The 128,367-nt window shown below is 39.5% G+C and overlaps 4 protein-coding genes across 6 annotated transcripts; 2 read left to right on the forward strand and 2 right to left on the reverse strand.

Annotated features, from left to right (window-relative positions):
- Positions 1–43,746: 43,746 nt before the first annotated feature.
- znfx1 (zinc finger, NFX1-type containing 1) lies at positions 43,747–58,156 on the reverse strand. The gene is made up of 19 exons (XM_080891839.1): positions 58,050–58,156; positions 57,131–57,217; positions 56,218–57,026; positions 55,549–55,783; positions 55,026–55,378; positions 54,673–54,852; positions 54,430–54,536; positions 53,350–53,588; positions 53,098–53,229; positions 52,693–52,841; positions 52,287–52,430; positions 52,076–52,193; positions 51,485–51,717; positions 50,376–50,515; positions 49,702–49,834; positions 48,978–49,145; positions 47,238–47,348; positions 46,987–47,082; positions 43,747–46,780 (listed from the first exon to the last, which is right to left on the reverse strand). The coding sequence occupies exons 2-19, from the start codon at positions 57,174–57,176 to the stop codon at positions 44,327–44,329; spliced, it is 5,847 nt and encodes a 1,948-aa protein (XP_080747965.1). The 5' UTR covers positions 57,177–57,217; positions 58,050–58,156; the 3' UTR covers positions 43,747–44,326.
- A 714-nt stretch (positions 58,157–58,870) lies between these two features.
- On the forward strand, positions 58,871–72,406 carry tbc1d20 (TBC1 domain family, member 20). Of its 3 annotated transcripts, XR_013972713.1 has the most exons (9): positions 58,871–59,296; positions 59,419–59,604; positions 59,717–59,797; positions 61,504–61,690; positions 61,857–61,958; positions 62,612–62,753; positions 63,256–63,434; positions 71,407–71,502; positions 71,586–72,404. XR_013972713.1 is itself a non-coding variant. In XM_080890838.1 (8 exons), the coding sequence occupies exons 1-8, from the start codon at positions 59,245–59,247 to the stop codon at positions 71,438–71,440; spliced, it is 963 nt and encodes a 320-aa protein (XP_080746964.1). In that variant the 5' UTR covers positions 58,871–59,244; the 3' UTR covers positions 71,441–72,406. The 3 variants fall into 3 exon arrangements, 2 of the variants coding, with proteins under 2 accessions (XP_080746964.1, XP_080746963.1); XM_080890838.1 differs by having other exon boundaries at positions 71,407–72,406; XM_080890837.1 differs by lacking the exons at positions 71,407–71,502; positions 71,586–72,404 and adding an exon at positions 63,593–65,704.
- rbck1 (RanBP-type and C3HC4-type zinc finger containing 1) lies at positions 65,913–73,637 on the reverse strand. The gene is made up of 12 exons (XM_080890836.1): positions 73,384–73,637; positions 72,866–73,010; positions 72,446–72,542; positions 70,609–70,807; positions 70,331–70,473; positions 70,050–70,223; positions 69,414–69,574; positions 68,566–68,662; positions 68,195–68,374; positions 68,006–68,104; positions 67,157–67,300; positions 65,913–67,057 (listed from the first exon to the last, which is right to left on the reverse strand). Exons 1-12 carry the CDS (start codon positions 73,421–73,423, stop codon positions 66,977–66,979), a joined length of 1,560 nt encoding a protein of 519 aa, XP_080746962.1. The 5' UTR covers positions 73,424–73,637; the 3' UTR covers positions 65,913–66,976.
- A 680-nt stretch (positions 73,638–74,317) lies between these two features.
- Positions 74,318–118,960, forward strand: necab3 (N-terminal EF-hand calcium binding protein 3). The gene is made up of 13 exons (XM_080890727.1): positions 74,318–74,575; positions 78,995–79,019; positions 89,713–89,821; positions 91,463–91,488; positions 92,913–93,010; positions 95,647–95,783; positions 98,879–99,000; positions 102,002–102,081; positions 107,641–107,694; positions 112,712–112,824; positions 113,191–113,268; positions 113,822–113,913; positions 117,931–118,960. The coding sequence occupies exons 1-13, from the start codon at positions 74,453–74,455 to the stop codon at positions 117,957–117,959; spliced, it is 1,086 nt and encodes a 361-aa protein (XP_080746853.1). The 5' UTR covers positions 74,318–74,452; the 3' UTR covers positions 117,960–118,960.
- Positions 118,961–128,367: the final 9,407 nt, after the last annotated feature.

The following is a 128,367-nucleotide window of genomic DNA, read 5'->3' on the forward strand; positions in this document are numbered from 1 at the left end:
GCTTGAGTCAGGGTTAGGATAAGGTTCAGGCAGGGACTTGTGATGGGTAGAGTCAGGATAATAAGGACAATAAGTTTTATCGTTCTGTGAAATATTTCCATTGTTTATTTGTTGTGTATTTATTTGTTCATCCTTGTTGTACTAATACAACTTATTATAGAAAAAACTTGGCATGTTACTACCATTGTCGCACAGTGTTACCTTGAAGCAACAAACCAATATCTGTTGGGGGGGGGGCAGGGTGTCAAATTTTATGATTGATATATTATTAGGGACCATAAAGCTCCTCCAAAATATGGAGAAATATTTTTTTCCCCAAAAATTTAAAAGCCATGCAGTAGAGGGATATTGCTCAGACGAATGTAATGCGAAGTGTTTTGTTGCTGGCGCATTTGTTGTTTTGCCTCTTTGTTTTTTTCTGCTTACTTCAGTATCCAGTAGCAAAGCAGGAAAACATGTTCTAACCATTTAAACAGATAGATACACAGTTTTCCTCCACACACAGTGTGAGAGCAGATGGCAGATGGATTTTTTTGCCCCACTGATTAGTAGTTGTGCATCTCAGGGGGGACTTTAATTTTCACTGACCAACATTGCAACTGCCCGCTGAAAAGCACTATCTAAGCTAGCTCAGTCATTCTCCTCCCTGACAAGCAATGCAGTCTAACTGAGTATTATGGCATTGTTAAAGTCCATAAATGTACTTGTGAGATTATGGAGCTGCCATTGTAAAGATGTAAATAAATGACTATCTATTCCCGCACAGCCTTCGTAAACTCCTATGAGACTTGTGTTGTTTTCTGTCTTCATAGAGAAGACTCACTTAAAGAAGTGTGTCTTTTTTAGTGTAATCCTGTGGCTTTCATGTTATGAAATGGTATGTGTATTGTGGCTAGTGGAAATTGCTAAAGTAGATTATTGAAACGCTGCTGCTCAGATAGCGATCCACCCAGGATCTGCCTCTTACTGATCCCCAGGCTGTTATTAAGAAATATAAAATTGTCCATAATTTACATATTAACGCATCCTGAAACACACAGAGCCATTTAAAGGCCCTCAGGAGGAGTTTGCCTGGAGTTTATACTTTCATGAATCTTTCTGAAGGGTTTTAACCGGCTCTGCCTGGTTGGATGTGCCAGATAGCTGCAACAGCTGCAGTGTAGCAACTTGAATAAGGAATGTTTAATTTTTTTCAAGGGATACAGTAATAATTACAATATGTTTTGGGGAATAAGGCTATTATTCAGGAATTAAGATAGAGTTGTGCAGACAAATTTGGGGTTAAAATTTATGTTGGTGCCTGGTGTGATTTTTCTCATTGGTAAATGTTTCTTCTAACCTCATATTTTTGCTACAGTAATTGCCAAATTTATATATATGAAACGGTTCTTAATAATATATAATCATAATTATTATTACTATTATATAATAATTTTAACATCATTATTTTAATATGTTACATATATAAAATTAAACGTAACCAATTAATCAGCTAGACCACCACATTTATGCCACAGCTGTCCTACTGGTAATTACCTAAATCATTTTTTATGTTTCTTTGATGGTTACTCAACAAGCAGATATAAGCTTGTTAATCAAACGTATATATTTTTAATGCTAAACATAATTATTGTTGTTTTCCATGAATTTTCAAATTTCCCTTTTTTTAAGTAGTTATTTAATTAAAATGCCAAATTACAGTCATTTACTTACTTTCTGACTAATCGTAGAATTTTTTAATACCAACACCCCAAGATGTGCAGATAAAATGCATAGAGCAATCAAAGACTGTTATAAAAATCTTGAAAGATCCCCAATAAATAATAAGCCTCACTGCAGTTAGTCTATGTCAAAACAGTGCAATGAAATGTCAACAAGTCAGCACTTACTGCTCCACCATGACTCAATTTCTCACCTCATTATTCAATGTTAAAATTAAGTGCAGAGACCAAAGTCATTAGTCTGCTCATCATCTAGAGGGGAGGAGGCAGACAACCCCTGTTGCAAGCCTATACTGTTATTCAATCCCTTATCCCTTCCTTTAAGCAGGACAGTGCTCTGATTAAGCAGCACCTCTCAAAAATGCTTTTGCTATCCCTGTCTCTTAATGTATGACATTTATAAAGAACGTGGCAGTCTTTTATGCTGCAAACCTCTCAAGAAGTCTTCAAAGAGATATGTCTTTTTTTTACAAGTAGTCAGTTTCAAAACGACACCCGGGAATGGTTTTTAAAAACATTACTGCTGAAATGAATTGACGAATGCATTTTTTTTGTCCTCCTGAAGGGGGGTGAATCACCCTTTATCAAAAGGAGAATAAGTTCATTGTTGGTTTAGTATACATGCTGCTGAGGAAAAGGGAGCTGGATGTGTACTTGCAGTTGACAGTACAATGTTGTCCTGATATACAGCATTTAATACAATTTTTTTAAAATCCTAAAAAAAATTTAAAAAAAGCAAATTACTTAGTGCTCACCCATAATTTTTTGGCGGAAAAACATAAAATAAAAAGTTAATCTAAATATATAAATTGGTGATTTAAATATATAACGCGAAATTTTAATATATATATATATATATATATATATATATATATATATATATATATATATATATATATATATATATATATATATATATATATATTAAAATTTCGCATTATATATTTAAATCACCAACATATGAATTGGTGATTTAAATCACCAATTCATATGTTGCGGTGACTCCCAAGCAAGGCGAGTGGCTCCAGCAGATCCCGGGAACAACATCGGAGATCTCTGTCCAGAAGAGCGCAGTCCTGGGAACAGCTAAGATACTGCGCAGGACCCTCAAGCTCCCAGGCCTCTGGTAGAGGACCCGAGCTTGAAGGATAAACCGCCCGCAGGGGCGTGCTGGGTGTTTTTATATATATATATATATATATATATATATATATATATATATATATATATATATATATATATATATATATATATATATTCATATATATATATATATATATATTCATTTATTTAGTATGGCTCCTAAATTGCAAAGCAAAGGGCAAGAGATAATAAAGAATTTCTACTGGCTCCACCGAAAGGTCTTACTATTCATCCAGTGGGAAATTGGATTGGTATGTACTCGTATGTTGGCCTTGGCAAGATTGCACAAATTTCACATTAACCAGATGCTGAAATGCCAGCTTCAATCACTTTGACCAGTTGCAGGAATGCCTGCACAGATCCAGCTGCTCACGCTGCTGCACCATACCGGTAAATAGTAACATGGTTACTAACAAATCATATCACTGTAAAGGTCTAACTCCTCTATAGGTGTTTCTAATTGTATGAAAGACAGTGCATCAAAAAATTCCAATTGGTTTCCATTGCGAAATTCAAGGATCTTACATATTCACTGTTTATTTCTTAAAATGAAATAGGTCCATATAGTTTTCCTACTCAATTCTACAGGTATTGTTAGCTAAACGCAAATGTTTATTACATCCTCACAGGGTAGAGGGTGAAAAAGCATCTTCATCAGAATGCCATTCTCATTAAGCTGTACTTCTTTCAGGGACACTCAGCCCTGCTCCTCTACAAACATATCAGTTAGTTCTATAAACGGAAATAGTGAATAAACAAAGTCTGTAATAAATTTTACATTTTACACTGAGTTTGTCAGAAATGTCTGCAATAGTTTCTTAGCCTTCATTTCCTAAAAGCTTACTAATATAAGACAAGATCTTTGTATTGATACAATGCCGAACTGAAACTAGCATATCAGTATCTTCTTAAAAGAGAAATAGTTTACATCTTAATGCCATTTGCTCTTTAAAAGGTTCATATTCACCTCTCCCTGAACACATCCACCATCTACCTGCTTCCTAAATCCTGAAAAGAGATTAAAAACAGGACAAGCATGATGATCTTTGCTGCTAAGCTCCCAGTGTTGGCTGTAACATTTAGCCAGGAAGCTAGCATTGTGCTAAAACTTACACATTGATATGCAGACAATAATTATTATAATTATTAACAACACTTGTGATTTAAAAGTCAAACTTTTAATGTTTGTCAATGTGAAATAAGCCAACACATTTTAAAATGGCATTTTGTATTCATATTTGTTGCATGCTGTGATGGAGATTTCTGCTTACAAATGGCAGTGATGGCCCAAAACACATTAGAATACATTCTTATTGTTTAGTTTTTACATAAACAAGATATGAGCCAGTGTTCCATTTACACAGCAAGATTTCTGAGTGGCTTAATGAAACCAAACAGACATGAAAAGAATCCTAAACTATGTTTGAGTTAGCAGACTTCTCGCCTGTGAAGCAAAGGGAAGAGTTAAAAATAGTGCCTAGGACAGTTTACCCCACTGTCATCAAAATGCCAAATAATGAAAATACAGTAGGTGTAAAGCAACACTTAACTTAATGGCACAATTCTGATGCCCTAATTGTGAAAGTAATATCTTAAAAGCTTCAGAAGTTTCTTATTGAAAATCAATATGTGTCTCTTCCAACAATCTCCTTATCTGGACTATTTGCTGGAGTATTTTCAGTACCCAATAAGGACATACTGCTTCCATGAAGCACTGTGTGTCCACGGAGCTACTTTTTTTTTTTTAACATTTTATGAATATAATTTTTTATGTCCTTTGTGATGTTTCACAGTGCTAATCATAAAATCAACAGTCTCTAGATAACCGACCTAAAGCATACTCATACTTGAGTGCAAAAAATGCAAAATTACACGTCATACAACTCATATACACTAAGACATATGCGGTGTTTCCTAACTCAACCTTCCACTGGTTTACTGAGAGAAGACACAAAGACTTGAAGAAAAAGCCAAATATAATATACATGGTGTAATTTGTTTTAACTCCTTTAAGTTAACCACCATTTTCTCTCACATCCCAAAATTAATTAACATTTTTAGATATTTTAAGAGCATTAACAGTTTATTACAAATATTCCAAAAGTAAATATGATTAATAATGAATAAGTAGTATCATACTACTTTAATAATATATAAAAATAATATATAAAAATACATCTATAACTTCTTTGTGTAGCATATTTTTTGTTTGTTTGTTTGTTTGTTTTTAAGCCTGTCCTGTTTGGCAGCTGTTTCACATTTGCTTTCCCAAGACAAGCTCTGTAAATTCTTTATAGGTTCGTGTAGCATGTTTGGACTGGCTAGAAAGAACCTCCCAGCATGTTTGGGAAAAGTGCATTTATAAACATGAGTAACATGTGTTCAGTTTTACCATTAATGTGTCTGAAATGCTGCTCAAGACTCCTGGGCTTTTATATTTTTCATGTTATAATGTGTGAAATGTTTTCAGATCTAGACTGTAGGCAGGCCAGTTTAACACTCAGACTCTTCTACTATAAAACAATACTGTGGTTTAACATTTTCTAAACCTGTATACATCTTGCCCCAAAAAACTGTATATACTCTTACGAATTGATGGTGCCTTTACATATTCGCAAGCTGCCAATTCCATAAGCAGCCATCATAAATGCAGGTTTTTTGAAATTTTTGAACTGAGCACTGATTGAGTATATATTGAGTACACCAGATTGTTCCTTTCTAAAAACAGCTTAAAGGACATCTGCTTAGAAAGACATTTGGGTAATGTTCATGCAATATGTTGCTTTATTTGATATGCTTCCTTTATTTGTTATATTGTTCATTTGATATGCTTTTACATTCTCATGTGAAGCACTTTGTAATAGCTTCTTGTCTTAAAAAGTGCTATATAAATAAATTTTACTTTACTCACTTACTATCCTTTAGTCCAGAGGACATAATATCCATGTTTTCTCAAAAGAATTTAAAATCTTAATTTGTCTGATTACAGAATGGTTTTTCACTTTGTCTCAGTAGAGTTTAAATTCATTTGGTTCACTGAAGGTGACAGTAATTCTGCATCACATTCACGTATGGCTTCTTCACGATAGATCTTTAACCTGAATTTCTGGATGACATGGTCAACTTGTTCAAAGACACTGATTTCTGGAAGTGTCCCTGAGCAATGACAGCTTCATTCAGGTATTCCATATTGATTTTTAGCTTCGCCCCTTGTACAGAGAGATTTTAAAATGAAAATATGAAATACTGAAAAGCTGTGTGCCATTGTTTGTGTGTTTACAGATAAGGATGCATGTTAAAACAACTATGCATCCTTATCTGTTATTTTTGATGGAGTATGAACATGATGTGCACGGTGGTCGTTTTCATTTTTGTTGTCTTATTACATAATTGTAGTCTTGTACACTCCAGCTGTTTTTTTCACCAGCATATTTTTCCCAAAGTATTTTTCCAAATGTCTCTGCACTACAGCGCAAAAACACAACCTCTAAACTTCTCAAAGATACTTTAAAGGGAAAGAGGTATTATTATAAATAAATTCCACATAACTCAAATTGCTTTCATAGAAAACAAGAATACACAACAAAGGTAGAACAATCTCTCCACTTGACAGACAGTTAGTAGAGTAGTATGGATGGTCGTGTCAATACAACTGCCTCTTTGTTTTATAGCCATAACATTTCACCATTTATCCTGGATTCTCAGGTTATTGATCACAGACTCTGTATTACATGAATTCTATTTTCGACCTTGACCATGATGCAGAGTAAAGCGCTAGTATTCATTAAATATTTTTTAAAACTCAAGAAAGTCCTACCCATGGGGTTTTTTGTAATATATAGCAGAGAGCCTTCATTGTTACAATTATGTTATGTCTAACATTTGGTTAAAGACATTACTTTTAACAGTATACTGAATATTTTGATCAATTCACTGCTCACTATTTGCAACATAGATTTCATTTAAGATTTAACATAACAACAACAAAAATAGCAACAATAGTAGTAAGAATGATGGTAAAGAAGATTATATAATAATAATCTGTGATCACTTTAATCTGAGTCTTACTCTTTATGCATAATAAATGTTATTTCTGCAAGACCTTGTGATCCAGTAAATCACATTATTACACATAAATCTGACACAATGATTGTGGGGCTTTTAGAAATGGCAGCTGCCCACTGTTTTCCCAATGTTTGAAGTTAATTCAGTCTCTATATCAGTTCTAAACACATTTATAAACATTTTCACATACTTTGTGCCTTCTTCATAGCAACATTATGCAACTATTCTACCTTAAAATTACAGCTTCAAAATCTATTTGATGGAACACTGACTTGTAATAGGGAAAGTGGGGCTCCTTTCCATTCCCACCATCAGATGAAACAATCCTTACTTGTGGATAATATAAAATAATATTTTCAGAGCGAAACATTTATATGACTGCCTATAAAACCGATTCGTGCATATTCCTACTGTGCAGGCTTTTCAAAGATCTTCTAGCCCTCTCTAGCCCTAATATTTTTCCACCATCATCTATGATTCACTGAAGTAAAAAAGAAACCTCTCTCTCTCCTTCTGTCTCTTCTACAGAAAGGTAAATGCACAAAAACCCACCGAACAATCGCTGTATCATTTTTACAGTAAAGAAATATTCCCATTCTCAGATTCCTTATTTCCCTCATTTCTTTCCTGTATCCCTGTTGTAAACACATTGTTATAAAAATCAGTAGCTGGCACTGTAGTACAGTTGCCGATTCAGCAAAAACACACAGCCATTCACCAATAAATCATAACACACAAGACACATTACAGCAACAGCTGAGGCCTACACCTGATGAAAAATGCGCCACTGGAAATACAGGGCCATTATATATACTGCGGTGTATGTGCATACATGCATACCATTAACATCTGCCAGTCTGCCATCTTTAAAAACCAAACAACCAGCAGTTGGAGGCAAACAGATTTCCCCTACATCTGCACGCATCATTGTAATGCCACGCAATGTCGGGCAGCCAGATGGTAGCGAGCTGCAGTTGAACAGAAGAGATCAGGTTTTGAACTGTAGTTCCTTCTTGTCTCGCTCAGAATGGTAACATAGAAGCTCATGGGAAAACGCACAGGCAATAAGGCTAGGCGGGCTTCTCGTGAGGTGAGGAGCAGACCACCTGTGCCAGTGGGGTGAACAGACACAGCGAGAGAGTGTGTGGGTGTGTGTGTGTGTGTGTGTGTGTGTGTGTGTGTGTGTGTGTGTGTGTGTGTGTGGGCGGGTGCCTTATATGTGTGTTCGCTATGGAAAAGAGAGACAGTGGTGATGAATGAGAAGATCTTACAGTATGCATGAATATAGCCAACAAAATAGGATTTTGTCTGTTTGATTTTTGCTTATTTGTTTTGCTTTTATTTATGCAGAGAACGGCAACAAAGTAATGGGGAATTAAAATAAATTTTTACACTTTGGATGTGCAGCATGTTTTGGGGCATCTCATACGGGTAACACACAAGGGATATCTACTACATTAAGAAATTCTGAATAAATTCCTTGAACAGCAAACTATTTGATGTCGAGTCCAAAGGGCCCTCATGGTTCAGAGACCATGGAGGTTTATAATGTTGTCAAGTGTGCAGGAGGTGTGCCCCTCCTTCATTTTTCGAGTAAGTAAAAAGTAATTTGGCACTACACACACAGGCACACACTCAAACATATCCACATAGAGAATGCTTCATTAAACTGCATCCATCCTCCCAAATGTGCCTCAATAAACCCAGAAGATAGGAATACAGACAGAGATGAAGACCAATGCATTTTTGCAGTAGTGCAGCTTATCTCAGAGATAAGATGGAGACCCTTAAGGGAGATGAGAACAGAGACTGTGAGATGGAGGGAGAGAACTTGAGAGAAGACTCAGTTCAACAGAAAGTGACGGGACAGATGCTGAAAGCGAAAGAAATAGAGACAAGTATGCAAACAGAAATAAATACATTCAGTCTAAATATATAATGAACAGAGACAGAAAGATAGGTATATACATATATACATATATACACTGGACTTCACTGGCTTCAGGTCAGTTTCTTTCTGTGTCTTTGTTCGTTTATTTGGTGGTTATAAATGGGCAGATTAGGGATGTGCTCTGCAAATGTAAATCAGCTGGTGGGGAGATCAAACACTTTTATTTGATTTTGCCCTTCGGTCCTCACACACTTTCTTCCTATCAGAATAAAAATTGCTACAGCTCTCACTCAGTAAACCCTGAGAGAATAAGAAGTAGAGTTCTTGCTGGAGCATCAGCTTAACTTTCTCCCTCTCATCCACAGCAAGACTGTGACCTCAGATTTAAAAGAATACATATTGAGAATGCGCGGGATAAAATCCCTTGTATATTCTTCACTTTTTTTCACTAAAATTATTTTTCAACACAGCTATATTGGAGTATTTGGAGATGTTGAATGTGGAATGGGATGCGTGGCAGAAAGAGTCGATTCTAATTAAGGTTTAATTTTGAGGCAATGATGTGTGTATTTTCATGCTATTCTTGTTAACAGACTTCATCCCTTTGAATCTTCATTAGGGTATGCTGGCATTAGTTACAACTTTTACTTTGAAAGTGGATGGTTTCCATTTCTGGTTTGTATTATACTTTTCACAATTTCACTAAGATTCGACAAGCAGTTGGAAAGTTTTTTTCAGATAAGCCAGCATCTCGCTAGTAGGTTGTCACTGACCATGACAACCTGCAAGCAAATAAGATGGTAGCAATGAGCTGAAGCACCGTATACCTCTTTGCAATCTATTCCACCGACTGAGTACCTCCACCAACCACCAACCAGTCAGACAACAAATATCTTTTCCCTAATGACTGGTAGTTGCCAGGGCTCACTGACTGGTCTCTTGGCCTGTGTAGCTCAGACCTAAGAAATGTTTATAGAATCAGAAAATTATTTCATCTAAAAGGAGCAAAAATGGGCACAAAATCATTTCTCAACATATTGCATTGCAAAGCATGCAGTAGTTGCCAGGGTATTGTGACGTAGACCAAAATAGGCTTATTGTTTGTACAATGAACATGTATTGGTTCTCTGCAGAAAAGCAGAATTCTTATTCGACACTACAAGGCTGGAATCTGAATGTGACTATGGATACATTTGAATTTGGATCAGTAATATTGCAATGGTCAGTGGGAATCTGGGGCATACATGCTAAAAAATGCATGCTGTGGGCCATTTCAAATCACAGCATCCATTATATGGCAGATGCTGTGTTACATTTTGTTCAGATCGTCATGCTCTGCTGCTCTAACAGAGACCTGAAGCTGTTCGTTTGAGTAAAAAGATATTGTTAACACTAACGACTTAATGAGTCGAGAGTGTTGATCTTAGTATTGTGAGTGTCAAAAGGACAGATGCAAACGACTAATTGTTTTTGATCTGACAACCTGTTAAAACAAAGTAATTGTGTGGATGTCACCCAGCTACCTACACACCTACATACATTTGTATTTATCTAGTTGAGCTATACCATAGATAGATAGATAGATAGATAGATAGATAGATAGATAAAGTCTACAGGGGGTCATGCCATTAAGAGCATAAAACCCCTTTGAATAAATAAAAAATAAGATAACAAGGAGTTTTATCTATGTGCACGTGTTTTTGTGTTCCTGAGTAAGGTAGTAATGTTCAGATTTACTCTGTAATGCTCCAGCGTAAAAAACATCTGGGACCCATCACCCGAAGACACTGCAGCTATGACATTTCAAGGACTTTTAATTCAGTAACACCCTAAAGAGTACATGCACTAGAAGGAAAAGATGATGCAAATCACACTGGTGACTTGCGGTTACAATCTTTGTATATGTAAAAGGCACTTTGAAAGTCTCCGATACGCTGGGGGTATCTGACAATGCAATTAACAGTCAGAAAACCTGACAATGCTGTAGCATCCAGTGAATTTTATTTTCAGTAGATTACAGGACTGCTCAACCAGGCACCTCAAACCTGTGAGGCTATACTGTCAGTCTGCCTGTGTAATGAATAAAAGATGTTTCACTCCCAGACAGCCACATTTTTTTATCACTGAAAAAAATGCTCAACACTTACACAGACTATGATGGGTTAGCTGGCACCAAGTGAAGAATTAGTGCCGAATATTTGTGTACCACGTATTAGAAATGTAAATGAAATAGTATATGTGCCATGCATTTCTGGTAGTTTTAGTTATTTAGTTCATATGGGTAACATATACGGTTTATGTAATTATCTGTATATATATATATATAACGTAAAAACAAACTGATTAAAAAAAGTTTTTTGTGGGGCTTTTGGGGTTTTTTGTTTTGTTTTTGTGTGTATAGGGAAAGTCATGTGCCTCATAGGTTTGAGCTAGTAACCAATTTGTATTACCCTGCCATTGACTGTTATTCATTTATGCAGTAAATGAAGAAAAAAAAAAAGTCTGAAACTGTGTGGACGGTGTGTCTCTGCATGAAGCCAAAGGTTCCAGGCTAACTTTTAATTCCATTCCAGCCATTGCAACTTCAAAGAGGAACAACCTTCAATCAAAGTGGTGCAACTTTGTCTGACACTGAATAATAATACAGATATCTGGGCATCCAGAACCCTTAAAATGTCCCAGAATCCCAATAAATTTCCATAAAACAAGTCAAAAACGAGTGACCTGTATAGGAATTTCTTTTAATCACATTATTTTATTGTATAATGCCTTGGTGCCACTGGATTTTAACAAGTCTCACACTCATACATTAAGACAAATGGTTGGGGTCTAGTAAGGAAGTTGGGGGAAGCAGACAACTCCACAGGAAGTCTTTTGTCTCTTTGAGGACTCTGGGAGGTAGCAAGGGAGTGTGAACCTGTTAGGTGATGGCTGTGTGCGGACTCGCCAGAACCATCAGCAGACACTGGGACGTGCTGGCTGGGTCCTCCCGGACCCTCCAGCGGAGACGGGTGGCTGAACGGGCCCCTCGGACCCTCCAGCGGAGACGGGAGGCTGAACGGGCCCCTCGGATCCTCCAGCAGGAAGAGACGGCTGAAGCGGTGCCTCGGACCCTCCAGCGGAGACAGGTGGCTGAACGGGCCCCTCGGACCCTCCAGCAGAGACAGGTGGCTGAACGGGCCCCTCGGACCCTCCGGAACCAGTTTGCAGAACAGATGAAGTGGGTGTGATGTCAGAATGTCCAGAGTCAGAATGCTCAACAGTTCTGTTGTGGCGGCGGCCAGAACGCCGTTTCCTTCGGGATGAGGAAACAGGAACCGGTGGAGAAAAAGAGACCTCCTCCTCATCCTCTGACCACATAGCTGCCAGAAAAAAGGTAGGTGAACGAGAACCCAGCTGGTGTGGGGAGGGAGAGGAAGTCCGTGGCAATGTTGAGACAGAAGGAGAGTGTGTGTTGTCCTGGGGTAACGGTGGGGAAGATGTAGAGAGTGAGAGAGCAAGCTCACCAGCCTTGACTTGCTCTCTCCAGGCAGTAATGGTGTCGTCCAACTTAGTGTCCTTAGCAAACTGAAACAGCTGAGGGTTATGGCGAATGATGGCATCCACTGCATTCAGCCCAACTGCCATAGTCCGTAGATCCCGTGACTGGACAATGCGGTCGAGCAGACTCACCATCTGCCTCATCTCGCCGTTGAACCCCGAGGAAAAGGAGTCTGCAGGGTCCATGTTCCGGTCGCGATCTTCTGTTAGGTGATGGCTGTGTGCGGACAGGGATAGGACCCAAGATGCAGACTCCAAAGACAAACTTAAACCAAAACAGCTTTAATGCTGAACGCAAACATAACATAACTGCAAAAAAAAACCTCAAATAAACTAACACCAGTGGACTGGCAAAAACACACAGCAAATAAACGGTAGATCGCAACACGGACACAGAGAAACACAGGGCTTAAATACACAGAAGGAGCAATCAGGGAATGAATAACAGGAGGGAAACACAGCTGGAGCAAATCAGAACTGACGAGACAAAAGGAAGCGTAAACTGAACACACTGAGATAAGACAGAGACCTTCAAAGTAAAACAGGAAACACATAACACAGACTCACATGCAGGCACTACAGAGGGAACAGAGACGTGGGACCAGGGCAGACACAAACACTGACTGAACACGGGGATATAGGAACTAAGGATACACAGAGACGCGAACTAGACAAGGGGATACAGGTGATAGGGGAGACAGAGCAACTAAAGAAGACAGAGACATAAACCATAAGACAGAACTCAAAGAAACCAAAGACTAAAAAGTATAAATAATATAATAAACTCAAATACCCTGGGTCAATGACCCAGGCATCCTAACAGAACCTTAAGGTGTGAAACAGCTGTGTACTGCCTTTTGTTCCTGGAGAAGGTATTTAACTGAGAGCCATGCTAGGGTTAGGCTTTGTCCTACCGGCTGTTGAAGCAAAGGAAATGGAGGAGTCACGGAGCCGTGTGTTTCAGCCACCACCGAGACCATCAACTTTGAGGGGACTCCTACAGATGGGTGAGTTGTAGCTAACTTTGTATACAGTCATGGAGAGTTTTTGTCTGGCCGGGAAAAGGGGGGGGGGAACGCCTGCGGACCCGGAGTTCGAGTCTCCGGAGGGAAAAATCCTGGCGGTTTGAAGCCCCAGGCTTGTGTTGGGTACGGTCCATCACAAGGACATTGGCTCGAGCGCGCTGTTGGGGAGAAGCCGGCCCAGACCTGTGTTCGGTCCAAGTACGTCACAGGGACAGTGGTTCGGGTACACTGTCGGAGTCCATTTCTGCGTACTACAGTGCGCAGAGTGGCGGTGTTCGTTCCTTGGTCTGTAGAAGGCAAGGACCTCACGGGGCACGCCTCGTGTAGTAAAATGGGATATAGATCCAGTAAGGCAGTCAGCTGGATTAGCGGCTCGAGAGGCGGCTGCGGCCAGAGACGAAACTCAGTGCGTGACTGTATGGTAAGAACTGAGTAAATGTGTGGTGTGTAAGATTGCAGAGAATGGTTGTGTGGGAAAAGTTGATGTGTGTGTAAAAACAGTGAAAAATGGGGTTCAACATGTTGAAAATGGGGAACAAAAACAAGGACAAAAAATAAATAAATAAAAAGAGAGGAGTGTAGAAATGTGTGTAAAAGTTGTTTCCAACTAGAGGGAGAGGGTGGTACTGCAGGCCACCAGCTCCCCTAGGGTGGACACACAAAAATTTCTTTTTTAGCAGACTTGTTGATGAAAATACGCAAAAAAAGGAAAAAAAAAATAGGAAGAGGGTTTGGTGTTTTTCAATGTAGAACAACTACAATCTTTCTGGGTTTTTAAAAAAGGGGAATTCAAAACCAGAGAGAGGAGATGTGTTGTTTTAAGCAGTGAGAAGAATGATCAAAATGTCTCAGTGTGTCACTTGCAGGTGAAGAGCAGACCTGGATCAATTTTCCACGTGCAGCAGTCAGAAGAAAATTATAGGTTAACATCATTAGAAACACTCAAGCCAAGTTTTGGCTGAATTGTTTTACAACTTAACTTCCATGTGTTTGTCACCCTGAGAACACAAGCTCCAAGAATCTCCCTGAAGACAAGAAATGCAGTTCCAGAACAACGAGATGGATCTCAAGAGCTCACAGCAGTATCCTGAGCAGTGAAGAAAAGGTCCAGCAGCAGCAGCTGTGCAAGACCGCGGCAGCAAGGAGAAAAATCATCATGACTGGATGGATGGATGTGGATTTCCAACAAGCTGCAACTTCACTGTATGTGAATGGACTGTGAAAAGACTGCCTGAGTTGGACATTTGCAACTTTTGGAGCAAAATGGCAAGATGAGACAGTGGAAAACACAGGACAAAGCTGAAAGACAACTGACTCTCACTGGACTGCTGCAAGGGGGGGAGATGAGATGAGACCACAGTGGAAGGAGCAGGGGAGAACATGGAGGAAGGCTTTTTTAGTATGGGAATGAAGTTTGGGTTTAGGAAACTGGGAAGAAAAAACAACTGCCTTGCGTGGAGAATTGAAAAGTGTCTGGAGCACCGCAAAGAGGAGAGGTACACAAAAATTACACAGAAAAATGCATTAATCCTACTAACACAAACACACATGCAATGAAGCTCATGAAGACCAAATAGTATTTTAAGCATGCATTTCTGTTACCATCATCTTGTCCGGTTCACTTAGTAGGTTAAGAAGTGATACATAGACTAGTGAACTAGTATTATTTTGGGCAAAAATGATTGAATCATTGCAGGGATGAACAGAATGCTGCAGGAGGGTCAGATGAGTGGAGACTAATAGATTATTGAGTTTCTTGTTTCTGATGTGTGGGGGAGGTCTTAACATGACACACATCTGGTTACATGGAAAAAACGCATCATCTAATAGAATATTGCTGTTGTGTGAGGTGTGACTGGTGGATGAATGTTTGTGAGATTTACTTGGCTGATGCATTTTCTTTTGGTACCACTTTGAACCTGCCAATTTTTGATCTATCATTCTAACAGAGTATGCTTTGACGACTCCTAAAAAGAGGCCTTCATATTTTTTTTGATTTTTAACAGTGCACTGAGATTTTTTGTTTGGCAATTTTCTCTTTTTCAAGCAGGCCTGCAAGATCAGAATCGAAAGCGCTACACAACATGTTGATCAATCACAAGTGAGTTTCTCCAAAATTAAAATGGGCTCAGGAGAAAGCCACTTATTTGGGACAATCAGAAAACAAGTCCCTGCCAAAAAGGATTCAGCGAGGTAATCCAGTCTAAAAAAAATTTCTTTTTTGAAATGGCGTCATTGCTGGCAGTAGAAACTTATTGCGTCACGAGAGGTTCTACTGTCAGCAAATAAAAAATGGGGGACTGACTGGCTGACCAAAGCTTGACTGACGGCACCTCCACCCAGAGTGACAAAAGGGTGGATGTATGTATGTATGTATGTATGTATGTTTCTTTTTACATGAGCAGAAAGGTGACAGCAACAGGTTGCATGGGCTTTTGGGCCGTGCTGACTTAACCTTTTAATTGCCACTTTCTGTGTCTTTGTGAATTTACCAGGGGTGTGTTATTCATGACCTTGTATTGTTTACAATGCAAATGTCACTGTGAGAAAGTGTGCATACAGATGCGCTGCGCTAACATCTACATCACTTTTTCCACAGCAGAAGGTTAATCGTGGGATCTAATCACATGATTTACAGCAGGACACACCACTGGCTAATTTTTTTTCTTACGACAGGGCCTGGAGTGAAACTACTCCAGGGGAGAAGCCCTGGGAATTTTTAAGAGACAATGCACAACTTTATTGCGCATGTCTATTTGTGCTAAGCTGACATGGGGCAAAAGAGGGTTTTCCGGGGAAGCTTTTATTTTTAAATTGCAGAGACCGTGACATGAGATATATAGAAGGATTGGCTGAGGCGCAGAGGCAGACCATGACCAGGAGAGAAGGCTTCAAGAGGAACAGTGAGAAGCAGGAACCATCTCCAGGACAACTGACAAACGACAGCGGGCTGCACCACTGGGCCTTCAAAAGATTGTCATGAGGAGATTTTGAACAACAAAATCTTAAAATAAAGTGAAAGAGTTTCTACGTTGACGTTGAGGAAGACTACAGGAGTGTACGACTTGCTCTGCTCCTAATCTACAGCCGCGTTGGAACAGAAATCGAGGGATGGAGAGAGCGTGCCAAGCTCCAAAGGTGACAGTGCAAGGGGAGATCAGCGTTGGAATTATGACTCTGTAGATGGCACAGACACCAGGACCGTGACTGAGAATGACCACCTAATGCTGCTTCACTTTGCCATGCAAAGTACTTTGACACTCTGGAGAAGGCCTTTCCTCTGTATCATTGTTGTTTCCATTTGCATGTGAGAGCTTAGATTGTGGGGATGATTAAAGATGCCTTGGTGCCACTGGATTTTAACAAGTCTCACACTCATACAGAAAGACAAATGGTTGGGGTCTAGTAAGGAAGTTGGGGGAAGCAGACAACTCCACAGGAAGTCTTTTGTTTCTTTGAGGACTCTGGGAGTTAGCAAGGGAGTGTGAACCTTAAGGTGTGAAACAGCTGTGTACTGCCTTTTGTTCCTGGAGAAGGTATTTAACTGAGAGCCATGCTAAGCTCAGAGAGACTCTGCTAACCGTCTGCCCCACGGTCATGTAGGCTTTCCACAAGCTTGGTTGTCTGTTCTTTGTGTGTTTGATTAAAGAATGTTAGCTACCGCTCGTCTGCAGGCTTTATTTAAATGGAAAACTTCCACAACAGACCCTGTTTGCTTTTCTTTTAAGCTATTCCTTCCTAAGTTCTAAGATACTCTAGTACTCAATTCTAGTGTCAGGTTTCAGTTAACGGACTCAGGCGCAGACCGGGACTCCTTACAGGATTTACAGATTTTATTTACACAACGACACCAGGTGATGCTATTTACAAAGTGCTGGAGGGAGGGGAGGGGGGTCCAGGGTTCCGGGGTATGTGAGGGAAAAGATGGGAATCTGACGTCCTCCAAAGGCTCTCTCTCTTCACTCCCCACACTGGGGAAACACCATCCACTCACTCGTCCACGGGATGACAGGCAGGCAGGGAAAGGTCCGGGATAGATCTGTACACAGAGATTATAGTTAGAGGCGAACAGACGGAACGAACTCACAGATCCTTATTTACAATCTACTGAGCGACTGACGCTGATAACTCAACGATCCAGCGACGAGTGACACAGTGCTGCTGTCTTAAATCGGCCTTGTGATTATCCCGATCGGCAGCAGGTGCGTGGGCCAGGGGCGGGAGCCCATAATGAGCATCGCCCCGGCAGGAGAGAGAGAGAGAGAGAAAACATGTTGCCTAATACAGAATCAGCTGGTGAGGCACAGGGACCATGACAGTACCCCCCCCTCAACGGGAGCCCCCCGGCACAAAATCCAGAGAAACATGGGACCATGGTCTGGTAGGCGTGGGTAAGGGATGAAGCGGACCCGAGGGTGGCTGGTTTGGGGTCTTGTTTCGAGCGCAGGTTGTACACGCGGAGACGTATTCTTTGGTGTCCCGGCTCAGGGTGGGCCACCAAAAGTAGCGCTGCAGGAAAGTAATTGTGCGGTGTATTCCTGGGTGACAGGAGAAACGGGCTGTGTGTGCCCACTGTAATACCTGAGACCTGACAGGTTGGGGAACGAACAGGCGCCCCGCAGGGCCGCCTCCTGGATCCGGTTCGGCTCTCTGAGCCTCGCGAATGGCCGACTCGATTTCCCAGGAGACAGCCCCCACCACACAGGTGGCCGGGAGGATGGGAGCAGGGTCCGCCGGGTCTTCGGAGGTGGAGAACTGTCGAGACAGGGCGTCCGGCTTGACGTTGCGGGATCCTGGCCTGTAAGTGATTGAAAAGTGGAACCGCGTAAAAAACAGAGCCCACCTTGCTTGTCTGGCGTTAAGCCTCTTTGCGGTTTGCAGATATGCCAGATTCCTATGGTCTGTCCAAACGATGAACGGTTGGGCAGTGCCCTCCAGCCAGTGCCTCCACTCCTCCAAGGCGAGCTTGATGGCAAGAAGTTCCCGATCGCCAATGTCGTAGTTGCGTTCTGCGGGGGTGAGACGACGGGAGAAAAAGGCACACGGGTGGAGCTTACCATCCCTCTGTTGCGAGAGGACCGCTCCTACTCCCGTGTCGGATGCGTCCACCTCCACCACAAACTGCAGGGTTAGGTTGGGCTGGACCAGAATGGGTGCTGAGGCGAATCGCTCTTTCAGCTCCAGGAAGGCTGATTGGGCAGCATCGTTCCACTGAAAAGGAACCTTGGGAGAGGTCAATTGTGTTAAAGGCAGAGCTACCTTGCTATAGTCCCGGATGAACCTCCTATAGAAGTTAGCGAAGCCGAGGAACCGCTGCAGCTGCCGTCGGTTGGGGGGTTCAGGCCACTCCACCACGGCTTTCACCTTAGCTGGGTCAGGACGTAGGTCTCCCTGCTCGATGACGTAGCCTAAGAAGGCAACTGTGGACACGTGGAAGACACATTTCTCACCTTTTACGAACAACCGATTTTCCAGCAGGCATTGCAGGACCTGTCTGACGTGGGTCTCATGCTCTGACAGTGATTTGGAGAAGATCAGGATGTCGTCGAGGTAGACGAAGACCAACCTGTTGATGAAATCCCTCAAAACATCATTAACGAGTGCTTGAAAAACTGCAGGAGCATTAGAGAGGCCGAACGGCATAACCAAGTATTCAAAGTGTCCAAGGTGAGTATTGAAGGCGGTCTTCCACTCGTCGCCCTCTCGGATCCGAACTAAGTGATATGCGCGCCTCAAGTCCAATTTGCTGAAAACTGTCGCCCCCTGGAGCAGCTCAAAAGCGGAGGTCAGAAGTGGGAGTGGATATTTGTTTTTGATGGTTATGTTATTTAATCCACGGTAGTCGATGCACGGGCGGAGAGACTTGTCTTTTTTCTCGACGAAGAAAAACCCTGCTGCTACGGGCGATGAGGATGCGCGGATCAAGCCGGCGGCGAGGGACTCTGAGATGTATGACTCCATAGCCTCTCGCTCCGGTAGAGAGATGCTGTAGAGACGGCTAGTAGGCAATGGCGCGCCAGGGAGTAAGTCGATAGCGCAATCGTACGGTCGGTGAGGAGGCAACGACTGGGCCCGGTCCTTGCGAAACACTTCGGCGAGATCATGATAAACAGGGGGCACTCCGGACAAATCGGAGGGCGCGGTCGACTTGGCGAGGGAGGCTGGTGTGTGAGGCGGTGAGGCGGATTTAAGGCAGGTCATATGGCATTCCTCTCCCCACCCCGTAATGCGTCCCGTAAGCCAATTAATGCACGGGTTGTGTTGACGAAGCCAGGGGTGCCCGAGAACGAGCGGCGTCCGAGTGGCCTTAAACACAAAAAAACATATTTCCTCAGTATGGTTGCCAGACAGAGTAAGAATAACGGGCTCAGTGACGTGAGTAATGTCAGGTAGGCGCTGGCCGGACAAAGCAGTGACATGCAAAGTGTGGGGAAGAGGTTCCTGCCCTAGCTGAAGGCGGTCTGCTAACTCAGAGTCAATAAAATTCTGTTCCGCCCCTGAATCTATCAAAACGGAGAGAACATGACCTTTGGTGTTGACCGTGAGCTGGGCAGACAGCATTAACCGTGGAGGAGATTTGTCTTGGCTGAGACCGCCCACCAGCACTCCTACCGTCACTGGTGGGCGCGACCTTTTGCTCGAGATGGGCAAGAGGCGACCACATGTCCCTTGTGGCCGCAATAGAGGCACTCACCGGCAGAGATACGGCGCTGGCGTTCCGCGGAGGAGAGATGCGAGCCTCCAATCTGCATGGGTTGCTCTCCTCCGTCTGCGCTCTCTGCCTGCCGGGAAGAGCTGGGCTCCGAGGTGGAGCCAGCCCTCCACTGCCCCGTGGCCTCCTGGGAATTGTAGTGCCGCGGCAGACGACAAGCTCGCAGCCGGTCATCCACCTTGATACATAAAGCCATTAACTCGGTAAGAGAGTCGGGGAGATCTCGCATAATGAGTTCATCTTTCACCTCTTCACGAACATTATTGAGCAGTGCACTCCGTAAGGCCTCCGGGCCCCAGCCTGTCTCTTCGGCCAAAATCCAAAAATCAATAGAATAGTCAGACATGCTCCGCTTCCCTTGTTTGTAGTTCAGCAGACGAAGCGCGGCGACTTCAGCGCCTGAGCCTTTATTGAACACAGTCTGGAATTTAGACAGGAAATCAGCATAGGCAATCCCGGGATCCGAGCTAAGCACGACCTGAGCCCACTTTAAAGCCCGGTCCCGCAGCAACTGGACAAAAAAGGTTATTTTGGCACCGTCGTTGTTATGGAAGCGCCGCTGCTCACGGAACACAAGAGTACATTGAGCCAGAAAACCAGCACACTTGTCCGACTCACCCGTAAAAGGTTCCGGCGTGGGCAGGGGTCCGTCCGAGGGTGGCAGAGGTGCCGGAGGTGTGCTCGCAGCGGCAGGCGCAGGCTCCTGGGGGGCGGGAGCCGCCGGCCGGGGATCACTCTCCAGAGGTGTTAAGCGAGCGACCGCCTGCGTAAGCGCCGCCATTTCGTGGTGGAGCCGCTCGAGCATTTGCTCATGTCGAGCCAGAGCAACTCCCTGAGCGATGAGTGCCTGAGCGACAGGGTCCTGAGCGGCTGGGTCCCGACCTGCTGAGTCCATGATGGCTGGATCGTTCTGTCAGGTTTCAGTTAACGGACTCAGGCGCAGACCGGGACTCCTTACAGGATTTACAGATTTTATTTACACAACGACACCAGGTGATGCTATTTACAAAGTGCTGGAGGGAGGGGAGGGGGGTCCAGGGTTCCGGGGTATGTGAGGGAAAAGACGGGAATCTGACGTCCTCCAAAGGCTCTCTCTCTTCACTCCCCACACTGGGGAAACACCATCCACTCACTCGTCCACGGGATGACAGGCAGGCAGGGAAAGGTCCGGGATAGATCTGTACACAGAGATTATAGTTAGAGGCGAACAGACGGAACGAACTCACAGATCCTTATTTACAATCTACTGAGCGACTGACGCTGATAACTCAACGATCCAGCGACGAGTGACACAGTGCTGCTGTCTTAAATCGGCCTTGTGATTATCCCGATCGGCAGCAGGTGCGTGGGCCAGGGGCGGGAGCCCATAATGAGCATCGCCCCGGCAGGAGAGAGAGAGAGAGAGAGAAAACATGTTGCCTAATACAGAATCAGCTGGTGAGGCACAGGGACCATGACATCTAGTCTTTCTAAGTACAAGAGAAAAATGCATAGCAATTGTATTGCAAGCTAACAAGTTGATGTCAAGGAAGTTCAATTCTAATTGTTTTCTGATTATCGACTCACGGACCGGTACCGGTGTGAAATGTATAGTTTTCAGGGTTTTTATCGGTTTTCAGCGTTATTTTGTTATCGTTTTTATCGTTTACTCGGTTTCCCTGGGTCTTTTCATGTGTGTTATGAATAAATCTTCTTTTTTTCGGTACCGGTACTAGTTTTATTTTGTTGTATTTATCCGCGACACCTTAAAGGCCGGTCCATGAAATTATTGTCGGGCATAAACCGGTCCGTGGCGCAAAAAAGGTTGGGGACCGCTGTACTAGAGATTCCAGGTCACCGTTCACATCTGTTAGTTTGACAATCTGTTTTTATCAGTTTTATCTTACACTCATTACCAGTTGTCCAAATCCCACTTGCCATTTTATTTTTACTCTTCAAACCTTTCACCATAGCTAATGTTTTCCCTTGTGTTTCCAACTGGTCTCCTTGTTTTTGACCTTTTAGGTTGTTTTATGATCTTTGTCTTTTGCCTGCTCCTCACCTGCTTTGTTTGCCACACTACCCGCCTACCTGTGCATGACCACTGGCTGTTTTGGAATAAATATCTGGATTTTGGACTTTTTCCCAGCCGCCTGTATCCTGCATTTGGGCTGTGATGTGAAACTGTCACATCAGTGATGAAATACTATTGCATTCTTATAGCATTCTTAAAGTATAGGCCGAAAGTGTAGAAAAACCTTTCCATCAACTTCTTAAGACTTTTTTCCCCCCACTGTTATGAAATCCAAGTCCTAAATACATTTTATTTAGTTCCCACTCTAATTAATTATATTTCATTTCTATTTGACAAAGTGTTATGTTTGTGCTACATGCACAGGTGCAACACAAAGCTAAACTATTCCTTCTTACAAAGTCATACGGCATCTTTATTTTTTAAGAAGATCCATTGTTGTTAATAAGAGGTTACATTGAAGAAGTTCTCTATATTTTCACACATTATTCTATGTCGTTTATTCTAAACGTAGCATTTTCAGTGGAAGAAACATATAATCACTCATCCAAGTGAATTGTTCTGTCTGGAGCGAGACTTTGAAGAATCAATTCTTTTGGATTTCCTTACCTGGGTGATTGGGCATCAAGACATTATTTCTAGTATTTGTTTTTTTCTATGTGTGTGATACGCGTGTTGTCTGTTCTGTCCTGAAGAGAAGTATATACCTATCATCCAATATCTAGTAATATCTCGTCAACTATTTTCCATTAACATTTTAAAAAGAAGGAAAACACAATCCTTGACTGCAAAAAGTTGGTTCTGCAAAAAGTTTTGTTGAATGGGCTACGTTCAGAAAAGGTTAGCTTGATTAAAACTTACCTTTTAGTCAAAGGAAATTGAGAGACACTCGTCAAAAAAATGAATTACCATTTACTCTACATTAGAGATAAGATAAGTTAAACCTTTATTAGTCCCACACGTGGGAAATCTTTTGGTCATATTCATATTATTTAGTTAGAAAAATTATGTATTGAAAGATTATTTGGCTTTTTAAAAACTCAAATTATATTTGTTCTTAAATGATGGCAATAGCCATCTAACCTACCACCTTTAAAAACGATTTCAGAATTGATCACTCCGTGCAAAAGTAAAGATGGTAAATATTTTATCACAGTTCTGATTCATTCACATTCAAATTTCAAAACTCAGATATTTATATAAGATACATTTTTGGCTAATTATATTAAACATTCCTTTTTAAAGTTCACAATGATGTTCTTAAATTTCACAGATCAGTCTTTTGTCAGGTGGATCTTTGACAGCCACATTAGCCCAAATGTCTTGCTCCAGATTGAAAATAAAAATGCCTTATGAGAATCCCTACCTTACCCCACCTCTTCAGACATTTCAATAATAAATGATCCCTCCTTCCTGAACCTCTCCCGTGGATCAAGGGCTGATGTATGGGAGCCCAGAGGGGACATATGGATGCATTAGCTGGGCTCAAGTCTGCACAAATAAGAAGTGAGTGATGGCTGAGAATGTTGACATCCTCAGACATCTTAGACAGAGAGAAAACAAGGTATTGGCATTTAGGCCATTGCTAACTGCAGACAGAGTCAATTCATACTAACACAAAAGAGTATCTGCAGGACTAAAATACAGGGCCATGAGATAATTTCTTGCTAAACTCAGGCAAGCAGTTAAATGTTTTTGTAATCACGAATCATCCCTCCTTGGTATTGAATTTCTGTTACAATGTGCCTGCTTTGCATAGTGCAGGCCAATTAATCCAACTTGGCTGCTCCCCTTTGAGTGCTAATGCGATTAATGGGATTGTGACTAAAGCTAGTTGGATGTGGGTGACCATACCCTTGCTAGAGAATAGAAGTAGTGACAGAAAGACATATGTTTAAAGTTGAAAGCTGAAAAAACTAAAGAGATATAAAATCACTTTGTCTAAAACACAAAGGTGGAAAAACCACTGTCATTTTACAGAAGAAATCTATAATCAAGTGCAGGAGGGAGACCATACATTTATGCCTGTGTTGATTAGGCAAACAGAAATAAATCTAATGACTTCATTTTAATTATGTAGATTATGTTGAGTGACTGTGAAGTTGTTCCACGATTCAGTAATTATTTATTTATTTGTTCATTTTTTATCCTGTCAAACAGAAATTAGCAGGCTTTAGATAAGTTTACAAAGCTGGGCGATAGCTATTTGCCATTTTAGATGTTACTGTGACACATGCCGTGATAAAAGCTTACAGTCACTGGACTGCACCTAAGCTTCTTTAAAAACCTAAAAAAAAAACATAACTCAGTGTTTGTGATGAACAGATAAACTGGAACTTCATCTGTGTGGTCAGTTCAGCTACAAAAAATGGTCCACGGTAAACTCCATCCCACAGAGGCCACTGCCCTCGGAACTGCAAAGCGGCTCAAAGTGTTTCGCAAATCCAGAGACAAAAGGCAAGCAAGAGTGAGCAATTTAGTGCTAGCTGCTTTGTGAAGGGCCTTGCAGCCCACACAGCACCATTCAAGGGACTAAAACACAGGCGAGGATTATGCTTATCAAGCATCAACTGTTTGGTCACACAGACAAAGGCTTATTGCTGTGGGACAACTTTAATGGCCTGTGGCTGAGTGCAAAGAGCGCCTCTTATAACACAGAAAGAGGGTGAGTTGAGGGCGAGAAAGGCAGGGAGCGACAGCAGCACAATCACTACTTTCGATAATGATGAGAGCAAATGAAGGGATGAGCAGTTAGGGTTTGTTGAATGGTATTATCTCTTTGGACCGCAATGAAAAGGAAGCAGCACATGAACCACAGAGTGAGAGACTCAATAATTGCCATCCCTAATTATCCAGAGGTCCGTGTGAGTTTGAGAAGTTACAGTATAAATAGCTGGACGGATGAAAAGTCCACTTGAGGTGCTGAGGAATTCTGATCTTGTCCATAACACATAAGTAGCTGTTGCTGTTCATTTGGCAAAGACTCATAAAATCTGGTACAAGCTTTCATGACCTTGGTCCTTTCTCATCACTCACTAAATGTTGCCATTTTAATCAGTATGTGGTATTAGATTATTGTTACAATGAATTTACCTGAGACAAAATATGACAGACAGGTTGTAAACAACCTCGGCGAGGTAGCTGTGGTCAAAAGAAAAATATTGTAGTAATCCAGTAAAACACTGGTCAGGTTGTTCAGTCCGTCAATTTTGTCTGAGCTGCTTTATTTAAAACCCCTTTCAGCTTTCATATGTCCATTGCCTCTTTTAGGCTCTCACTTTTGAAGTGTGTGAGGAAACCATATTTCTGGTTCAACTGATTCTCTTCTATCCCATTCTAAATGACACCACTTCATCTGCACTTTTCTGCCTACAGTACTTTAGCTCATTTCATGTAATACTTTTATCCTGCGTCAACATTACACAGAGCTCACCTACCTATTGCCATAACCACTGATACACTCTCCCAAATCCATCAGATATAGTCTTTTTCCCTGCAAATCCATTCAAAAGTACATTCTATGTAAATCCTGTTCTCCTTTTTTCCCCAACTCCCTGTTATTCTTATTTCTATAATCCTCAGCTCTATCTGTTCTCCATGTCTCTTTTCATATGACTTTATTCCTTTCTTACATGGTCTCTCTCACATCCTCGTCGTGTCCTTCCGACTTAAAAATGACAGTCCTCCGATGTGCAGCTACTCAAGGACAATATGTAAACAAGAATAAGCGATTTGGTGTTTCTCAGTGTAATTCATTTCCTTGCACTTCTCCTCTGTCACTTTAGTGCTGTTGATGTAATCAAAAGGTATACAAAACATGGCTGCACGACAAGCTCATCTGATCAGTGATCTACAGTACAAGAATCTATTATATGATGCTAACTGCTGACAAAAAAATGAAACCTACCATTAGATGCTTTTCACCATGCTTTTTGACTGATGTTTGAGCTCGGTATTTTTAATTTATGTATTCATTTGACAGTTAAGCACTGCTAAATTATCATTTGATGGCAAAGCATAACTACTGTCATGGAGATATGTCACAGTGGATCTAATTTAATTAATAAGATGACGGCTAACTGTTTGGGGGATTTCCTGTGATCTCAGGACAGCAGTTGGTCCAATAAGATGCGTGTTTGTGTCTTTGTTAGATAGACCCAGCATTTGAAATGGCAAGCAATGGACCAAAGCCTTCTCTGCCATCTCGAAAACCAGGCCATTACTCTGCCTATTGATATTCCATAAGAGTTCACATTCTAAGACTTCTCCTCTCTTGCATCCCACTTCTTTGCTCTGATGTGACAATCCTTACTTGCACACAAAAAACAACATAGGGCAACACAACTCAACACAGCGCAACACAACAAGGTTCCACAAAAACGCAGTCAAAGGGAGGGAGGTCGATCAGCCATTCTCCATTTGCGTTTGTTCTCAACGTGACAGACTTTCCTGTGGAGTCTGTGGCAGCTGAATACTAAAGAGAGAGCAAGGCTGTGATGTAGAGAAGGCAAACAGGTCTCAGTCACCTCCCCAGAGACACCAGGTGCTTCAGAGAACAAGGGAAGAAACGGAGACTTGGACTTTATTCATTGATACCGCCCACCAAGCTAAAGAGTTTCAAATGGGTGGAATTACAGGATCAATAGTGTGATTAGCAAAGGCCTTGTAGCTATAGCATGTTGCTGGCAATCCATTGCATCAAGCTAAACTCAGGGGACAGGGGGGTTGTTACTCCTTCCAACCGTGGAGGCGAGGGGCGGAGGAGAAGTGTGTGAAGAAAAGACTCAAACAGGCCTAACTTGTGCCAGATATAGCAAGCATTTCAAACGGTTAAAAGATTTTTGCCAGTGTCACAGCAAGAATGAATGTCACTCGTTTTTATTGAATATTTGAAAACTTAAGCATGTTGAATAACTATTATTATAGTTATAGTTATATTGTAGTTACTGGTGATTTGCCAAGGGTGTGAATGTAAGCATGTCTGTCTGGTTGTCTCTCTAATCATTCTGTTAGCGCTGCAACAACTGCCAACTTGTCCAAAGTGTACTGAACCGCTCAGTGTACTGATGGATGGATGGATGACTTGAAATAAATCTACTGCTATCAAGGTTATTCCATTTGATAATAATAATAATAATAATAATAATAATAATAATAATAATAATAATAATAATAATAATAATATAGGTGAATTCCACTAGTGGAGCTAAGTAGTGTTCACAAATATAACTGCCTCTACTATAAAGCAAAAAAAGACAAACTGAATTTTTTTAAGAAAGAAAAGAAGACAATAGAACTTGTGAGCTTCTGAATAATGCGTACATATTTGTTCTGGCAGTGTGTCAGTTTTGCTCTAGTTTTCTATTTGAAAAGCAAATCTAACTGTAATAACTCAAAAAATTAACCACAAAGGTATTACTCATATACTGTTATGTTCATCAAGAGGCTGGAGACCATCGCTGTTCTGTTTTGCAACCAATATATGTATATAACCCAAACAAATATATAAAAGTTTCACATTTCAAGTTTCAGGTTTGCCTTCAGCTACTAAGACTTGCTATTGTCCTCTACCCATCTGTGTATATCTATTGTTGCTGGAGATATTCTCTGTACTAGCTATTGAAAAATGTAGCTTGTCATGTTGCCTCTGGCCTGGTTGACAGTGCCAGGAAAGTCCTTCAAAACACAGTCAGCACAGTCAAAGCAATGCATTTCAAGTCGGTTTTTGGATTTTCATGAATGGGTAAAATGGATGAGGATTCCAAACACACATTTATTTCAATAAAAGCTATTCACCAGTGCATTCACTGTAAAATCTTCATTTAATCTTTATTTACATTTTACATGGGTGCCAATAAGGCAAGCTCATTAGTGTCCTTTTCTGACTGCGCGTATATGTATGCATAAAAGGCACCAAAACAATAATTTGATATGGTTCTTTTAGACTTAAGTCCAAATGAAATTAAAAAATACATTTTTTTCAGCTGCAGCATGCAGTGTTTTCAGCTGTACATACATATACAGTGCATACACAGTGTGAGCTCTTTATATAATTTCTGTACTTTACTTGAATATAAATTGAAAAATGAAGGCATCACGTTGTTGTTACTGCGCTTTTATTTGGTTATCTTACCTATCTCTGCATTAATGGAAGTGTGTAGGACAATCATTTTTAAATTAAATTTCAGTTTATTCAGTGTTTCACACTGATCTTAATTTTAAAGCATCAGTCTAAATGAGCCATGAGCACTTCCAAAAGTGCAGAAAATCAGAGAAAATCTGGCTCATATCTCATTGAGCTAAGCACAAAATGAATTTGGCCTTGCAACCTCCAGTAATGGACTAAGGAGTGAGTGGTCCAGCTGGTTTTGTTTTTTGGCACCAAAACCATGCCTAAATGTGACTGCCAAAGAAAATCCCTAACAAACGGCTAACTACAACACAAGTTCATGACATTACATAAAAAAAAAAAAAATCCCCTGCAGGTCCAAACACAGAGTGGTTTTCTCTCTCAGCAAATTTGCTCCACTGTGTGCCAGCACGGTTGCTAACCTTCACTTAAAGTGGTACACCATGCAGCAGTCACTCTGTCCGCTGCCTTTCCTTTGTAGCTCTAGTGTGTCACCAGTTTACTCCTGTTCAGCCCAGTCTTTATCAATTTAAAGCCAACATGCTCTGAATACTGGCTGAATTTCATTATAGCATTCTATTACACTAGCAAGCTGCTGGGGTTGGCCTCAGGATGAGAGGGCCAATCAATACAGTCAGTATCTGCCCCCTCTAATCTCTGTCGCCTGTGTCAGTCGAGCTATCTGTAATAGATCTTAAGGATTAGGGGACCCTTCTTAAAACACTTCTTTTTGCTGAGAAGTGGCCAACGAACAAGACCCATGTGGACCAGACGCCATCACGCTGCTCCAGCATCAGTCACATGGGGAGTGTTGGCAGGACGGTGGGAGCAAAGCACTCAAAAAAAAAAAAGAGAAGCGGTGGCAAGAAAGGGGTGGGAGACAGAAATAAGGGCATGTCACACAGGAGGGAGGTGAAGCAACAGAGCAGCTATGACATGGAGAGATTGATATAGATGGGCGAGGAAGAAAGAAAAGGACACCACACTGGGAAAAAATGGTGATTATACAGAGAGGAAGACGGAGAAGGTGAGGCAGCGACGAATGAAAAATACAGAGAGCGAGAGAGAGAGATGAGCTGAGAGGGGGATAAGCAGCAGGCCAGGAAAGGCGAGAGCCTATGTAATTTCTCTAATCCTCCTGGCATTTACACTTTCACCAGACAGATAATAAAAATGAAAAATAAAATGGAAAACTTTCCCTCTCGGACTGGGCCAAGGTTTTCCTTTTTTTTTTTTTTAATCTCGGTGTTTCTTTTTTTTCTCCCCATAGCACAACGCCAGGTGGGTGTGTGCTGAGTCAGCAGAATTGTTGTGTTATTACTGAATGTAATGTGACTAAGATGATAGATAGATAGATAGATAGATAGATAGATAGATAGATAGATAGATAGATAGATAGATAGATAGATAGATAGATAGATAGATAGATAGATAGATAGATAGATAGATAGATAGATAGATAGATAGATAGACAGACTGTTGTGACTGGACTGTTGTGAGCAAGGTAGGGGGCGAGAGCCATGTCCAATTGTTTTTAATGTGCTTGGCCTGAGAAAGCAGCTTCTTGTAAAAACACACTTGTAAATAAGGACAGGCAGCAGCCAGCCAATTAGAGACATGTCACTGTTCATAACTTACAATGCATGTTTCCATTGCTTATGCTTGTCAGGAATACAAGACAGGCATGGCAGAAATCAGTGGTCCAGTCATTCCTTTAACATTGTTTTCGACAAAGAGCATGTGGAAGAATCATGTCGACACTTTTAATGTTGTGTATAACACTCCCTGTTACTATTTTGGTTCTGTAGCTTGCTTTTACCAGCCACATCCTTTCAGAGCACATGGCTCCCTGCACAAAGCGCTGAGATAATTACTCAACTTCTTGTGAAGATTTAAATTCACTTGGGTGCTTCACCAAAGGATACAAAAGGGCTCCTCCCTCTTGAGTGAAAAATCAAGATGAGAGAAAATTGCAGCACTTTCTAGGAGGTACACAAAGCACTTCACTCTCATCTACAGCTCCTTCTGGGCTCAGGCAAACCTGTCCCTTTTTTCTAAGCACATCACAATTAACTCCAAGTGCAGCCAGGTCAGAACGAAGTCATTTCAGTCATTTTTATTCATTTTTATTCATTTCTACAACTTTGATGATGCCACTGCCCCTAAATCTTCCTGAATACTCACTCTGGGATTAGTTCAGCCAAGACCAGGATTAATGTGTGTGTCTATAGCTGTAGGCAAGCGATTGTAATAGCAAAAAAGAAATGCACTCATTACAACTATAATCCGGTTTTATATCACTTCCGATGTGTGTAATCAAGAAGAAATTGGAAAAACTGTGATATTGTTTATCATTCGATACTTGCAATTTGGAATTGTTTTTGTTTTTTGTTTGGTTAACATTTTTTTTAACCTTCCATTGACAACAAACGCTGCTTGACTGACTTCCTCATTCATCATATAGAAGCAGGAGAAACTCACTGTTAAGAAATAATCTCTTGAAGCTGCCTGAGAATTTTATAAATTCTCACAGACTGTCGAGGTTTTCTTCTGTTTACCAGGTGATTTCTTTGAATTTCACTCCTTTTAACAATCCTAGCAGCCCTTCAACCATCTGTCACAACTCTTTCAGTACCAACTGGACGCTTTTGCAAACAACACCACTGTGACTCCACCTATTCATTCTTCTGTGTTAAATCACAGAGGAAGGCAAGGCATGCTGTGTTTACAAGGCTACCTACTGCTATGAATTTCTCCATTGTGGGTATTTGCCATTCCTTCAATTGCTTCCATGAGAGAGACATATATAATGTGGGATGAACCGCACTCTGTATCCCGGAGAAGCTCATGACCCAGAAAGTGTTGAAATTACATGCATATGAACACATGTAGTGTGTCCATCAGCATGAACATGAACACACTAGATACATGCTAACAAGCAAAAAGGCTACCTACAGTCAATTGCTACTTTCCACAATGGGCTAGGGACAGCTCTCTAATACATACATACCACACACCAAGCCAGACCGTGTGGGTTTGATAAAGAGGGGAACAAATGTAATCTATCAAGTTGGTATATAAGGTTATTATGTTCTTCAGTCTGTGGTAGGCTACACCACAAAACCTGTTGATGTTGTTCTTGAGACATTTCTTCTTTGCTTCTGCAGAAGACATGTGGCATGTACAGCTCATCACGATCAATATCATTTAGACTGATTGTAGTGCAAAGTTTCTTTCATCATTCAGTAAGTGGAAAAAACTTTTCCAGGCATCATCATATGTATGCAATGATTTAACAATTGTTTTCAAAGGCTCCTGTTTGACAGAAGAAGAACAAAATCAAAGTTTCATTAGATGTGTAATGATCTCTACTTATGTAACTTTATTTTTTGCTATTTATTGAGCTCTTTACTTTTTTGGATATTCCATTTTATTGAGCTCCTTTTATATAACTTTTTACGTTCCTGAGCTATTTGGTTTTGTTATACTGCATGTATCCCTTAGTGAGATAGATAGTTCATGTTTTGGCTGCTCTAACACAAAAATCTTCCATCTTCTGGGATAAGTAAAGTGTTTCACACACATTCAACTATTTACACACATGCTCCCACAAATTCAAAAGAAATAAAAGGAAAAACCTCTGTCACCCATTCAAGGACCCACATCGCCCTAGGTTCATAAGGAGCTATTTTTCAGTGAAATAACTATAACCGCAACCACACACACACACACACACACACACACACACACGCACAGGAAATTTAGTGAAATGCAATGATACTTATAAACATTTACATAAAACAAAAAGGGCCAGCTACATGAAATTAAAAGAAAAGAAAAGAAACTTTTGAGTGGAGTTCATTCTTCATTTATATGACTTTAAATTATAGTCTGCAACTCCAGAGTAAAACGTTTTTGAACCAAGTCAGTTAAAGTCTGTCGAATCTTACTGTCATCACAAATATTAGCCAGTGTATAAGTGGCTAACAATGGACAATCCTCCATTTTTAATTTTTTTATTCAGTGTTACCCAGAAAGAGTGAGTGAGCCCTTTAACTCATACATTTTCCTTCCTTTTTGTAACCACAGCTATCGCCGTCTGTTGTATTTCAGGCAGAATACAGGTTTAGGTCACTTCCACACATGCTTAATTTTTCCAACCTGGAAGCTACATCCAAATTTTTCACTGTCTGTAGGTACTGCCATCTGCTGGAATCTGGGTCCTCTACTCTGGATTTTCCTCTTAGAAAAACCTCGACTTGCATTAAAAAAAAATATGCATTCTCTGTATCCCATGTTGTACAACATTATGCTAGATCAAGACAACACCAACGTAAAGTACAGTCTCTTCACATTTTAAAGATAAATGTTCTGGCCCTTTGGTCAACTTCCAAAATACTCAAATAATGACAGAACTGGTTTTGACAAAGGATGAGATGGTTAAAAAAAAGTGACATTAAACTGTTTCAGTTGAGCTCATAAGTAAATGCCCAAGATATAAATCATGCATGCATGCCAAATGTGACCATTTAATTTTTCCTTTCTTAATGAGACAACTGCATACATACATACATCCACCACTGCTGTCTTGGTGTTTGGAAACCAGATGTGATAAGAGTGGGCTCAGTCTGACTGTGAAATTGTTGGCTAATGACTTAGAATTTATCAGCCAATGAGTGATGGATATTCAATACAATGAATATTTCTCTACGATTCCTCTAAGCTACTTTTCCCCTCTTTTTTCAAAGTAAAATGAGTGCACCACAACAGAGGACCAAGCTTACTGAGACCTGTGTAATGGTACCACTTGGCACTTATTTAACTCCAACAACTATTTCAACTATGTTCTTAAAGATGAACTCTCATTTATGGGGTAGCTACCTTCTGCTTAGTCTGTCAAGTCAAAAATCCCTCTCCTGTTGCAACGATATGGATTTTCCTTTTCTTAATGAGTTTTTCATTGTAGGTAACAGCCATATTTATTCATTATTTGTCTCTGTAATGAGCACTGAATGTCAACTAAGTGTAATTATTTGAAGCTGCAGTGATAATCAGGTAAAGGTCTGGTCACTGTCAGTGTGGGCGCAGTTGTGTCACTAACAGGACAGAGGGAAGGCTTTTCAACGGCTTTTCTCGCGAATCCTGTTTTGCTGTTGCAGTACAATGTGACTATCTCAACCTTGACAGCTATCCAAATTCATTCTCCCTGCTCACACAAAGCTCAAAGCCTAAAACATTTCTTCTCAGTTTTTTTCTACGACATGGAAAGAAAGACACCATAGAATCTTCAAGGTCTATAGCTGAAGTACCAAACCAGAGCCATGGACTTAAATAATTTACTGCTGTAGGCCTCCAAAACATTAGCCACGCCATTCTTCCACTACAAGGTATGAAAGTAAAGGGAGTTCTGAAACAAATTTTATTCCCCATTTGAGGCTTTGCCTCCATATAAATGTCTTCAAATTGAAGCAACCATTTATCGGTTCACAACTCCTTTACTCCAGTTAATGTCTTCCATATTTCAGACAACTACAGTTAAATCCATTTCACCCTGTGTCCCTACAAACTTTTAAAGCTGATCTGAGTCGTGAGGGAGGTGAGAATAGAGCCGACGAGTTGAATCTGTTTTTCAATAGATTCGACACCACAGTGTCTGCTCCCACCCCCACAACCTCACCTGCAGTCAGCCTGGAATCCAGAGCCACACCACTGTGCCAGCCTCTCTCTTCACATGTTGCCTCCTGTGAGATTCCTGACACCCCTCCCCCACCCATCACCTTCACTCAATACCAGGTTGAGATGCAAATGAGGAGACTTCACTCAGGCAAGTCTGCTGGACCAGACGGAGTGAGTCCCCTTGTCCTCAAGACCTGTGCCCCCCAGCTGTGTGGAGTCTTTCATAAACTGTTTATGCTGAGTCTGAGTCTGCAGAGGGTCCCGGTGATGTGGAAGACATCATGCCTCGTCCCTGTACCAAAGACGCCTCGTCCCAGTGGCCCCCAGGATTACAGGCCCGTGGCACTGACCTCCCACATCATGAAGACCCTGGAAAGGCTCATCCTGGACCAGCTGCGACCCATAGTAAGACCACATCTGGATCCCCTTCAGTTCGCTTATCAGCCTCGTCTCGGAACAGAGGACGCCATCATCTACCTGCTCAATCGTGTCTACACCCATCTGGACCAGCCGGCGAGCACTGTGAGGGTCATGTTTTTTGACTTTTCCAGTGCTTTCAACACCATCAGGCCGACCCTCCTGGGTGATAAGTTAGCAGCGATGCAGGTGGATGCTTCTCTGGTGTCCTGGATTGTTGATTACCTGACAGGAAGACCACAATATGTACGTCTCCCACAGTGTGTGTCTGACAAGGTGATTAGCAACACAGGGGCACCACAGGGGACTGTCCTCTCCCCCTTCCTCTTCACCCTCTACACCACAGACTTCAGCCACTGCACAGAGACCTGCCATCTTCAGAAGTTTTCTGATGACTCTGCGGTGGTTGGATGCATCAGCAGGGATGATGAGACAGAGTACCGGGCTGTGGTCGACTCCTTTGTCACGTGGTGTGAGCAGAATCATCTGCAGCTCAACGTGGCAAAGACCAAGGAACTGATCGTGGACTTCAGGAAGACCAGGAAACACTTGACCCCTGTTTCAATCCAGGGGGTCAGTGTTGACATTGTGGAGGACTATAAATACCTTGGAGTACACATTGACAATAAACTGGACTGGGCTAAAAACACCACAGCACTTTACAGGAAGGGCCAGAGTCGTCTCTATTTTTTGAGGCGACTGAGGTCCTTCAACATCTGCCAGAAAATGCTGAGGATTTTCTATGAGTCTGTGGTGGCCAGTGCGATCCTCTATGCTGTTGCATGCTGGGGGAGCAGGCTGAGGGTCGCAGATGCCAACAGACTTAATAAACTGATCCGTAAGGCCAGCAATGTTGTGGGGATGGAGCTGGACTCCCTCAAGGTGGTGTCGGAGAGGCGGATGCTGTCCAAGATAAAGACAATGTTGGATAACACCTCCCACCCACTCCATGACATGTTGGTCAGTCACAGGAGCTCGTTCAGTGAGAGACTGAGATTACCGAAAAGCACCACTGAACGACACAGGAAATCATTCCTGCCTGTGGCCATCTCCCTGTACAACGCATCCACTTAACACACTGTTTGCTGCTACAACTACACATGTTTCTTTTCCAAATATTTATTTATGAGTGACTTATGTATGTATGTATGTATATATATGTATATATTGTACTATTCTTAGTTAGCGTATTGTCTGTCTTGTCTTAATGTTGGTTTAAAATGGAGCACTGTAACAAAAAATAATTTCCCCCAGGGATCAATAAAGTATTCTGATTCTGATTCTGATTCTGATATAACAGTGTCTTTCGTTACTCTTATGTTTCAAAACTGCATATTTCTTTAAAACGTCCTATAGAGAATCGCTTTTCTACAAGGTTACAAATATGTTCAAAATATGAAAACATCAATGTTTTCATCAGGATACAGTTTTCAACATTTTTATTACAGAGGTACATATTAGGTAGTTGAAAAGATGCAGATAAGTGCTTTAAATGACCATGAATAGCGGAATACGGACATTTACCTGGAGGCTTTCATTAATTTCCCCAGCTCAGTATTTTGAATGCACAGAGGGTGGGAATGACACCATTGCCTCTGTGAATTATTCACGAATGCAACTTTTTTACTTTTGCGCTACAATTTTGGACACAAATCTTGTTTAATTAGGTAAAGGTAACCTGTTGATTTTGTGTTATATAGTATTTAACATTTATTACAATAAGCCCCTCACTGAATAAGGATGGCACAGCAGTACAAACACATCAATGAACCCAGCAAAGCATAAAAGTGTGAACAAGATAATTGTGAACCTTCCCTGCTGGGAAAGGAGCAGAGAGACGGGCTGACGCTTACTGAACGCTGTCAGAAGTAGTCATGTCTGAATCCAAGGGGCTGTAGTTCACATAAACCCAACAAAACCTACTCATGAATTAGAACATGCAAATATAGTCAGAGTTTTTTCTAATGTGCGCTTTATTTGCTTCCTAAGAAGAAGAGCCGGACCTTATTTTTTTTAAGCACAAGGATCATTAAGTAGTGTGAAAATGAATTCAAGTGAATCAGAGTTCTTTAAACCTAGTAGATATCCACCTATTATTTATTTATATATTATCTCATACAAAGCTCATTAATTTGCCAATGCAGAGTTCAGTCTGACACTCATTACCTAAATGTATATTACATCTGTATCTGTTATATATCTGACATGTTGCAGTAACAGTTGGTAGACATACCTACTTAGTTTGCCAAGTACCAAAAGTCTGAATAAAAAATAAAAAGTTTATAATCATAAATTACTCATGAGTTATAAATGAAAGATTAGCTGGGAGGGTGCCACTCCAAAATTAATGTTTCATGTTGAGCTATAGGTATGCCATATAGCTGCAATTGGGGGGTTTTTTTTAAATGGAGAAAAACCCCCACTGACCATTCTGATTACAGGTTCTTACATCACAAAGGATCATTGACAGAGAACAGACAGTGTGTGCAGAGAGCACATTAACCACACAGCAGACCAGTTTACTACCTGCCTGTTATCAACCTGCTCATGGAATTACCTTTAATTAGCACAAGTTGATTTGATCTGCTCCTGGCAATATTTGTCATTTTAAGCAATGAAAGTGGCAGTCCTCACTAGCTAAAGAGGAAAAGCTATTAACCTGAATGTTTTGTATGTTGCTCATTTCTAAGGATAATTAAAGTCAAAGCTTTTGCCAGCCTCAGTATTTGAAGTCATTGTGATTCATTGCTGTGTCCAAATAATTTGTAACATTCACACACAGTGTAAGAAAAATCTCACATCGAATTCTGTGAACACCCAACTCAGAGAAAGAGGAGTCACATGCATCAGAAAATCCTGATAGCTTTAAACTTTTGAATTAATTCATTCAATTATATTAAATTATTTTTAAGTCTTGATTTTCTAAAGAAATTATTTTGTTACTTTTTCTTTGAGGACACAGACTTGGCACCTTGAATTGATGCATCAAAATGTAATATATTCCTACTTCTGTTGTTCATGCCATTCATGATTGATTGATTTATTTTTTTTCTTAAAGTATCATGTGTTACTAGTGTCTCTGTCGATGACACTCTTTCACGTACAGATTAACATTTGGTTAGTACTAGCCAAGTGAGTCAGCCTACACTGAATGAGGCCACAATCCCATGCTATGGTGCTGTAAAATCTTTAGGCTTACTCCGCTTTGTTAACCCATCCATCTAGCTAGCAGAAACAACTATTTCCTTCAGCCCCAGTACTAAATTACCATGTCATTTAATCTCAGTGAACCAATATTTGCATATGAATGTGCAGAATCCTTAAAAAAGGGCCAAGATTTTTGGTACTGGCAATTGTTTGTTTTTTATTTTGTAGTCTTGTTGTACTGCACAGGTTTTTCTGCGTGCAAGTAAACCGTTAGTGTGGATGGAAAAAGACATTACTGCATTTTTCAAGATGCAACGGTAAAGCCACCAGTGATTATCCAATAATAATTTCAGGTAAAACTTCCTGATCAGCATGCTTTTTCGTGTGTGTGTTCAAAATTGCAGGTTACAGGATCATCATTTTGCGAGTCTCAGTGGGAGGAGTCAACAATGATACAGTATATGTTTTTCCAGGTGAGACAAAGACAACTTTGAGGAGATAATTACCTTGTTATTGGGCCTAAAATCTTGCAATTATGTATCTTTTCAATTTGTTGAGTTTTATTATTTTTTCCCACTGTAGCCTTTTTACAAGAACACTGTTAAGCATTAATGCATGATCTAAAATAAAATCAAAATTTCCTATGTTTTTAACATGTATTGTGAGGTTTTTGTCATTTGGTGTTTATTTAATACAGTAAAACATTGTGAGTTAACTTTACTAAATTTAAGAGAAGCAAACTGAAGAGAAGGGGTTCAACAATTTCATCAGATCCAGAAGTCATTAGCTTAGAACAAGCGTTGAAGAAAAAGGGTGGTTACCTTGGCTTAATGAACAACCTGGGAAATGTCTTCTGGGATCACCAAGCTATCTTGTTTCAGTGTTGTGTTTTCTTAGCAAGGTGCAATAAGGAGCATGTGGTTTGTTCAGGGTTAAGGGGTGAGCAAATCCCTCATTGAGCAGACAGGACTTTTTGATTGCTGCTGGATGCATCCACTAGAATTATGCTGAACATTAACGGCCTTTATTTCCCCATGCTCTACATTGTCTGTCTATTTCCACTGTGATACAGACTGAGTTTGAAATAAGAACCCAAGCGATGCAACACATTTAATTCCATGCGTATGCATAAAATACTATTTGTAGCATTTCTGACATTAACTCAGTGTCAGAAATGCTGACATTGAGTTAATGTCAGCATTTCTCATCGTCAGCAGGATGGAGCCTATACCAACTTTCATGGGGCGAGAGGCGGAGTACACCCTGGACAGGTCACTAGTCTAACACAGACAGACAGATAATCATCCACACTCACATTCAGACCAATTTAGAATCACCAAATAATCGAACAAGCATATCTTTATATCATAAACGACATGGGACAAATGGCCAGAAACTACACTGCCTGTGTGTTGGAGTGAATGCACATGCTGATGCTACAGTGTTAAAATATGGACGATATGTGCATTCTGGGGTAAAACTAACAGCTATAAGGTTTATTGTTCTGTTAATGTCCATTCAGTTTAATGTTTCATTTATCCTGACATAAAGAGATGTACTGACAACCACGTTAATCCAGGGCACTAAAAACGAGGAGCTTGCCAACAGTTGTTCTGTACACAAGTGGATCAATGAGATTGGGAGTTCACAAATCATGCAAATACACATTTCCATTAAGTTCTCAGGCAGATTCAGTCATACCGGGGTGCCGAGGGGGATGTGCATCTTTGCTTAATGTTTTCCCTCAATGGTGCAGAAACATAGTTTGTTTTAGTCCTGTCATGGCCTGTTGGGATTTTGCTGGATGGTGAGATTCCCTAATACATATTGATAATAATACACTGATGGTAATGGTAATAAACCACCTTTGTCACAGCACTCAGGCATAGGAGAGTAGAATGGATTAGCCTGGGTTTTATTTTCACTTTCTTGGCCATATTTCACTGCTGCTCTGTGAAACACTAAGCCAAGCTCATTGCATATTCTGCAAAGCACATATGGTCTTGTATTAAAAATTTGGAGGTAAATACGGAGTTATGAAGCAGCTGGAACAACACTTGGAGGCCCAATGCAGCAAAACAACTTAATGACAGTCGCTAATCTAGTTGCAGGTGTTCAGAAGAGCAGAGCTCAATTAAACCAAATTGGCTTTCATACAGTTATTCAAATTAGTTTAGAATCAAACCCCCACAAACTAAATATGCTTACCTGGGCAGAATTGTCCTCTTCCCTTTAACTCTCTACTTTCCTCCCATAGCAAGACACTGTCAAGATGGGAGGAGCTGAAATAAAAATAAATTTACATTTAAATCAGCCTGGAAGGTGCACAAAAATGTGATCAGGGTCTGCGCTTTTCCCACTGCCTTAATCAAAGTTTTGATGTAATGACACACACCCCCATGTGGAGTAGCCTGCCTAGTATCTCAAGAGAGGACCACGGTAATAACTTATTAATGTACTGCCCACGCTGCAATTAAGCATCAATTAAAACCACAGGTTGTGTTTCTGACACATTACTGGGCTCAAAAGCTTTTAAACCTCTCCCAGACTTCTCACTCAGTTCTGAATCGGAGAAAGTCATTTCGTTTCCTGGTTATGGTGCAGAAAATTGAATGGTAGCCATGCCTAGGATTCAAAAAAACTATTAAATAGTACATACAATGACATATTCAAGGTTAAAAAACAACAAGATTTTAACAGGATAATACAGCTGCTTGGAACATTTTAGCTTTTTACTTGTGTGAAGTGCATTAATCATTTTTTGTAAGATAACAAGTAAACTGGACAAGAATACAGTATTAATATTTGCTGCTGTATTGCCATGCAGCAACACATATTTTGGTATATATTTTATGACTGGCAGATTATCACGTTTGTGAATGATACATAACATTCTGCTGAATTAGACCCACTGCTTTAAGGCTTTCAGCATTTTTTGTTAGCTGACATTCTTCTAGAATAGAAGCAGGTCTTCACTGCAAGTATGATCATTTTTCTGGTAAGAAAACAATCTGTCTCCTTTGTGGATAACTTTGCAAAATGCTAAGCAAGCTTGTGCATCTCAAAACCCAACACCCAACATCTGCTTTGTAAATTTTAGTTGCAAGATTTATAATTTTCTCTCAAACTTAATAGAAATTAAGCATGCTGTAGCTGGTTGGTTTAAATGAATCATAATCATAAAGAGCTGCATTTAGATTTGCCGTAACTGATGAGGTGCTTGGGCGGAAATCTGAATTTAAATGACTTGGCTTTTGCAGCTCTGTATATGTTTCCACAATGAAAATGTACTTCCTGATGGTATTACATTTAAGAGCCTTAAGTCAAGACTGGCAAAGTATAAAGATAGCTTGTCAATCTAGCGCTAAAACAGAAACATTTATTCATATTTTCTGTCCCTTCACCATGTATCCTCGTTTTTTGGTTCCTTTTGTTTATTTTTTCTATTCCTTTCTGTCTGCCTAAATATCTTTCTCCCAATCACATTCGCTGGTCCAGTGGAGTGGAGGATCACTCAGAAATAGTCAGCTCCCTTCTTATCAAATCATGCCTATTCTCCCTCCATATCCTCCCGCTTTCTGTCTCTCTCATTTGTGCTCACTGTCTTCTTCCCTATATCAGCAGAGTCTCTGGTGGACTGGAAGCAGATCAGTCAATCAGTCCAGTGCAACCTCATCTAATATCATGTTATTCCTTTTGATTTTTATCTTCATCTGTGCTTCTAATTTCTGTATGAATGTTTATGTAACTTAGTTTCTCTCTTTGTGTGGCTTACTCTCTGGACTTAGATGGATATCATTCAAATCCAGTGGGAAAGGAATAGTTTGTTAACAGAGCCAAAAGACTAAGTCTGTCTACCACTGCAAACTAGAGAAAAAAGGTCTTGTAATCTCTTACTTTTGGTTGCAGATAAATGTTGAAGAAATTAGAGCCAGTGGAAGTGTAGAGGCAAGGAAGATAAGGCGATATTTAATAAAGTTGTGACTACTGTCTTTTATTTTGCAACAACCTGTGTTGAACCAACTTGTAAGGGCTGGAGGCCAGATGGACTCTGCGGATTATGACCTTCTGCACAAGTCAGAAATAAATTAAATGGAATGTTATTGGACAGAAATCAAAGTGCAGCACTTTTCAAAAAAAATATACAGTGTTACAGAAAACTGCAATTATTTAAAGAAAATGTCTGAGTAATTCCCCGGCTTTGTAAGATATGTGTAATAATTTCCATGAAGAAATATGTCGGAATTATGCAGTGCATTAGCAAAATTAAAAGACAACTTCTTTGGAGGACAAGCATGTAAACAGCCGCTCATTTATTATTTAACACAGAGACATGGTTCACAGCAGATAGAAAAGCTTGGAGGTTAATGCATGACACCAAAGACCAGCATTTTAGTAAATTTGCTTTAGATCTTTAACCAAAGGACTACGTTCGTTGTATACTCTATCTATGACACTTCATCACACACTATTTCTGTCTGGTGGGAACTTTGGACCACAACCTGCTTTACTGATGAAATGCCTGCAAGGGAACATTAATGAGCAATTTTCTGATAATACAAACCCATTACCCTTAGCCAGCATAATACCAACAGTTCATTCTGTGAACGTAAACCTTGTTGCATTTTCTCAGAAGTAGATTAATACCGAGTGTTTTTTTCCTCTCTGTTTGCATTTTAAATGCAAGGAGGTAAAAATGTATACTCACAAGCCAGCCATTTATTTAAAAATAAATATTTATATTTTGTTGAGTTAAGACAAAGGTTGCATATGGAATACAAATACCAGATTCATTTATTCACTTTCTTTACTCTGTTTTTTAACCATTTATCCAATTCAGGGTGGTGGGGTTTGGGGAGCTGAAGTCTATCCAAGCTGTCATGAAAAATGTATCATAGAAAATAATCCAACACAGAAAATAAATAAACTAAAATTACTAAATAAATGAAAAGTGATTTATTTAAAAAGCTGCCGAATGTTTCATATAACATTAAGACTATACAAATGTAATATTATCTTAGGAGAACTTTTCCTTTTTTCTCACATGGACTCTTAATTTTTAACTGCTCTTACAAAGACTTCAGACACTCTTTATCTTTGGCCTTGGGGATTCTTTGAAAACCACTATTTAAAATAGCCTTTCTGTATTGAATTTTCCTTGTCATTCAGTATACATTTAAGCTCTTGTTAAAATACACCATGTCAATCACTAATCTTTTACAATGTATTCAACAGTTAATTTTGACCAGATGCTGTGGTCACATCCTTGTCACTGATTTCTTCTGTGTCTAGTTCACATGTTCACAAGTGGCTTTCCAATTTATTCAGGCATTAAAAAAGATGCTATGTCAGTGCCGTCAATCTTGACCCATTCTAGTTCAAGTGCTCAAATTCAAGGCTTTACATGAACTGACACATTATCATTCGTGGCACCTTTGCTGCTTTACCAAGTCGTTAAACTCTGCAGTTTTTTTTCTCTTCTCAGTGATCAAACCACAAATTGTATGTTGGAAGGAGTGGTAGGGAACTCGGTAGTGTCTATTGCATGGGCAGACTACCTGGAACTCTGACAATAACATATTTTAAGGCCACCTGAAATGATAGATGAGGCAGTCCACCCTGTAGGATATTACCATTTTTCTCAGGTGCTGCCTTGCCATCCAGCTCTCTCTCATCCTGATGCTTGAATACTATAAATACGGAAAGAGTGGCAAGCTTTTAAAGTTTGCTCAATTTTAACACTTGTCTTGACAGCAGATTTTTGTTGTTTTTTTCACCCTGCAGACAGCACAGTTTGCATTGGAGCTGTTTTTGTGACAAGGACGCATTCATCATGTAATAAAGTGATGCAAGCTGTTACAAAACATCAAATTGAAACTCAGCAACTGTGAGTCTTGTATAGTAGTGAAAAGGAATTGCAGCTATTTTAGGGTTGTTTTTATCACCTTCGCTGCCAATGATGTCCTGTTATAGACGCAAATGTTTAACGGTTGTATGTTTGTTTTAATGATGAGGAGAAACGTTTTGTTGTTTTCCTTTCATGCATCAGTTAGGTAATAGTTAAATGATATTTTTGCAGGATGGCAACTGAAAGTGACTAAGAACATTTTTTTTCATATATTTTTACTTGAATGTGTCTTTTTATGTAGCATAACAAGTACACTTGTTAATCACATTTGCTGAGCTTATTTCTCTGAGCCTATGGAGACCTATATAAAAATAAAGACAACAAGAACACGTTTGTATTTACAGACATTTTAATCTCATATGAACAAGCATTAACCATAATAACTATCAAGTCACTATTCACTGTTATTTTACAGTGTTTTACTGCCACCTGTTGTTAAGCCATAATGCAACTGGTACTTAATGGAGTCCTGAGCAACCAAAGACTCACCAAGTTTAGCATTATGAACTACCATCTATTATTTAATCTGTAATTTACAAAGCATTTAAAAATAAACTACTACTCATCATGTTTAGAATAGCAATACTGCATGATATATGTTCATAACTGAAGGTGGCAAGACACATGTTGACATACAAGCATAAAATATTTGCCAACATAAAATCTACATTTTCAAGAAAAACGTTTCAAAAGTACAGTTCATGCAAGAAAAATATGGTCTTATTAAAAGCTCTCTGCCTAATCCATCTCGTAGGTGCCATAAAGTAAAACAGTAAAAAGTAAAATTATGCTATTTTCCTTTGCCAAGTTATTTACACTGAGTACACTGACTTTAGTTGAGGCCCTTGTTTAAGTAAATCCACAAACTTTTGTCACTCATACATGTTCCAGCTAAGAGTCAAGGGTGGAAAGAAAACAACAGGCTTTTCTAAAATGGCTTTTAGAAGTCAAGTAGATTAAAGTTTAGAAGGTTATTGGCTTCAGACCAAGCAGGGTGCTGTGCCCCATCCATCTCTGAGGCAACTTGGTTGTCACTTGCAAGTATATGGCTTTGCCCACCAATAGTAGCATTACAATCAGGACAATGTCTGCTCTCCATAGCCCCTCCACACTCTGTGATAAGATAGACATGGCCATTTGGACATTTGTACCAGTGTCCAGGTCGCATTTTCATGGCTGAGACAATCATCTTTCTTTCCTCGTCACTGATCCCCAAGCCACTGAGTGGAAACATCTCATCTAGTTTCTTCATGGCTTCCTTCACTTTTTGCTCATCTTGCTCAGTGAATTGACCCCACGTTTCCAAAATATCTCTTATTTTTTGTACGTCTGATTGAATTTGATCTATTTGTCTCCTCTCATTTGCCAAATGGCAACGAACATTCAGTTCAGCCAGGAGACTGAGTCTCTGTAGCTCTCTCTGCAAATCAAAGACCTGCTGGTCTGTGAATTTTTGGTGGTAGCTATTGAGCCAACACACAAACTCTGCAACATTCTTCGAGAACTTGTCGCGATCCATGTCCATCATGTCTTTCTTCTCAATCTTCAGAAGCTTCTGAACTCTTATTAAGAAATCCATCTTGTTTTCCACTACCCATAGATCATTTGGTGTGAGGTAGGGTTTTTTCAGACTTTCTTTGATAAGTATATATTCCTTTTGGTCATCCATTTCATAGGTTCGACGGTTTTCACGCAACTGAGTTCGAAGTGCTTTCCTCTTTTTTTCAATATCTGACTGCTGTCCATTTATCTTCTCCTTTACCATCTCTATCTCTTCCAGACTGCGGTTGATCTGAGATCCGTAGCGCAGATTATTTCTGATCGGAGTACGACACTTGGGGCATTCCTTTAGTTTTATGGCCACCTGCTCTACTTCATTTGCCTGGTTGTTATCATCCATACCCATATATATGTCCATAGCTGTGTACTCAATGATGTGTTTACAATCCTCCAGCTGAATGAAGTAAGCGTCTGGCTCATTTTCAGTGCCAAAGAAAATCTCTGTGACGTCATCGTGGTGACAGATGCGGCATTTACTTGGACATTTGTCTCCGCACAGTCCAATGCACGGGTGGCCACAACCTAGGGTCTTGTTGCAGGGTTCAGTGCATGGTGGGCGATCACATGGCTCATAGCAAAGCTTATTGCAGCGATGGTGAGCACACTGCCATGCACAGGGCTCTCTACAAGGAGCACATGGCTGCCCACATGGCTTCATGCACTTACTGTGGACACAGCAATTCTCACAAGGTCTCTGACAAGGAGGACAATCACCAGTGCAAGGTTCCTTGCACTGGTGAGAGCAGATGAGGAGACGTTCACATTTGTGATAACAGGCAAAGTGGAAGCGTCCCTGAAAACATTTGCCGCATGTACCACGGCAAGCATGTCCACATTTTAGCTGGTGCTCACATGGGGCCTTACATTCAGCCTTATCGATGCAATCTTTGTAAAAGCATGCATCTTCCTGGGTGTGTCCACACCTAAGTTTTAAGATGACCTTTACCTTGCACTTACTGGTGCATGGTAACCCACAGACTGACTCACATGGATGTTCACAGCTGAGCAACTTCTGGCAAGGCTCCTGGCATGTAAATGTGTTTGGGTCCTGGTGACAAGGAATCATTTGTGTGTGTTGACACTTGGGTATGATCTTCTCAACCTTTACTGGACAGTTCTTTGGGCATTCTTTATGGCATAGAAGTGTGCATTTGTGTCCCATATCACATAAAATCTTCTCACACTTTTTGACACACTTATACTTCTTGTGCTCTGGGTCATATGGATGACAGACCCTAGTACAAACGTGGCCACAGTCTAAACGGAACTGGCAAGGCTGGGTGCAGCCTCCCTCGGGTGCTTGGCTGAAATCGTCAGCATTTGATACTTTTACCTCTCGATCTGGATGATTCTGACAGCACAGAGTCAGAGCCTTTCCAACCTGATCCTTCTCTCTCAAGGTGTGGAAGATTTTGCTCCACAGTTTGACTTGGTCCAGCATCACGCTGTTGCCAATACAGTAGAGACCTTTCTTGGCACGTGACAACGCTACACAGACACGATTGGAAATGTTCAAGAAGCCAACTTTAGACTGTCGGTTGCTACGGACAAGCGACAACAATACAATGTCATTCTCTTCTCCCTGGTACTTGTCTACTACATGCACTTTGACACCTGCAAACTCCTTGGCTGGCATATGTTTACGCAGACAGTGGAGTTGGCCAGTATAGGTCGTGAGGATGGTAATTTGCTCTGGTTTGTAGTCTTGCAAGAGAAAGTGGCGACAAAGAGCTACAACAAACATTGCCTCATGACGGTTCTGATGGCTTTTTCCATCTCTGATTTCTTCTTCTAGGTGGTTGTGGTCCACAAAGTACAAATTGGTCTTTAGGCCCTGTAAATAAACATTTAATAAACACATTCCACATTATTCTTTTATATTCATCATATTATATTTTTTATCCTGTATTCTAGATATTGTATGCACAGCCTAAATTAGATTTGAGACTTAAGATGCATTTGAAAGTCTAGAGTAGTAAAGTTTTTTAAAAAATCCTTGCATGCAGGAGGCACTGCAGGAGAGCAAACAAAAACATGTACCTTGATGTTTTCGTACTCCAACACAGAAGGATGGTTTTCTAACTCTGTGTAGATGTGTGGGGTCAGAAGACGGGCAATTTCTGGCCTCATACGATGCTTAAGAACAAACAAAAATAAGGACCATAGATGAACAAATCGCATAGAGATATTGAGATATATATCTTACTGTCTTTAACTGCATAAAGATGTCTACAATTTAATGACTGATCCTGCAAGAAGATGAGAGAGCTAATATATGCAGAAAAACAAACCTGGTAGTTCAGTCTGACAAAAGGCAGTCCCATGTTCACTAATCTCTCAAACATGGACATCTCCAGGTTGAAGTTCTTAGCGAGTTCATATACTGTGGCACTAGGGCGCAGCTAAAGGAGAGGGAAAAAAAACACTTGTTTATCATATGCATTGAAAGGTAAGTTAACATTAGACATCAGGTAATGCCTATATTTACATGAAACCTGTTAAATACCTGCCTATTTCAAGGCATTGCCTTCTGTTATTCCAAAAATAACATTACGACTTCTTTTTCTAGACTTTAAATGCAATGCACAGAGCAACATCATGCAATCTAAGTGAAGAAAAGAGCACTGAGTTTCCTAGCCATAGGACCAGGAGCATCAGACATAATTACTAATGAACAGCTGTTAAATAGTTCCTAGCCATTTGTAAGCACCATAAATACAAATATGGGAAACTATAAATGAATAAAATAAATATTCTTATATGGGTGTGTATTTGGATGGGAGTATAGAATGCATGCAAATGCACTCTAACTTTCTTTTGCTGTCGTTTTAGTTTTGCTTGTATGTATGTATTTGTGTATGTGTGTGTGTACGTATGTGTGCGTGTGTGCAAACCTAATTTAGCTAGAGGACAGAGCGTGATTGTGCATGTATGTGGGAGTGGTGTGGGGGAGGCAAGACAAATTCTAGTATAAATGTGAAGCATTGTGTTCTGCTCGATTCAACACCAAACCTGCGATTAATGACCAGCACAACAATGCCAGGCCTTATTTTACTTGGACAGTGTGATCCATCTACCTTACCTGCACAGATTCAAGTTTATGTTCCACAAATATAATGCTTTAATACTTGCCTCTAGAGTAAAAATAACTGCTATCGACTAACACTAATATGTGTCACCAGGATACCTTATCTAGTTTGTTCATTTGTTCTTTTTCACCACTTACTTAATTTGGTAAATTACAATATGAATAAACTAGAAAATATAACTATACTATAACTACACAAATAATTTTATCCATATACTTTGATCATGTGTAGCACATTAAATACTATTTAATGTGCTACACATGAGGTTCCATACTATTATGTTAATCTGATGTACATGATATAAAGAAGTATAATGATAAGGTGTAAAAACTGCCATTTATTTCCAACTCTGGGTTGCAAGAAGGTCACTCTTTAAGTCAACTTCATTTAAATTCCATTACTAAACTTTTAGTACAACTGCATGGAGCGCACGCTTGTTAGCATAGTCAAATGTACACCCTATGTATGCAGATTCATAAATAAACATGAATAAACAGGGACACTAAGCAAATGTTAGTTTTTGATAGTTGTTGCACAGCAAGAATATACCAGAGCTGAATATTGAGATGTGTGATAGAGTTTTGTGTAGCTGTGATCACATGCTGCAGATTGGTAGACAGGCTGTCTAGCCATATGTCCTTGGCAGGCCCCGACAAGTTGTTGTATAATAGCCTCCTGATGTCCAGGATATCACTGCGTACTCTTCTCTATCTCTTGTAATAGCTAGTATTTTTTTTTTTGCTACCTTCAAGGCAACACACATAAAGATATAGAAAAGCACAGAGCATCTCATAATATGCTGTCTTTAAATTTTCATGTTACAACTGTGCCTTGTTAAAAACACATATAGTGATCCAAAAATAGTCAAGCAGAGTTAATAAACCTTGCAAGTCTCCTAAGTGCTCAGGAAACATCGCCTTGTTTGTCTGTGTCAGGTCTTACCTGTTGGTGGTCTCCAATCAGAATAAGGTGTTGGCATGCTCTGCTCAATGTGGTGATGGTGTGGGCTTCAAGAACCTCTGCAGCCTCTTCTACAATCACCAGACGTGGACGCACTTCCTGCAGGGTTTGACGAAACTTTGCTGCCCCTGTTGTTGTCATGCCAACAACCTGGTGGACAGAATATTTGTTTTTTTTAAAGAGACAAGTTGACCTGAATTTGCTATTTATTTTTGTTGACTGTTAGTGCATAAGGTAGATATCAATCCTATACAAATGTAAAGCTGGAGTCTGTTGGATTAACATAAAGACTGGAAACAGTGGGAAGCAGCTTGTCTGTTTCTGTAGTTGTTTAACAGTTGGATTCTTTATCGCTTGTAGCCTCAGTCTGTTCATATGGCCACAGGTGCTATTGGGAAAAGTTTTAAAACTTTGTAACTAACCAATAGGTTACATTACTGTAACATTACTGTCACTTCTTGGATTACCAGGAGAAATTCTGCTCTCTTCTACTATTTTTAAATGGAGGCACAGAAGAAAAAACTTTGGATAATATACAGTTTTTTTCTCTTGCACAAAGATGCTTGCCACAAAATCTGGGCAAATGAAACCAAAAATAATTTATCTGTTAATGTTAGTTAAAATAATTTATAATAAATCTGATAAATTCTATATAATTTATGGTTAGGATTTTTAAAAGGAATATGCTAATTAATATATTCTGTACCGTGGCTTTGTTGAGGAGACAGAGACTTTCATGCCGTTTTACATCAGCCAATCTGTCCACTGCATTCTGGTACGCTTGTTCAGATAGCAGGGCTTTTTCACGAAGCTCCGTCCTGTAGCGTGCCACCCACAACCTGAAAACACAAAGCCAATATGAAATAGTAAAACACTGAACTGACTGAAAGAGCCATGCAGAAGCCCTAAGATTATTATTGTTTTAATCTGAAATAACATGGAGCAAGAGCAAAAATATATAGTATGATTGACTAATATCTCTTCATTACTAATACAGCATATTTAAACAATTAAACAATTTAAACAATATACTGTTTGTGTCTTCAATTCCCTGTTTGTTAGTTTAAATGAGAAATAAAACTGTGTACACAGTTCTTTCAGTCCTGATTTTACAGTAATAGAAGACTAGATTTACATCTTGGCTTTCTGCTGTGATAAAATCCTAAGAGATACATTTTCTTAGTGATTACTTGATTTAATTATACACAGTGGGAATATACGAAGGTAGGTCAGGGAATAGAAAGAGTGTAAAATAAAAGGGGAATTAAGAAAGAAGGAAAGAGGACAGAACTGTACAGAGAATGCAACAGAAGGAAAGAGCCAGAAAAAAGGTACATAGTAATAAAAGAAAAGAAACGTTGAACACGGATGCAGACATACCGATAGAGCTTCCATCTGTCTTGCTGACTAAGAGTCCAAACATCAAACACGTTATCTTCCTCTCTTTCAGTCATAGCTGAGGTCTTCCCAAGTTCGTTTCTGATTTTTTTCTTCATCTTTTTCCTCTGGTCTCGTTGGAACTGTATTGATCAGGATGGTAAAAAACATTATAACCTTCTGAACCTCAGTTAACTAAGTGATGAATTCATATTATAAAGTAGATTTTGTATTATTTTTTGTTGTTTTCTTTTTTCTTTTTGTAATAAGTTGTCATAGTGTGCACTAGATACTGGATACTGGAGTTAGAGACATGGTTACATTGACTGACAGATGTTCTGACACAAGCATCTGGAGCTGATTGTTATCTTTTAGACCTCACCTCTTCTAACTACAATCACTGAACTAGATTTCTACACTTAGTTTATGCAGTTGATTGTTCTTGGAGCATTTTAATGTAAGTCTCTGACTAATATTATGGTTTGCTGTTGAGGGCAGACCATCTAAGAAGTTTGTGCTTCAATTTTGGTGAGTGAAATTCTAATGTTTCATTAGTCTGTTGAGCACTAATTAGCTGATGTGCCTGAGCACTGCACATAGGAAATTGAAACTAACTTCCTAGCATTAGGCGATAATTTAGTACTCTAACCTTTCACCTAAACATGGTAACTTCTGCCTCTCCAGAATAACAGCATGCGGGAGACAAAAACACTACCACTGAATCTTGTAAATGCAAGACCCTAAACCAAAAGCCCAAACTGCTGGGTGACTTATAGTAACTATGTCCATCTTTTACAATGCCTGAGAAATCTTTCTCCTGAAGCTTTTGGTTATTACACTTACACAGTATTCACAGTAACATGCCAAGTCCTATACTTATCATCAACAAAGGGAAACCTGAAACTGCCATCTACCAAACATGGATGTAAATAACATATTGTATGCTGTGGACTTAAGATGTAAATATACTTCCATTGGTCAGATGTTGATTTAATGTAAGCATATCCTTACATCAGACTCCACTCAGTCTGCTATGGTTCTACATCAATGTGCTCTTAGAGAAATGATAAACTCATTACGATCACTGCACTAAACCCTTCAATTAAATTTACCTTAAATCCTTCTTCACTCTGCCCAGCCTGTATTTTAACTTTATCCAGGTTCATAGCAAGCATGAGATCCTCGACTTCTCTGACAGCATCCTGCATTTCTTCCTTCTTTCTGGCATCTCTAATGCCTCTGGGACCAAAGTTGTCTTCAATAATCCGCTCTGCCTGGATCAGATCTGCCTCCTCAGCGATTTCAATGAGGTCCTCTTCTTCATCCACCTCCATTGATACTTTTTCTATATGTTACCCATTCAGAGCAACAGAATGGGTCAGAATGACAATTCTTTCAAACACCACAACAAATGCACATATTTCTTTTTTTATTGACACCTCATAAAGTGAAATAATTCTATTTTCAGCATGCTCAGCATATGGTATTTATGCTATTCAACATACTGTATGTGCATGATAAAATGTTTATAGTCTTCACTGACAGCAATTGCTGATCTGAAATGACTGTGACAGCAGTTTTAAGTTTAGATTTAATGCTCATGTTGGTGTTTTGGAACCTTAAGTGTTTACATTAGATGAAAGTCAGTTATTAAATAATCTTTCACTTGTTCAGTTGAGCACTGCTTAGAGTAAAAGTCTTACCATCATTTCCATTCGCATTCTCTGTCTCCCTCTGCAGGAAGACAGTGGAACCCAAACCCAACCACTCCATCATCAGGTTGGGCTTCTTCTCATTCCAGGTCTGAAATTCATCCATTGCCTACAAATCATTTCAAACTCATGAGTTTGGACTCATTCTGTCAAGCTCATTTCATATGCATAAAATGTGAATTTCTTATTCAGAATGACTCACAGGGGGGCGATGCAGGCTGTCCCAGTGTTGGCGCAAGATGAACTTATGTAAGAAGATTTCCCTCAACACACCTCTCAAAGAACATTCCAACTTTATACTCTGTTCCTCGATCTCCCTCTCCTCTTCACACAGCTCCCAGTAAACCTGTTAAGCAGGTGAGCAAGCCACACAAAGCAAAAAGAATGATTGTGTGATCATTGACAAAAAAAAAAAACGAATAAGCGCAATAGAAAACCTATTAGATAAACAAAAGATGTTTAACAGGAAACAAAAGGCATTTACTTAAACCTGTTTCATCTTTTTATATATTCTGAGTCTTTTTCTTCATCTTTTCTGTGAACAAAAGGAATACACAAGGAGCATTTTAAAATAAGATTCAAACTGCAGTTCACCTGCAAGAGCTCACCTGATTATATGCATTACGCAGATGACCGGGCAGTGTTCGTCTGAAGTTAGGTGAATGGGTCAGCTCCCTCAGATTGAAACGCTTCAGGATCTCACTGTTGCTGCGACCTCCAACTCTCACTATGCCATCTTTTAAAAATTTATGAATACCTGAGATACAGAGTTAAAATAAATGCATGTCACATCCCAGAACACTGAAAGCTTTTTTTGCATTGCATTGTCCATTCCAGGAAACAGACCAGAAGGATAAATAATTAAATATAACCTGAAGTAGAGGTCTGTGGCCTTTTAGTGAATGCAAATACACTTGACACATAAGATTCTTTGTACCTGAAATTGAAACATCCTCTTCCATGACAAGTGAGCAAACCAAGCGTGTTATTACGAAGCAGCTGTCGGTGCTTACCCTCAAGGAACTGATCCAGGGCGTGGTTGGTGTAACACACAACCAGCATCGGAGCCATGTCAGGTTGATCTCTCCAGAGTTCCTGGTTGGTCAAGAGTGCCTGAGCAATCTTTAGACCAACGTAGGTTTTTCCTGAGGCCAAAAAACATGTTGATTTTTGCTAGAGAAAACTTAACTTTGCACTTCTTAAAATTCTGTCATTCAACAAATAAAAATGAAAAACTCACTAACAATGGTCTTTCAATTTCTTACCTGTGCCTGGAGGTCCTTGTATGATAGACAGTTCTTTTGTGAGGGCCAGCTGGAAGGCTTTCATCTGAGACTCATCCAGACCCAACTCCTCCATCCTTGGCCAGGCCTCTGCCTTCAGACTGTGAAAGGGCCGTATTCTGGCCTTGTAGTCAGGGTCAGCAACAGATGACAAGTCATAATTATCATTTCTTCGAAGATAAGCTGGCGGTTGGACATCTGTCTTGCATTCCACAATGTACCTGAAAGAATTAAAGATCCTTAGTAATATATTTCTTTAAAGAAAATCTCTCCCTAAACAATTAAATCAGCATTTTAATATCGCAAGGACTTTTGCTTAACTACAGAAACTGTGCTGTTAAAATCAGGTTTCAACGGTCAATGGGAACTTTCAGTTGTCAACGGTAACTTTATTGTCCCCAATGGGAAATTGATTTGCAGTCTGTCCATACACAGAGAGAAAAAAACAAGCAAAAAACACCCCAAAAAAGCCCAGACAGAACAGCCCAGATTTTATCATCAACAAAGTGCAGTGTGCAATGGTAACAACCCTTATGGTTTAGTGGTATTAACCATGATAATAGCAGCAGCAAAAGACACTCTATGTCTCTTGGTCTTCACTGCAGGCACTTACATGAGTTTTCCTAGTTTATTTGTCAAACTAGTCAAGTGTGGCAAAACCCTTGACACCCTTTTTATGTTGTAGTTCTGAGAGAAAAGGTTTAATGGAGTTTCATTTAAAGATACTGCTAGGCAACAAATATAAAACAATATTTTTTCAGTATTTGTTAAGGGTACTGAAGGTGATGTCAATATTTGAAGTATTGAAAAGATCCATATGTAAAAGTTTTTGGGGAATTGTGAGATGATATGATAAATTAAAGTGAATGCAGAATTTACTTTGACACTTTTACGCCAAAAACCGCTGTCAAACCCTTCTTGCTACTATTTTCTCACTCAAAACTCCTTTAAAAATATTTGTGGTGTTAATTGTTTTGAAATAACTTTTGGATTATATTAAAAAAAAAAACCTTGACAGTAAAATCTGAAAGTCCAGGGCAGCACATTGACACACATCCTTACCTTTGAAAGGGCAAATCATCCTCCTTCTGCTCCTGTAAGCCCTCTAGAACATACCGATAAGCCTCAAAGTAGGCAGTGGTCTCGACCATCAGAAACACTCGATCTTTCTGTGATTTTAAAAAAACACATTTTGTTCTTTGTATTTCTGTTTCAAATGACCACAGATATTTCTTACATTTATGCAAAGAAACTGAATGCATCATGCCCATTTTAACATATGGTGCAAACAATGTATTACTCTACCTCAATTCTTGCCAGCTTTAACCTGCTCTCCTCTGTAAATGTAATCTGGACCTGTCCTTCCTGCAGATGTTCAGGGTCTCGATCTGACACTGTGGCAAACAGGAAGCTCTCGAAGTTATCACTTGACAGGCATACCAGGGAGCCATAAAGCAATCTCTTGGAGTTCTGCCAGCGTACAAACTGTGGGTAAAATGGACATCCTGTTAGTAATATACATGTTTATATATGTCTTTACATTTGCCATTTAAATAGTGAATGACCAGTGTATGTATTAACACATCAGTGACACAGAATATACTTTACTGCATCATTCAAATGCCATTTTACAAAGACATCAACAACCAGAAGCTAACCTTAAGTGGCTGTGCGTCAAACTGGACAATGTAGGCAATGCCAGTGTGTGTGCATTTGGGCACCACTAGCTGTGTGTCAAAATATATTCTGATATCATCAAAGCGCTTTGTCTTTAGTGGGCTGTTGGTCCTTCCGATATCTTTTTGGTTCTGGAGCAATTGCTGAATCCCCTCACGCAGTGGTCGCACAAAGTCCTCTCTGAGCAGCCGGAAGTGTGTATCAAGGTAGAGGTGGGTGTTTGTGTAGCTCTGGGAGGTAATGTTAGGTCTAAGGAAAGGCCTATGCTCCTGTCGGAACTCCTGTGGAGTTGGGTAGATTGGTATGGTCCTGAAATCCTGTTGATCTTCTTCATCTAGGTTAGAAATGTGGAAGTATTAATAACTGTCCGATCTATACTAACATTTCAAAACCTTACAAAAAGATTTTTTTTCTGGCCAACTGCATGGTATTTGCTTCAGGACAGTCTATCCAAATATGTGAAAACAAAGTGATTCAGTAGAAATATCTCCAAGAGCCAGTTACCTGGGTTACCACCACCAGAGGGCAGGAATGCATATGTGTCTCTGTCTGAGCGCAGGGTACCCTCTCTTGCTCTATTCTGGAGGTGTGTGATCAGGTCCTGAAGTTGCTCCACACTTTCCTCAATTTGAGGCTGAAAGTCCACACCTGATGCCCTCAGGCTGTTAATGGAGGCTTGGAGCAGTGTCAGTAACAAACTCACTGTATGAACCGAACTAGCAGGGAAGATGTTAAGCACCTAATAAACATAACAAGGAAAAAAGAATTTAGCTACTTTAAAACTGTTAATAAAAAGCACAGGAAATAAAAACAGAAATGCCTAAATAAGGTTTGTTTACATCTATGTAATCTGATTTTCTCAATAACTGTATCTTTCATTATGCCTTTTTCTCTTTGCACACAGGAAAAATAAAAATAAATGTGATTTATATATTACACTATCATTCCCACTGCACTGTATGTACATATAAAAAAATCTCACTGGTCTGTATTTTAGTGTATTAAGTACATTACAGTATACACACTGTTTGTACATAGTAAAATTACCCTTGTACTTTATTGCTTCATCTATTGAGCAATGTCCTCATATGTTTTTCAGATATAAAATCAATTATCCTTCAGCTGAATTTCCTATGTTTTGTCAAGTTTTCTATGTTTCATCAGTTTATTTACCTGTGAGAGAATCACCAGGATATTTTCCAGATGCTGTGGGTATTGTGCTCTGCAAGCAGGTTTGCTATCTGACACCATCCCCACAAGATAGTGGGGTAGAGAGGTGCAGAAGAACCCTGAATCTTTTATAATGCCAGCCAGGTGCTGCTGAGTGCCTCTGTCTGTCCTTGATTTAAAGGCTTTACTCAGCACCAAGCAAATGAGTTCAATAAGATCCTGCCTTATTTTGGTCTCACTGAGGAGATCTTTCACAGAAGGATGTGAGGACATGGTAATGGCCACTACAGATGGGTCTTTTAGAGAGAGTTCTTCCAGCGCTTTAAAGCCCAGTCCTCGGCCCTGTGGTGGCCTAGCTGTGCTGGCAGAATTTGATCTCCTTCCATTTCTATCTTGCCTGTCTCCCTCAACATCTCTTCTTTCACCCCTCCAACCTTCTCTTCTGTCTCCACGTTCTTCTCTCCCTGCCATCCCTATTCTCGCTCCTTGTCTAACAACTGGACCTGCTTCTGGGTTTCTTCCTACTTCTGATCTCCATCTCGCTGCACCTTCCCATTCATTTCTATCTCTTCCAGCACCTCTTTGTCTGCCTCCCCTTTCTGTATTGCGGCCCACCTCTGTTGCTCCTCTTCTTCTACCTCTCTCTGCACCTCCTCCTGCTCCACCACCTCTTCCCCTTCCTCTCCCACGCAGCTCTTCACTATCTCTTTTCCTTTCCTCCCTTTCACCTTGACTACTCCCATGACTTTGTGCTCCCCTTTGTCTTCTCCTTCCACCTCGACGAGCATTCTCACTTTGGACAGTATCAGTATCTAGGGGAAAAATAACATTTATGTAATGAGACTAAAGTAACTAATTTTAGTTGCCAGATTTTCTCAGTTTGTTATGTGACTGCCATCACATACTGTATAATTACCATTATTAGGTCCGCTTCTCCCAGTCATTAACATCAAGCTTTCCATGGTTGTGCATGTGGTAGATGATGAAGTTAAGACCAGTAACACTGATGATTTAATAGTGAGAGGAAGGAGAAGAACTACATTTAAACACAATGCAACAATACAATGATTTAGAAATTTTGCCACGAGTCTATTAAAATAGAAAACACAACACAGCACTGATTGAGGAACAGTGATTACTTTCACTCTCTATCACTGGGTCATAACTTGTAGTGAGTCAGCCTCAGATAGAAAGGATGTTCTCATTGATTACATCAGTAAAATCTGGGGGAATCAAAGCTAATAGAGTTCATGGATGAATGGATATATGTGTGTGTGTGTGTGTGTGTGTGTGTGTGTGTGTGTGTGTGTGTGTGTGTGTGTGTGTGTGTGTGTGTGCAACACGCGCGCGCGTGTTTTGCGACTATATTTCAATGTCCATCGTTATAGGATTGTTGGTGTGCGCTATAAACGAAACGTGCCATATTTGTTTTATTCTAATGTTGTCCATTGCACTGTATTCGTATGAAATGCAAATTCTTCCCTCTGCAGGATATTGCCCGACAGGTTTCCTTTTTCAAGAAATGATTCAGAGGTTTACACCGCAAGTCTTAGTCACGGATGTGGCAATAATAACACTCCACAGGCTGGCTGCCCTCCAAACAAGCTATACCATTCATATTGCCTTTTATTTGTCTGTCTGTCTGTCTGTCTGTCTGTCAATGACTTTACATGTCGTGTGCTATATGACTTGCAATTTTAGCTATCAGTTCGCATCACTGTTCTCAGTGTACACGCTATTATTATTTACTAAATAAGAAAATACAATAAGACAAATAACTCTGTATCCTAAACACTTCCTAGATAAGCGATAGCCTAAGAAAAGAACGAACTTACCAAGCGTGACATCCGACCAACATGAATATTTTCCTGGTCAAACTTTGTCTAGCCGTCTCTCATTCGGTCTGTGCGCAAGCTCATCGCAGCCTCTTCTCCGGCTGTCGACTTCAGCAACCTGCTATTTAAGTGCTTTGTCATTTTCGTTTTCGTTTCTCCAGAACTAACACCCCACCTAGAAGACAGAATGGATTTGTCCTTTTATCCTTGACTAAAGATAGAGCGAGCATTAAATTAATTGAAAAGCATGACTATCTAGGACCACGTAAAATTTAGGTTTATTTTAATGTGATATTGGACACACATGTTATTATTTTTAAATAAATGAAACAGGAAGCACTGTATTGCATAACTATGGAAGTCTAGCCTAGTTAACAGTAATAACATCCTAAGTAATAAGTAGCTAGAATAGACTGCGGGTTTTTATAGCGTTGTATTTTTTTCATCTTTGATCACATTTAATTCTTATATTTGTTATAAACGCATCCCATTCCAAATTAGGCCTGCTTAAGTTTATCATTTACTTAAAAAAAGATTTTAGACAGCACCACAATCTCTCAGAATTGTTTATAATTTTTATTATTATCATTATAAATTGGTTGTTAAGTCATAATTTTATATCAAGGAAAATACTGTTCCACACAGTTTGCAGACAGTTCTAGTTTATGTATTATATAAACCCGGTAGATAAGTATTGCCTGATGTTTTGTTTTTTTTGTTAGTGTTTTCCTGTTTCTAAAGTTTCGTTTCTTTACAGTAAAAATTGGGTCGACCCTACCCCTCCTCCTCCTCTTCCTGCTTTTCTTTCCTGCTACGTCATCACTCCGTATGAGCGGCTAGGCTAACTGTATCAGCTGTATACTTGGTTGCTTCCGCCAATGTAAACATGTAGCCGGTTTTTCGATTTAATCCAAGTGCTGGTAGGCGGTTGTTAACCTGTTTGTCAGTGGTCCCAGCAATGATGGCTGTGTTCCTAAAAATAGCCGCTATGGAACCAGGGCAGTGTAGCGCGAGCTTAGTAAATAGCTAACACTGAATAGCTAGTTATCTACCAGGCCGTGTTTTCATGGGGCTAGCATTGGTAATTAAACAGTTTTCATTGACAGCCACGCAAGGCTAAAACGGAGTTAGCAAAAACTAGGGAGAATGGAAAGTAGTGCTATCTAACGAGGACGCATCAAGACGTACAGACACCATGAAGAAGTCTAGAAATGTTGGAACATCGTCGCCAGTGAATGGAAAGCAAGGTAACGGTCGCTAACTGTGTCATGTCAACTGTTTGAGTACACTTCGGGGCGCTTTGCTAACAAATAAATAAACAAATGTGGGAGCATAGCTTCTAACAGTGAAACGATGTTGTCTGTTCCAGACTGGGACACCAGACGGAAGAGGAAAATAGCGGATATCACACAGGCACTGAGTGTGAGTCCAGTGGACGTAGCAGCTCTGAGGAGGATGGCTATCAGTGAAGGAGGACTGCTGACCGATGAGATACGGTGCCAGGTCTGGCCTAAGCTCCTCAACGTCCCCCTTGATGTCTTGAATCAAGAGCCAGGTATTATAATTGTTGACGATATGCAGTTGCGCGTCTCGCACCTCCTAATACAAAGGCTAGCAGTCAATGCATCATACAGTAATTGCTGGTGGCAACATTTTCATTTTTTCAGACACTGTAGACCGAGAAAATAACAAAGACTACAACCAGGTGTTGCTGGATGTCCAGCGTTCACTACGGAGGTTCCCACCTGGTGAGTGACCAATCCATGGCCAATTGTGTCTACATACACACACTGTAGACATGATATAGAGTGACTGTGTCATCATTTCTAATACAACTATAAATTCCTCCAGTTTCTTAACTGCTTTCCCAATTCATGGCTTGGGGGGGCTGAAGCATATCCCAGATGTTATGGGAAAACTGAACTGGGTTGGCAAATTCTACTTGCAAATCTTGTATATTTTTAACCTTTGTCTCTGTAAAGCACTTTGAATCACCTTGTTGTTGAATTGTGCTATACAAATAAACTTGCCTTGCCTTGCCTTGCCTTTGCTGACATGGGCACAGGGTCACCATCGTTCTTTATATATTATTGGCCTTGTAGTGGGTTATGGTATAATTGGCTAGAAGTTTTGTTGAGAAATGTTTTAATGTTTTGCCCATACATTGTTGACAAAACACTGTTTCTTCCATTGTAACCTTTTAAATTCGGTAGTTATCCACCTGAAAAATAATCTGCATTTAATATTGTAATTATCAATGCAATATGAAAATGGCTTTGCTGCTACTAGCTGATATAGTGGCCTTTGCTGGTAGCCACTTGGCTTCGTTGCAGCTATATCTATTGCTCTCCACTGCAGGAATCTGTCGTGGTATTTTCTGTAAAAAAGAATGTCTGCAACATGGTCAGAGCTGTGGTCAAGCTATTTTATTACTGCATGAAGGAGAGCCAACACACATCACAGTTCAGTCATTCCAGCTCTGACCTTGGGACATCTCAGCTCCTCTTTTATACCCTCACACACAACTCTGTGTATCTTTTAGTTACAGCAGGTTTCTGTCCCACGGGATGTTACTGGGGAGAGGGCAACTCCCACTATCTTTTCCCAGGAAGCTCCTGGCACTGGTCAGCTAGGGAGTTTCGTCCTTCTACACCCCAACAGTTAGCAGATAACATAGTGAAACATTGTTAAGCAAAGCAAAGCAGTTTTTCACCATGTCATCCTGACACATATACTTCGGCTAAGCCTACAAAGGCTATACAAAAATCATACAGTGAAATTCTAACCACCTACATCTAAATGTAATAATAATGGATTGCATTTATATAGCGCTTTTCTGGGCATCCAAACCGCTTTACAATTCCACTATTCATTCACTCTCATTCACACACTGGTGGAGGCAAGCTACAATTGTAGCCACAGCTGCCCTGGGGCAGACTGACAGAAGCGAGGCTGCCATATCGCGCCATCACCCCTCTGGTCATCACCAGTAGGCGGTAGGTGAAGTGTCTTGCCCAAGGACACAACGACCAAGACTGTCCGAGCCGGGGCTCGAACCGGCAACCTTCTGATTACAAGACGAACTGCCAACTCTTGAGCCACGATCGCCCCAATAAATGTGAGGGTTAACTAGATTTTTCCCATTACAAATCCAATTCTCAAACCAAGACAATTGAGAATTCATAGGATATACTCAAACGACATGCACTGAAATTGCTTTTCCATCTTTTTCAGCTAAATAAACTTTAGTTGAAAGAGCTACTATGGTGGTTAGCCTAACTCCAAATTTGAATTACATAGTTATTATTTTTTTAGTTGTGGAGACATTTTGAATGCCAATGTAAGCTAACAGCTGTATTTTATTTGAAAAATGCTGAACGGGCTGGTCTATTTAATTTTGAGCACTCAATGCACTTTCGATTCATATAGCGCTATTTTGGCTATGCATGCATAGGTATGCCAGATGAGCAGAGAGAGGGTCTCCAGGAAGAGTTAATCGACATCATCCTCAGAGTTCTGCAACGTAATCCCCAGCTGCACTACTACCAAGGATACCATGACATTGTCGTGACCTTTTTATTAGTTGTGGGAGAGCGTCTTGCAACTGCTCTAGTGGAGAAGCTCTCCACACATCACCTCAGGTACTTATCACAGACACAAATGAATCTACAGCAGGTTATTTTCTCTGCTACTTAATCTTCCACTTTTTTTTTTGTATGCACAGTCTGTCCTTATTGCTTTATGCTTCAATAAAAATCATACTGTGAGGTATTAAAAAAATGCTGTCTGTCTTATTCTCTTTCTCAGGGACTTCATGGATCCCACTATGGACAACACAAAACACATTCTTAACTATCTGATGCCCATCATTGAAAGGGTCAACCCTGAGGTGCATGACTTCATGCAACAGTAAGATTCACTCCTATTCTAGTGAAAGTAGGCCAAATGGGTTTTGTTCTGCATTAGGATACAAGAGGATGTTAAACCTTGCATTTTTATTTTTTAGTGTGTTAAATGACAAGCCTGAGATTGCATACCCAACTTTTAATATTAGCTTCTTAAATTTACAGTAAAGAATTGTGCATGCAATAGTAATTTTTTTCCTTTAGACAGAAAATCTTTTAGCGTCTGTTGTAATGACAGTACATCATCATACTAATGATGATCATTAGTATGACCCTTTACTACTTTGGCATATCTACAGCGGTGTCTCCTTTAAACAGCTAAGGTTAATGTTAAAACAGGTACAACTATAAAATGAAAGCTGTTTTAGGTGAAGGAATGAAGGGTGACTGCTCTTACATCACACTGATCCAATTATGATAGCTCAAGTTTCAGTTGTAAGGCATCCACGTCATTAAGGCTGCAACCAAAGGTTACCATTACAGCTGGCCTTCATGTTTGATTTTCAGTTCCTGATTATATCATAAATATATAAAGTATATAAAGTTGTAGAAATTTCTGGTTGTAGGTGCTATATAGAGTACTTTAAGTGGAGCAGTTGGCAAACTAAATAGTTGTGTGTGTCATTGTAAGCTGATCTCATCACTTGTCATTTTAAGGGCTGAGGTGGGTACAGTCTTTGCTCTCAGTTGGCTCATCACATGGTTTGGCCATGTCCTATCAGACTTCCGCCATGTTGTCCGGTTGTATGACTTCTTCCTGGCCTGCCATCCATTGATGCCCATCTATTTTGCTGCTGTGGTGAGTTTCCTGTTTCCTGGTTTGTCTCTCAGAGACACTCCCCAAACATCAAGTTACTTTAACACTACATGAATTACATATTCTAAATCAGTGTAAGAATAAACCATTTATATAATCTCCATTTGTGCATATGGAAAGCTCATATTTTTTCACTGTGCAAAGGCCATTGTGACAGCTGAAGATATGGATAATGTTGTATTCATGAGGGTTGTGGAAACCAATTTGGTAATGGTTGAGCATTTATTGACATTATATGTGGCTAATCAATCAATCCCTTTATTAGTATTATTATTATTAGATCAATGCAGTGATGTCAGATCAGTTCTTCTTTTTAAGTTGCCCCTATTTAGTTTAATTTAGTCGGGTGTGTTATTTTAAATGATTACATCTCTAATGGGAATGGCTTCTTATTTCTGTATGAATGTATCATTGTTTTCCTTGACAAATATGCTGTTTACATCTCTATGTTTATATTGGTATGCAAATTGTATTTATGTTGTAGATCGTGCTGTACAGAGAGGAGGAGGTATTGGAGTGTGAATGTGATATGGCCATGGTTCATCACCTGCTATCCCAGATTCCCCAGGATCTACCCTATGAGACGCTCATCAGCCGAGCAGGAGACCTCTTTGTACAGTTTCCCCCGTCTGAATTGGCTAGAGAGGCTGCTTCACATGAAAGGTAAGTTCTTATAGTTATTTTAGTTGTATGAAACTGTCATCACTGATTTTTCTTATATACTAATACTCACATTTTAGTTTCTTCTACTTCAAAAACTGCAGTTACTCACTTTCAATAAAACCTTTTTCTGTCTCTCTACATGTATCTGTCTCTTTAAGCATGGCAAGCTCTACCTTTAAGGACTTTGAACTTGCATCTGCGCAGCAACGACCAGACTCAGTTCTCCGTCGCAGACGCAGACAAAAGCAGGCTGCACTGGAGAGCTCAGGAGTGAGCTCTGTAGTTGCAGTGGCCCAACCTTCAGCAGCACGGCGGTTTGTTCGACTTGCAGTCATGGGTCTCACAGTGGCTTTAGGGGCAGCAGCTCTTGCTGTGGTCAATACTGCTCTTGAGTGGGCCCCCAAGCTAGACTTATTTCCTTGAACTGCTTTTCTTTTACACCAACACTCCATGTATTCTGTCCTCTACTAAATCAAGCTGGTGGGTCTGCTATCAAGAACCCTTTAATGGTTTAAACCACAAACCGCGGAGTCGGCAACACTGTCTGGGTGCACTCTCTAAAGTCGAGGATGTCTTTCTACTCTGTGTAGGGTTTGTCAAGCCTTTTTGCTTTGTAATTCCTGAATAGGCACCAGTGTAAATGCTGCTGTTGTTCTGAATTGAAGAATATAATGAAGAGACTATGTATAAGAACCATTATTGATGGTCATCACGAAAGCTTATTTATATTTAGTATTAAAATAATTTGAAGGCATTATCCTCACAGGGATTTGCAGAAAACTTGGCAGACTCACTACATTTGAAACTGCTGCCAATTACGAGCGCCTGAGTGAATGTGTGTGTTTGTGTGTGTAGTTGAGTGTGTGCGCAGTCACAAACCATTTGTAATCTATTTGATACCTGGACCAAATAGGGAATTCCTGAATTCTCGCTTTGTAAAATTTACTGTTTGTTAATTTTAAGGTAAGTAACTGTATAGAAACATGACACGCAGGCACTTTAAAGGTCACCATTTCATTATTTTTAGATCATTTTGTGTATTTCATTAGTTATGTTTAACCCTTTCAGTAAGCGTATAAAGGTATCTTCTCTAAAGGACCGAGTATCTTTAACACATCAGCAGCTGTTACCCATGACTTGGTTAAATGAAACTGGTCTTACAAAAGTAAATACATTGTAGCTTACTTGAAGTTTTTGTTTGCCTAAACATATATTTGAGAATATGCCCTCGCAATACAATATAGCTTTCATCGCCCAGGAAAATAGTATAAGAGTAGCTAAGTGATAACTTTTAAGTTATTTAATGCTTGCACACACACACACCTGAAAATGAGTTTGTGTTTTGTGTACCCAAATAACTAGTTTATGTAAAAAAAAAAAAAAAAAAAAAAATTCTAGAGAAGATGGTCATATCCTAATAGTTCCCACAATATGGTCATTCACCAAATGCCTAGTAACCGTAAATATCAGAGGTGGAATAAGTAAAATTAAGTTGATATTGTTGTCTTCTTATTAGCAGTATAGCAGACCTGGCTTGTACTGACTGCATTAGTTTTGTAAAATCACTTTGATTTGATAGTTGCTTTTACTCAGTTTGTTTGGAAGGGTGCTCCTTTTAGAGAAGTGCCTGGGCCTTCATATTAATTCTGTCTAATATTTTAGATTTATACGTGATTTTTTTTTTTGCTTGATTTGAGCAGATGCTCCTTTGTAAAGTGATTTGAGTGTAGAATTGGTCCACGGTACCAGATTGTTCCAGTCATTGACATTAAAATCACATCCTTAAATAAGAGATTTCATTTTAATAGGGTTTCGTTTATTGTCAGTCATTTGAAAACCCACAGTTCTTGTTTCAAATATCAGCCTTGAGTTCTTGCCCCCTACCGGGACACAGAACTGGTAGTCCTCTAAAAACTTCTTAATTGGGTGAAACTCATCAAAGTGATTTTATTTGATGCTTTTTTTCTATGTGAAGCTGAAGGCTTGATGCTCCAGTGCTGTGCTGTGTTTGATTGGTTTATTGGCCTTGTATTGAGCCTCTCATTCAGCTGGTAAGGGATCTGCAAGCTGACTGAAATGAAGGTGACTGGCACATGTCCAAGGATGCTCTTATGCTCCTAAGAGCTTAGTTGTTGAGCATTGTAATGCAGGACGTATCTGCACTCAGCGGTGTTCATTTATTTTCATTGCACTAAATGATTTATCTGCCTTTTATGTTTATTTTTGTTACTATTGGACTGTCTACTAATGTAAAGTTGTACAAGAGAATGCTAATAAACTAGAGTGAAAAGGTTTTATGCATTTGGATTCAGGCTTACGTTTTTATTCAGAATATTTTCTATGACTATATAGTGTGTTTTTCAGGATTTCTCAAATTCAGGTTTTAGCTGCCCTCTGACGGCTTCTGCTAGACCACATTAGCCTCAATTGTCCTTTGTGACTTCAGTTCCTTAGGCTTCTTAACATATTTAGATTAGTGCTATGGTTCTAATAAGAAATAATAATTAAGGATACAGAAGATGACAAAGTTGAACATCGTCAGATGCTTGAGCTGATCTTAAGCTCATTTTTAAAATCTGTTTAGATATACAGTTACATCATAATGTCCATATTTAAAATACATGGTGCTTCATGACTCAAGACATAGAATGTAAAGCCTAACAACAAGCTTTAATGCAACATCACATATAATTTATGTGTAGTAATTTAGTTCCTGTAATTCTTTAGGAATTAATACAGGAATTAGTTGCAGAGAAAGACATTATACACATGATACTTTATAGCCATTAAGTGCATTAGAGCAATCTGTTTTTCATTATGAGTACATTCATTCAATGTAAACAAAAAGAAAAGTCTGATTTGTCGACTGAACAATCCCATAACCAGCCATTTATTTTAATAACATATCAAACAAAAACAGTAACTTTAAACAGAAAGTGCTGACCATTTATATTGGTAAGACCTTAATAGTACTTATAACCACAACTGCCCTGGTGTTTGATAGATAAAATTCTTAGTTGTAAAATAAATTAATGAAAAATATTGCTATTTATCATCAGACTTTATAGACAAAATAAACAAGAAAGCCCTTATCATGCACCGTCATCTTTGGAGTGCTAATATTATATACTGTATAAGCACAAAGACCTTTTGCATCTTTGTTCAGAAAAGTAAAATGTTACCTCAGTATGCGTGTTCTGATAAATTCTGAGTCGAATCCAAACTCAAGTAAATAGTATCACAATTGGCTCATTGAACTAGAAGAAAGCAATAGCTAGAGATAAGAAGGTATTGTGGCAAAAAAACTCCAAGTATAACTGTTTTCCCCCTCACACTGTACTAACAACAGTTTTTAATACACCTGGATGCATTGCAAGCAAGATAGATGATGAGTTTTGTCCATATACCAGTGAAAGAGAGGGTGAAATAAATCAAACTACCATTAAATCGGAGATCTGAGCACGAGACGTGGTTTGAATTTATCCAGACAGTGTAATCGCTTTCACTGGAGGTTCTAATATGAGTTTATTAGTGTTCTTCCCTCAGTGACAGTTTTGGCAGTTAGGATGACAGGGCTGATTATTGACTCGACATCTACATCCACCAGTTATGTCACCGCTGCCCTGTAAAAAAGAAAAGAAAGAAATGAGAACCATGTCTCAGACACACAATAGAGAAACCTTTCTGAATATGTTTATCTATCTTAATGCATATATATTTACATTTGGGCCCCATCGAGCTTGTTTAGTGACCCAACAGATTTCTGTTTTGCACATCAAGCAGCAGATCCAGTCACATCCATCTTTTTTCTGGACAATGATGTCACACCGTGGGCATTTCATGGCTTCCCCATTCTGCAGCAGGCTCTGTAGTTGAATACAGTGAAACAGTGTGAAGTAGCCATAGAGGAAAATGCCTGAGAGGGTGATTTTAAAAAGTACAGAAAAACATCAACATAATACAATTTATCCACTTGACTCAAAATCTGAATATAATATGATCTAACTTTGCTGTATTCCATAAAGTAAAGCCCCGTATCAATCCAATGCCTAAATCCTTGCCATAGCCTGCATATAAAAGATGGACCTAGCCACTGCATGCAACTAAACAGAACAGATACATTTACAGCATGTGTTGAATACCACAAGGTTATTAGACAGAAGGTGTTAAGAGCGCAACAGATCACCACAGCCCTTGTTTCCGCCACAGAGAAACAAAGGCTTCCCAAAGCTTGCTTCACCCTTAATAATGACACTAGTCTAAGATACACCTGAGGATTTGGAAACTACCTCCTTAAGCAGCCATTAATGAAAGAACATTTAATTGTAAAAAAAAAAAAGACTGATTGTTCTATGATTTATTTTACAGGGTTAAGATTCTACAAAATTGCCTATTTGGTTTATTTCACTCTGGATAAGAGAAAAATTATAGTCCTTGATAAGAGACAATGTATTATTTTGTTTGTAATGTCATTTGTGTTCTGCTTCTTGATCCACATTGCTTTGCTTTGCCAGCATTCATAGATTTTCACTGTTCAGGGTAATTAACAAAGCACTTTAAAGTTGACTTACCTCCAGCATCTGTTTAGTTTTCTGAGCTGCTTCATCATTCTCTGCTCTTACACGCAGGTCATCCTGGTAGTCCTTGCAATTCATGTCTTTGTGGATGGCCTGAAAAATATACGTCCTTTACATCTGGCGCCCTCTCTATTACACGAAATGAAACTTTGTTCAGTTAAGGTATTAACGTAACAAAGGTACCCTGCAGAGAATGCAGTTGGTTTCGTCGCAGAGTTCACAGTGAAATTCATTGACTTCATCCTCATAGATGCACCACCCACGACAGTTGGGAGTCTGACAGTGGAAGCTGTGCTCTGAGCGGCTCTCTGCAATGCTCAGACGCAACTCCAGAAACCGCTGGTGTTCCTCTTCCGTGAGCAGCTGGACCCAGGATTATACCATAAACAATAACAGAGACATATGAAGAGTAAGAGATTACATACTGTGTGGCTGTCAACATATTTGCTTCTCTTAAAGTTATTGTCTGTGTTATTTTTTGGGAAAGGTGATGTATGACTGTCAAACATAGACCATGTGAAGGTTAAGGTTGTGTCCCCGTGGCTTACACTCACCTCTTTGATCTCTCGGTCCAGTAATTTGCTGTCACAGTTGTCAGGACAGGACACCTCAGCATCTTGACTGTTTACTATTGTCCCTTTTAGACACTCCCTGAGTAATCACATACACGTCATTATATACATAAAATATTAAGCACAAAGCACATTTTGCATACACTGACTCTTATTATTCAAAACGAGCATACATATGAAACACTGCATATGCATAAAGTTGATATACACAAAAGAAATGACACATGTAGTTAAAATTATAGGAGAAGAAGGTGTTTCGGGTCTAAAACAAGACTTGCACCAAGACATGGTTCAAAAAGATGCTTGAGGGGTACAGAATAAATTAGCTAAAGATTTAAATCCCACTGAAATGTTGTGAGTGAACCAGGCAGTACATGCAAGAAAACTCACCACTGTAGCCCATCTTGCCGAGCTGGCAGCCCATATGAGAAAGACTATTGCAGGGGCCTAGTTCTCCCCCAGACCATTTCCTGCATATTTCCCCTCTGACTCATACTACTAAAATGCCAAATCTTTTCTGTTTTGTTTTGTTTTTAAATAAAGGCTCTTTTTTCAAAAGTCAGTTGTAAGTCAAGTGTGTCATGTAACTCCACTGTACAGTTAGTAGTAACAGTAGTAAATGCAATGGCTAGATTTGTACAGGCATCAAATTGATGATGACATTAGATGCACTTTGGTAAAGGACGTTATTGCGAAGGTCTAGCAGCAGGGAAGTTGGGATATGGTATGGGTGGTGTAAAGGTCAATGTTAGCTAATCAGAAAGTGACCAAGAAAGCAGACAGAATTTGATAATTTTTCTGTCATGTTACAAAGCTATTTTCTGTCATACCTGCAGAAGGTATGGAGACATTCTCTGAGCACGATGCCCTCTCCTGGCTGCAGATTACTGAAGCAAATTGGACAATCTGCCTCGTTGGCATTTGGGATAAGGTTCTGTTCTTCTGTTGCCAACAAGTGCAAATAGTTCTCTTCTCGTTCCATCCGCTGAGCCTTTATCACAGAGTAGCATGCGCAGCAGAGGTTCAGATAAACTGCATGACTCATTACAAACATAGTAATTTAGCTTTTCCCGAAGATAGAAAGTGAAAGCTGAGAAGTTTTATTGTGGCCCGAAAGTCAGCTCTCATTATTCTTTAATGGTAATGTGTGGCAAATCATCTAGGAACAATGCGTAGTTTAAAATGTGGAATTTAAACAAAAAAGTGACACAAAAACAAGATTTAATGAGTTAATTAAACTGATGGTTTTTCTCTTTCTTTCTGTCTGTTTCTTTTATAACAAATATACCGATGTTTTAATATAAACATTAAATTTTTCTTTAAAACCTGTCAAGCACAAATCTTATTTCCTATAATATTTCAGGTTTTCCCATGACCCCAGGTGATTAGGGTTATTTCACACATAAATGTGAGACCGTGTTAAAAGGATTTAATTTTAGCTGTTTTTTAACAAGCAGCACTTTTACCTGTTCGTACTGCATCATGGCAAGTGTTTCCTGCTGGATCCTCTTAATCTCCTCCTCATCTGGCTGGTAGATGTCAGGCACAGTGTATTCTGCTGGCCGTTCCCCTCCGCACATCTCACAGCCAGGACGTGTTGGCTTGTTCAGATATGTACACACTGAACAGGCCCATCCCAACTGCAAGACATACAATATGTTTACACATCTCTAAAACATGCACTACTGTATTTAAACAATTATATGTGCAGGCCCATTGCTAAAGCAGGGTCTAGTTGTGTTCTGACCTGAGGTTTAGGAGCCACAGGAGGCTTGGGTACAGTAGCAGTTTGGTCTCTAGGAGGAAGAGGAGGAGGAACTATCTTCTCACCACCACCTCCATCCAGACCTCTGGGAAACAGCTGCAGTGATTGCATCGACTCCATGATACCTAATAATATATTTTAATTGTATAAAACTTCAGTGTTATTAAACATCAATACGGCATACTTTGCTGTCTGTATTTATCATAGCCAAAGCACTTCTTCTTATCGTTCAAAAGGTAAGACAACTGTTTACTACTTACCATCTATACGTTGTTGCTCCTGGTCCAGGTTGTGCTGATGCCGTGTGAGATGAGCAGCATGGGCAGACCTGATAAACAGGAAAGCCTGGTCTCCACTATTTCGAATCCCATGGCTATATAATGTTTCCTGGTCCTGAGCTAGCCGCTTCCCAATCACCCAGCGCTGCAGCAGTGGGTGGAACCCAAAATCTTGGCTGATCTTTGAATATAAAAGAAAAGAAAAAGTAACTCGTCCACTGGAATTTCAATGTGGCTTAACAAAATGCAGTGAAACTTTAAAGACAATAACATAAGCCAGCTGGTGTACTACCACTTCCTAAAGGGTAATAAACACTTTAATGCATAGAAGACATCAAGAATGGTCAGGAGGGTTTTGATCTCTTGTAGCACTGTGGGGCTGTTTTTGTATGAATCGGTGCACAACTTTGCTACTGTGTGTATGTGGTAAGGTTACTATAGTTAACTAACACCAAACTGAAAACTAAAACTACATGTGAAAAAACTTTTACTTAACTAACATTTAAAAAAAATAATACATACTAGACTTTGGAAAAATAAAACCAACTGAAATGATTTTGTGAACTTGGAACATGAACTCAAATGAAATAAAAAATAGAAAAGAGGAAACATCCTTAGTTTTAGTATTTATTCGTTTGGTAAAAATGTCATGGCCAGGCGGATCAGCTGATCAGCTGATCAGCTCTCTCTCTCTCTCTCTCTCTCTCTCTCTCTCTCTCTCTCTCTCTCTCTCTCTCTCGCCGGCGCGAAACTCACTGTGGGTTCACGCCCTTGGCCCAGGCCCTCGACAGATAAGACACCTGGGTCTCATTAAGACGATCAGCAGTTAAACCAGGAGGCGACTGCTGTTCATCGCTGGATCGTTGTCTACCATGCGTTAGTGAAGCCAAGCTACAGCAAGTCTAGTTAAGAGTATTTTCCTTTGTGTGTCGTACTTAACCCTGACTCCCTGCCTACAGAGCTTCCTGGATTTTCCCCTGTGTGATTTCTGTGTGGCAGTGTCGGAGTGTGAGCCTGTGATCGTTTGTGTGGATGATCTGAAGAACGCGTGCTTCCCCCCTGGACTTCCCTGGAGACCCCTTCTTCCCTCACTCAGCTGTATATAGCACCCCCCGCACCTTCTTGTATATACACCAGGTGAATTGTAAATAAATCCTTCTTGTGAGCATCAGAACCGGAGTCCTGCGCTTGAGTCCTCCTCCAAACCGTAACAAAAAATTTGTTATCACAGCTTGGCTGAGGAGACTTTGATGAAGATGTTTATTAAGACTTTGGATATCTACAAGAATGAGTCAACTGTTTGAAAAACGTTTTGTGTTTTTAAGGTAATAGGATACTTACAATCTTTATAATACTTATAATGACTTTCCTAACTTTTACCTTTAGTGTATACGTGCTAGACAATAAAACAGTAAAACTAACAGTGAAACTTCTAAAAACAAGACTAAAATTGAAATGAGCAAACTCACTTTGGACACGAAGTCTGAAATAAAGCTGAATTTAAAATAAAAATAGAAAAGACTGCTTGCTGATAAACACTGATATAAACAATACTGAATTGCATTTAGGGGCAAGGCTTTACTGACAAATGATACACTCCATGATACACTCACTGCATTATTATGAGTGATGCATAAACATTTTTGGTTACAAGAAAACTTCACAAGTAGCCTTTAATAGATCATAGCTCAGCTCCATTTTAGGTTTTATATGTGTAATGTATCATAGGTTGGTAAGAAAATATTTACGTAAAAAAAAATAATAATAAAAGAACAGAAGAAAATTGCCTCTTGTGTTGCGTGTGCTTTCACATCAGTACCTTGTCTTTTAATTGTGCAATTGTCATGCCAGTAGCAACCTCAAGAATCACAGGGATATTGTCTTCTGACTGTCCATCCTCCACTCCAACCTTCAACCTGTAGAACAGGAACAACAGAACATGTCAGCCCTCTACTATTTTCACTTGAACATTCATGTCCATTCATTCGTGTTCTTATTTTGGTATTTCCAGCATGTAACCACAGACAAACAGTCATATATGCATGTTTTGTTTTTTTGGCACTTGGCCTTAATTCTTGTTTACATTGCATGCTTCCAAATTAAAACAGAGCCCATCTAAAAATAAAAAGGGGAACTCTTCCCCCATAAACAGCAGCGTCTGTGGTATTACTGTCATGGAGGCATTTTAAGAAACAGGGAAGTACACACAGGCATATCCCCACACACTGCTGTGTCCCACCTTATGGATTCCTGGGGGTAGATCTGACTGTTGATGTTGACTGACACCCGGACGGAGAGCTGAGTCAGCCTCTGGCACAGTTTAGCTGCTTCTTCAGAGTCCCCGCTGCTGAGGGCTTCAGTCAGAGACCGGGCAAGCTCCTCCGCTTCATCGCGAGCAAAGGAAGAGGGGCGTCACGTGACTTATTGTCAACATAACTCGTTTTTCTTTAATTCTTCGTATTATCAATTGATTTCTTTCTATCCTCTATGCCAACATACACGTACGTAGCAATGGTAAATGAACATTACGAAATTGATAGTGGCTTGTCTGTTGATTTTGACAATATAAAGCGTTGAGTCTTACCAAAACAACAGTGACACTTTCACAATCTCTACACTAAGAAATCGATAGCAAGCAGTGACACACACAAAACGCTTTCTGTTTTACTAGGACAGCTCTGAGATCTTATAAAACGTAGTTGTCAAGAAGTATTTGGAGTCTTCATAACAAAATCGAAAGTTAATTGAGCTGCTTACCCTCAGTCAGATCGACCCTGGGTGCCACCTCTGAAGCCATTACTACACGGGAGGTAATAAAATTATTAAGCTGCTTGGCAGCTGTAACGAAACACAGCTGCCTTTAAAACTATTTCAGGCAATACTTCCTCAGTCCTCATCCGACAGAGCCTTTCCAAGTTCGGCTTAAGGTTAAGAAAGGCAGCTATAGGGCCAAAGAGAGCCAAGTAGAAGTCAGAAGTACCACTCTAGCGTCGCTTTCTCACTTCTCAGTCCCTGTCAGGTAGAACGGAAAGTGAAACTGACTCACGCCCAGGAAGAGATATTTTTAAAGGATCGCTTTGGAATTTATTTCGCTCCACCCCTCGTTGACACTTTTTTGTTCCTATCTAAATCAGTTAAATGCATTATTGTAAAACTAAAAACCACACGAATAAGTCCAAAAATAAATAACAGCCGATGCATGAAATCTAATTATAAATTCACCCCCTTTAAAAAAACAAACAAAAAAACCCCCATCTGAAATGGTGACTTCTCGCATCCAGCAGATGGCAGTGTATGTCAAAGGCTGAACTCATTTTAACATTCAGGTTTTACAACTTTGGACCTAATATTTAATTCAGATTAATTACATTCGCTGTATATTTAACTTAAGAACAACGGAAGCCCTTTAAAATAAGCCCTTTTTTTTATCGGTATTAACATCTCTGGCGATGAATGAGCACTCCGAGGGCAAGTTGGTCGTATATTGCAGCTCTAGTTTTAATAGTGTGTCTTTGCGTTCAAACCGAAAAAAAAAAGATATACAAAGGGTTATGGGAAGATAAGAAGCTTTAGTGATGATCAGTTTAATCCAGATGCTGATAAACGAGCCAATCACAGCGGCTCCAGCAGGAGGGGCTGGCGGGTCTGTTCAGCTGCGCACCACAAAGTTGCAGAGCGTCCCCGAGTCCCCGCCTGCCGCCTGCCTGCTTGCACTTGTCATCTCTCGCACCTGGAGCCCTAATCTCGTCCATAGCAACATCTTCATTTTACTTTAGCCTTCTAGACTTCAACAGTTTGATTTAGACGTGTTTCGTTGCGGTCGAAGATGCTGGCTTGTACAGAGATGATCACTATGTGCCTGCAGTCGGCCAAACAGAAGCATCTTCGGGCTCAGCAGCAACAGCAGCCGCCGCACAATGCCGGACAGGGGCTTACTATTTTTCATGATGTGAGTGGATCCGCTCTCTTACTCATGTATTAGTGTTACTGATGCAACACATTGTTGACGCTTTTGCTTTTCATTCATTTTTCTTGTATTTTTATATTAACTGTAAATCTAAATATATTCATTGTTCAAATAATATTAGATTGAATGAAAAAAAAAGAAAAAAGAAAAGAAAAGATCTGGTCTGAGTTGATATAGTGCTGCAAATTTAAATGTTTTTTCTCTCTCCCTCTTATTTACTTATTACTTTCTAGAGAATTTAGTGGAAATGAAAACTGCATCGTTATCAGATGTTGTGTGGTGTGCGCTTCGCCATGTACGCGCGTGTGCGTAGGAAAGTAGGAAAAGCTGCAGCTGCAGCTGCTGTCTCTGCATGATAAATTAAGCCCCCAGTCTGACAGGTTTAGGGACTGCTGGGGGTTCTCCTCTTTTTGTTACGCACAGATGCAAACACTTCTGGGCTTTCAGAGGCAATACGTGCATAACAGTGAACCTATTCAATATATATGTATTAAACAAACAAACAAACAAACAAACTAAGTGATCAACTCAAAAATGGTGCTATGATTTATAATGCGCAGCTTACCCTAAGTTGTGCTCAAAACAGTAACAGCCTTATTAACCTGCAATGCTGCCATAGAAACCACCATCCAGCTTGTCATCTTGTTAGAGGTTAGCAGACCAGTGATGTTTCCAAATCTGAGCTCTCACTAGCTTGAAGCTTTCCATTTCCCTTTGACTACAACCTTGTGTAGACAAGGACATTACTTTTGCAGAAATGTCTATTTAAAAGTGTGCACTGTCCCTGAATGGGGTATGTGATTGAAGTGCTTCTCATATTCAGTCTTCGGCCTTGAGCTTTTCTGTTGACTGAGCACTAACACACAAAAAAGACCATTCAGCTTGACGGTTCTATGCTCAAAATATAATTATGCTTAAATTGTTTAAAACACTGTGTGTAGGAGACAGTACTGAATACAATAATAATCAGTCTCAGTCAGAAACGGACATGCTGTCTTGAATTTAAGTGCCATGTTGCTCTGTGCATTGCATTTTTCTCCTCATTCTTTCTTTTTATTGCTTTCCACTTTTATTTGGTGCAGAAGCACCATGTTCCAAGACTGGAAACATTCCTAGCTGTAGATTGACCAAATATTCCCCTGGGACAGCTGAGAGATTTTAAGAATTTTAATCTTTTGTGTTGGTTTGACATTTCCATTAGTACAGGTTTAAGTCTGCATAAAGATTTTGTGTTCCTAAAGTAAAAGCGAGTAATGTGAATCCTTTGTTATTGCAGTGCTACCTACTGATTTTCAAGTGGTTACGAGACATACACAACAGAATGACAGGGGATTAATGACTAAATGCTAATTGATTCAGAACATTTTGTAATTGTTTGTAACAATTAAACTGATTTATTATAAAAGCACGTTGCTTGGTTTTGCATGCAACATATAAGCTTTAATTTGCAGACAGATCTGCACATCAGTGCATCAATTGCAGGATACTGAGCCAGTCACTAACATTAGAGATGCAAAGATTGCAACAAATCAAAGAAAAAGCAAACCTTTAAAAGTGACTGATTGTGCTAGGGTTGTATGAGGCTGTTTCATCATTTACATTGTTGGCTACTCTTCTTAGAGTCTTTGTTTTGTGAATGCAGCAGGCCTGCTTTTCTTAGGCTTTCTTGATTCCTGGCACTTATTTCTGCTTCTTCTCTTCTTTTGCTGCTACTGAGAAAGAAAAATATGATATTTTGGATTGTCACAGAAAGTAAATCATCTGGCATTTACTAACAACAAAGCATATTTATTAGGGTTGTTTTGGTGATGTTATGTCTTTTTTATTAAGCATTGCACCAAGTGGTGTGAAAGCAGAGCCTGAGATAACCCACCGTCTTAATACCCTCCACCATGACATCAGAACAGCAACACAATGGGAAGCAGGTCTGACCTTTCCTGGGCTTGCTGTAAATGATGCATTATCGTCTCCTGACACCGGAGAGTCAAAAGCCACAGCCAAACAACAAACACATTTAACGCTATACCTGATCTTCCTGGAATAGAGGAGGAGTGGAAAATGTTGGCTAGATGGGTCACAGTGCCAAAGTGAAAAAGAACAAGCTGCTGACTGAGATTGTGCAGTGACAGAACCCTAAAGCCGGTACAACATCAAATTTGTATTCATGTAAGATAAGTAGAGTGTTCTGATTGTCCTTTCTATGTGCAATCCAAGTGCAATGTTGCTTTTAATAGGATGAGGAATCAAAAATAGAGCAGCCAGTGTTTCGTGAAGTGAGTCGTTATGACCCGGCTCTTGTTATAAGTCAGGATTGAAGCAGTGGAGAGACAGACAGACACACTGAGGGCACAAGTGCAAACCTTGAGCTTGTTGACCTATAGCAAATTAAAACGAGGACCAAATTCTGCAGGATTAATAAACTGTAGGTCAAAACCAATGAGCACGGCAGTTGTGCTGCTTAACACTGGACATAAATGTCTCAGGGAGTGAAAGAGAATCAATAAAAGAGAACAAATTACGAATCTGTTGTTTTCATTGCAGATCTTGCATTCAAACTCGCTTAATGAAGCTATTGTTTTCTGCTCACCTGAATGACAACCAAGCTGCATACAGCTACAAATGCACATATATGTTTGTTTGTGTGGCTGCATTAATATTTGTGAAATTCTTATTATAGTGCACAGATTAAACTAAAATTGGTTTAAAAATCTAAGTTTCATGTTCATATTTTCAAGAAACACATCTCAGTGCACAGTAGACTTGAGTTTTATTTGATTGTGTATTCAAACGCTTTGAAAAATATATTTAGCCTTCACAATAGTTACTTTAGTCGCTGTGTTGTGGCTGTGATCTTTAAATCTAGATCTAAAGCCCTGTTTTACCGCTGTTATTTATTGATGGTGTGTTGGTATAGCTTTCTGTTTTGCTTCTATTTTATGTTGTTTGGTGAAGCCAAACAGTCCACTTTCTATTTTCTGGACAATAATGTTTTCACTGAGCTAAAGAAAAAAGAAATGAAACAAGTAGATTTTTACATGTTGACCAAAAAGCAACTCTTTTTCTCAAAGCAGTCGCACAGGCTTTACAGGATCAACCCTGAGCTTTATCCTGTTGTGTGGACATTTGTCTTTTGCGTGTCAGAAAACAAATGGCTTTCCTCAGTTTTAGTGATTTTTCTACTTTTAGTGAATAATCTATACTGTTGATTTTATCTGATGGGTGTTTTTTTCAGCTTGAGAAGTGGGCTTTTTATAAGTTGCCATTACTGGTGGTTCAAAACTCAGCTAAAAACAAGAAGATTCTATCTTTTTTTAAACTCCATAACAATTGCAACAGTAACTACTATCAAACACAGACCAGTTATATATATATATATAAAACAAAATCTGTATTTGTTTTGGTGTTTTTTTGCTGCAGCTGAGTGATGTGGTGTGTGCAGTCATAGTTTTGTCTTCGTATAGTCATCATTGGTGTATTAAATAATACAACTGACGTAAGTGCTCCATCCGCTACTGTTAATTCAAGCCAGTTTTGTACATGAGAGTCCCCCACAGGGAACAGAATGGAGGAAGCCAAATCTATTAAGATTACACAGCATTGTTTATATACAGCGCAGCATCGTTGTGATTAGACTGATAATCCATGAAATGGCTTCAAACGAACATTGTTACCGCGTTATAAAACTGATACGATGGCTATGTTGAAGTAAGCAAAACAGTAAACTAATGCAGGAGCTTTGTTTCTGCTTTTCCTGCTGTCAAATGTTCAGATGCTCATAGTGAAAAAAGGATTTAGTGAAAGGTGGACTTCTGTGTTGTTTGCAGACAAAGCTGCATGCCAGAGAAAATAAGCTGCAAGTGGATCAGATAGTATCTTGTGTTTGGAGTCCCCATTATTTGTGACTTACTGTTACTCTTGCATATTATTGCATACTGTATATTTAACAGAATTGTGTATAATACATATAGCAAATGATTATCCTTCTTACTACCTACCATATTGGCCCTCCTAAGAAATTAATGAAAAAGCATCAGTGAGTCAAACAAATAGACAATAAACATAGTGTGGCGTTACCGTACAATTATCACTTCTGAAGTAAATGACTGTTTACTTTAGAATGATAATTGTTCAACCTATTTTAGAACTGACACTATCAATTTGCTTTCAACCTAACATGACTCACTCATGCAGAGTATAACAGCCTTTGTAAATGTCCTTCTTCTTGTCATCTTTCTAGTCTGTGCACCAGGATAAACGAACCGCAGGCGTTAAACATCCTATTGTGTTTTTGACAAACTGCCATGATTCTTAATAATTTACACCTGCTTATTGCAAGAATCCCTTCAGTGATCCTATGCTAGAAATAAAAACCATCCTCTCCCCCCTCTTTTTGTTTTCCAGATTTTCCGCAGAGCAGACAAAAACGGTGAGTAAACAGTACATAATATGCTTGGTGATGAATAATTTGTCACAATGCATGCTTGTTATTTCTCCACATCCTTCCACTTGTTATTATGCCCCAAACAATCTGGATGGAGAAAAAAAAAAAAGGGGGGGGGGGGGGGGGGATTTGCATGAATGACTCTTCAAGTGAATCTTCTTTCCTCTGCATGCTTGAATAAGTTTTTCCACCCAATTAAAATTATTCTGAGATTCTGGATTGTAGCCCAAACTTGGAAGAACATGCCACACAAAATAAAGCTTCTTCCTGTCAAACTGCATTGTTTGGGTGCTGCGGGTGCTGTTTACAAATTATTATGAGTCATGTTAACACAGCTGCAGCCAAGATATTTTTTCTAGCAACAAATTTATTGCCAAATGCGCACAGGATAGACTTCGTATTTCAAGAGTTGGACATCTGTACACATACCTATGTCTGTGTCATAATCAGTTGTTTGTTTTACTCATTTTACCTCATGGTAATGGCACAGTCTACCAAGAACTGTGCTACTTCACAATGATACTGTAGCTCCATACTCACTGTCGGTTAGCCGGATCAGTTTGGTCTGAATGCACAGTGAATGCACCTGTAGATGCCTCCTACGTCACACTGTATAGGGCTCTTAAGGGCACCTTGGGTTTGTAAAATTTGGCAGTGAGAAGATATAAGCATTGCAAGCGCTTACTGTAGTTGTTATTTGTGCCAGTAGCCCCGGGAGACTCCAGCATTAATGCATCAATATTATTGGTGCGTGATGTTTAATGCATTCAGCTAATTTTAATGAAATTACTTTTTGTTGTACAGACTTCCCCCTCAGATTGGTTCATTATAGTTTTCATGAGCAATTTTCAGGAAATTAGATTGAAGTGAAGCTGTAGCTTATGCAGTATTTGCTCTGGGATTATTAATAAATTAAGTAAACAGACAAAGATGACTGCAAAAGCGGCTGCCGTGTCTCTTGTATGTGTGTATGTCTCTTGTATTACACCAGAGACTTGTTTTGTTGAGAAAAAAATATTTTGTGATTTTGCTAAACTGATATTTGTCATTGTGTCAGATGCAATTTTCTTTTTTTCATTGAGGCACAAAATGATCCATTTTTATTTTGTGATTGCTTTTGACAGTGCAACAGAAGGCACGCATTTCTTAGTGTGCAAAGAGAGAACGCTTTTAGATTTAAGATTTATTTACAGAAGAAAATACGTAAAAAGACTGGCTCACATCAACATCTACCATACTGGGATGCATCTTGGCATGTATTAAGTGCACAATCGATAATTTTAGGAAAGGCAAAGTTCTGATGGGTCAGCATTTACATTTTTTAGGCCCTAAAAGTGAAAACATAAATAATAATAATAATAATAATAAGAAGAAGAACTGTCCTCTTTTTATGCTCCAACAAAGCTTTATTTCTTTTTGTTAAATCATCTTTGTGTTTTTAAATAAACAGAACATTGAGACCAATGGAGTCATCTCAGTAATATATATTTTGTAAATTAGGTCAATCTAGTTATTTCATATCCCTTTCTTAAGCTACTCCCTGATTATTGCCCAATAATCAGGGAGTAGCTTAGAGTTTGGAGTCCAAGCTCTAAATAAATTTGTCATGGATGTTGAGGTAATTTGATGCAGGACCTCCAACAGTCAGCCTTGGTAGAGAAATTAGATAAATATTATAATAACAAACAAATGACTAATTTCCAGCTAAAGATTCTCCTCGAGAGTAAGCATGCTGTTAACCACTGTATCTCGTTTCTCTTGTGTTATTATGAAAGGACCTTTGGCTTCCTATCTTACTTTAATTTTCATGCTTTGCTTTTCAGTTTTTAAAGAGCTCTTTAAAATTATCATGAATTTCTATCTCAGTTGTGACTGAAATGCATTTCTACTTTATGTAGTTTTTTTACATTTAACTTTTTCAAGGGAGTTACTTATTCAAACATTTTTGTTATCAGAAATATGTCTACTTACTAAATGGTTTTGAACATTAAGGACTGCACATTTAGTCTGACCTATAATCAGGTTCAAAAGGTAAACTTTTGCTTGTCTGTTAACATCTCATACTCGGTTTTCTTGTTCTTTACCTCAATTCCAAATATCTTCTTCTGTTTTTGAAATGAAATCAATTGAATAGTCTTGGGTATATATTAATTTTTATTGTATGTATTTTATTGTTTTCAATATAGTACAGTATAGCATAGGATAGGATAGGCTAGGATAATTCCATCCATAATGTAAAATAATACCATTCATCTAACAGAATCAAATGCTTTTTGGCATATAGATTGTCACCAGAGCCCTATGATTGAGGAAAAAAACACATGTACAGCAGGTTCAGCACCCTTACTGCTCTGTAAGAGAGATATATTTATTTCTAACATCAGATGAAATAACATGCCAAAGCAAATCAAGAAGAAGTGCACATCAGTAGGACATTATTGCGTATACAGGGTCTACCTCCACACAACAATTACTTCTCAGCAGCTCTTAACAATCTCCTATGACAGGAATTTGACATTATGAATTGTTCTGTTGCTTCCAGCCAAATGTATTCTCTGTTTCGTTATAATGACAGAAAAACTCAAAGAAAATATTCTCTCCTACAACCCCTGCTAGTTATTTTTCATTAGTAATTGAAATATAAATCCCACTGGAATTAGGCGAAGAATATAATATGATGACACCGTCAGAATGCACTGAATAATAGAAACGTGGTAGTTACTAAGCACGTCCTGTCTTGGTAAAACTTATAAAGTGTTACTATGGTTATAGTAACAATGATGGATAATAAACTTGAGTAAATAGTTATTAGAATGTCTCTGTGTAAATATCTAAAAAATATTAGCAATATTATAATTTATGTTTAGTTTTGTCTTGGATGTATAATAAATGTACAATATTATTCAATAACTTATATATAGTGTCTTGTGTCATAGCTCATATGGTATAACAATTGTATTTCGATCACACCTGCTGATACAACCTTTTATATAGTATATTTTTATATACTATGCGTTATGTATTTGTTTACAGTTGAGGTGTATTTTAACCCACACCATGATCTTTCCTGGAAGTTAAAAACTAGTTTCTGTGCATATGAAGTGAATAATAGAAAATGAGAATAAATGGTTAAAAAGAGCTAAAATGAGACCGAATATTGGGCACGTTTTGGTTAGACAGAAACCAGATTTAATGAAAAACAAAATCCGAAAGTAGCTCGACATTTCAAGCAGTTACTCCTAGTTAAACAGTATGCTGTAAAGACTTTGAAGCTATATATATAAATAAATAAAACTTTCTCTCCATTACTACTCCGGAAAAGAATAATTTATGGACCTTAATTTGGAATAGCTTAGACAGCTATTCCAAATTAAGGTCCATAAGAGAAAAAAATCTTATAGTTTTTAACTTAAGTTAAAATCATGATTCAAAAGTTTTATACTGCAACTGCATCCTGCTTTTAATGACTACTCTGAGACCAATGTGCATGAAATCCTAAGAATAATTTAAATAACCCCAACTTTTCTTATGAAAAAATGTTATTTCTCCATATTCAGCAGATCACACTTGCAGTGTTATGACTGAAGATGAAACCTCATCTTTCTTCTAACATCTGCTCTGTGGTGGATAAGACCTGTCAGCGTTATGTTATTACTGAAGTGGAGAATCAATAGGTTGTTTGTTCTAAAAGCAACTTAAGTTGGAATATGGAAGATATAGAGCAGCTTTAGACTTTCTCACAGGTGGCCAGGTGGAACACATCCTAAGTAGAGCATTTGTGCTAAGAATACCAGAATCTGTAACGATGCGGGCATTTTAGTGCATAGAAGTTTACCAAAAGGAATCAAGACCCATCTTTCCTCGTAATGCTTGTTGCTATTGAAGTGATGCATTCATGGGGAATTTATAAACCTCTTAGGAGAGTCTGCAATGGGACTAACCTTTGGAAAGATATGAATGTGCCCTACTTTGTGCCCTACTTTACAGGACGTACTCACTTTCATGTTCTTGTTTACTCTTGCCTTGTGAACACTTTGTTATAGTAATCTGACTTTTATAAACTAAAGTAAAGAGAAAATGTTATATATGATCAGGCCGTGTCCCATTAGCTTTTTTTTTTTTTTTTTAAAAGCAGCACTTTCTTTCTTTGGAAACATGTTTTTTTTTACATCTTGAAACTCCTAAGTGATTTTTCTTTCTAATGAAGAACAATATATGCATATTGCTTTTGCCCCAACCGTCAGCATGATTTAAAGCCGCTTCCTTTTATAATGGAATTTTCTCTACGACGGAGTGTTAAATGGAGGCTTTGGCTATTTAAATTTTGGTTCACTTTAAAGGGTTGTTTTACACGCTCAGCTTCAAATATTCCCCTCCACATCTCTGTTCAACACATTTGTTGTTTTCAAATGAAACAGCTGCACTGACAACTGCTTCGGTGATAAATGGTTAGAGTGTGGGTTCGGGTCGGGTAATGCCCATCCTTTTTACGATTCTCCCTTGTCAGCAAGTTGTAATCCTTGCATAGTTTCCATGTAGTCTTTTTGTCCTTACTTTCTGAACAGAAATGTCTTATTTTAAAAACACCCTGACTACACGAATAAAAAGTTAAAAGTATCATGCCCCATGTAAAATGCATCGAAGGTATTTTGTCTGTTTCAGGCAGCTCGTGTGTTCTTTAAAACCAGGTCAAAAAACACGCAGACAGTGATTCATTTTGCAGACTGTGGTTTCAATTATTCAACATCAAAGTCATTGTTTGTTCTCTGAAAGTTTGTTCTCTGAAAGCATTTCTGGACTGGCTGCTGTAAAATCGCATTAACTTCACATTATCTGGAAACATGACCATTACAAAGCCTCAGAAGTCATGTTTTTTAGGAAGGGAGATCTGCTTGTTTCTAATGTCTCTGTAAAGCACTTTGAATCACCTTGTTGTTGAATTGTGCTATACAAATAAACTTGCCTTGCCTTGCTTAGACACCGTATATGCCAGTGGGCCATGCGTGATTTATTAATTTAAGGACATCAGCTGATACTTGGTTTGTGAATGTTTAGTAGCTAGAGACTGTAGCTGATCTAGGAACAACCTCCTTCTAAACGTCAGTAAGACAAAGGAGTTGATAGTGGACTTCAGCACTAAGCAGGAGAGGAACTACCAGACCCCTGTCATCAACGAGTGCCCAGTGGAGAGAGTGGACAGCTTCAAATACCTCGGCGTTCACATCACACAGGACCTGTCATGGTCCTGTCACATCAACACTGTGATGAAAAAGGCCCGACAGCGTCTCTACCACCTCAGACGCTTGAGAGACTTCCGACTGAACTCCAAGGTGCTCAGGAACTTTTACTCGTGCACCATAGAGAGCATCCTGACGGGAAACATCTCAACCTGGTTCGGGAACAGCACCATGCAGGACAGACACACCATCACATAGTACTGACCCACACATATGGTTCTTACACACACACTGGACATTCTGGACTTTGTTTACACTAATTCGATTAGATGCGTGGTCATCTAATCGAATCACTTCATCACTAAATCACTTTAAGCATATTTGCACTGCACAAGACGCTTACAAATGTGGATTGCACAACACTGGACATTATATTTCTTCATTTCCATTTAATACTTGTACAGCTGCTGTTATTGTATATATATGTTTATATTTCTTCATACATTCTTATATATTTCTATACTGTGTATTTGTGTATTTTGCTGTACAGTTATTTTATTTTCAACTTTAATTTATATATTTTATCTTATTCTTTCCCAGTTAAATTTACCCTTCATTCTAATCTGTTGTTGTACAGTTATTTCATTTTTAACTTTAATTTTTATATTTTATTTTATTCCTTCCTAGTTAAATTTACCCTTTTTAATTTTCATATTTATTTCCTATCTTATTCATAGCCTTTTTTTTCCTTTAGGTCACGAGCAGTTGTGTAAGCCTTTCACTGCATATCGTACTGTGTATGACTGTGTATGTGACAAAAATTTGAATTTGATTTGATTTGATCTAATAGGACTGTAGAGGATGAAAAGAGCAAATGGAAGTCAGTGGCATTTTAGTGCACCCCTTTCTGTTATATAAAACTCAACACTGATTAATGGCTGGAAGACTTCATTCATTTTAGTGGTGATGCTAATTTAAACTAGGTTATACTGTATGTACTCATGTAAAATGCAGTTCACATAGTTTATTCTCCCACGAGGAGGGGAAGAGAAGACATTTCCTTCAATACTTCCTGCTCTTTAAGTGATCTCAAGGCAAACAATGCAACTGTATAATGTATCATAATTGATCAACATCATTTTAGAGTAACACTTGGCTGTACAAGAATTTCCCATTTTAGAAATAAGTGCTCCAGCATCCACTGTTCTCATCTTTACATCCATCAGAGGAGATGGATGTGTCAGATATGAGGATGGAACCAGATGTTTCCTGACGCTTAGACATATTTTTTTAATCTTTTGATGTCTTCTGTCAGGATTATTACGGATTTTTTAATTAATTTAATGCTGCAAACATAGCTGTAATGTAAACATGCAAATCTGCATGTTTTTACAACTTATACTCCTTATGTCTCCTAAGACAGGTCAAAAAGTCAAGGTAGTGCTGTTCCCTGGGTCAGGATGTCATTGACATCAACTCAAAGCCTTTGAAAAATGATGATGTTCAGGCTTGTGTATTTGTCTGGGTTTTTTCCTTTATGATAGAGACATTTAACCCAGAAATGTCAAAATGAACAGAGGAGACTGCTACTTGCTGTCAATTGGCAATCAAATGGAGAAGTGTTGCTGCTGATCCTTGTTGCTGTGTGTCTTGTTTGGCACTCCATGAAGAGGAATCTTTCCGAGTACAGCGCTGTGACATGTGGCAGGATCTACAGTCTCTGGGTCAACATACTGAGCACAGACGGCATTAAATTATAAGGAAATTGCATAAAGTATATATAAGTGGAACAGCACATATGTCTATTAAAATCTATTAAAAGAAGGCCAGCTTTTAATATGTCATGCTTTTTTTCTAACCAAGAAAACATCAATCACTCTTTCAACATGCACATCAACTAAAATGTGATTTTTAATATGAATTAAAAATTGTCCAAGATACTAGTACATGTGTGGTGATCCAAATGATTTATAGTACGTAAGAGTTCTTTGTATTTTGACAGAGAAAACAAAGGCAGTGAAAGAGACTGGAAAAAACAAAAGACACTTTTTGTGTGACAAAGAAGATTTGATTTTTATTCGAAAAAAAATGTGGGCCAAAGTGGCGAGAGCAGCTTGTTGTCTGGACCAACACATTACACATTCTGGTCAGAGGTAATGTTGAACAGTGTCAGTATGGGTCCACTTGAACAGATGGTCTTCCAGCTTGCCCTTGAATTGCCAGCTTTGCTGAGCCAACCAAGTGGAATGGCATATTAAACCACTCTCCTTTTGCCTTGTCTTTGCATAGACAGGGTTTGATTACTCAGGGGGTTAGAAGCCAAATTTTAAAAGTGTGAAAGTGTGAGTTTCGTAGCTGCCCTGATTTTGCCCTGATATGACTCTCTGTGCAAAAAACTGTCTATTTGGTGGATTTACCAACCTCATATCCATACTTATTTGTGCATATGACTGTCTTAGCTGTATTTCATCATTCTTTATTGTAATGTTACTCAGTTGCATTGATTAATTATGTCTCCAACTCCTTCGAGTATACTTTTGCTTCCCTTTTTAGGTAAATATGCCTAGTCTATTTATTCAGCTGCACTTAAAAACATCTAGCAGCTTCTTTCTGGCAGGCTAACTGCTGACTGATCTGTGTAATCTGTGCTTGCAGACTGATTTATAATAGGCTCACGAAGGAACACTTCTTCACAGATGACAACCAAGCTATTTATCATCTGCTATTGATTTTCCTGTGCATTGTCACAAAAATCTGTGCTCACTGTTAACTAGTCTGAGCAGAATGAGAAAAAATGCAATGTGCTCACCATCTGTAGTGCTTTTACATTTATATTTTGTGGAACACTTATGCATAGTATTAGAATTTAGTTTTTATCTGTTAGAACATTCATATTTGTTTTGTTTTTTTTGCTTTTTACAGACACGCGTCATATTTACATGTTTAAATAAGTGACAATTCTTTTCAAATATGACTTATTACTTTATCAACAATTCAAGCCATTATATATATATATATATATATATATATATATATATATATATATATATATATATATATATATATATATATATATATATATTATATATATATATATATATTAGGGGTGCAACGATACACAAAATTCACGGTTCGGTTCGATACTTTGGTGTCACGGTTCGATATTTTTTCGATACAAAAAATGTTCATGCCTTTTTAATTTGTCATTTATTAAAATTATAAATATATATTTTAACTCAAAAGTACAGTTTTTAAATTTAACCCTAACCCTTGTGCGTGTTTTTTATTTTGACAGCGAATGCGCACCTGCGGACCACTTATGTGCAGCCCTGGTTATTTAGCTCGTCATATTGCAGCCACAGAAATTCTTTTGTCCATGAAACCATAAAGCTGCACTTTCTTTTTGCCTTATAGTCTGATTTGTCATAACTTCTCCGTTTTGTGGTAAGCTTTTCTTTGGCTGTCACTTCTTCACCCTGACCTGTCTTATTTGGCTCAGCAGAACTAAAATATATATCTGTCTGTGAAGGTTCTCAGTCATCCAGGTCATCGTAGTCAAATATAAATCCTGCTGCTTTTACACACGCACTCACATAAGCTCAGCGATTCTCTGCGCGATCAACCTCTCACATGTTTAAGCTGCGGGAGATTTCACTTGTCATGTTTGCATAGTAAGCTAACGATTAATAAGACGATGTCAGAGGAATTGGTGCACAAATTATCATCACTCACAGATCAGTGCTGTCGCTCTCTATACACAGTTCGCACGATTGCAAAGTGAAAGCAAAAAAACAAGCGCAAATTCAAACGCGATTTCAATATGTCACATATTGACAGTGGCTCACCGATGCCAATGACATAATTACCCAGCTACATTTCTGAAAGAATGCAAAAGCATTGACATAAATTTTTCCTTCCTACAATAGCCCGACGGGCAGGGAAGAGATAGATTTTGGTAGCCCGACTGAAAAAAATCGCTAGCTCCAGGACGTCGGGCTAGCGATATTGCGAGCCCTGTATCTGATTGAGGAATCACTCATCTTTGGAAAAGAGAGTTTATTACAGAGAAATGTCTCTTTCCAAAATAAAAGCTATACTATCCGCTTCTTCTGGGCTATATTCTCAGCAGCATATTAAACAGCTGTCTAAATGACTCGGCTAAAGTTAGCAGCATGCTTGCTTGTTTTTTTTCTGCTTCCACTTGTCTTTGCACTAGGATGATGTCGGCGTAAATGTGCAGTCATATTCGTTGTGTTCCCACTAGTGCTTTCAGGTTAATCTCGTTGAAATGACCTTAACGCCACAACACGGCAAATCTCCGTTAACGCCCGTGCATGGGGCTAGACGGCCAACACGTTAACGAGCTAACTGCGCTAACACACTAGTTCCCACCCATGTAATTAAGCATTGCATGGCACATCCAACATACTGTTTTACTTTAGTCCATGACTGCTTACCTTCAGGGTCATACGTCACATGAAAACCAAAATAATTCCAAACGCCAGATCTGAATGAGGGTGGGGGAGGTCCATGTTGTAAGGAGAGCTTAACTTCTGTCTCGCTAGCTTGCCCTGCGCTCTTCCTTCTGACTATGCTGTCTGTGTTGAGCGCTCAGTGAATCTGCGTTCGACTACTCCGCCTAGGCTGCACTGTCGACCCTAGGCGGAGTAGTCAAACACAGATTCACTGAGCGCTCAACACAGACAGCATAGTCAGAAGGAAAGTTGATAAAATAAATTACAAATTTTGTATTGTTCGATACATATGCGTACCGAACCGAAAGCACTGTATCGAACGGTTCAATATCGATACGAATATCGTTGCACCCCTAATATAGATAGATAGATAGATAGATAGATAGATAGATAGATAGATAGATAGATAGATAGATAGATAGATAGATAGATAGATAGATAGATAGATAGATAGATATTGAAATATTTTGTCAGTTAATTCCAAGAAAATAAGATGTTTTATTACTTTTTAGTCATTCAGTTCATTTTTTTTGTTTTCTTTATGCATATTATCATTAATATGAAAGGTTGCAGCTGTGGTAGTTACAAAACAATACTGACTTTCCAGCATAGCAGAAAAGCAGAAAAGGGCTACAGAAGCTCTTGAGCCTTTACACTGAGATTAAAAGGGAATTAAATGGAATAGTTTCCAGAACTAAGTACCACATGTGTAATGAGTTATGTAAAAAGTCCAAGCTAAGATAGGTGGTAGTGTCTTATCCAGCATGTAAACACATCCAAGTACGATGCAATCAGGTGGCTCAATTTTCTCTTTAATGTTAGGCAAGATGTTTCTCCTGAGTTTAGTATTACTGAAACTAAGATTTGGTAGAAGCAAGAGCACAGAAACAAGAAATCATTCAAGCAAGAAGAAAAAAAATGTAATATACATGTTATACACGTAACCACTAGTGAGCCTATCATCTTATAACTGTTGATACAAGGCTGCCTGTCGACTTTGTGCAGTAAACTTTCTTTCTGTTTCAGATGATGGCAAGTTGTCATTTGAAGAGTTTAATACTTACTTTGCTGATGGGATCCTGACTACTGAGGAGCTACAGGAGCTTTTCTATTCCATAGATGGCCAACAGAATAAGTGAGTTTTTGACCTAGTGTTATATTTAATAGATTCTCTCTCGTAAACTTTGTGCTTTTACCTTTTAAAGAGGGCAAAATAAAAGCATGCTTAAAGGCAGTGTTAATGTGTTCTTTTCAAGTCACCAGCCACAGATTAAATGTCTCACAGCTGGAGGGAGGTCCTCGGTAAACTCAACTCAAGCAGAATTGATGTTTACCCCCTCCTTTGGACATAAAATACTGTGGGCTAAACCAGCTACTTCAAAACCTAGACTACTTCCCTGAAATTACAATCAAGGAAATCAGCCTCAGGATAGCTGCTGAAATCACCGCACTGCAGTGGACGCTTAACTCTTTTAGCCACAGAGGAAAAGACCATTTCTCCCCTGCCATGTTGTATTTAATGTATCTAAGTCTGATCCTTACCTAAAGCCAGTGTGTTTTATTGCCTTTGGCAGATCAGGTATTTGTATTCATGAGGCATTTTGCAACTTTTCTTCTGTGCCAACACTGAGGCTTAACAAGGTTTCAAAATCTTTGTATAAGCTCAGGTGATATAACAAATTAACCATGATTGGTAAATCACTGAAATGCATCAGTAGGCCCAGTCTCACACACAAAAGCAGACTGGAATAGATGCATATGTGTTTTGGGGGGGGGGGGGGGGGTTTCTTCCTTTTTTGCATCTAACTAGTTTGGCTACAGTAACCACTCTGTATTTATTTTTGTTGTGGTGCCAGTTCTTCCATCACTGTGTGATAAATTGCTTTTGAACATGCTGCTAGGCTAGTATTGCCGCTGTGATGAGAAACAATAGCCTCGAGACCTCTCTAACCACCCTCCAAGCTTTGAGGCAGTTGGCATGAACTGTGCTCTGATGTCTAATTAAAGGTTTTTCTTATTCTCAATATAACAATACAGTTAATGGAGTGGTGATAGGAAGAACGTGTTTTACCTGTATATGCTTGATAATGCTTAAAGTTATGCAGAAAATGCTGGAACTGAAAGCAAAGGGAAAAGAATGATCACATTAGCTATATCTTAATAGCCTAAAAGAGAGATATGTGGGAGCTCATTGTCACCATCCAAATGCAGATTTGTAACAGCAACTGCCAAAAAGGCATTTGTTTTTGTTGTCTGCAGGAGCTGTGTGAGCATTATAATAATGCAGCTATTTACCAGCTTCACTTCCAGTTTGATTCAGTCTTTAAAATGTCATTAAAACAACAGGGGAATTTTTCACATAGTAATGGTAGTAGTAATGGTCTTTATCAAAGAGAATAATTTCTCATCAAATGTAAACCCTTCTGCTACGAAAAGTAAACAAAGACGTATTTATTGCAATGTTTTTACCACTGTGGGAGAAGTAAAACAGACAATGGTCTAACATTTTAAATAATGATAAAATGCAGAAGACATCATTTCTAAGGAGAATAAACATTTCAGGTTAACATGCTGCGCACAAGTGTGATTTATATGGTTTTAACACTTTAACAAGTCTTGTGTATGTCTTTATATGACAACACTGTTATCATATTAACTATATTCACACATAGTCACACCAAACCTCTCAAGCAGAAATGAAGAGCTACATAACTTTGAATTTTCCTAATTAACTCTCAGTATCTTCCCTGCTTCTCTCTTATGTTCTGCTCTGCAGCAATCTGGACACTGACAAGCTATCAGGTTGGTTGGAGTGTGCTTACTCTGATTTCTGTATAACTCCTATCATAAAAGTTACTGTCATAAGTGCTTTGTGTTACCCTATCCTTAGATTCTTTTTTTAATTATTATTAGTGTTCATGAGTAACTTCATAGCAACAGTTTAAAAACTCTGGGAAATTTGCATTTTCAAATGAAAGCATTGTATAAAGTTAGAGGCAGCAGGTTTTGCTGTGTTTTCTGCGCACGCCAAACAAGCAACACAACTAAATTATATATCAAAAGCATTTGTGATTTAGTTTGATTTGAATGTGTCGTCTGACATGTTTAGGTACTGCTGAGCAAAATCTGGTAAAAAGTCATGTTTCCCTATTGGTAGACTTCTTGTGTGGAAAGTCAACCAGGTGCTGGTTTCCTAAAATTTACAGACATACAGTAAGAGTCATATCGATATTGTTATATAGTATACACAGTAGTAGTGATATATATAGTAGTGATCTATTGGCCTATTTTTTTAATCATTTTAAAAAATACATGTGTGTCAGATGACCTGAATAAAGTTAAGAACTAGGACAGAGACCGGTAAATATGACTTGTACCCAGAATAAAACTTCTGCATAATTTATTGAATGGGAATGGCATCTTTTGCATCTGACATCAACAGAAGTTGACTGTTTTTCCATAACAGAATGCTTCTTTTATCTCATATGTAGTTCAGTGAACATCTGTCAGCCACTGCTCTATGTTCTTTAGACCAAATTGTTTCTGATTAACGGTTTAAACTTCAGTAATGCAACATAAATGAATGTAACTGAGGGGAGTGTAAAGGCTGCCACCAATCCATTCACCTTGGATCACATTGTTAACTGTGTGTCATGTCACTCGTACTCTTAGCTAGTGTAAAATCAAGTTTTTAATTAAGAATCAAGAGCTAATTACTATTGAGCTTTTTCTTTGCTTTACTCTTGCTCTATCATATATAATTTGGTGAACCTTCCTCGCACAGCCTTTTTACCGTGACACTTTAAATAAGCCTCGGTACACTGCTTTTGCAGTTACGTGAGCTCATTTGTGACATAAACATTAAAATGTGTAGGAGTTTCTTTATAGCAGTCGGTGCTGTCTGGTGTGAAATGAATCTTGACGCTTGCTATCATTAACACTACAAGAGTGAATGAGATATCTTATAACACTGCCTTATTAAAATTAGTAAAGAAAAAACCCTCAATTTCATGAAACGGGGAGCGCTAAGTGTTGCTGACGTATTGTGCATTCATTATATTCTCACTCCTGTAGTCGTCGTCGTCTCTTAATTGGAGTCTGTCATGGCAACATATTAGAGCTTGTCTCCAACTTTTAAACGTTAAAATTAATGTTTGATGACTATTCATGTTCATAGTCCGTGATTGCAATAACACTGACAGGTTTTTTTTGCTATTCCCTGTTAGACTATTTTTCTCAGCACCTTGGAGAGTATCTTAATGTCCTTTCAGCTCTGGAGAGCCTGAATATTGCCATCTTAAAGGCAATGGATAAAACTAAAGAGGTAAGAATTCACCAAAGCACGTGAAGACTCTGAAAGCTATACTATGAACCATTTAGTTTTATGTGAATCTGTCTTAATTTTGGCAGACCACATGGCCACCACTCGCTAGCTCTGAATTCAACAGATTATTGAAATGACTGCACTATTCTCAAATTGGAAGTTGGGCTTCACACAGACTTTGTACTTGAGAGCTGGCAGGTTGGATGTAGTCTCAAATGTAATACATGCACCATGCAGGTAATAGCAAGAAAAACTGAGGGCTGAAAGCAGTTTTTATCAATTCAGATGATTCACACTGACTTACATCACCTGTGGTCTCGTTATCCTTGGTCCCACTTTGGAAAATACCGCCAAACCCCGAAACACAAAAATGTTGAATGAGTCGGTGAACGGATATTTACCTGTTAACGCTTACCAAATTTTATGTAACAAGGTTAGGACACTTTGACGGGGTTTATCCTATCTCCTATTAAAACCTCAAACTGAGTCTTCACCTTATAATATACTGATTTGCATTATGGGGACATTTCTTTACCTTAAAGGAGGTGGGCCTACATAACGTGAGTATCCAAACCAATCCCCACAATGTAAGTAATACAAGTAGACACAGACACGCTCACCAAGTTAGGTTTTTTTGTGCTATAAATCTCCTGTGTTTAGTTTTGTGCTGATTCTTGTCTATTAGAGGAAGCCCCCGTGTACACAGATGGAGCCACTGCTGCACTAAGTCTCCCAGAAGTGATGAATTAACAAAAGAGGGACAAAAAAAAATATTTCAGGCAGGGATGGGCTGGGAAATAAATCAGATGGGGAGTTTGACCCAAGAATGACTTAATACGTTCTGCACAAAACACAGCAGTGTTGTCTCAATATCCTAACTATAAATGAGTCACAGATATCCTATATAACACAATAATCTACCCGATACTTTGGACACAACTGTGATGCTGTTTCTGTTTATTAACTTGTCTGTCAAAGCTACAGCGTGTACTGCACCAGCATTAACATGTAACTAAAATCGTTGACTTGACTTCCCCTTGTTACTGCTTGCCCTTTTTTTACTCCAGGGAACTTCTTAACATTTCTGTTCCTGTCCAGCAGCACAGCACTTTTGGTCCTTTTTGCTGCAGCAATTACTGCTCCCACTGCTAAAGCTGCAGATGGAAAAAAACCACTGATTAGTATTTAAGCCAGCAGTCTGCCCACCTATGTACTGCGGGTCCCATGGGCCTTGATTGTGTTCAGTCCAAGCAGAAGAATCAATCCACATAATCAGTCTTATTTTTAACAATTATAGTATGCTTGATTTTAAGAAAGTAGCTTCCTTAAGTGGGATGCACATTCTCTTCCTGAGCATTAAATGAGGAGACTGGTAAATTGTGTGAGTGGTTAATGAGAAACTGCTGCAGGAAGAAGATGTTTTGATGTACCTTAGTGCTTAGACTAGAGCAACAGGAAGAAGGTAGTCTGGTTGTGTGCGATGGTTTTTAGTTTTCTGGTTATACTAGATTAATAAGAGATAGAGACAGAGATAGAGCAGGAAGGCAATTCTCCATGAAGAGGAAGAAGCACAAGCCATGACTTTACTTGAGAGATTTTGTTGTTTTTAATACTTGGCCTGACTGCAGAGATGTTCTGTGTTTATTAGGTAAAACAACCACACATGCCATAATCAGGAATCATGCACAGCACCAGTTTCTTGTAGTGTCACCAAGTGACACTGCAAAATTATGCAAAAAGAAGCTTTGCAAAGTCCTGAGTAGCACCAATGGACTATCAGTGCAGTGCAATCCCATGACCTTAAGTCTTGTTCAGTCTGCAATTTTCAGTCCTAACTGCTACAAATATTCTCTTGATACTCCTGATGTCCCACGGTGTGTGTGTCCCAAAAACCTCATGTAATAATATGTACCGGTTTGGCACAGCCTAGCATTTCTGTACCTGTTTATTATGTTGCTCAACTAGAGCTGACAAAATGTTTTAAAAGTGCTTGAGGATTTTTTGAGGTAACAGCTATGAATCAGGGATTTAAAGTTTAATAGGAGTTGATAAATGAGAAGAGTGGAGGAAATGTGTTCTGAATAATTATGGAACCTGCCTTAATTAGATCACCTACCTCCTCTATTTGGCCTCTTCTTTAAAGCTGTTGAAGTGGGTAAACCCCTAGAGGATTGTGCAGTCACTGGTTAGCAGCTGTGGTCTGTCAGTGCTTTGGACTGCTAATCCCATGATGCTTTTTCAGTAGAGGCTCGTCATCGCAAGTTTTGACAATGAGCTATGCAATGTTACTTCACTCGCACATTGCGTGACTATGTCTCCTTTGAGAATGCGTAATCACATTTGTGTTTGGGGACATGAGCAGCAATTATGTCTCCTATTAAAGTTCTTCCACCTTGGAATTTGAATACGCACTTCTGAATAATGTATGTGTTCTGAGAATTAATTAGCCCATTTAATTGCAGCTGTCACACATTTCACAAGTGCCTGCAGTTGTTTTGGAGAAGTTATCACATGATCGCTCTCTCTCCTTCTCTGTGTGGTGTGTCTTGTCTCAGAGCTGCTTTTCCTTTCTTTGCGCTTTGGTTTGAGCAGTTTGTCCTTTAACCCTTTGTTCTGTTTGTCGCTCTCTTTCTCAGGAGTACCAAGGTGCCAGCGTGTTGGGTCAGTTTGTCACCAGATTCATGCTAAGGGAGACATCCAGTCAGCTGCTTTCTTTACAGAGGTCCCTGCAGTGTGCCATGGAGGCTGTGGAAGAGCAGAGCAGCCCTGCCCCGTTAGTACACTATGTGATACAGTATTTTGTGTTTTCTGTTATTTGTTACATTTTATTCAACACTGTTTACATACTATTAAAGTCTTAGTCGTAATTTAAGTAGAGAACTTATGAGCAACAGCATTTCTGATGACTGGTGCTGTAATGCTAAACTCAGGTATAAGGATTACCTTGTGGGTTTTTTTCATAGATGCTGTTCTAATGAAAATTTAGAATTTTTAACTCAACTTTACTTTACAACTTTAAAATTCTGCTGCAACACTGCACAGAAAGGGAGTACAGTCATGCTTTTCTATGCTGCATATATTTTAAATGTAATTTCACTGTTGTAAATCTTTAATTCCAGTTAATTAAGGCTTCTGCTTCTACTTTTATATGTAGATTGGAACATGGTCGGTGGTTTAGGTATGACAGAGTTGTCAGAATTAGTCCTCTTTTGTTGCCCACTGGATGGACTTGCAAAGTATGTAGAAACACAGTGCATACTTTCGAGAGTGACACTGTATTTTGTACCAAGTATTTTATTGCAGAGTGGATCACACTATGAGAATTGTTGTCTGAACTGTTAATTACATGTGAGCCAGAAGCCTGAAGCATCATTAGTTATAAAAGCGCATTACTTTTTTCCTCTCACTTACCACAACACATAGAAGCTGCTTGAGCCGAGGGGACATGCTGATGCTTCTCTTTGATTTTTCAGATTTTAGAATTTGTTGCGCTTGCATCATTCTTATGATGTTCCTCGGCTGTTTTTTAAGAATGATTTTTACACTAAAGGAAAGGAGAACATTTAAAGGTTTTTTTGTTTGTGTTTTGTTTTTCTTAATGCAGTGGTTAAATAAGTTCAGCCCAACTGAGATGTGCAGCAGACAGTCCAAACTAAAATGAATAAAACACATCTAAGAACTCATTCCAGTCTATACAGTGTGGTAATGATGGATCTAACAGAGGAAATGCTGCATATATGTTCATACTGCTTAGTGAGGTGTGGTATAAGCCAGCGTGTTTGTTAGCTGAAGGAGAAAAATGACTCATGCTGGAGGGATGATTTCTCTGCTAGACTTTGCATTCTGTCGTACCATGATGCTCTGTGTAATTTAATATAATAATCCTATATTTTTATATACAGTGCACCATAATAACTCAGAATGTTTTTCTCTCTTTAATCATTCAACAATGTTTTACTAATATCTCACTTTATAATCTCTCTTTAAAAAATATTCAACCACAGCATTTCAAGACTACTACTGCTAATGCAAACTGCTTCAAGAAATACACACATACTATTTTTTAATTGTGTCAACAGAAAACTTCCATAATTCATTATTAGCACAACCAGGTATGAAAAAAACAGTTAGCATTGGTCTAAGCAATACTTTTAAGCAAGAAATTCACTTAATCAATGCTGTATCATGAAGCTTTCTTTCAAGACATGCCTTTGAGCAGAAAGCTTTGAATTTACTGTATTCTCACAGGCTTTCAAACAGATGCCTCACTAATAGGTAGACTGTTTGAAATTCAGAATTTCTGTCAAAGACCTTAATGCTTTCATTAAATGTAAATGAAGGTCATGGAATAAAAACACAAATAAACTGCTGTCACCAATTAAGAATTTGGCAAACACGATCCATCTAGGCATTTAATGAGTAGAAGTCTGTGTCAGCACAGGTCAAGATTATGACTAATGCTTTGGCAACACTAACTGTTCTCATTTAAAATAATAAGGATACTTTTCTACATTTTTCATGGCTAAATAATTTGGTAGCACTAATCGCAGCCTGGGTTGTCTCTTTTCTTACCTCTGGGTGCCACGCTGGCATTATTGAAGATAATAGAGTGATTATAGCCAGGGTGAATTATTGAGAGTTGACTGGGGGAGGCAGAGCAAGGGAACAAGGCTAAAGGATGATATTGGTAGCAGTGACATATATAGACAGTAATTCACTAAGAGAGAGAAAGCAAAGCAGAAAAAAGAAGTAAATGGATAGCAGAATGATACAGAGAGCCTAAGATGAATTGGAGAAAGGAAAGAAGGCCTGTACAAATGAACATAACACGGAGCTTTTTGGTCAGACACTTTTAATATTGCTCAAGCAGATATAGATTTGGACAGACACAGTGAGTGTGTGTGTGTGAGTGACAGAATTAGAGACATATTGAGTTAAACAACAAACAGCTTATTTCTCTCTCCTTTACTTCACTGCAGTAGATTTATGGTGGTTGCAGTGGCCTTTGGGCTCCAGGCTGTTCTCAGCATGATAACCTCCTAGCAATGCACTCCCTCTGCGCTGTCAGCATGATCCTGCACACACACACACGTAGACACATACACAGACACACGTATTAACGTGCACACATAACAACACAACAAAAGGAGGGAGACACTGGCTCACACTACCAAGTACAAACAAACGCGCAGAAGCATTTAGACACACAGAGAGCCACACACACATACATAACTAAATCAAAGTCTTCACACACACACACACACACACACACACACACACACACACACACACACACACACACACACACACACACACACACAGACACACTATCTCGATTGTCACACCCTCATGACTACAGAGTGCTTAACATCCTGCCCTTGACACTCTGCATTTAGCACAGCAAACACTTTTCCATCTATAACAGAGATATAGATAGTATGTGTGTGTGTGTGTGTGTGTGCATATGTGTGATTGAGGAAAGGAGTAAGTGTAAGTGTCTGTCCCCCTTAAATCTTTACCCTGTGGGATAATAAGCTGTTTTCACCTCTATTCTGGATGTCTCTTTGTGTGTCTTTGTGCCATTGATTATGCTGTGTCTCTTGCATCATACATTAACCTATCTCAGTTTCTGATTGGAATCAATTATTAATGTATCATTCTCCACATATTTTTCTTCCTCTCTTTGCATTCTCTGGCCCCTCAATCTCCTCTATTCCTTCCAATGTTTCGTTCTATATATGCTTCATATTTTCCCATGTGACTTCCCCTGTTTGCTATATTTTAAGAGGTTTTTTCCACATTGCTCTGACAGTTGCTGTCTTTCTCTCTGATGTTTGTCTCGCTGGATTTCCACTGCTGTCATGGCAGGAGAGAAGTAAAGGCGCCAGAGCTGACAGCAATACAGAGAAATGGCAGGCGCTGTGGTCGCAGGGTCCATAATAACCTGTGCCTCTCTCCATCAGATCCCTGCACTGGCATCCTGACCATGGGTAAGAGGAACAACAAAGTACAGGGTGGGCCATTTCTTGCGTCCACATTTTGGCAAATCCAACACTGAACCAGTTTCACGAAACTTAGCAAGCAGTTTGCTAACTGTAGCATGGGAGATGGGTGGTCTTGTAGGGTGTCTTGCATTGAAATCTGCTGCAATGACCCGGTTACTGTGTTCACCAGATATCAACACGATTTCAATCCGCTCCATGGCCACCATGGTCACCACCCATCTTGAGGAGTTTGCCCCCTCACATATACTAATGTGCCACAAACAGGACTTTAATATCACCAATCATTCCCATGTTATTACTGTGTATCCATATAAATGGCCCACCCTGTAGACTTAAATTGCTAAAAGTGAAATATGGTCTTTTTAAATTGTTTGTTGTCTGTAGCAAAAGAAGGGAACACCAGACGTCAACTTATTGGCTTCCTTTTTTTCTCAGTCATTTGCCACCAGCGCTTAGGTGCAGTATTTGTAACTTAATAATAATGATAACAATTTCTTATAGAACAAAATCAACAAAGTATTAGGTGATCTTTCAGTGTCAGCTGAAAGATCCGAACAATCTCTTGGACATTTATGTTTCCATAAATGACCAAGAGATGTGGGGATGTAACACAATGTAACCATATTGAAAAAAGGAGACAAAGAGGCAAAATTGGCAACAAAATAAATTATTTTATTAATAATTAAACTAAAAGAGACAGACAAGCTTCTTGCACCATCAAAGGAAAGAAAAAATTACAAAACCCAGATGTTGGTAACTAATTAAAGAAGTAAAAAAAAAGGTTAAATGACCAATAACTCTCCTCTTCACAGAACAGAAGCAAGCAGCAGTAATACACAGCTCACAAGCTGCAAAACAAAAAGGCAGACTGTCACTAGAGCTCTCCTCTCTAGTGCCAGCCTTAAGCACTCTGGCCTAATTGCCAAGTAGAATCAGCTACACTCAAGGATGGCACCTAAGGCTGGACAGCAAGGCCCACCCACTGGGGCAATATTACAGCAGGTCCTGCTGGGGTTATAACAATATTGCTCTCATTTATTCTGGTTATGTCTATCAACACAAGGCCAATTTGGTTTTACTTAAAACTGAAACTGTCTCTTGGGATCTAGAGAAAGCTTACAATAGGGTGCCACAGAGAGGAACTGTGGTAGGCTACTGCATAAGGAAGTCAGGAGTGACAGAGACGTTTGTGAGGGTGGTGCCAGGAATGTATGAGAACAGCAGGACGGTGGTAAGATGTGCGGTAAGAGTGACAGTTTAGTTCAAGAAGAGTGTGAGATTAGATCAGGGATCAGCTCCGAACCCTTCTTGTTTGCAGTGGTGATGGACAGGATGACAGATGACTACTGGCAGGAGTTTCCATGTGCTATAATGTTTGTAGATGACATTGTGATCTTTATTGAGATTAGGGAGAAGGTAGAAAAGGACCTGAAGAGATGGAGGTATGAACTGGAAAGTCAGATGAGAGTGTGAATGAGAAGAAAATGTGACAATACAAGGAGTAGAAGTATTGAAGGTGGATGAGTTTAAATACCTGTGGTCAGAATACACAAGAGGGCAGGCTGGGTGGATGGAGATGTGACAGAACGATAGCAGTAAGAGTGGAAGGCAAAGTTAGGTAGTTAGACCTGCCATGATGTATGGTTTGGAAAAGGTGACACTAACAAAAACACAGGTGTCAGAACCGCAGATGGCAGAGCTGAAGATGCTAAGATTTTCAAAATGAATATATCAGAGGGTCAGATCAGGTTGAGTGGTTTGGAAACATGGCAAAGATAGTTTGAACATGTACACAGAGGAACAGTAGACACTTTGGATATGGAGCTGCCCGGGAGAAGGAAAAGAGAGAAGACTCGTGGATATAGTCAAGGAGGAGATGCAGAGGGTTGGTGTTACAGAAGTGGATGCGAGGGAGATGAAGACAAATGATCCGCTGTGACGACCACTAATGGGAGCAGCCCCAAAAAGAAGATAATTTGCTACAGATTATTTTCTAATAAACTTGCACAGTAGTTGGAATTTCAGTATTATGACTGATTCAATATAAAGATTTTTCATCACAATACCAAAACACAGAGTGATGTGTTTTAATACTTTTTCGGGGCGGAGGATGGAATATATTGGCAAACGCTGCAAACGGGGTTTAACTGTAACACATTTGTCATCAGGCTGAATTTATGCATATTCACAGGATTTGGAAAAAACAACATCTTGGAAAATATTGTTGTTTTTTTCTTTAATATCTGCTACATGCTGTAAATACATCAAGGTTATCTTGAAATCTGCTAACTCTGCCAGAGTACAGTAATTTAGCAACAGTATAAATGTTATAGTTTTTACAAAAGTTTAACAATAAAGAGGTGCACTTTGTATCGTTTGTACCTGAGGTACATTGTGCTCTGTGTTGTAGAAAAGTATTATCCTCATTACTGCTGTTTGTGTTATGCATAATAAGTGCAGACAGTGAGTATTCCCTCAAGTTTTCACCGACCATGATACTATTAACAAATTCTAGAGGTAAACGCTTTAGGTTTGCCCTCATTTGTTTCTTATTCACTATTATTGATAGACTAAACTTGTGATTCTGAAATGACAGAATGAGATTTAAAATCAGTTTTCAATACTCTGTTTTCAGATACAGTATTTTCAATGTCAGGGGTGTATTATGCCTTCTTTCAAATGTTCTTGCATCCTGAATCCTTCATCCTTTTGAATTTCAATTCAATTTTATATAATTCAATTTTATTTATGAGGTGACAAATTTACAACAACCTTGCCTCAAGGTGCTTTATTTTTGCTTTGACAAGATGTCTTTGTCCTATAGGAATGAAAGGCTTGAACACAGAAAGAATGTTGAATTCTCTATTCTAACCCAATTTTATAGTACAAACAGACCATCCAAATCTGTTTTGATAAATATGTTACTGTATGTAGCTATGCACTTACTCAAAAACCAATCTGATGATTTAGCACTGTGTTTTTCCAGGTGTCAACATGGAAGATGGAGAGAACTGGTGTTCTCAGATCAATAGGCTGCAGCAACTTTTGGATAAACTGGAGTGTCAGGTAGGAGAACTTTCCTTATGTAGGCTATATTTTAGAGTGGACAGCAAAACACTTTTCAAACTTTGAAGTATGTTATTTGCTCCCACAGTGACTAGTTCTAGTTCTTTGCTAAAATCTCAGTAACACAAACTTGAGTTTCTACAATTCTGTGCAATGGATCTTTTGAGCATTTTAATGATTTTCTGCCCTCATGGTTTTCTGCCCTTAAACTATAAGTCTGTATAGCCACAGTCATGTCATTTACTTGTTTAATAACTGTTATTTTAAATCCTCAAATTTGCATTTTCCATTTTAATGAGCTGGATGTGATCACATGGTCAATAAGACTGTAAGGTAACTTGGTTTGCAAGAAAACATTTTAGGAATTCTGTTCATAAAAATGTCTGCACAGCTAACAATAGTTTTATCAGGTTTGATTAAAGCACCACCAGCAACACAGTACAGAGGTCCATTTCAGGAAGTCAGAGAGACCCTGACAACCGCCAGTCACACAAGAAGAACATGTATTCCTTGACCAGTTAGCAAAAGCCTCTTAGTAATTGCTTCATTGCTGCAGTTACTTGTAATTACCATGAAAGATGCCAATTTGGCTGCAAGCACTCACCAACTTCTCTCCGAGTGGGAGTGGAACTGTTAAAGTGTGACTCAAACCAGAAATGAAGACAGTTTGCCTTTAAAGAACAGTTGCACCTTTTGAAATGTGGTTGGCTACAACTCTGTGATCTAAGGAGATCCCAGATATAGAACTGGAAAAAGCTTCTCACATGAGAGGCGAAACGTCTTTGTGAAACTTCCAAATCCAATCGCTTTCCTTTCCAAGCTCTTTAGATTACCATGACCTGGATGACTGAGGACCTACACATACCTACAGCTGTGTGCCACAGCTTTTATTTTGAAGGTGAACCTTCTCTGTTTCCGGTCTGCATCACAATTTGCTAGTTTTGCTAATTAGTTAACATGTAAACTACAGATGACCGTGGCAAACTGTAGTCACAAGGAAGTTTTTGGTGCAGCACCTTATATATCACCTAGCAACAGCCACCAACCTCCAGAAACCATTCACCAACTGGTCAATTTTCCCTTGAGGCCAGTGGTTGTATCGAGTCTATTATAAATTTCTCTCAAGCAGTCATAGCTAACATGGTGGACAATATGCAAATAATGGCACACAAGAAAGTGAATATATCATACATAAAAATATACCGGTGCTATTGTTTCCCTAGGTTTAATAAAGACCAAGGAACGAGACTGTAAGGTACACAGTGATCTGTACTGGACAACAAAATTGAAGAGAAAAACAAAGAACTGTGATACACATAGTCTAAACAGTGAAGTGTAGGAGACAGGCAGCATGCATGTAGATAATACCACCATAATAAGTATTTTACTGTCCAAATAATCTCTATAGTTATTTATATTCATTACAAAGTCTTTTAACTTGGACAGCAGCTTATAATTGTTTTAAAAATTACTGTACAAAACAATAACACTTTGTTAGTTATGACAATATATTGATTCTCTGAAGGTTAAACAAATAAGACTAAAACGCCTTCATACTGTGCTATGCTGGTCTTGGTGTTCACCGACAGAAGAAATGAATGCATAACCTTCCTGTGAATACAAATATGGAGCAATCATCAGCACTGAATCCATTAACTTTGTTGAACCGGTAATGGAATTAACCAAGAAATAAAATAATATATCAGACAATAAAGCCCTTCCCACTCCTTTTTTTCTGAACATGTTTTATACTAAACAACCGGTGATGAATTATGCAGAGAATGTACAAAATAGAAATCCCTAATGCATTCCTTTTTCAAACATAATTTTGCTTCGAGCCACAGAATATTAGCCCTTATAATGAGAAATAAAACGGCTCTTTAGATTTGTGGTTGTCTCTGTAGCATCATCTATAAAATACTCACAGGACTTTAAAGCCAACATGAAAAACATTATCCAGCCAATGACGTGGAGATCCAGCTTTTTAAAATAAAACCACTCAAATAGATCCTCTAGAAAAGAGTAGAATTCTTGAAGCAGAATTCATTGAACAGAATCATATGAACAGCAAAACAGTACATCACAGTATACAGAACAGAACACATAGCAAAGCAAGTAAAGAAAACCACAGAGTACAAAGACACAGACAGAATAAGGTGGAGGGAGGCATATCTGACCCTTCTTTTATAGGTGACCATAACCCCTCCTCCTGTTGCTGGGTAACTTTTCACTTATTTGGTTTTAAGTTTAAACTATTTGTATTTTCCCAATTTTACAAATATCAATTTAATATGTTTGTCAGTGTTTTTCAACAATCCATATATGTCGATCTTACATATATTTGTTCTCTTTTTGATCGTCAGGACTTGTCTTACATAACTTTCTGGGTTTTCTTCCCAGACCTTTATCATCTATCATTTCAATTAGTCCTTTTGACAGTTTTATGGCCAAAGTGAATTCCAAAAACAACACGTCGAGTGCCAGGTTCAAGGCAGCTGTACACGGTATAGGTATATAGTAGGGGTGCAACAATACTCGTATCGATATTGAACCGTTCGATACAGTGCTTTCGGTTCGGTACGCATATGTATCGAACAATACAAAATTTGTAATTTATTTTATCAACTTTCCTTCTGACGATGCTGTCTGTGTTGAGCGCTCAGTGAATCTGCGTTCGACTACTCCGCCTAGGTTGCACTGTCGAGCGCAGATCCACTGAGCGTTCAACACAGACAGCATAGTCAGAAGGAAGAGCGCAGGGCAAGCTAGCGAGACAGAAGTTAAGCTCTCCTTGCAACATGGCAAATTGAACCTCCCCCACCCTCATTCAGATCTGGCGTTTGGAATTATTTTGGTTTTCATGTGACGTATGACCCTGAAGGTAAGCGAGTCATGGACTAAAGTAAAACAGTATGTTGGATGTGCCACGCAATGCTCAATTACATGGGTGGGAACTAGTGTGTTAGCGCAGTTAGCTCGTTAACGTGTTGGCCGTCTAGCCCGTCTAGCCCCACGCACAGGCGATCAAGGGTAGCTCGTTAACGGAGATTTGCCGTGTTGTGGCGTTAACATCATTTCAACGAGATTAACGCTGACAGCACTAGTGGGAACACAACGAATATGACTGCACATTTACGCCGACATCATCCTAGTGCAAAGACAAGTGGAAGCAGACAAAAACAACAACAAGCATGCTACAAACTTTACCCGAGTCATTTAGACAGCCGTTAGCACATGATTCTCCTTATGGGGACCTGATATGTTTAATATTGTGGCGAGCTCAGACAAGGAGGAGACGGAGGTGTCGTTTGGTCTTGCTTCCCGTGAGCTAGCCAGGGAGCACAGCCGTTTATTGACATCTGCAGAAGAACACTGCCGCTAGCTAACTGCTCAGCGCGGCAACCGCACAGCAACAACAACAACAACACACAGGGTGCCCTCTGACCCCGGAAGGACACACCGTCGCAGCGAGAGGGCGTCACCCGTCACTATGGCAAGCATAAACAAAACATAACTGTACAAACAGAACCCCGAACAGCCCTGACCCGCTACATAGCCCCCATCTAAGGGGTCAGTCGTCCCCGACGACCCCATTACCCCACACAAATGCCCAGGTGCCTTCTTTTGGCGCAGCGCGGCAACCGCACAGCAACAACAACAACACACAGGGCGCCCATGTGGAAATGTACATACAATCAATATCAGACTCCACCAACAAAAAGGCTCTCAAAACAATATATGTATGTGAAATTTTGTGTGTATTCCTATAATTGTTACCTTTTTCTTTTACCCTTGGCTTTTTGTGTTCATGTTCTGTTGTTTTGTATACTTCATCTGTTCGTATGTTGTATACTCATTGTTTGTTAAATAAAGTTAAAAAAACAACAACACACAGGGCGCCCTCTGACCCCGGAAGGACACACCGTCGCAGCGAGAGGGCGTCACCCATCACTATGGCAACATAAACAAAACATAACTGTACAAACAGAACCCCGAACAGCCCTGACCCGCTACAATATGCTGCTGAGAATATAGCCCAGAAGAAGTGTATAGTATTGCTTTTATTTTGGAAAGAGCCATTTCTCTGTATTAAACTCTCTTTTCCAAAGATGAGTGATTCCTCAATCAGATATTAATTTTTTTAATTACTTTTGTTTCAGCAACATTAAATTTAAAAACTGTACTTTTGAGTTAAAATATATATTTATAAGTTTAATAAATGACAAATTAAAAAGGCATGAACATTTTTTTTGTATTGAAAAAATATCGAACCGTGACACCAAAGTATCGAACCGAACCGTGAATTTTGTGTATCGTTGCACCCCTAGTATATGGGTATATACAAGTATAAATGATTTCAGATTATACATATCATCAAAGAAATCCACAACAACTAGACCATTTAATATTGTTTTTTTTATCAGTATGCAACCAGGTGCAAAAAAACAGTCCAAACATGGAGTATATTTTCAATCAGAAATGTTTCATCTCTGAATTGTTGATTATGATGTTTATTGTACATTTTTATATATTCATTGTGTGTGTGATCAAAAAGAAAATGGTTAGACTCGCAAGATAAAATACTGCTTTTCTAAATGGAATTCTACAATCTTTGTCTGTCAAACACAAAGTCACATCGCTCTCATCATGTGACCCATTCTCACTACATCATCCCAAACCCTTTTTCACGCTCTACTGCCTCATCTTATGCTCCATCTCCTTTCTTCTGTCTGTTCTTTTGTTTATTAACTCCTGCTTTTCACAGTTTCTAATGTTCATCCTTTCACTTGGACCATTTTTGTCTCCTCAGTTTTGTCAACTCAGAGAGACTCAGAGAGCAATATCAAAGCAATTCATAACCTGCAGGATGTACTGAGTGCAATATCCATCCCCACACCTCAGTGCTGCCAGCATCACACACTTCTTCTGTCCATCTCCCTCATATTCACTGCTCTCTCAAATGCAGCAGAATGAGTTTGTGCTTCAAAGGTTATGTTTTATGTGTTCATAAATGTGCACACACAAGAACCATAACCTTTATCACAGAGAGCTTGTTGTTCTTTTTCATTTATTATATTTTATTATCAATAACATAATACTCTCATAGACTACATTCATCACTAGGATATGGTTCCAAAAATTGAAAGTGATAGATTTTCTATTCTCTACTTGTTACCTTTATTACCCTGTTTTGGACAAGTAGCTATTGTGAAAGATTGTGACAAATTACATAAAACCAAAGAAAAATCAGATCGTGCACTGTGGAAAAAAAATAAATGTATCCTATTTATCAGTTCTTAGACACCTGTGCAAATAAATGTGTAAATTAGGTTATTCGGTGTGTTTTTGTTCATTTTATAACTTCTGCATTGTTATATAATTAAAAACTATAACAGTATAATTAAAAATGCCAAAGTAACCTTTAGGAATTTATTGTAAATGCAATATGGGAGTTTAGCTTTGTTTCAAGTATCACTCTGATTTTTTTTTTAAGTTAAACTGATCTTTGATACTGAGAGACATTAACTTCTTCTCTTATCTGTTACCTTCTTCTTTCAGAGTCCCAAGTTGGAGCCACTTAAGGAGGACACACTGGCCAGTACATACAAGTCTGTAAGTCAGCACTGAAGCAGAATTTTTGTATTTTTCTTGTGACCTTCTTATAGGCTGGCACAGGACTTCAAGGTGAAGTTTCACGTTTTTGTCACTAAAAAAACACACAAACAATAAACAAAACAGTTTGCATACTGTTTATGGCCACAAATTCTGAAATATGATATTTTTGTGGCTGAAGCCACTGCAGCTTTACAGGACGACTCTGTCTATACTAACAGTATCTTGATTGACCTTTGCTCATTAAAACAGCTCTAGTTGAATAGCAAATATTTTTTCTCATATGTGCATTACTCAACATAAACACAATACATGGATATACAGAATTGGATCATTTTCTTGTTTTTTTTTTCTCTATCTCATCTCATCAAGTTTATAACACTACAATAATTGCTACCAGTCATTCAAATTAATCCTGTATTTTGTTTTCAGAATCAGAATGGGTTTATTGCCAGATGTTGAGGTTTACAACATTAGGAAATTGCTGCGGTGCTTCAGTGCAGACAATAAGAATTAAAGTGCTATGTAGAAAGAAAGATATGTGCATGAGATATACATGAGATATATACATGAGAATAAGAATTATGAGTGCTACGTAGAAAGATATATACATGAGTGCAGGTGGTGATCAGTGCCAAACATGAAATGATGCAGTGACACAGCGTAGGGTCATGTGTTAGTAGCGGGAACAGTCATGTGGTTATTGTTCATGTGTCCAACAGCAGAGGGGAAGAAACTGTTCTTGTGGCGAGAGGTTCTGGTGCGAATGGACCGGAGCCTCCTGCCTGAGGGGAGCAGTCAAACAGACTGTGTCCAGGGTGAGAAGGGTCAGCTGAGATCCGGGCTGCACGCCGCAGTGTCCTGGAGGTGTACAGGTCCTGCAGAGATGGGAGTCTGCAGCCAATCACCTTCTCAGCAGAGCGCACAACACGCTGCAGTCTCTGTTTGTCCCTGATAGTGGCTCCAGCGTACCACACGGTGATGGAGGAGGTGAGGATGGACTCGATGATTGCAGTGTAGAATTGCATCATCGTCCGTGTTGGCAGGTTGAATTTCTTCAGCTGCCTCAGGAAGTACATCCTCTGCTGGGCTTTCTTGATGACGGAGGTGATGGTGGGCTCCCACTTCAGGTCCTGGGTGATGGTGGTACCCAGGAAGCGGAATGAGTCCACAGAGGTGATGGGGGTGTCAGTCAGGATGATGGGGGGGAGTGGGGCTGTGTGCTTCCTGAAGTCCACAATAATCTCCACTGTCTTCTGGGCATTCAGCACCAGGTTGTTGTGGCTGCACCAAGACACCAGACGTTCAACCTCCCTCCTGTAGGCAGACTCGTCCCCGTCCGAGATGAGCCCAATAACGGTGGTGTCATCTGCAAACTTGATTATCTTGACAGACTGGTGGGTGGAGGTGCAGCAGTTGGTGTACAGGGAGAAGAGCAGAGGAGAAAGAACACAGCCCTGAGGGGAGCCGGTGCTGATGGTCCGGGAGTCCGAGACATTCTTTCCCAGCCTCACGTGCTGCTTCCTGTCCGTCAGGAAGTCAGTGATCCACCGGCAGATGGGATCAGGCACATTCATCTGGGAAAGCTTGCCTCGGAGATGGTCTGGAAGGATGGTGTTGAAGGCAGAGCTGAAGTCCACAAACAGGATCCTGGCGTAGGTTCCTGGGGAGTCCAGATGCTGCAGGATGAAGTGTAGGGCCATGTTGATGGCGTCGTCTACAGACCTGTTGGCTCTATATGCAAACTGCAGGGGGTCCAGGAGGGGGGCCGTGAGGGTCTTGAGATGGGAGAGAACTAGGCGCTCAAATGACTTCATGACCACAGATGTCAGAGCCACGGGTCTGTAGTCATTTAGTCCAGTGATCCTAGGTTTCTTGGGGACAGGGATTATGGTAGAGGACTTGAAGCAGGCAGGCACGTGACATGCCTGCAGTGAGGAGTTGAAGATGCCAGAAAACACTGGGGCCAGCTCGTTTGCACAGTGTCTGAGGGTGGCAGGAGACACACCGTCTGGGCCGGGAGCTTTCCGAGCATTCAGACTCCTAAATCGCTTCCTCACATCTGCTTCATGAATATGAAGAGTTGTGGTGGGAGGAGGTGGTGTGAAATCCTCTTTTGTGTGGGGTGAGGGGGCGGGTGTTGCAGGTGAACAGTTTGAAGGTGGTGATGGCTCTATGGAGGGGGGAGAGGTGGGGGAATGAGTGTCCAAAGTGCCTCTATTGTTGGGGTCGTTGGAGGTGTGAAGGCTGCCTGATGGCTCGTCAAAACGGCAGTAGAAGTCGTTTAGGGTGTTGGCTAAGAGCAAGTCATCAGTGGAGTGGGGGGTTTTAGGCTTGTAGTTTGTAATATTCCTAAAACCTTTCCACACAGAGGCCGAGTCATTCTCTGAGATCTGCTGCTGCATCTTCTCAGAGTGCTGATGTTTGGCAATGTCCACTTCTTTAGTGAACCTGTACTTGGCCTCTCTGTAGCAGTCCCTGTCTCCGCTTCTGAACGCCTTACTCTTTTCCAGCCACAGCTTTTTGAGTTTAGGAGTAAACCAGGGTTTGTCATTGTTATAACTCACCCTGGTGCGTGATGGCACAATGCTGTCCTCACAGAAGTGGATATAGGAGGTGACAGTGTCCGTAAACTCGTCCAAGCTGTTAGAAGCAGCCTTCATTGTGTCCCAGTCTGTAGACTCCAAACACGTGCGAAGCTCCTCCACAGCCTCGTTGCTCCACAGTTTTTTAGTCCTCACGACAGGTTTGGAGAGCTTCAGCCTCTGTCTGTACGGGGGGATTAGGTGGATCATGACGTGGTCAGAAAGTCCGAGTGAAGCGCGGGGCACCGCGCGATAGGCCCCGCTGATCGTACTGTAACAGTGGTCCAATGTCCTCTCCTCTCTGGTCGGGCATTTAATATGCTGCTTATATTTTGGAAGCTCATGGCTCAGATTGGCTTTGTTAAAGTCCCCAAGAGCAATGATGAGAGAGTCCGGGAATGTCCGCTCCGTGTGGAGAATCTGCTCCGCGAGTGCGCACTGAGCTGCCTGCGCATCTGCGTCTGGCGGGATGTAAACAGCGGCCAGGATGAATGAAGCAAACTCCCGCGGAGAATAAAACGGTTTGCAGTGAATAAAAAGATATTCCAGAGAGGGAGAGCAGTGCTGAGCAATCACTGTTACATCTGTGCACCAGCCACTATTGATGTAGAAGCAGACACCTCCACCTTTGGTTTTACCGGAGAGAGCGGCCTGCCGGTCCGCGCGCAGCAGATGAAAGCCCTCCAGCTTGAGCGCGCAGTCCGGGATGTCCTCACTGAGCCACGACTCCGTAAAACATAAGACACAGGAGGAGGCAAAGTCTTTGTTCATGCTTCTCATCAGGGCCAGTTCGTCTATCTTATTCCAGAGTGAGCGTACATTAGAAAGGAAGATCCCAGGAAGGGCCGTTCTCAGTCCGCGTTTCCTCAAACGCACGAGTACGCCGGCTCGCTTACCTCTCTTTTGACGTTTTGTGTATTTGATAAAATGTTATACAGGAAAAAATTTTAAAAGGCAAGTTGTGATGCTTTGTTTTCTCAACACTTTCTCATTGAATCAAGAATAAGAGAGAGTCATTTCTAAATTGTCTGATTTGAAAAGGTAACATCTGAACAACATCTGTTGTAAGATGTATAATTGGCAGATTGTCTCCTTTTTGACTTCTTTTAGTGTTGGAGTTTAGATCTTCTGCTTGTAACAAGTTCAAAGAGTCTTAGTCATTAGTCCTAAATCACAAAAGTTTGTCACCCATGTTTTGTAAAACAGATTTTTTTTAGTGTGTTAACTCTTAGAGCTGAATATAATTTTTCACCTGACAATGTAGAGCATTTTTTGCTCTCTGGAACGATGAAAAAATGCAGTAATCGCATTTGGTAGAAAATAATACAGTGAAATTACTTTACAAGGATTCTGTATGCGTCATCCGCTTTTAAATATTACGAGCACTGTAACTTATATAATAGGCAATACCATCCACCTCCATCTGACTCGGGTAGTGACAAAAAAAACTCCATTGACTGGATGCACATTACATTTCAAATCAAGATATGTCTCAGTGTACATTCATACATTTTATTGAGCTGTAGGATGGACTCACCGTAACTTCAAATTGCTGGGAGAGAAAAGTGGAGAGGATGTTGATTCAGTGCACTGGCAGACCAAATGGTAAACATGGCCTGAGTTCAAGCCCAGAATGATTTGCTGCCATTTGCAGGATTGTTCCCAGGTACATCAATCTCTAAGGAACAAAAATGATTTTTTGTCTTTTTTCTCCTTTCTTATTGAAAGTCGATAGACTGCCATGGAAAGCATTTAAGAAACTTGAGATATGTTTTCAGAATAAAAAGCCTTCAGCTATTGTCGTCAGTATATAAAGAAAGTGGCAAAGTACTGAGAAAATCAAAACTGAGGAGTCATGGCAACATAGGTATTGTAGCCCAGCTCTAGTATCAGTATTCTGTAATCACTTTCTGGTATTTTAAATTGTGAAATGTCTATGAATTTCATTAAAACCAGGATTTCGGTAACATTCACAATCACAACCAAATCTACTGAAGTGAGAGTAATGCTAAGTGAAATAACACTTATCTATTTGAATTTATTTGTCATCTGATGTGATGGATGGTGATATCAGTACATATTTGCTCTGAAAGTATCCATCTTGATGCCATCTATCCTCATGCCTGCATTGACTTTTAATTTTTGTAACCAAATGTATCACATACTGCATAACCTAAACCCCATATCCAAATGCTAACCTACCCTTAACCTGATATAAATGTCTCCTCTAACAATCTATTGTGAACCCCAACGCTAAGTCCTAAGCAAAGAGCTGACCACTTTAAACAAATGTCATCATCCTAAACGTGCAAATCTCAAAAAGATCCTCACAAAGACAGACATACAAGGGCACAAACACACAGAGTGAGATCTTTGGTCATTTAATCTCTTTTTTTTATCCCTTTCTCTGTCTGATGTCTTATTGCCAACAGAATATCCTGCTGGTTCAGAGGCAGATGTCAGTGACTGATGTCAATCTGGACAATTTCCAGAAAGTTCTAAAGAGCTACATTGACGCCACCTCAGCTCACTCTGACAACCTGCAGTGAGTGTCTTGCTAGTTTCCAGGAAAAGCAATGCATGTTTGAATCAAAGCATGGGACTCTGCTGCTGTGAAAACTCCTGGAGCAATTGCCAGTATACGTGGTCCATAACTGTGAGCAGCATAATACAAATTACATCTAAAGTAATAACGATTTACTGGTTCAAAAAGTGACTATATCGCTCACATAACTAAAACAACACTTTGGAACTTGGTTTTGATGTTGTGCTTTTGTCTTGCCTAATTTTAATGACATCCCTCAAAAGATTCAAAGTTTTCATGTACTTTATCCCTGCTGAGTGCAAACTCTGTTTCACTTTGTATCCTCTTCTTGCCCCACTCTACTTTTCTTCTCGATCTTGCTGTCAGTGTGTCCGTTCAGAAGCTCCCAGGAAAGTCGTGTTATATAATGCATGAGTTCTGGCAAGACCGCCTCTCCTGGATGAGGTCAGTATGGTGTGTTTGTGTGTGCATGCGTGTGCGTTTGTGTGTTAGATATTGGCAGACGGTTTGGCACTCTTAACTTTTTGATGGAAATGTTCCCCACCACTGAAGATGAGCAGATGGCCGAGCTCTCAGTTCGCATACTCAAACACAGACGCACAGACGCACTAAAACATACACACACACAAGAAAGCAGCTTAAATGCTTTAAAGGGTATCTGTGCTGCACACATATCAATGAATATATTAATTTATCAGTTGGAACATTGCAAGAAAAAAATCCAAAAGACTTTTGGTAATAAGGGATTTTTTTCTGAGCACATATAACTTTGTACGTGCTCATATTTATTCAGTTTTTGAAACCTTTAAAACATGATGTCGCAGAGAAAATCAATAAACTGTTGTTTTATTTGCTGCTAATATGTACATGATGTACAAGATTTTTTTTTTAAAATTATATTTTAAATAATATCAAGTTTGCTACGATGTATTTCAACAAAATCAACAGCTGATTGACACACAGGTCTGTTTTGTTCTGTTGTTGTCTGTGTCCACAGCTATCTTCAGTCTAACAGCAGTAAAGACTTCCAACGCTGCATTATTGATATGTTGGAGGATGCTGAAGTAGTATCCACTATGTTGCTCCCAGGTTTGTATATGTGTGACTGGGAGAGCAGGATTTGTAGTGTATGTGAAACTAAAATGATACTATTCTAGAAAATCTGCAATCTCTGCTTAATGTGCAATCAGTGCATGAAAAATGTGGCCAAACCTCCAAAATTGTGAAAATATTTGTATGAAAGCCACATATATTTATGCTGTCAGTTTAAATCTGATTTATATGTGTGCTTGTACCTAGAAAAATACCCTGAAGATATTTATAGTCTACATACATCAAGATATGTTTGAGCTGCTTGATGATGATGTCCATTTATGACTCATAAGTCCATTTTTGGCATCGAAGCAGATGCATTTTAGACTTTTTCCAACTGAGAGAGTGCTAGCTGCTCTTGCTTTTCTTTATATCCATTTGCTCACTGGTTCTATGATCTGTCATTCTTCTGATGATTTCATGGCAGTTGTTTGGCCAGGTTACTCAAACAGTTTCCCTATTTCCCCTTTTTTTTAGTGATTTCTTTAGAAAAATAACCTGCCTGGATATGAGAAATGTAAATCATATATTGTGCTCCTAGTATTGCTGAATTTATTTGCATATAGCGACCAATTACAAGTAATTGTGGACATTGATTGTGCAACACCATTGATCACTAGGACACAATTTTCAGGGAGGCAGGACCTGATGGGAGTCTTTAAACAGCTGCAGGCCAGCTTGGACAGACTGCTATCACTTTCAGAGAGATTGGCTTAGAAATAATTTACAATTGCCTCCAGAGTGCACGCTGCAGGCAATCTGTGTTAGTCTGCACCAACAACACACCTAGGATGAGTCTCTTTGCACTTGGGGACTCATCTCAACTGGTTGTATTCTTGTTATATTCATATATAAAAGCGAGGTTGCTGAGCTTCTATGTCAATTTGCAGTTCAGTTGTTGTCCTGCAGCAGCTATGTCAATGTTTGTGAAGGAGGTTATAGCTAGACTCTGAATCTAAATAGTTAATATTAATTGATGTTTAATGTGGATTTATGTGTATGTAGAAGGCAACAAATAAGCAGCAGACAGCAACATATATGTGATTTTTTTTATTAACCATTTCAAAGGCCAGTGTGATTGGAGCTTAATAGTGTTTGGAGTAATGGAGCCTTTTCCCTCAAAACTCAAATAGTTGCTACTGGTGTTGTGTTTATCAGAAGTGAACCTACATTTTATTTATGATTTTCACTGTGCTAGCGCTACTGTTGTGCGCAAACAGACGATACTAACTAATAAAAATATTTTTTCGAGGTGCACATACTAGATAACTATTCACCTCTGTATCTGGTATCCCTGTAACTAGTACTGTAGTCATTTAACATTAGCTGAAAGTAAGTTTAGTTACTGTGTTAATCACTCTAAAGGTGTTTACTAAGTTAATACATTAGGTTTAGATGTGTTAAGGTGCACTAAAGTGTGAAACTATGCATATGTGAGCACATTCATAATTCCAGGCAATAATTCATTTACAGTGCAAAATAATGGATTGAATAATGGAAAATAATGGATTTCTCTAACTAGCCTAAAGGAGATACAAACACTAGATAACATGTTTGCAAGTCACAGAAATCAGGGTAAGGTAAGTGCGAGATATATATGGGTGACCGTGGTTCAGGGGGCTGGGAAGCTCATCTTGTAACTGAAAGATTGCTGGTTCGATCCCCAGCTCTGTGTTGTGTCTTTGGGCAAGACACTTCGGCTACCGGTGAAGTGCCGATGGCACGATATGGCAGCCTCACTTCTGTCAGTCTGCCCCAGGACAGCTGTGGCTACAACTGTAGCTTACCTCCACCAGTGTGTGAGAGTGAATAAATAGTGGAATTGTGAAGCGCTATATAAATGCAATCCATTATTATCATACGCCTGTTTTCTTTCAGACACATGCATAAATATTTTTTAAAAAGTCAATTATGAACACATTTAGAAAAGCGATTTTCTGTGTGACGCACATATTTACTTTGTTCGTCATCACATCGCTGACTCCTCAACACATGGAAAAGTCCAGCAGAGGCTGCAGTGGGTCTCATCTCATTTCTCTCATCTTCACATTTGAATAACTAGCTACAGGAAACAAATAAAAATTCTTCAGAAGCCATCAAGCCAATGCTGTTAATATTTATTTTTGCCTCTTAGCTCCATTGCAGTGCTGATTTAACTGTGTGGGATGTATGGGTTGTGCTTGTTACTAGGTTACCGTACACAGTTGTTTACATCCACATCTCTGACTGGTATGTCACGTAAGCTTGCTGACTATTATAGGCATACGGTACTGATCAAATATCTTGAGCCACCCCTCATTTCTTTGAATTTTTCTAGGAAAAAGAAAAGTAGGTTCAGCGGTTTATTGAAATGTGCAAATGTACATGGAAATACCAAACATGAGGGAAAAACAGAGTGATTCTAACAAGCTTAAAAGTCAGTATTTGGTATAAAGTGTGTGAACTCTCTTAGGTAAGCTTTCTGGCAATGTCTTAAAGTAGTCTTCAGGAACAGTTCGCCAGACTTCTAGAAGGACATTCAAAGCTCTTTTTTGCATGTGGGCTGCCTTTTGTTCTGCTCTCTGTCAAGATGATTTCACGCTGCTTCAATAATGTTGAGGTCCAGGCTCTGGGGAGGTCTGTCAATGAGTCCTAGCGTTCCATTGTGTGTTTTTCAGGTATTATTTAATTGGATTGTCAGTAAGTTTATGATCACTGTCATGTTAAAAAATTTCTTAAGGACATGATGTTCAGTAACTGTTCATCTGCTGTAGATATTTTCTCTTTTTTTTTAGGCCTGCCACTTTTTCTTCTGCACACCATGTTGAGATATGCCAGCTTTTTGGCTAAAGCTCGTTGGGAATCTCCTATTGGTGCAAAAGTATTATTTTATGCCTCTCAAACTGTGTGATGATTTTTAGGTTAGTGTTAAGAAAAAAAAACACTCCTCTGTAAATGGTAAAAGAACTGGACTGAAAATGAGTGAAAAAAGCAGCCAATGTCCAAAGAAAAACTTTCAACGACCTTCAGAGAGCCTGAAGAACTGTAGCTCAAGACCAGTTTTAAAATGACACTGCTCGGAAGCATGGGTTCGAATTTAAGGTTCACAACCGTAAAGAAACTGTTGTGGCCCCTGAGTCAGTTGTCATGGGGAAGGAGGTAGAGTACACATCTATAGGTTGTTAGGGCAACCTGGTGGGTAAGCATCACAGGGGGCTTAAGCTCCCCGTAGCTGGTGAATTTGAACCCAGGGCCTTCCTGCTTTGAGGTGACAGTACAAATACTGTGTTATGCCTTGAGGCTAGAGCAGAGGTTTGGAAACAGGTAAAATCCTTTACACTGAAAATGGTTCAGATGAAGAGAAGTAAGAGGCCATTGGGAAATGTGTCTTCACACGTTAGCAATAAGATTGTATTTAATACGTGTATAACTGCACTTTATTAAACTCTTTTACTTAACTTTTCTTTACTGTTGTTTCATTACTTTTGAGAAAAAGAAATTGTTTCATATGTAACTCTATGCGAAGAGGTGCGTTTGGGTTAAGAAAAGTATTTTTATTCAAGTAGCTGTTAGCTGCTTCTAAGGTGTTGGTTGCTGGGGGATTCTTGTGAGGGCAGATGGCAATGATAAGAGGAAGAGAGAGGATAGTTTATAAAATGTAAGAAGAGGAGGAAGGGATCGACCTAGGAATCAATAAAGTTAAAAATATATAAAACAAAACAATCTGCTGACCCTAAAAGCTGTTTTTTTTTCTCTGCACTTTTCTTTCTTCTTCTTTTTCTTTGGTCAGTTGTCTGAAAGCCAGACTTTATTGATTTACAACTAGGTATCTATTTACATCTTAAGTAGTTATAGACTTAAAAGCTCACCAGGTGAAACATAAAATCAGTGGACAGTTTGAAACAGCAACACAGCCTTTGCGCACACACAAAAATTGGAGTAGACTGTTTGATTGTTGAACACTGTTGACCTTTCATTGTATATCATTTTGGTGTGAGTTGGCCAAACTTTCTCGATTTATGTGTGTTTCTCCAGCTTCCTGGTGGATTATGACTAACAACTAGCAACTAAATCCAGAATGTCACATCTACTGCCTACACTGTCACACGGACAAAGGCACGCTGGCGCATCAACCCACCCACCCACATGTACTCTTGCACGCATACAAACACACAAACACACACACACACATACAGAACATTTCAAAAGACATCCACGTGTTTGAAATCAACAGGAGACCGAGACAGTGGCGTCATCCAGCATTCTCCAGCAGCATCTTTTCATGTTCCTGTCTTGGACTGCTCATTATTGTGCCGCTTTATGAAAAGGGATAGTTGCACACACTAGCTACTATTGACCTGAAAGTAACTGATTCTCTGCAACGCAAAACCCGTTCTATGAATTTTCTCCCCCTTGTCTCAATTGTGGTATGGCCTCCCTTTTTTTGCAGTGTTTGTCTGATATTATGCCAATGGATGGAAACCAAAAAGACACTAATGTAGGCTACTAGAGCACACGCAAATTGGAATGAGATTACAATACCAGTAGGGTTTTGTGTATTTTGATGAGTTGTTTACTGTTGAGTACAATTGATAAGGATGAAAAAGCGGAGAGGATGAGGAGATGAAAGGTTACTGTAGCCTAAACATGCATGTTGATGTGGCCGCATCCTGGCTGTACATGCTGTATTATAGTGTAGCAGTGTATTTTTTTTTTTTCATTTTGCTATCCTACTATTATGTGCACAGAATGCCAAAAATGCTATTAAAATGACCACACCTGCCCTGACATTTCTCTATTGCTAGATACAGTGTACTAGTGGTCTGCTATTAGTTGCAGTGCATCTCTTCAGTCTGAGACACATTATCAGTCTCAAATGTAAAAATATCTTAAAACATGCATATTTAAAATAAATAATACTTTGTGAGAAGATTTCATTGTATCACTAAGTTATAAAAGAAAAAAATGTATTTAATGCATCATGTATTTATTTTGATGATGGTGGAGTTTATACCATCTGTACATATAGAAATTACATATATTCATATTTATGTTGTGCTTTGGTTTGGCAATGTACACAGCTAAATGACTGAAAAGCAACTTTAATAAAAATGAAAGATAACAACTGCTTTTTTTCATTAATTCTCAAATGGCTGGATCATAGATCTGCAGAGGAAAGAGGGGGGGGGAAATGTAAGTGCCAGACCAAAAATAAATAAGCAAAAACAATATGAAAGGTCTTTAAACTGGCTTAACAGTGGAAAGAAGCCTATAGGGAATATATTGAACAAGCTAAAGAGCAGTATGTATATATATCCATCAGGAGTTGATGTTGGCTGAAAGAGTGGAAAAAATGAGTGAAAAATGACTACATGAACTTTCATGACATTGATTTCTGATGATGTGGTATTTTAGGTTCACCAGCTTATAGCAGCCAGCAAGATGACAAGAACACAACACACGCTGACATGTTAGCAAACTTATTGAACACACAAAACTTTGCTTACTCTAAAGAAAAGGTCAGTGGCTTAATTGGCTAAGAAATTCTCTGTGATTGTGTCTGTGTCTGAATTGATTGCAGACAACAGATAGGGATACAGTGGGGCAAAAAAGTATTTAGTCAGCCACCGATTGTGCAAGTTCCCCCACCTAAAATGATGACAGAGGTTAGTAATTTGCACCAGAGGTACACTTCAACTGTGAGAGACAGAATGTGAAAAAAAATCCATGAATCCACATAGTAGGATTTGTAAAGAATTTATTCGTAAATCAGGGTGGAAAATAAGTATTTGGTCAATAACAAAAATACAACTCAATACTTTGTAACATAACCTTTGTTGGCAGTAACAGAGGTCAAACGTTTACTATAGGTCTTTACCAGGTTTGCAAACACAGTAGCTGGTATTTTGGCCCATTCCTCCATGCAGATCTTCTCGAGAGCAGTGATGTTTTGGGGCTGTCGCCGAGCAACACGGACTTTCAACTCCCGCCACAGATTTTCTATGGGGTTGAGGTCTGGAGACTGGCTAGGCCACTCCAGGACTTTCAAATGCTTCTTACGGAGCCACTCCTTTGTTGCCCGGGCGGTGTGTTTTGGATCATTGTCATGTTGGAAGACCCAGCCTCGTTTCATCTTCAAAGTTCTCACTGATGGAAGGAGGTTTTGGCTCAAAATCTCACGATACATGGCCCCATTCATTCTGTCCTTAACACGGATCAGTCGTCCTGTCCCATTGGCAGAAAAACAGCCCCATAGCATGATGTTTCCACCCCCATGCTTCACAGTAGGTATGGTGTTCTTGGGATGCAACTCAGTATTCTTCTTCCTCCAAACACGACGAGTTGAGTTTATACCACAAAGTTCTACTTTGGTTTCATCTGACCACATGACATTCTCCCAATCCTCTGCTGTATCATCCATGTGCTCTCTGGCAAACTTCAGACGGGCCTGGACATGCACTGGCTTCAGCAGCGGAACACGTCTGGCACTGCGGGATTTGATTCCCTGCCGTTGTAGTGTGTTACTGATGTTGACCTTTGTTACTTTGGTCCCAGCTCTCTGCAGGTCATTCACCAGGTCCCCCCGTGTGGTTCTGGGATCTTTGCTCACCGTTATCATGATCATTTTGACCCCACGGGATGAGATCTTGCGTGGAGTCCCAGATCGAGGGAGATTATCAGTGGTCTTGTATGTCTTCCATTTTCTGATGATTGCTCCCAAAGTTGATTTTTTTCACACCAAGCTGCTTGCCTATTGTAGATTCACTCTTCCCAGTCTGGTGCAGGTCTACAATACTTTTCCTGGTGTCCTTCGAAAGCTCTTTGGTCTTGGCCATGGCGGAGTTTGGAGTCTGACTGTTTGAGGCTGTGGACAGGTGTCTTTTATACAGACGATGAGTTCAAACAGGTGCCATTCATACAGGTAACGAGTGGGGGACAGAAAAGCTTCTTACAGAAGACGTTACAGGTCTGTGAGAGCCAGAGATTTTCCTTGTTTGAGGTGACCAAATACTTATTTTCCACCCTGATTTACAAATAAATTCTTTACAAATCCTACCATGTGAATTCATGGATTTTTTTTTTCACATTCTGTCTCTCACAGTTGAAGTGTACCTCTGGTGCAAATTACTGACCTCTGTCATCATTTTAGGTGGGGGAACTTGCACAATCGGTGGCTGACTAAATACTTTTTTGCCCCACTGTATGTCTGAACATAACTGGGGTGAATTCAAATAACCCATATGGTAATCTGACAAGAAGAGGGGCAAATTGTGAGGCTTACAAATAGGGAGCATCCAAACTTCTCCCTCTACCTCTGGCAATAATTTTACTATCAGTGTTCCCTGAACCGTGAACTTCCCGCAGTGATTTGAAATAAGGGCAGAACTTGAAATTTAAACTTGCCCGACCCGGTTCATCCAAACGTGAAACGTCTAAGCTACAAAATTCACTCCAGTGGTTTCCAACTACATGTGGTTGTAACTTCATCACAGCTTGCATCACACTGTGTTTAATCAAGGTGTGAACAGCAATGCACTTTTACATGTGAAAAATGGTCAAAGTATTTTAAATCTACACAGAACACACAGAAAGTTTAAAAGAAATGTAGTGTGTATGCTTCCTTTTCCTTTGTAATTAGATTATTATAAGCTCTAAATCAAAATCAAAGTCCAGAACCTTCCTTTCAGCCAGTGTCTTTTTACAACACAAATGTGTAACTGTGGAAAATGTTTGTGCCATACTTGTAAGTGAACACAAATGTGTTCAAAGGTTCCATGCATTGATTGCTGGGCTGTAATATTTGATTGCAAGACTGATGCTGGCAAACTGAAGCCCTATCTCATCCCAAGCCTCCTCTCAGGCAGGCTGTCTGCTGTTAAGGCAGAATGAATATGTAGGCTCAGAGGATACGCACCCCCACCCCCTATTCCACTTCAGCTTTTCAAAATGCTGAGGGGTGAGTGTCACCACTACATCCACTGTTATTATGGTAGCAACTAGCAAGCGAAGGGTGTGTTTTTAAAAATTGCTGTTATGACAGAAAACAAAGCAAGTTGATGTTTGAAGTGAAACATTTCCATCTTCCCAGTGTCAGCCCAAACAAAATACACGTTTTTTTACATATAGTGAAAGATAATCTGCAAATATTATTTTTTCCTTGTTTTAAATTCTCCCACAAAAACTGCAGCCTCTGTATGCATCTTTAATAGAACTGTTATAAAATGCTGTGCTGTATCTTTTCTTCAGGTGTTAAGAAAATGATATAGCATGGGCAAAGAGTAATTGGAATGACTGAAGTGGTACCAACGTATTTTATATTCATGGACTGCTGGCTTATCAGCTTATTTAACATTCTTTGATTCTGGTATCACTCAGTTCTCAGTAATTTCAAGTAAACTTTTTTCTGTGTTGTATTTATATGATGAAACTAGTCAGGGTAATTTTTATACTGGTAAAAAATAATTGAAATAAACACACACACACACACACACAACCCCGTTCAGCTATCTTAGTGAGGACCTTCATTGACATAATGGTTTCCCTAGCCCCTTACCCTAACCCTAACCATTAAAAATTAACGCCTAACCCTAACCCTTACCCTAACCATAACCTAATTGTAACCCTGACACTAAAACCGCATTTTGAGCCTCAAAAAGGCCTTCAAACTTGTGAGGACCGGTGTGTGTGTCCTCACAAGTGACTGTTGGTTCTCACAAGTATAGTAGAATGCAGATTTCGGTCCTCACAAAGATAGCGAGAGAGTGACACACACACACACACAGATCTTCCTAGCATGTTGTGGGTCTGCTCTGGGGCTTTTTCACCACCTCTTTCTAGGACAAGACACAAGACAAGCTCTCAGGAGGCATCCCGGTCACATACCCAAACCACCTCACTCTGGCTCCTCACCTCATGGCTGAGCGATAACCCAGAGGAAGCTCATTTACTGCTTGTATCAGTAGTCTTATGTTCTCGGCCACTGGCCAGAACTTGTGACCATCACTGAAAGTCAGAATGCAGATTGACATATAAATCGACAGCTTCAGTTTCAGCTCTTTGGTCAACACAGCAGACCATTACAGTGTTCACATTACTGCAAACAGCACCCATCTGTCAATCTCCTGTTCGACTCTCTCCTTATTCATGAACAAGGAAATATTTAAACTCTTCCACTTTGGGCAGCAATTCATCCTTTACCTGGACTGGGCACTCCACCCTTTTCCAGTTGAGAACTATTATCTTGGACTTGGAGGAGCTTATTCTCATCTGCGACAAAAACCACACACTCAGCTGCAAAACATCCCAGTACAAGCTGAAGGTCATGAATTGATGAAGCTAACTGCATGATCTCCAAAAAGCCGAGATGAAACCACCAAAGCCTCCTTCCTCTACCCAGTGACAGCACATAGAAATTCTATCCATAAATATTATGAAGAGAAGTTGTGACAAAATGCATCCTCCTCTGCCCAGTTTGACTTACTGCTGGCAATACAAACCAAGCTCTCACAGTACAAAGACCAGAAATGACCAAAAACAACTAAAGCTAACTGGACACAAAAGACAGCTACCAATTTGCCTTGTGCTATGCAAACAGCACCTTCCTGCCTGTTTCAGGAGTAACCTTTGATGAAAGGATATTCCAGCTGAGTACTGGGTAGTCAGCTGGGTGGAGTTTTCCTCACTCCTACAAGGGTCATAGCTGCTCAGATTAGAGCTTGGAACGTAACTTCAATAGCTCTCCTTTTCATGTGTGACATGACCAGGGCATGACCCAGCTATTTCAGGTACAATAGATTCAGCAACATCTCTGTCATTCTGGAATTCCAGTCTGGGAAGTTCCCTATCCAGATGATGAAGGCAGTGATGGTTTCTGGGTTTTTCTTCTTTAACATGACTGAAAAGGTCCCCCTTAGCCCCTGGATATTCTGTGTTAGTTTAATTGAAGACCCATGGCAAATATTAGATGTAGAAATAATTAACTTATTAATAAAAGTCAATACACTGAATTGGCCAAACTGATCACTATATGCAAGAGGTTTGATTTGTGCATTTTTTGAGGTTTATTAAAGATAGTATCCGCATTTCTTCTGCAGTCTTCAACAGAATATATCCAGCTCCTCTTTAACTCCTGCAGCACAAGAGAAATGAGTTCTGCTGATTCTTCACTGCACAGACAGTGGATGCAAAAATAGACAATAAATAAGGTAGGTCACCTTATTTATTGTCTATTTTTGAGGTACAGCAGGGATTGTCTATGCCATTTTTACAGACAATTGGGATTCTGTGCAAGCAGACGCAGTGGATGAGCAATGTATATACAGAAACCACAGGGGTATGTGTTATTCATTCAGAATACAACCCTTGAGCATCAGGGGATTTCTCCTTGCAGTCACACTACATATGCCAGCATGATACAGAAATAACATGAGCTCGGGAGTGCTTCTTTCATTTTAATAGGTTTTAGTTTATATATATTTCTGGTTTGAAATATTACTCACTGCAATGGTTTTAATAAACAAAAAGATGGACAGTGAGCTCTAACATATTTATGTACTCTATCATTTCTTTACTAAAGTACTAATTTCCTTTAATTAAATTCCAGGTTGTGAAACATGTTTCTCTTTGTGTTGAAAGGGACACCAATGAATAGCCAAAGTGAAATTTAAAACCTTGTACTGTTATTTTGAATCCGAAGAATGCTGCCGCCGCCTCTCTGTGCTCATCTCCTTCAGAGCAGCATAGAAAAAAGGGTCTTTTTATGCTCTTTCAGGCAGGTGCCCTTGGCTCTGATGTGTGCAAACACAGCTCATCACTTCAAAAAGCCAAGGGCTAGGGCTAAGGTGACCAAACGACATCTGTTGTCCCGTTTCATTGTTCTCTTTTCAGTCCCCCCTCCCCACCTATGTTACGTTCTTTTGCTGAAGGCAACACTCAAAAGGCACCTAAAGTCAAATCCTGTGCCACCTCTCTGTATTTTTCCCTTCTGGTTTATGGTGGATAGCAGAAAAGTTTAAACAATGTCAACGCAAAATAATAAAGGTACGACTGTCAGAAATTTTAAATATTGTCTGCCAATGTTTCTTCTCTTAGAAACCTGATCTCTAACAAGGAACCCAACCCCCCCCCCCCCCCCCCCCAATAAATAAATAAATAAATAAATAAAAATAAATAAATAAAAATAAACAGACAAGCAAAAGCTCTACATAAAAATAAAAATATTGTCTTCACAGATTTATACATCAATCATTGTACATTTGTTGTGTATGTCTGCCGCCTTGAGCTGTAACCTGCTCAGAAATACCTAGGCTTGGGGACAAAGTTGAAAATGCAGCAGCTGTTGTCCCATTTCATGCCTCAGTATCTCCATTTCTTTCGAGCTGGAGACTTGATTGTGTGGGAGGTAACGTGTTCAGAGGGCATCTTGCCTCTGAAATACTGAGTCACTTGTCCTCGTTGACTTAAAGACTCATACTCACTTGGGTTCTGCTATGAGTGGAATTTATTAGCCCATGCAGTTAGATTTACATAGATTAGGATATGAAGCTAAATTTCATGCAGCGGCTGATGCAGGTCAAGCACAGCACTAGCAAAGTACAAAAACGGGTTTCCGAGTAGATTACTGTAAAGCACTGCTGACCTTGAACAATACTAAGTGTTGATAATAGCGTGCTGTCAAAAACCATTAGCAAATTTTATCAAAGGGCAGACAGACTATGATGGAGGGAATGTGAGTTGTCTCTAAGGAAAGTTCTGAAAAAGATGATGAATCCTAAGTGACTTCTATTAATATGCCTCAGGCAAAAAGTTGGGACAGAAACCAGACACATAATTAAGCCAGTATCTCCCCACAAGCACTACAACAGTGTGGTGAGAGAGCCAAGAAGCAAGCTAACCACACACAGAGATGCCCCTCTATCCACAACAAAGACTGGCACATGTACACAAACAGTCTGACACTATCACTTTTTTTTTTTTTTTTTTTTTTTTTGGCCTGTCCCGTTTGGCTCTTTTGCATCAGAATTGTTGTCTAAAGGCAAAGAAAGATGCCCAACGGATTTACTTTACCAAATTGACCATCCCAGCCTTGCCGTAATGGTCCATTTGATTCACCTTTTATTGTTTATTTTATTTTCACTTACTGAATACGGGACAGACTTGACTGGGGGAAAGAAGGGGAGAAAGAAAGAGGGAAAGAGAAACAGCTGAGAAGAGGGACGGGGGAGAAGGGCAAAAGACAAAAACCAACAGAACGGGCAGAGAAAAAAAAATGCATATATCAATCACCTGGATCACCTGCTGAGAAAGAAAAAAGAAAGCAAGCAGAAGAGAACAAGAGTAATAGAATAAACAACATCACAATGATATATGGGAATATGACAGTAAATACTAAATGTTAAACATTATTGTGCAGCACATAAGATCAACAGAACACAGTGTGCTTTGAGGTAGGAGCCAAAAAGGGTGTAGTTTGTGGGTGTGATCACCCGTGTGTACACCTGTGAGCATGGACGCGCTTGTTTTTTGTTTTTTAAAAGGTTCCTTCATGTAATAATCTGCTAGAGGGTGTGGGGGGGCCACAGCCCCGTCCTCCAGGGCATGAAGCAGGTGTGGATGAGATCAAAACTCCAGACATCCAGAGGCCCCCAGAACACAAGAGACCAAGGAAGACCAACAGAGGGGCAGCTGCGCCACTGTCTGACACTATCACTACTGTGATTGCTTGCTGATTCTACTTTTTCTTCTAGCATACTTGTGCAAGAGCTAGAAACTCATGGAAAATTAGTCCAAAAATAACATTGGATATGCAAAACAGAACAAAAGAATAGTATTTACAGAAGCAGCAGAAACAGTTTCATGTCTAAATAGGGAGTGCTCCTACACAGTACACATAAACGTCTTTATTGATTCCCAGTTATACTGGGAATTAATATACTGAGCATCCTGTTACATGTAGAGATGAGGTAATGTTTAATTTTCCTTTCAACTAATGAGCAACAAAATCTCTTTATAATCATACTATTACTACTAATACTTAAAGTCAGTAGGACAAGGCAAACGAACAGAAATCCCTGCTTAGTGGAAGGTCAGCAGTTAAGAAGACTGTCTATATTGTGTGTTACGACCCGTCTAGGGCCAGGCCATAACATGAGCGAGGCACTCGCTTCCCCCCCAAGACCCAAGCAGTCACACGAAACAAATCCGTTAGATGTGAGGTGATTTATTTACAATGTGAATAAAGAGAACCAAAACGGGAGTGTCAACACTTCAGGGTGAGCCAAGGCCAAAACAATAAACAAAACAAACCTACACAAATCCCGCACCCCTGACCTTACCAAAACAAAGTCAAAAATAAAGACAGAGTCTGACCTCCTTAACTAACTCAAAACAGGAGAAAACGGGTGATCAAAAGAAACGGCAGCTCACCCCTACCCACTCCACTTCCACAACTTTCAAGCGTATACTGCAGCCAGCGGCTACCACAGGACTACTGCTGGGTGATGAGGAGAAACGCGAGGACCTCTACCGCTGTAGCACTCCAGCCTCCTTTTAATGGGCGGGTCCTCCAGCTGGATCCAATCACGCCGGGGCAGTATATCCACGCACCAATCGGAACAGGGCCCTGGCACAGCTAAATTAACATAGAAAAAACACAACACCTGCACAAACAAACACATGGACATACAAGTTCGTAACATGTGCCTATAATTTAGTTCTTGCAGCTACTTTGACAATAAGGATCATAGCATCAGTCAAGCGATTGCTTTAGATTTGAAATATATGATTTATATAATGTAAAAGTATACTTTTTTAGTTTACTTTTCAGTGTTCCTTGCAGCTACTCTGCTTATTAGCTGCTTTGCAAATAGTGAGTTTAGTTACAAGATGAGAGAGCAGTGACCAACTGACATTTTGTCTTCTAGGCCTTAAATATTATTTCCTAGTAATATGCAATATATCGAACAATATTTTGCATGTTTTTAGTAGTTTTTTTGATACTTTTGTAACAACTACAATTCTGCAATGGACTCATCCACATACCGAATCTTCTAAACCGAAATCAAGAGGCTTCACTATCAACATAGGGATTACACTGCCACCTTGTGGTAATGTGTGTTATTGCATCAATCTCAGTTTTCCTTTTTTTTTTTTTTAGAGTTGCATTTCTTTAAACGTGACAATGACAAAATCGTTGAATCACAATCTCCCGTGATCACTTTTTTTTCTACATTTGTTCTTCAGTAAAATCACTAGAATATTAATCGAATTCAAAGGTGGAAAACATTATACATAATACATGGCAGAACTTTAACTCAACCCACTTTAGAGTAGTCCGTTCTCACCAAGAGCTTACTTCATTACTTTGTACCTTCAGACTTCAAAGATGTGTCTTGCATTTTTAAACTGGACTCACTGAATGATTCAATAAAGAGACAAAGAGGATATAAAATTCACTGCCATGCAGCTTTTTGA

The sequence above is a fragment of the Rhamphochromis sp. 'chilingali' genome, assembly GCF_963969265.1.
Source record: "Rhamphochromis sp. 'chilingali' genome assembly, chromosome: 9".
Taxonomy (NCBI): Eukaryota; Metazoa; Chordata; class Actinopteri; order Cichliformes; family Cichlidae; genus Rhamphochromis; species Rhamphochromis sp. 'chilingali'.

Excerpts from the sequence above, each read along its gene's own strand:
- rbck1 (XM_080890836.1), bottom strand. The coding sequence starts at position 73,423 with ATGGCTTCAGAGGTGGCACCCAGGGTCGATCTGACTGAGG. Across the intron at positions 72,543-72,865 it reads TACCCCCAGGAATCCATAAG|GTTGAAGGTTGGAGTGGAGG; the intron begins GTGGGACACAGC and ends CCTGTTCTACAG. Across the intron at positions 67,058-67,156 it reads AAGCTCGATGGGGCCCAAAT|GGCAGCGGTGACATAACTGG; the intron begins GTAAATATATAT and ends TCTTTTTTACAG.
- tbc1d20 (XM_080890837.1), top strand. The coding sequence starts at position 59,245 with ATGAAGAAGTCTAGAAATGTTGGAACATCGTCGCCAGTGAATGGAAAG. Across the intron at positions 59,605-59,716 it reads TGTCTTGAATCAAGAGCCAG|ACACTGTAGACCGAGAAAAT; the intron begins GTATTATAATTG and ends TCATTTTTTCAG. Across the intron at positions 61,691-61,856 it reads CTCTCCACACATCACCTCAG|GGACTTCATGGATCCCACTA; the intron begins GTACTTATCACA and ends TCTCTTTCTCAG.
- necab3 (XM_080890727.1), top strand. The coding sequence starts at position 74,453 with ATGCTGGCTTGTACAGAGATGATCACTATGTGCCTGCAGTCGGCCAAA. Across the intron at positions 107,695-112,711 it reads TGGCCAGTACATACAAGTCT|AATATCCTGCTGGTTCAGAG; the intron begins GTAAGTCAGCAC and ends TATTGCCAACAG. Across the intron at positions 113,914-117,930 it reads ATCCACTATGTTGCTCCCAG|CTTCCTGGTGGATTATGACT; the intron begins GTTTGTATATGT and ends GTGTTTCTCCAG.
- znfx1 (XM_080891839.1), bottom strand. The coding sequence starts at position 57,176 with ATGGAAAGCTTGATGTTAATGACTGGGAGAAGCGGACCTAATAATG. Across the intron at positions 55,784-56,217 it reads TCCTGGTGATTCTCTCACAG|GTGCTTAACATCTTCCCTGC; the intron begins GTAAATAAACTG and ends TATGTTTATTAG. Across the intron at positions 51,718-52,075 it reads GAATGCGAATGGAAATGATG|AAAAAGTATCAATGGAGGTG; the intron begins GTAAGACTTTTA and ends GGTAACATATAG.